The 144,179-nt window shown below is 45.1% G+C and overlaps 4 protein-coding genes and 1 pseudogene across 6 annotated transcripts; 3 read left to right on the forward strand and 2 right to left on the reverse strand.

The window, feature by feature from the left end:
• Positions 1-9,600: 9,600 nt before the first annotated feature.
• On the forward strand, positions 9,601-35,279 carry LOC307107481 (vomeromodulin-like; the record flags this gene model as incomplete). Its single annotated transcript, XM_079784718.1, has 6 exons — positions 9,601-10,100; positions 10,414-10,515; positions 11,844-12,003; positions 15,305-15,442; positions 16,983-17,105; positions 35,232-35,279. The coding sequence occupies 6 exons, from the start codon at positions 9,601-9,603 to the stop codon at positions 35,277-35,279; spliced, it is 1,071 nt and encodes a 356-aa protein (XP_079640844.1).
• Positions 35,280-35,883: 604 nt separating this feature from the next.
• CDK5RAP1 (CDK5RAP1 mitochondrial tRNA methylthiotransferase) lies at positions 35,884-84,248 on the reverse strand. 2 transcript variants are annotated; one of them, XM_079783760.1, is made up of 15 exons: positions 84,181-84,248; positions 80,731-81,061; positions 78,057-78,160; positions 76,867-76,901; positions 75,078-75,178; positions 72,347-72,557; positions 69,438-69,558; positions 66,221-66,451; positions 65,882-65,979; positions 65,011-65,066; positions 63,601-63,731; positions 60,272-60,418; positions 54,089-54,229; positions 48,166-48,484; positions 35,884-36,155 (listed from the first exon to the last, which is right to left on the reverse strand). In XM_079783760.1, the coding sequence occupies exons 2-14, from the start codon at positions 81,038-81,040 to the stop codon at positions 48,395-48,397; spliced, it is 1,776 nt and encodes a 591-aa protein (XP_079639886.1). In that variant the 5' UTR covers positions 81,041-81,061; positions 84,181-84,248; the 3' UTR covers positions 35,884-36,155; positions 48,166-48,394. The 2 variants fall into 2 exon arrangements, with proteins under 2 accessions (XP_079639886.1, XP_079639887.1); XM_079783761.1 differs by having other exon boundaries at positions 60,272-60,421; positions 84,181-84,246.
• Positions 39,230-42,216, forward strand: LOC307107483 (vomeromodulin-like; the record flags this gene model as incomplete). Its single annotated transcript, XM_079784722.1, has 4 exons — positions 39,230-39,283; positions 39,329-39,855; positions 40,168-40,269; positions 41,784-42,216. The coding sequence occupies 4 exons, from the start codon at positions 39,230-39,232 to the stop codon at positions 42,001-42,003; spliced, it is 903 nt and encodes a 300-aa protein (XP_079640848.1). The 3' UTR covers positions 42,004-42,216.
• A 6,069-nt stretch (positions 84,249-90,317) lies between the features above and the next one.
• SNTA1 (syntrophin alpha 1) lies at positions 90,318-120,486 on the reverse strand. The gene is made up of 8 exons (XM_079783762.1): positions 120,082-120,486; positions 116,204-116,389; positions 98,449-98,653; positions 95,061-95,268; positions 94,794-94,924; positions 92,697-92,893; positions 91,104-91,291; positions 90,318-91,019 (listed from the first exon to the last, which is right to left on the reverse strand). The coding sequence occupies exons 1-8, from the start codon at positions 120,389-120,391 to the stop codon at positions 90,927-90,929; spliced, it is 1,518 nt and encodes a 505-aa protein (XP_079639888.1). The 5' UTR covers positions 120,392-120,486; the 3' UTR covers positions 90,318-90,926.
• A 5,491-nt stretch (positions 120,487-125,977) lies between these two features.
• Positions 125,978-127,287, forward strand: LOC307107484 (MICOS complex subunit MIC26-like; annotated as a pseudogene). The gene is made up of 2 exons: positions 125,978-126,015; positions 126,639-127,287. The product of its transcript is annotated as an MICOS complex subunit MIC26-like (transcript).
• The last annotated feature ends 16,892 nt before the right edge of the window (positions 127,288-144,179 follow it).

Raw genomic sequence — 144,179 nt, forward strand, 5'->3', positions numbered from 1 at the left:
CTGTAGTAGGAGGTTGGCGTCCAGAGTAAACGATGATATAGGTTCATTACTTGACTCAGGACCTGTTTTTAAATATGAACCACAAGCCCAGCATTAAAACATATCCCCCACCAGCAGCCCCCACGGGGTCTCTGAGCTAGAGGGTAGGACAGCCCTGCACGTTGGCCTTGCAAAGTCTCCCAGCCCTTGGTGTGTATATGAGTCACACCTAAGGTAAACTAAGGCTGGGAGACACTTTCCCAGGGGAGAGCTGAATGCCACCCCAAGCCCAGAATTTTCCCACCTGCGTGTGAGCACCGTGCCTGGCCCATGGTAGACACTGAGTACGAAATGGTCGAATGTCGTTTCCAGGACCGTGAGGAAAGCTGGACAGGCCCTGGCTCACTCCTCACACCTGTCCAGGCAGGAGAGAGCCATGGGGGCCCTCACTCCCTGCATGCAGTCTGACTTTGAGTCTCCGGGTAGCATTGGATGGTGCCTGACAGGGAGTGCAGTGACCCCATTGCCAGGCCGGTAGCCAACTAGCAGCAATGTGTAGCCAGTGAATGGCAAACCAGCAGGAGGTGCTCAGAGAGAAAGCAGCAAAAAGAAAGTGCCCATCGGCCACTTCCACCTCTGGGAATGAATGAAAAGCACCTCTTGGCCCACACATACTCCACTTTGATTTCCAAAGCAGAATCCACAGACCTAAAACTGAATGTGGACATCAATGGAGCAACTGGGTAAAAAAGGAACAAATCCTTAACACAGACATCTGCAAACATGTCTTAAAGTAAATTCTTGGCCTTTCCAAACCTCTTAAACATTTATGACAAGGTAGATACACATACATAGGTGTAGTAGAATGTATCAAACTCTATCCCCCACTGAAAATATAAACTTCAGAGTGAGGTTAAAATGTCTCTATATCTGCCTTCATTCTGGTAAAAGCATTGGAAAGTATATGTTTTGAGGGGAAAGAAGCATAAACAAAACATTATATTTTTTTTGTTGTAAACAAGGTGTAATACTTGGCAAAATCTGGGTACACCATATTGATAAGAAAATGGTATAAAATCTGAGAGAAAGGTGCAAAACAATTGAAAATACCTGACCCAATGGTAAGTAATATTAATAATGACAGTAAATTATAGAATACCCACATATGCCAAACATATGCTAATTGCTTTAATCATCATGAGAACCCTATGATAGGGACAATATTATCTACTAGAGTCCCAGTGCACGAAATTCATGCACGGGAGCGGGGGGTCCCCTCAACCCAGCCTGCACCCTCTCCAATCTGGGACCCCTCGGGGGATGTCCGACTGTGGGTTTAGGCCCAATCCACCGGCAGTCAGACATCCCTCTCACAATCTGGGACCACTGGCTCCTAACTGCTCACCTGCCTGCCTGATCACCCCTAACTGCCCTCCCTGCAGGCCTGGTCGCCACCAACTGCCCCCCCTGCCAACCTGGTTGCCCCTAACTCCCCCCCCCTGCCGCCAGCCTGGTCGCCCCTTACTGGCCCCCTGCTGACCTGGTCACCCCCAACTGCCCCCCCCCCCCGGCCAGCCTGGTTGCCCCTCACTGCCCCCCCTGCCAGCCCATGCAGCCTGCTGCTCAGTCATTTGGTTGGCCCTCACTAACCCTCCTGCCAGCCTGGTCGCCCCACGCAGCCTGTTCAGTCGTCCGTTTGGCTGTTTCAGTTGCGACGGTCGCTTAGGCCAGTGATGGCGAACCTATGACACACGTGTCAGCACTGACACGCATAGCCATTTCTGATGACACGCGGCCGCTGAGGCAGCCACATGCCAAGGATGAAACATTTGCTGCTCCTGAGGGTGAAACATTTGCGAAATAATTTTTTTTCCTCAAAGTGACACACTACCCGAGTTATGCTCAGTTTTTTGGCGAAGTTTGACACACTAAGCTCAAAAGGTTGCCCATCACTGGCTTAGGCTTTTACATATATAGATACTTAATGGATGAGGAAACTAAAAAAGAGAAAATTGCCCTGACTGGTTTAGCTCAGTGGATAGAGCGTCGGCCTGCGGACTGCAGAGTCCCAGGTTCGATTCCGGTCAAGGGCATGTACCTTGGTTGCAGGCACATCCCCAGTAGGGGGTGTGCAGGAGGCAGCTCATCAATGTTTCTCTCTCATCGATGTTTCTAACTCTCTCTATCCCTCTCCCTTCCTCTCTGTAAAAAAATTAATAAAATATTTTTTTTTAAAAAGAGAGAGAAAATTATTAGATAATGTCCCAAGGCACCACACACTGAACCAAGATTTATACACACATCTGTCTGGCCCCAAATCCTGCACACAAAAACTCTGCCTTCCCCAAACACTGGCTCATCACCTTTAATAAAACACAAGGCTCATTAAAAATCTCATGAGAGAAAGATAAATATCACATGATCTCACTCATTTGTGGAATATAATGAACAACATAAACTGATGAACAAAAATAGAACCAGAGTCATAGAAGCATCGAACAGATTGTCCAACCTATGAGGGAAGGCAGGGGGTGAGGGGATAAAAGATCAACCAAAGAACTTGTATATATGCATAGGAGCAAAACCAATGGACACAGATGGAGGGAGGGGGGGAATGTGCTGGGGAATGAGGGCGGCCGGGGAGAGGTCAATGGGGGAAAAAGGAGACTTATGTAATACTTTCAACAATAAAGAATTTAAAATTTAAAAAAATCTCATCAGAGATATGTACCCTTAGAAACAAAAATTAACCCAACTTTTACACACAACTTCAGAGTATTCAGGAACACAGATTTATTTGCTGCTAGAGGCCCTGTGAACTCCCAATACCAACAAAGATCTGAGATTGATTACACCAGAGAAGGAAACCAAGGCAGGAGTGCTGGAAAGACTGCTGAGGGACTGAGAGAGTCACTGACAAGCATATACACAGATAAAGTACAAATGAGTACACACATGTGTGCATTTCACTAAAAAACACAAGGAAAGGTCAAAACTCTGATGCCTCTGTCACCAGGACACCCCCCGGCTCAGCTGGGCCTATGGTGACACCTTCACCCAGAGGCAATTAAGAACTGGTATCTGCGTTATCACTGGCAACTGTGATCCAGCCAAGCCTGGGCCAGCCTTGAAAGGACCCTCCCTTTCAAGAGTCAGCAGGTCAAATCACTTAGCACTTAGGGCTTGACAACAAGGGAGCCCTAGTGCTCAGCCTGCTAAGCCACCTTCAGAGAAACCGCTCATGTGGGTCCTGGATTAGCAGAAGTCAAGGGCTGCCCCACCTCCTAGGGCTGAGGAAGAGAGAAAGACAAGGAAGCAGGAAGCCCCAAGGGGCCTTCAAAGGCTACATCCCGGATGTGTCCCTCCCCACGTCTGGAGTAGGGTTCATTCCTTGGGTCCAGAGAAACCATTAGCAACCATTAGCAAAACCAAAGGCCACACCCACTAGTGGGTGTCACAAATTTCAACTAAAGGATCACTCACTTTCTCTCAAATGTCTAAGAAAAATAAGATGGGTCTTGTCCTCTTATCATCACGTGTAAAACCCAGGACAGTTGGGTTTTGTCCTCCTTATCATCACGTGTAAAACCCAGGGTTCTAGTCTCTGGGAAAAGGTCAATTATTGTTTGTTCTATGCATCTGACATTTCAGCAAATCCCAAAATGGGACCTTTGGCAACCAGAACTACACTTGAGGTCCACAGTTTGAGGACCGCAGTGGGGTTGGCAAGGGCCAGGCAGCAAACATGCTGAGCCTGCTTGAAGGCAGGAACCCAAACCAATGCCCCCACTTCAAGTGAGCAGAAGCAGACATTAGCCACGCTCTCTGTCAAAATCACCTCCCTCTCCCACACTCTTGCTGTGTAAAGCTGTGATACACCACACAGCAAGAGGTGACAGGATGCACAAAATCACAAAGATCCTAGGGGTAGGAACTGAACAGATGACTGAGAACAACCTCTGAAATAGGGGAAAGCCTGGGCCCAGAGAGTGGGCTGTAGAATTTTGGGAGCCATTAAATAAGGAACAGGTGAGAGGAAGCCTCACATGGAGACTGAGATTTCTAAAATAGAAATGAAAGGACAGCAGACATCTGAAAACATTTCACTCTCATTCCAGAGGCACTCTGGGAAAGGAACGGGGGCTGAGCAATTTATGGAACAGCCATGCTTACAATCCCCAGGCCTGCATTCAGGCGCTCGCCCACTTCAGACACTGTGTACTTTCCAATCCGCCTGCATCCATCACTTTATTCCTAAATCTTAGTATGTTTGGATACTTCCTATCGCACACACCTGATATAAAATGTCACTTAACAGAGAGATACCCTGTCCAAAGGGATCCCATGCCCTCTCCCTCAGGTCCCCATTCTTCAGTTAGTCACTCAATGCTGAGTGCCAACCTTAGACAGGGTACAGCACTGGCACCTTTACTAAAGAGCTCTCAATGAGTTGCCACCTGTTCTCTGCCATTCAACCACCACCCACATGACTCAGGGATAACAGGCCTTTGAAGATTTAAAATATGGAGGAGTAAGTACCTGGTCGGACTAACCCCTCTGAAAAAGTTCCAGACACCATGAACATCTCTCAGAAAGGCACTGGCAAATGTCACAACCATTAGCAGGTGCTGATCTTGGAAATCAGCCTGTATCACGCCTCCCTTATCAGCACACTTGAATGGCATCCCTTCATGTCTGATCACTTTCCCTAGAGACGTTGGTCTATAAATGTGGGATGCACCTTTCCGTCTGACAGTCCCAGCAATAGCAGGAGGACAGGCAGCTTCCGAAAAAGGTCTTCCATCAACACGAATTCATCGACACTGGGCAAGGTAAGAACTCACTAAATCAAGTTCACAAAAGAACGGGTCGAAATTCGGAGGTGGAAACAAGCTAGGACAGTTCATCAGAGGACGATAAACTAGGGGTTTGCATTTAGAATCTCTTCAGCCCCCTCCCTACTAAGCCACACAGCACGCTGCCTAGCACAGTAGGTGTCACAATTGCCGGTTATGCAACTGCTTTTAGAAAAGGGGGATTTGTTACTGGGACTCTCCAAGGGCCCCACTAAAGACGATGTCTAACAATATTGCCATCAACTCAGTCACAGGCACAGAATTGTATTACTTTTTCCTCACAGGACACTTACATGTCACCTGAGATAGTAAAGGCTAATTTCACACAGGTGAGGGTAAAATCAGAAAAATAATGAAAATGTGGTGATTTTTTTCATAACACCTAATTTGTTCAATGTGAAGGATTGGCATTGGCTTCTGATTATGTTCTTTCCAATATTTCTGCAATAGCGATTCTGCTGATGATGCTGGTAAATGGCAGGCAGCTTGAGCTGGGCAATGCCTACCTACCCATGGCAAAAACAAAGGTCCCTAAGCCTGATTTTTTAAACTTGTCTGGAGAAAAAAATCCAAACAGAGAGAAACTCCAAAGTCTATTTGCTTCACTGAAGGAAAACACCCTAAGATACAAGCCTCCATTTTACCCATGATTCTCAATGACAGCCAGACTCTGAGAATCATGGTAAGGGAGGAATCTGACAGCCAGAAAAGGAAGTGATCCCACTGAGTGAACAGCTGAGCTCAGAGTCAAGTTGGGCTTTCCTGTCTGGGAGTGAACCCAGCTCTCTGCCTTCAGCTGGAAACAGTAGTAATAATACTACCTGGTGCCTGGACTTGCTGGGAGGATTGTATAAGATGTTGCAGATGTTAGCACAGTAACAAGTACAAACACTGACCAGTACTCAATAAGGATATATGTACAGACACATCCCAACCAACAGAGGTAGAGTTGAAACTTACGCATTTATACCATCACATCAGTTATGGCTGCTCAACCCCAGCCAAGAGGAAGAGGCCATGTGACCTGTGGTCAACAGGATCACCCAATGCCCTGCACACAGAAGAGCGCACAGAAGGTGGATTCCCTGGTTAACTCGATCATTCACTCACACAGGGAGCCTGATTTGTGCTGAGTACTAATACAACCGTGTGAACTGGTTCATGCCACCATCAAACCAGACCAGTGCTCTCCTGAAACAGAAGAACGGGCCTCAAAAGACAGAGTAACCCTGAGATGGTCTCACTCACAAGGGGATAGTTCTGGCCTCTGCATCCCGAGTTAAAATGCCAGGACAGCCCAAATACCAAAAGGGTGAAGAACGCCAAGCCTGGGAATGGTTGATGGGGTGGTTTAGTCCTGACCATGATCATTACCAGGGGGCACAGGCGAGCATAATTGCCGGCTCTATACAACTTTCACCATTTGAATAAAGAGGACTCAAGCCTTCCCTCTCAGGGTTGTGCAGAGAATTTAAAGCAGCTGAAATCCATTTACACTTCACAAAGGGATGGCACTTGGTAAGCTCACACCAACAAGGACACTGCTATACATTACCTGACCAGAAGCAGGGACTTGACCACTAGTGGAGAGATAACATTTGTAGCTGGAGAATTCAAAACTCTCCAATACCCAAATGGTAACTCAGACCACTCCAAGGATGTTTGTGTCAAGAGGACTGGCAGGAGGATGTGGGACGCTACACAGAAAGCCTACAGTAAGGGTGTGGCCTGTACTCAGAGGGTGCCCCCAGCCCACAGACATCTTTATGGCACATGTGTACAGAAATGAAAAAGAGGCCCTTCCTCCGAACATTGACTGCCGTGTGCTAGAACATTGTCCCATGAATTCAGTATGCATACAATATCTGCAATGTGAATGGCACCCTCGTAATGAGGTAGGATCTTGTGTGTACATCCAATACAGACATACTGGCAGCCCTATGGTCCATTGAAAATGTGGTGTCTGACGAAGTCTTCATTTGCAGATATCAGCCGCCAAGATGCTAAGCCTCTGGGCCTTGGCCATCACACTGGCTGTCCAGGCAGACGCGCTTGACCTGCTGACCCCACCTACACTGCTGGGAAAACTTCCTGTCGAAAGACCCTTTCTACTACCTGGACAGTTTCGCAGATCTCCACCAACTCCAAAAGGTTCTTCATCCGTAAAAAATCTATCGGGGACTTCAAATCCTAGCTGTATCCCTGTGGCCAAGTACTTCATGTCTAGCAGCAAACTCAATGACTGTAAGTAAGAACCTATACACCTTTAACTTTCACACCCCTCACACATGCTTCTCATTTCCAAGGCTACTTATAGCTTTTGAACAAGTGGTTTTCAAAGAGGAGGTGGTATCAGAATCACCTCAGGAATTTATTAGCAAAATAGCTGCCTGGGCCCACTCCCGGACATTCTGATGTAGCAGTACCACAGGGGTGCTGGTTTTCTAATATGATCAAGATGATGCTGAGGCTGGTGGTCCACCCATTGGGTAGAACATGTCAAAGCAAGCTTGGAGAAGGGAGCTCTTGGATCCAGCAACCTCTCCATTTGCCTGCCTTTTATTATGACTCTCATCACCTGAACATTGCCAGGATATCTCACAGCTTCTCAACGCTGGGCCCTAGAGCTCAGTACAGACACCCATAGGTGTTTAAAGCATCAACCTGCTTGACCAGGAGCCAGGACATAAGAAATGTGGGTCCAAACTCCTTGACCAGATTTATGCTCACCAAGCTCCTGTATCACCCCCTCCCTGAGTCTCAGCTTCCTCTAGAAGATGTGAAATTCTGTCCCCCAGTAGTCTTCCAGGATCTAAAGGCAGAGGAGTCAGGAATTGGAAGAGACACCCTTTGAGAGCAAGAAGGAAATAGGACTCATCATCAAACAAATGCAAGAAGGAAAGTCCTCATGGCTACTCTTACCAGTCTTCTGAAACCTAGGCTGGCCTTCCAGCATGACAGGACAGGGTGACAAAGAGACACAGGGCAACTGCCTCCTGACCACAGTGCCCACCCTCACAGCCCACCCCCACTAGGAACATATGCCTCACTCTTCTGACCATCCTACCTTGTTATAAAATATTTCAAATGTTCAGAAAAGTTCAGACAGTGGTACAAAGGACAGCTGTGTACTCATCAAGCAGTATATGGTGGTGATGGTGATGGTTAATTTCATTGTCAAATATACAAAAAAACAAGAAGATATACACATCAAACACCTTTGTAACCAAAGTCTGCATTTAGAATAAAAGCAGGCTTAGGGTTGAAGGCCCCACAACTCTAACTGGGCTGCACATCCTTCCCTCCTCCTTTCTTCCCTCCAGAAGAGGCCTTGGGCCTAATTACTTTTCCCAAGCCATTTTTTATATTTTACAACACATGGCTACTCTTTCTCAATCAAATTAAAAATTTGCACTATATGTTACAAAGTTTCCACAGAGGTGGCCAGCTTGCATTGTCTTGTACTTACGTTTCTAAGGTGATTCATCCATGTTACAATGAGAAATATTAGCCCATTCGTTTTCACTGCAATATTCTACCTAATGAATCCTCCATGATTTACATCAACTTTGTTCTTGCCCAATTGTGTGCTACTCTGAGCAATGCTGACCAATACACTCTTGTGTGGGTCTGAAGGTTCACATGCACAACAGATTCTCTAGGACACATATCTGGGCTGGTGGTACGTCCACATCACCCCACACAGGCAAAGGCCCTCCAGACTGCAGAGCCCTGGGCATGGGAAGCAGCAGCAAGGCCCCAAAAGCCATGGCCTCGAAGCTTCACAGGGGCAGGTCCTAACAGACTTCTTCCTCCTGCTACTCTACGGGAACAAGTATCTTGTCCCTCAGTCCAATTCACTTTCGTGCTAGGCAGCCAAGGTTGACTGTCATCCAGGTGAGACAGCTCTTCTGAGTTCCTTTCTCCAGCCATCAAGGGCAGCATGATAGGAAAGGACCCTGTGACGTCACAGCTCTGCCACTTGGCTCTTGACCCTTCTTCCCTTCCACATCGTCTCCTAGGATTCGAGTTCTCCCTGACTTGCTTCTCTCCAGTGTGGAGGCAAACCCATGGTTAGCGCCTCCTTCACCCTGATGATAATGATGCAGGAGGATGCTGCAGAGCAGATGCAAGAGGTCTAGTAGAGGCAGCCTGTCCATGGTAGCAGGACCTCCCATGACCCACAAGGGGAAAGGAGGCCTACAGAAGGGAAGGGACTTGCACAAGCTTGCCCAGATGGAGGACAGAAAATTCCAGATCTCTCAGCTTCACCACCACTTCCCTCAGCTGCCTCCTGCCCTACTCAGCATTTCAAATGGCAATTACTCATTTCATCCTGCACCCAATGACCCATGCTGTAGGTTCTATCATGTACCCATAGACAGCTGCAGAGACTGGGGCTCAGAACACTCAGCCTTCAGGGGCAGAGCCTGGCCTATATTAAATTCCAAGCTACTGGGCTCAAACGCTAAACAAGGTCCTTTCATTCCATGCCCAAGTCACTTCAGAGTAACATACTCAAACAAGGCTACCCTCAGGGAGGTGCTATTAAATATTAACTTTTAACAAGGAACTGGTATATTTCTCTGTCACCATGCTATTCTCGGAGTGAGCAGAAGCAGGGATTGGTATGTCTAGGAGACATGATATAAAGTACCTATGGGCCCCATCATTCCTCAGTGCTGGCTCTCCAGTGGGAGGGTCCCTCTGACTGAACCAGTTGTGCAGCTAACAGTAGGAAAATATCTCTTCACCATTTTCAGATATGAACACCACCCTGCCACCACAGATTGAGAAGATGCTGATGTGTGCGGATGTGGATCTGGCTGGTGTGCTTGGGACAGTGTTAGACACAGTGTCCAACCTGGACGTGCTGTCTCTGTTAGACCTCTCCTCCTCCCTCAATATCCTTGGCGATGGTGGCCTTAGTGGTGTCCTGGGCAAGGGGAGCAACAGCAAGTCCTCAAAGTCACCATTGTCTTCGCTCTCAAAAGCCACTGATGCTGTCAGCAACCTGATACCCTTGGCCCAAGGGGCCCTGGGCGGCCTACTACCCAACACTGCGGAGAAGGATCCTGCAAAAAAAGCTGACCAGGACTCTTCTCTTCTCTCAAATCTCCCCCTGCCCCTGGGTGGTGTGCTCAACAAAGTCGGCGAGCTCAAAGAATCCACCGAGGGCATACTGAAGAGTGCGGTGCCAAGTGGCATCAACGATGCACTCTCGGGCGTGCTGGGAAATATTAACGTGAAAGATCTCTTGATAGGGTAAGTGCTTCCTTGACCCTAAGGTATGGCACAAGAGAAAAGTGATGTTTGGGGATACTGAAGCTCAACATCCAACAAACCCATGGAGAGGGACAGCCATGTTTTCACAGAGCAATATTCTAGCTTTGTGTCTTTTGGGGGGAAATCTGAACAAGATTTCTTGAGCTTAAGGAACTGGGTGGCTAACAGGACTGGGCCATCCAGGGGATGGGTGGGTTGGTAGGTTGTTAGTTAGCTGCTTCAAAGGCATTTCTCCTGCTGCTCAGGCTGATTCCTTGAGTCGGGACTGACCCTGGATGCTGTCATTTTGCAGATTAGAGGTTCAAAAAGCAACTGTGGAGGACATGATGTTGACCATGACAGATGATGAGATCCTCGTTCAAGCTGTGACTACTGCCTTCATAGGTGGAAAAGGGTGAGCCTGTCTCCAAATCAGTCACCTGGGTTGCCCTGGGACCAGGTCCTTAATATCCAGTGTCCAAGAGCTGGGCAGAGACAACACAGAGTAAATCAGGATGTCTGAGGATGGGGCAAATTAGGCAGCAAATTAGCCCCTCTCTTCCAGCCCAGAGGACCAAGGTGGGATAATGACCCCATGGAACCCCATCTTCAAAGAGTGTAAACAAAGCCAGAAACCCAAATTCCTTGTGAAACATGCACATTTATACATATGGCCAATGTAGAGAGAAACCACAGAGGGCACCTCCTACTGACCGCACTGGGTTCATGGCAAGTGTAGCTTCCAAACCATCTGCACTCTCCAAAGAGAAGCAGCCCACTCTCACAAACACTGTCCTAGGCAGTTGGGGGAGACAGAAATGTTTGATTGCTCTCCAGAAGCTAACAATGTAAACATGAATGCATGCCATGTTCATTCATCCACCTAACATGCACTACTCTGTACCAGACCTCATGCTTGGCACAGAGGGAGGAACTAAAAGAGGGCCCTGTCCTCGGTGAGAGTCCACATGTGGGAGAGGAACACGTTCACAGGACAGGCCCAGGGCACACAGAAAGGCATGAGAAGGGCAGGAACCCCCCTGGGAGAAGAGGACTCTTGGACTAACCCACAGCACTGATACTTCTCCCTGACCGAGCTCCATCCAGGCACTTAACTGAGGCACTCTCCACTTCCAAAGCCTCTTGACAACCTCATCAAGAAAGCAGTCCTGTCTCAAGATTGGGAAACCAGTTGAGACCCACAAACTGGTTATAAACCTTGCTCAATGTCACACAGCTGAAATGTGGCAGTGACAACACTTGAATCCAGGCATTCTGCCTCCACAGCCCATGTCTGTGACCAACACAATTAGCAGTGGTAGGAAGAGCCATTCATCTTCTTCAGAGCACGTGACGTTAATAAGACCAGGTGTGGCAAATGGTGGGTTTTTCTTACACTGTCACTCACACAATAGACAGCTGGTGTGCTGGGCACAAAAGTGAACCTATAATGAGCAACCAGTTACAAGGTAGCCTGCTGCCTCCAGAAAAAAAAAGCTTCCTGAAGTTTGGTCAGGAGAGGGATTTTCCAATGTTTATGGAAAGCCTACCATGAACCAGACTCTGAGTCCTGTGTACAGAGGATCATCAATTTTGGGGCATGTTCATTGGAAATCACCAGAATTTTCCCTCTCTCCAATAATCTGGACAAATTTATGAGGCTGACTCCCAAAATGCCTATCATTTTGGCTGAGCAACATCTTGCAGCCAGGTCTGGTTTCACCTCTATCTTGTTCTCCACAGCCTGTTAGGACCTGTAATCAGCATACTGGGATTTCAAATAAATGGGGATGTGACTCTGAAAATTGGTGTTTCCACAAACGACACCCAATGTGTCAGCTTCCAAGTCCAGGACAAGGTCATCAAGGCTACGAAAGTGTACCTTCAGTTGGTGAAGACGTACGTGAGACCATTTTTCTCATTTTCTGGATCAACAGGCCTGTGTGCCAGAATGTTTTCTTATGTTAAATCTACCTAGAATTCCATTATGGAGATGCACTATAATTTATTTAACCAGTCCCTTATCAAATAATGGGTGTTTTTTTTCCAATTATTAACTTTTATACCCAATACTAATTAGTAAAGTCCCAGAAAAACCTACTCATCAAAGTGCACAGTATCTGATGGATAATTTCTCCTTTTATTCAATACTTTTTATTATTATTATTTCAGAGAGATAGGGAGAGGGAGATAGAAACATCAATGATGAGAGAGAATCATTGACCGGCTGCCTCCTGCACGCCCCATACTGGGGATGAAGCCCGCAACCAGGGCATGTACCCTGACCAGGAATCGAACTATGACCTCCTGGTTCATACCTGGACACTCAATTATTGAGCCATGCCGGCAGGCTGAAGGATAATTTCATCCATGTGAAATACTGGGTCAAATGTCCAGCTTTGATGATTTTCCCAGGTATCCTCACTTCTTCCTTCATGACTATAACTGAAGGTGAAAGGGCTCAGGTGGCTGCAAATTGTAAGCAGCAGGACATCACTGCAGCTGTATCATCAATAGATGAGTTATCTCCAATGTTGGACAAAATCCAGAAATGCAAAATCACACAGCTCTCCACATGTATCTTCCCAGGCTCACAGATACTTTGCCTCTCCCCATCCCTCTGCCCTTGGATGATGTCATTCCTCAACTGCTGACAGTTGCCATGAAAGAGAACGTAAGTCATAGGAAAGGGGCGGGCACCACCTCAAAGGTCTTTGTCATTTGTGGGAAGACAGGAAGAAGCCCTCTCCTCAGGTATGGCCTGATGCTGGGAGAACGTGGGAAGGACCCATCGGCCTTCAGGAGTCCAGAGGCTAGGGGATGCAACATTCCCTCTGACCCCAGCAGTGGGATAGGACAATGCCTCAAGCTGGCGGGGATAGGGGGAGAGGATGGGTTCTGCCGAAAAGAAGGCCAGGAAATAGAAGAGGGAGAAGGGAAGTAGGAGAGGGAAGAAGGAGAAGAGGAGCTGGGGTGTGGAGGTGGGTGGGACTGCTGCATGTCCTCTGCAAAGCTAACTGGTGGTTAATTCACAGATGAAAGAATCAACATCGTGTGACATTGACCTCGGTGATTTCAGCGAATGCAAGAACTGTGAGTACAAACACCTGACTTCCCTGGGGCTGCCCAGGTCAATGCATGCAGATGGCCAAGCCCCATAGGAATCCCGTTGGGTGGCAGACAGGAGATGGGGCTGTGAGCTGCAACACCGGGTACCTCCAAGCACCCAACCAACTCCTCAGCACGCTCAGGGCACACAATGTGGCAGCTTACCTGCTTCTCCAAATTACTGAGACTCGTTATCAGGCCATAAAGGACAAAAAGCCCCTTAGAGGCTCGGTGGTAGCTCCCCAGGCCCAGATGGTGTGCAAAGTGCACATGTGCATGGAGCCTGAGCAAGGAGCAGTCCCAGGCCCTCACACCAGGGAGGCTGAGAGGCAGAAATTCCTTCTAATATCCCTTTACATATCTAAGGTATGGGATGACGGGACATTGTCAGGCGGCTGCCATCAAGACAGCCAAAGCAGGAAATTGGTGATATTTGTCATGTCGCGAGGTAGACAAAGCATGGGACCTGGGCAGCAAGCCTTTTCCTCCCCCTGGAGGTTTCAGCACATCGGGTGCAGGGCTGAGTCCTCATGTCACCTTCCTCCCTGCAGCTTCCTCCTAGACTCATGAGAAGAAGCCAGTGTGGCACCAGCTTTTTGTGTAGGACTGAGGGAAAGGATGGTGTCACCCTGGTCCCCCTTCTGGAGGGCAGAGCCAGGCAGAGAACCCAGGGCCCCACACCCGTTAGGGGTCTGTTGGGTCCCTCTAGGTTCTCTCTTCTCTCCTGCAGCTACTGGCTTGTTCGAGTACCAAGTTAAAAGTTTCCAGCTATCTGAAGAAGGTCTTTCAACCCTCTACTGTGTAAGTGTTCTTTGCTCTTAAGATAAATTCTGCAGGAAAGCTGGAAATATCCTTGATCTCACAAACATACTCCAATGACATGACAAGCCAGCCTTCACCCCCTCTCGGATACCAGACCTTTACCATGGGGTGAATCTCCGGGCTTCCACCACAACACTTGAGCATCTGCCATGGGGGTCAGTCATGTTGCCCTTCCATTTAAGTCCAATGTACAATGCCTGACACGCATTCCACCTATGCAACCATTTGTTGACCAGTAGGATGTGGCAAGCACAGGTCTAGGCATTCAATAGAAAATACACAAGAAAACAAAAAGGGCCAACTCACCCCACCCACCCATCTCAACCGTCTGGGAATGCAAAACTGAGGCCACACAGAGTACTGAAGAAAGGCAAGGTTTTTTGAACCACTTAGCTCCACTTCTGGGAATCCACCCTAAGTGCATATATATATTTAAGGACAAATAAATATAAATATTAACAATGAAAAAAAGGATTAAAAATACTAGAAAGGAACAAAAAGAAAGGAATTGAGCCAAATATGAGATCATTAGAAATTTTTCAAATTTTTTAATGATTCACAGAAATACCATGAACTGTTAATTTTTTAAGTAAAATGAAAATGATATTAAGTATGCCAACAACAACAACAACAAAAAACAGAATCTCTTTTCCCTTCTTCATACTTCTCTGAACTTTTCAAATTTCCTGCCATGTGGAATTTGAATTTTATAAGCAGAGGGGGAAATGCATATGAAATGCAACTATTCAATGGAGGCCAGAATATCTATAAAAAGGTTTTATAAACAAAATGGGCCTTGAGCTTAACAAGGAGGTCCTTCTAGGTTGGGGGAATATGTAAAAAAAAGGTAGGAACTATGAGTTATGTACAAATGTACACACACACACACACACACACACACACACATACACACCCCTTACTTGAGGCAACACTTAGATGGGGGAATTTACCTGAAAAAAAGAGGATTTGTGGCTTCTGTTGGAAAATCAGAGGTCTGGGGGCCTGAGCCACACGGTATCAGGGCTAATCAGCTGAGGAAAAGCAATGGTTCCTCCTTTAAAAGGAGGTCCTGTCTCCAGTCTTCACAAACCCCACGACTCCCCAAATCCCTCAGCACAGAGGCTGGGAGGTCTACTGCTCTTTGTCCTCATGCTCATCCAGTGCTCACATGGGGCCACCTCACTCCTCAACATCTCAGCTGGGCCTCCAAAGGCAGAGAAATTGATGTTAGCCTCCCATGATGGCATGCTGACTTTCTGTTTTTCTCTCTCTAGGCCTCCTTTAACAGTAAAGTCCTTCTGCCTGGAAGCCCCCTTTCTCCAAATCCTAAAAATGCCAACATTTCCATAACTATGTCTAACACAATGCTCAGGGAAATCGTCACCCTCAGTGCCAAGCAGAGCTCCATCCAGGTAAGCGTCATCCACACGGCCCCTGGCACCACTCTCCTCTTTGCTTAAGCCCAGTCTATCAACCTCTAAGTCTGAGAAGATAGAAATGGCTTCTGGGACATTCTTCGAGAGACAAATATGAGGAAATGGGAAACACATTTTCCCTTTGGATTGTTTAAGTGGATCCAGGTTTACATCAGGGAAAGCAGAGAGCAAGGGCACTGGAGGGCAAATGCTTTTTGAGTACATTCTATGTGCCAGGTACAATGCCAGTTGTCTTTACATAATTAATGACATTTCATCCTCACAACACATCTGGGAAGTAGGGATTCTTATTCTCATTTCACAGATGACCAGCGTGAGTGAAGTAACTTACCAACAGTTACAGCATGAGCAAGGGAGTGGGTTTATCCACCTGTGAGGTATTCAATTGCTCCAAGTGGTAAAAGGAATAGTAGTAGTCAGTAATTATAACGAAACTAGAGGCCCGGTGCATGGATTCATGCACCAGTGGGGTCCCTCGGCGTGGCCTGCGGGGATCCGGTCCAAACCTGCAGTCCAACGCAACCGGCCGCTCCTGCCTGCCGCTCCCACTCATCCCAACCCTGCAGCAGTCAGTCCCCATCAGGAGAGGCTTGCACCACCACAGCAGCGCTCACCAGCCGTGAGCCCTGTGTCTGGTGTCCATCAGTCAGCTGAGAGGAGCTTCCGCTGTGGGAGCGCACTGACCACCAGGGGGCAGCTACTGCGTTGAGGGTCTGCCCCCTGGTGGTCAGTGCGCATCATAGCAACCAGTTGACTGGTCGTTCTGTCGTTCAGTTGTTAGGTCGCTTAGGCTTTTAGATAGATAGATAGATAGATAGATAGATAGATAGATAGATAGATAGATAGATAGATAGATAGATAATAATCACTGAGTACTGTCTATGTGCCAGGCTCTGTCTCAAGCAATGTACAATGTATCCTTAACAAAGCCTCCCAGAATAATCAAGTACAGAGTTATCTGCCACTAGAACATAGAAATAAACAGGCTTTAGCCCTAGCCGGTTTGCTCAGTGGATAGAGCGTCAGCCTGTGGACTGAAGGGTCCCAGGTTCGATTCCTGGTCAGGGCATATGCCTGGGTTGTGGGCTCAATCCCCTGGGGTGAGGGGGGCATGCAGAAGGCAGCCGATCAATGATTCTCTCTCATCATTGATGTTTCTATCTCTCTTTTCCTCTCCCTTCCTCTCTGGAATCAATAAAAATATTTTTTTTTAAAAAAGAAAAGAAACAGGCTTTAAATTGAATGAGAAGTAATAGAAAAGTAAAATTTTATCTGTTATATGCACCACTGTGCTTCTGAGAAAGAAAAAGAGATAAACGGCAAGGTCTGGAATTAGACTCTGTCCTGTGGTTAGATCAGCCATGCCAGCACCTGGCTAGGTGACTAACTCATGCTACAGGATCAATAAATATTTGAATAAATGAATTGAATGAAGCATGGGTGTTTCATAATGCAACATTCTGTGGTCCTTCTTCTTCTCCTCTCCACACTCTAAATGATGACTTCTTTACAACAGATGAATAACCTGAATACATACATCACCAAAGTAATCTATGCCAGCCTGCCAGACAACCAAGTCCAAGCCATCTACTGGGTCAACGTGGATAAGGATGGTGAGAGCTTTGCCCAAGGGCAAACGGTGAGTGCTGAGTAGTAACAAATCAGAGGATTCCATCACAAAGAGTGTTTGATGGGGGAAGTTACTAACATAACCCTGAGGGCCAAGTGCCTGGGTGACCCTAAGACAAGGGGCATCAACCAGGCTGGTGGGCTCAGCCACCAGGGGAGAATAAACAGGTTGTCTCCTAAGATCAGAGAGTCTCCACTCTAGTTCTGACCTGTGGCCTTGTTGGTCATATCACAATGTGACATGTTTGCTGAGTAGCCTGGTCAAGGCATTATGTTTAACTCATTTGTTTTATATTAATGCAGAAGATACTCATCTCCTATATGTGCAAGATTTTAAATGGCAAATTGGTATCAGACATCAAGATTGTAAGGTACTGTCCATTACTACAAACTCCTCTTGACATTTGTCAGTATAGGAAGCATTATCAGAACTCTATTCAGATCACATGAGAAGAATAATGGACAAGGCCCTTGGGAAATACTTGGATAATTACAGAGAACTCAGAACAAAGTCTTACCTACATGCTGTATTCACCTTAAATTTGCTCTTTCTGTATTTGAAAATTTGTAAGTGACTTTAATAAGGGACTGAGCTAATACTTAAACTCTGTTTTAGTATTAGTTAATATTTTTTATTTGAAAATAATTTTCCCCTGTACTTTGTTTCCGGACAGACTTGAGCACAGCATGAAACCCCCTGAAGCTGTAAGTTGATTACATTTTCAAAATATTTATCTAAGATGCGTGAGAAATTATTATAAACCCAGACACTTAGTGACACAGGGACTCTGGAAAGGGAACGGTCACACAGGCCAGGTCACAGACGCAATGTGGAGTAGGGCTGCGAGCTCCAACCCAGGCCCTCTCTGGGGAACTCGTAAAGTCAGTCCTAAATCCATTGCCGCAGCGCCACGTCAGTCAGTCACCTGAATGAAAGCCCAAAACCTGTGCTTTTTTAGTGGGATGGGTCATTCTGACACACCAGGCAGTCTTGGGGTTGGTCCACTGGAAGAATGAAAAGATTATCTAGATTCTAATCTTTCTTCGGCTCATGGGAGTTTCTTAAAAACATGTCCAGCCTCCCATGGCCTCACCTTTCCCATCAGAGGTTTTTAACCCATGTCCTACCGAGCAAGCGCATGGATCACCAGAGGAGAGCTTGGGGGATAGGGAAGTGGGAAGAGTGAGGGTAGCACCCAGTGACGAGGCTCCAGGCACAGGGGTGGAAACTCACAGACGATTCACCAACCAACCCCATACTTAACACATTTGGCCTTGCACATGTTCATACATAGCATCGTCCAACAAACATTTAGTGAGCGCCACTATGAGCCCAGCTCTAAAAATGCAACTCCCTAACCCCAGGAGTGACCCTCTAGTTGAAGTGGAAAGACAGAGACAGATTAAGAGAATAAATAAGCCAAATCACTAAGGGACTGGTAACTACACATTGGGTGGAAGCACACAATGGGCACCGAGGTGAACAACCTTGTCATTATGTGTGAACTGTCTGTGACCTATATGTCAGTCCTGAGATAATGGCGGGGGGGGGGGGGGGGGGTCTGTCAAGAGGCAAACTCTGGGAGTCACTGCAAAGCCCAGAGTTCTTTCATCTCATTGTTAGTGGGGAGGCATGTGCTATGCCAGGCTCTGTGCAATGAAAGGAACATAGAAGGCCTGGTTTTTGGCCTCATGTAACCAACTACCTGAGAGGGACACAGACATTTATGCAAATAGCTGAGTATGAAGAAGACAGTGGAGGAGAACCAAGTGGGAGGCAGACAGTGGGTTCACTGAAAAAAATGATGCCTGAACTCAGCTTTGAAGGAGGAGCAGGAGTTTAACACAGACCAAAAGTGTGTACCAGGTAGAGGAAACAGAATGTAGAAAGGGTAGGCAGCAGGGACTCATAGGCATGAGGAGGAAGGGAATGCAAAGGAAGGAAGGTACATGGAGCATCAGCAGGGAGGACCAGATCAGGGAGGCACTTGGATAGGACACAAAAGAGGAAGCATTCAGCAGCAACCAATCCTCCCCAGTCCTGACCTCAGTGTTTGTCCTGAGGGCACATAGTTGCACAGCTATGCCTACCACAGTGCCTGGAACATAACGAGAACCCAATAAACATTTATTGGGAATTACCTAAGGCCGTGGTCGGCGGCTCTTTGGCCCCTTGAGTGTGGCTCTTCCACAAAATACCACGGCCTGGGCGAGTCTGTTTTGAAGAAGTGGCGTTATAAGAAGTTTAAGTTTAAAATATTTGGCTCTCAAAAGAAATTTCAATCGTTGTACTGTTGATATTTGGCTCTGTTGACTAATGAGTTTGCCAACCACTGACCTAAGGCATTAAAACCTACTGAAGGGTCTCTGAAAATCCCCAAAGAATTAGAGGCCTGAGAGATAGACTGAAACCCATCTCCCTACATAACCTCATCCAGTAACAGACTTCTTTTTTTTTTTTTAATATATTTTATTGATTTTTTACAGAGAGGAAGGGAGAGAGATAGAGAGTTAGAAACATCGATCAGCCGCCTCCTGCACACCCCCCACTGGGGATGTGCCCGCAACCAAGGTACATGCCCTTGACCGGAATCGAACCCAGGAGCTCTCAGTCCACAGGCTGACGCTCTATCCACTGAGCCAAACCGGTTTCGGCCAGATTTCTTCCACTAGAAAAAAAAAACACATACACCGAGGCACCCGAGACTGCTTTCCCTGATGTGAGGACTAGCTGGGGGACTGGTAGACTGACTGATAAAAATGTTCCTCCCATCTCTTCCAGATGGACGAGCTAAAGGATGTGATGTCTGCAGTTATGAAGAAATTTATATCTACCATTACTGGTATGTGGCATTAATAACATGAACACCTAGAAGAGTCAGTGTCACAAGCAATGTACAGGGTGTGAAACCACATCACAGAATGTGTTGTGGCAGTGAGCACAGTATCATCTTATCACCATCTGGATCAAAGAGGACTTCTTTATTTTTATTTTTATTTATGTTTTATTTCTTTTATCCTCATCCAAGGATATTTATTCTATTTTTTTAATATTTTTTTATTGATTTCAGAGAGGAAGGGAGGGGGAGAGAGAGATAAAAACATCAATGAAGAGAGAGAATCATTGATCGGCTGCCTCCTGCACACCCCACACTGGGGATCAAGCCTGCAACCCGGGCATGTGCCCTGACCTGGGAGTCGAACCATGACCTCCTGGTTCATAGGTCGATGCTCAACCACTGAGTCATGCCAACTGGGCTGGACTTCCTTGTTTTTAGATAGGGACTTCAGCATCTTCAGATGGCAAAACACAAAAACCAAATCAAAATATCTCTTCTACAAGTCCAAATGAAACCCAGCCCACTGGGTATCTTCTGAAAAACAGCTTCATGCCCTTTAGAGGAAAGATGGACCCAGGTCACTAGTCACACAGATACTAGGGCTTGGGAAATTCAAGAGTCTGAAGTCATAACCCTATGACCATGCCACCTATACATATTTATGATGAACTCTAAGGGGGTTCAACATAGTATAAATGGCACCAAGACAGCAGGGCCTAATTCTTCTGGTTTCTTAAGATAGTGAGGGCAGACACACCAGCATATCTCTTGGTATCAATTCTTTGTGCATAGAATGCTCACCAGGTTCCCAGTTATTTCTAGGGTGTCTTCTGGTCCTTGTGAACTCACCAACACACACACCAAAGACTGAGAGACACAATGTCTTACTCGAATCGCGCTGTTGAATGGGCAGGGGCTGATTTCTCCTAGAGCCATACACTGCCCAGAGATCCCTCCAGTTGACTGTGGATGGGACACAAAAGAGGAAGCAACTGTCCTTGTTTTTCTCAACTCATATCATAAAATGCTCCTTCTTCATTTCAGACATTTCCAGTCAATGGAATATTCCACCAGAAATAGCCTCAAATCTGCTAAACAATGCCAAGGCTGAACTACTTAAATCGGTAAGAGAGAACGAAATACAAATGTTTCCCTTTTGCACTAAAGCCCACTCTACGCTTCAGTTCTCAGAGGGCTAAATGGGGCCAGTGGGCCCTGGCATCACAGGCAGCTCCAAGCTGCCTTAACAGCTCCATCCCATTGCCCATCTCTTTCCCAGGCAGATCCACTACCTACTGCCCCTTTCCTCGCCATACAAGCCCTAACACTGATACACTCTTGTTCCTATAATCAAAGAATCTGTCCACTGTCCTCATAAGGACTCATACTTCATTGAATATGCCCCAATCACCTCTTTGGAAACATGCCCACTACATATGCCTGACTCATCTACACAGTCACCCTTGTCTGCTGGAGCCTCTCATTCTCTGCCACCCTGACACAAATACCCCCCTTCTTCCCACCTATCTTTCCCACGCCAAAGGAAATTTGAAGGAAAACTTGCTTCCTAAAAAAAACTGTTAAAAGAATAGGATTTTTATTTAAATTTAACATCAGAAAAATGATGAGGATGGAACAAGGGAAGATATATGAGAGAGTAAAGAAATTTAAAATCTCTATCACCTTTAGATGTTCCATTCTTAATAAACGTGCTTCATGAGTGTAATATCTGACCAAAATAAATAACAACTTCTTTTATGTTGGCTCAAACCTCAGAAGTTGTGCATTCCCACATTTATTTAACCCCCAAGTCCCATATCTGTGGCCAAATCAATTACTAGCGTGGAGAGGGTGGTGAAATCAGCATTTGCCTCAGTGCTGGTGTCCTACCTCCTGCTCCTACACCCCATTCCTCTGGGCGGCCTGGGACACATCACTTAGCCTCCCTAAGTCAGCCTTGAGTCAAGGGATAGGATCAGATGAATGCCAGCTGTATTTCAGCTACAAGTGGCAGAAAGCACAACACAAACTGGTGTAACAACAATAAAATCGTCCGTCCTGAACATTCAGAGATGGTACTAGCGTCAGCAGTGGCACGATTCCGGGCCCAAACGATGACACCAGAATCCGTGTCGTGGCTCCACCACCTCTGGGTGGTCCCCCACCTACCAGGAGCTTCACCATCCAATTCTTTCTGGAATCGCTCAAATGACAATCACCGAGAAATAACCTCTGGGGCTCCCACTGGCCTGACTTGCTCCCTATCCCCATCCTTAGGGCAAGTGCTGTGGTCAGGGAGATGGAGGGCACAGCTGGCACCGCCTGTGCCTGCAGCCAGCTTATATATTAAGAGTTATAATCAGTTATTTTATCTCCCCACAGAGAGACCTTCAGGCAGCAAACTAAACCCAGCACGTGGGATACCAAAGCATTTCTGAGAATGAAAGCACTTTGAAACTTCTCTTATGGAGTCAAGGACATCCTTGTGATTAAGGAGCCAAGTTGAATAGTGTTCTGAACATGTCAACTATTCTTTGGAACCACTGTCACCTTGAATTAACATATGCAAGAACATCAAGAACAGGGTTTGGGGTATTTTGTAATCATCTCTTTAATAATTATCCTGTTTTCTGCAGAAAATGTCTCACTTGTCTTCAATTCCTACAAATAGGAGTTTTGTAGTGTGTTCATGATAAGTAAAAGCACTATACATACTAAGGACATAAAATCAATAATGTGAATGATGAGGCCGCAATGGCCAGGATTAATTTATCTAGGGCACTAGGAGATAATCATGACCATGATGAAGACTTTTCTTCCCATACCTCTTCCCTCCCCTCTCCAACTCCAAGTGCTTTCTTTTGCCCATTGGCCCAACATGAAAATCACACAGGGGCTAGGATCCAATGTCCCCATCATCACATGTTACACAGAGAAAAGCACAGACCAGATGCTAAATGCTGGATAGAACAGAGCAGGTAACCCTCTGGTGATACCATAAAAACTGTGCTCAGTGACTTGAAATTAAACTCAGTGAACAAAGCCAGACACAAAAGACCACATATTGTACAGTTTATTTTATAGAGGCCTGGTGCATGAAAATTCGTGCACTCAGGGGGATCCCTCAGCCCAGCGTGTGCCTTCTCACAGTCCAGGACTCCTTGGGGGATGTCCACCTGCTGGCTTAGGCCCGCTCTCGAGGGGATTGGGCCTAAGCTGGCAGTCAGACATCCCTCTGGCAGCCCAGACCTTTTGTCAAATATGCCGTTAGTCAGACAACCTTAGTGCTGCTGCAGAAGCGGGAGAGGCTTCTGCCACCACCACTGCACTGGTTAGCCATGAGCCAGCTTCTGGCTGAGCGGCGCCCCCCCCCCCCCCTTTGGAAGCGCACTGACCACCAGGGAGCAGCTCCTGTGTTGAGCGTCTGCCCCCTGGTGGTCAGTGCACGTCATAGCGACCGATTGTTACGGTTGTTCCACTGTTAGGGTCAATTTGATTATTACCCGTTTATTATATAGGACATTCAGACCAACTAAATGCGTAGAAACAGAATACAAAGTTGTGAATGCCAGAAGAACAGAGATTAGGTAAGGCAGAATAAGGGTTTTATTTAGGAGTAATAGAAATGTTTTGGAACTAGATAGAGGTGGTGGTTGCCCAACATTCTCAATATACTAAATGCCACTAAATTGTTCCCTTGACAATGGTTACTTTTATGTTGCGTGAATTTCACTTCCATTTTAAAACAAAACACCTTCCAATCCAAATTAGCAAAAAGTATACCTAGCACCCATATTGGTTTGTAATTTCATTCTTCATAAAAGTAATCAGGGCTCCTTGGGGAAAGTGCTAATTCTAGGACGGGAGAGGAAATAGGAAAGATGGCCCTAAAGCTTCTACTCACGGAAAGTAGCTGGTTCTGCTTTGCTAAGGGTTTTCTCCCTGAAAGTTCCTGTTTCCTCTGGCCCCTCAGAGAATATTCTGAATTCAGGGTTCAGTGTCTCAGAGAAGGGAGGGTTCCTCAGAAAATGGATCAAGAGCCTGAGTTTCCCCAAGTCCAGGCCCTGAGAGAATGGGGTATAGAAAGACACACAGAAAATCTACATGTACAGGAGAGGTTCCCTAGTTGAGAGAGGGAGGAAGCAGGGAAGAGAAGTTTTGGAGTTCCTAAGAAAATAAAGGACTGCAAAGCCCAGAGATATTTGAGGCCTTGAGTACAGAGGAAAAGGGCAAAGGAAAGCAGCCAGACCACTAAGGGAAACGCTGGGTCCAGGTGGGTGACTGTGAGACGCTGCACCTCACAGCTGCACCTCAGAGCTTCCCTGGTCCTGCAAATTGTGGCAGGCAGCAGCGGAATTCTCATGTGCCCAACAGCAGTGCCATCAAGGGAGAGAGCCTGAAGCTCCCCCTCCCACCAACATCCCAGTCCCATGTAGCCTGGGCAGGCAAAGCAGTGAGCAGAGAAGAGCAGGGAACCAGAGGGCTTTGCATCCTGATGAAAACAGCTCCATAATTGCCAAGCGTGAAGAAATGGCAATGCACAAAAATGACCCTCTACCTCAGGGCACAGGTCAAAGCCGACAGCAAAAGGCCTGGCCCCAGAAAAAGACCACTGAGGAGAAACTTAGGGTTGTGATAAATTCCCCACCACAGGAAGAATGGGCTTAGATGGACTCTGTCTTGGGAATGAACTAGTGTCTGGCTCCCTCAGTAACCCCAGCTGGCCTCTGGAAATAGGAGTTGTGAGAGAGGCCCTATTGGAGGCCGGTTCTCTACCGTGCAGCACAAACCATGGAGGGGCCCCAGGGCCTGTGGCAGAGTCCCTGTCCTGTAGTAGGGGTTGGAGTCCAGAGCAAATCATGCTGTGAGTTTATTACTTGATTCCAGACCTTTTGTCAAATATGAACGACAAGCCCAGCCTTGAAGAAAAAAAACTCCCCAATCAGCAGCCCCCAAGGGGTCTCTGAGCTAGAGGGCAGGACAACCCTGCACTTTGACCTTGCAAAGTCTCCTGGCCCTTGGTGTGTATATAAGATAAACTAAGGCTGAATGCCACCCCAAGCCCAGAACTTTCCTACCTGTGTATGAGCACAGTGCCTGGCCCTTGGTAGACACTGAGTACGAAATGGTCGAATGCCGTCATCCTCAGGACCGTGAGGAAAGCTGGGCAGGCCCCGGCTTACTCTTCACACCTCTGCTCCGGCCATGGGGACCCTCACTCACCCCGAGACTGTAACAGATGCATCTCACTCTGCAGTCTGACCCTGTGTCTCCATTAGGGACTCTGGGTAACATTGAGTGGTGTCTGACAGGGTGGTGCAATGAATGACCCCATTGCCAGTCAGAGTAGCCCACCCGCTTCTCATGCTGAAAGTCAGGATGCAAGCTCCAAAGACCACCCTCCTCCTCCCTCCACCCCATATGGCCTCTCTGGCCCTCAACCCCACCTTCCAGGTTTCTAAGCTCAGCTGGGGAGTAAACAGCCCGAAACACCTTTCCCACTCGCCTGCTCCTGTGGCCTAAAGTCTTCCCCACTGGCATCACTCCTGGAGGTCTTCCTAAGGAAATAACACCTTTTCCTTTAAGAAGTGGTTTTCAAATTTTTCAAAAGGCTAGTGATCCACTTCTTCGAATAAAAGCTTACAAACAAACCTGATACATGAAACAGATGACAAGACAGCTGCTCTGGTTAGAAAGAGGCTGGGGCCTGTGGTTCTGCCCCATCTAGAATCACCTTCTGACCCCCAAAGTGAGCACCCCTAAGGAGCCTCTGTGCTCCGTGGAGTTCAGGCACTGAGTTACCCAGGAGGAGGCCCCAGTGTGTGAGCCATCAAGAACCAAGGAGCACGGTGCTGAGGGAAGTGAACACAGGACAGATGCCCTTGACAGAGGGATAATAAACCATATATGGGGGGAATTCTTTGGGAGAAACGAGGGGCCTAGAAGAGAGAAATAGAAGGCTCTCACTCTTCCACACCCACGACAAGGTACCACCCTCCCCGAGCTAGTGGGTCAGGCTAAAACACAGAAAGTCTCTGATTCCCCCACGCCTAGTCCAGCGCCAAGACCAAGCCTGCTGTCCTACTGTCTAAATCACCATCAAATCCACCAGCAAGGCTCTCTGCTTCCACTCTGTCCCTCCCTCAGACTCCACAGAGCAGCCAGAATGGGCTTTTCAAAACATAAACCGAATCATCACTTCCTGGTTAAACCCTCCAACAGCTTCCCATTTCACTCACAAGAAAATCCACCATCTTCACCACAGCCCACAAGGCGGGCCCTGGGCCTGGGCCTCCAGCCTCCTCTCCTTCCCCACCCCACCAGCGCTCTCTCCCACCCCTCCCTACTCAGTCACACTGGCATTGCTGAGCTGCTCAAACCCACCACAGTTCTTGCCCACTGCAGGCAGCAGGCATGCCCAAGCCTTTCCCTCTCCCTCTTCCCCTGACCCTGCATGAGTAGTTTCCTCTTATCCTTTAAGTCAGGGGTGGGGAACCTTTTTTCCGCCAAGGACCATTTAGATATTTATAAGATCATTCAAGGGCCATACAAAACTATCAGTTTAAAAATTGTTTCTATGAAAAAAACAAAAGCTTCTAGATTTATTGAATTTTTTGAGTCATGCCTGTGGTTGCCCTGGCAGGGGCAGACCAAATGATGCGGCCCGCGGGCAAGACGTTCCCCACCCCTGCTTTAAGTAAACGTAGAAATCACCTCATCTAAGGAGTCCTCCACTATTCCCATCCCAACTCTTCATTTCTTTCAAAATGTTTATTATTTTATTAAAGAGACAGTTTACTCTTCTGTGTCTGTCTGTCTAACTACAAGTCATGAAAAGAGAAACCATGCCTCACTGATGCATTCCTGGTGGCTGGCATATAGTAGGTGTTTAATAAATATCTGAGGAATATGTGGATGGATGAATGGGTAAATGGATGGATGGATAGATGGATGGATGAATGATGGATATATAAACTTACTAGAGGCCCAATGCACGAATTTCGTGCAAGAGTAGGCCTTCCTTCCCCCAACTGCTGGCATCGGCTTCCCTCTGGCACCTGAGACCCAGGCTTCCTCCACAGCCCTAGGTTTGTCCGGAAGGTCATCTGGAAGGACGTCCAGAAGGATGTCCAGTCTAATTAGCATATTACGCTTTTATTATTATAGATTACCACTAATCCAGGCCCCACTGACACCTGAGGATATAACATTGCTGAAAACAAGAGGAGAGGCCAGGGCCAGGGACATCAGACTTTCCCTTTACATAAAGATATATTTTGCCCTGGATGGGTAACTCAGTTGTTAGAGCATCATCCGAATACATCATGGTTGCAGGTTGGATCCCCTGGTCAGAGCACATACTAGAATCAACTAATGAATGCATAAATAAGTGCAACAGCAAATCAATATTTCTCTTTCTTTCTATCTATCTATCTATATCTATATCTATATCTATATCTGTATCTATATCTTTCTCTCCTCTCTCCCTTCCTATCTCTTACTAAAAAAAAAAAAAAATCAATAAAAAAAATTTAAATAAAATAAAAAACAAGGATATGTTCCAAGGACAAATAATCCTTATCTGTTTATTGGAGCAGAGAGCTCTTCTAGGTAGTGCCGTAAAACAAATAAAACCTACTTTGAGATGTCCAACAGAGTCAAACTGCTCTCCTTTCCAGAATAACGTATAATTCAGAAACCTCACTAATTGGCACTCACTTTCCCCTACAATAAACCCAAATGCTTGAGATTGGCAACAGAAAGCCACAACTCACACAAATCAGGAATATTAACAATATTCATATTCTTAGAAATGTGTATGATAAATTAACACTTCTGGGGAGTTCCTAAAAAATAATCAGAGATGCAGAGAAAGATATAAGGGCAAGAATGGATACTACAGCACTGTTTATATGGTGAAAATTTGGGAACAACCTAAATGACCAACAATACAGGATTTTTCTTTTTTTACAACAAATTCTTAGTGAAAAATATCCCACAGCTATTAAACTCATGCTTTGATAGAGTATTTAGTGTTAAAAGCAATGCTCACTAAAAAATCAGGATCCCAGATGATTTAGAATATGATTCCAGATGTGACTATTACATAAAATAAATTAATTCAAAATGCTGGCTGTGATTGCCGAATCACAGATGTACTAGTAAGATTGCAAATGACTTTTATTTTCTTCAGATCTTTTCCAAACTATTTAGGGTGAACATGGATGACTTTTACCAATAGGAGGAAAATGTTCTCATTTATTCAATAAATATGAACTAGCAGCTACTCTGTGCCACTTGAGCAAAAACAAGGCAAAAATGCTTCCTGCCCTCATGAAGCTTGTGAGGGAGATGACATTAAGCAAATCAACCAGCAAAAGGCCACATGACTACAAATTCCACGAAAAAGCAAAAAGGAAAACTACAGGCGGATGCTGAAAAAAAAGATTAATGATGCAGTGCAACCTGACTCAGAGGAGGTGCCAGGGGAGACCCCTCAGGGAGATACTGGTATGTGAGTTGAGAATTGCAGGATGAGTGAGTTAGGCAAAATGTGAAGAAAGGGTTCCAAGCAATGAGAACAGAATGTGGAAAGGTTCTAAGGTAGGAACAAGGTAGGTATAACGAAAACACTAAAAGAGAGCCAGTGCAGCTACTAGTAAAGAAATTAGCAAGAAGGGTTGGGGAATAAGGACACAGAGGAAGGCAAGAGTCAAACCACGCAGAGCCTCCATAGCCAGGGCTAAAGATAAATGTGTTATTATGGTGGATCACTGACAAGTGTAAGCAAGAGAGTGATATGATCTCAATTCTGTCATACATTTTAGGAGAGAAGAGATTGAGCAGAGCTACAAAGCAACAAACCCTCCTCGGGGAGGGTGGGCAGGCGGAAAACAATGTCTGTTTCATCATGAGAATTCAGGGGATTCATTCCTGAGGTGTCCAAACTGACCACCCAAAGGAGCCCATATCCCCGCCCAATGCATTCTGAAAAGGGGTAGAGACAGGAGAAAGGAGGCCAGAAATGGAGGGAACTCCCTGACTCAGGTATGACTGCCACTTTGCATACTTCTTTGCATACTGCTGTCTTATCTGATTCTCATAAATCCCATGTAGGAGAAGCAGGCAAGTGACAGAGAAACTGAGGCTCAGAGAAGTAGGCTCATTCATTAGTTCATTCATTCACTTGTTCGACATTTACTGCACTCTGGGTGGACACAGGATGTACACGCCCCAGCCCTTGAGAATCTCTTGGATAAGAAAAAAAAGAAGACAACTGGCATGTTCTAGGTCAAGGTTCTGGTTTCAGGCACATCTGGACTAGAACCCCAGCTCTGCCACTTTTGCAGAAGAGCAACTTCAGTGCTCTGAGCCACAGTCTCTTCATCTCTAAAAGGAAATGTGGGTGATTACATGAGGCTGTTTATGCTGCTGACCCTGATGGTGGGTTGTTGTCAGAGTGAAAAGCGTTTTCTGAACGCTCATTAATAGGGGTTTGGTAGTTGTAACCACAATATTAAGACTCAGGTTTCAGTGTGGCTTCCATGGCATGACCTTTCTCTGCATCTCAGGCAAAGCAGTTTCTCCTCCAGGTGAAACCCAAGGTGCCTGAATCAATAGGCAAATGCCACTATGGTGCCACCTGCGGCCATATATGGAGCCAACTTGTTGCATTTGCAGAAAACGATGCCAACTAGCAGCAATATAGCCAGTGAATGGCAAACCAGCAGGAGGTGCTCAGAGAGAAAGCAGCAAAAGAAAGTGCCCATAGGCCACTTCCACCTCTGGGAATGAATGAAAAGCGCCTCTTGGCCAACACATACTCCACTTTGACTTCCAAAGCAGAATCCACAGACCTAACACTGAATGTGGACATCAGTGGGGAAATTGGGTAAAAAAGGAACAAATCCTTAACACAGACATCTGCAAACATGTCTTAAAGTAAATTCTTGGCCTTTCCAAACCTCTTAAACATTTATGACAAGGTATATACACATGCATAGGTGTAGTAGAATGTATCAAACTCTATCCCCCACTGAAAATATAAACTTCAGAGTGAGGTTAAAATGGCTCTATACTTCCCTAGCTGGTTTTGCTCAGTGGATAGAGCATCGACCTGCAGACTGAAGGGTCCTGGGTTCATTTCCGGTCAAGGGAACATGCCTGGGTTGTGGGCTCGATCCCCAGTGAGGGGAGTGCAGGAGGCAGCCAATCAATGATTCTCTTTCATCATTGATGTTTCTCTCTCTCCCTCTCCCTTCCTCTCTGAAATCAATTTTTAAAAAATATCTCTATACCTGCCTTCATTCTGATAAAAGCTTTGGAAAGGATCCATTTGGGGAGTAAAGAAACATAACCAAAATATCAGTGTTTTCTTATTGTAAACAAGGTATAATAGTTGCCAAAACTTGGGTACACCATATTGATAGAGAAATGGTATAAATTCTGAGAGAAAGGTGGAAAACAATTGAAAATACCTGACCCAATGGTAAGTAATAATAATGATGATAACAGTAAATTATGGAACACTCACATATGCCAAACATATGCTAATTGCCTAACATAATCGTCATGACAGCTCTATGATAGGTACAATATTATCTATACTTTATGGATGAGGAAACTAAGCCAGAGAAAATTATTAGATAATGTCCCAAGGCCAAACACTGAACCAGGATTCACACACATGTCTGTACGGCCCCAAACCCTGTGCACAGAAACTCTGCCTTCCCCAAAACACTGTTTCATCACCTTTAATAAAACACAAGGCTCATTAAAAATCTCATCAGAGCCCTAGCTGGTTTGGCTCAGTAGCTGGCAGACTGAAGGGTCCCGGGTACGATTCCGGTCAAGGACACATGCCTGGGTTGTGGGCTCGGTCCCCAGTGGGGGGGACGTGCAAGAGGCAGCCAATCAATGATTCTCTCTCATCATTTATGTTTCCAGCTCTCTCTCCCTCTCCCTTCCTCTCTGAAATCAATAAAAATGTATATTTTTTTAAAATTTCATGAGAGATATGTACCCTTAGAAATAAAAATTAACCCAAAGTTTACATAAAACTCCAGAGAATTTGGGAACACAGATTTATTTGCTGCTAAAGGTCCTGTGAACTCCCAATACCAACAAAGATCTGAGATTGATTACACCAGAGAAGGAAACCAAGGCAGGAGTGCTGGAAAGACTGCTGACGGACCGAGAGAGTCACAGACAAGCATATACACAAAGTACAAATGTGTACACACATGTGCACATTTCACTAAAAAACACAAGGAAAGGTCAAAACTCTGATGCCTCTGTCACCAGGACACTCCCCAGCTCAGCTGGGCCTATGGCGACACCTTCACCCAGAGGCAATTAAGAACTGGTATCTGCGTTATCACTGGCAACTGCGATCCAGCCAAGCCTGGGCCAGCCTTGAAAGGACCCTCCCTTTCAAGAGTCAGCAGGTCACATCACTTAGCACTTAGGGCTTGACAACAAGGGAGCCCTAGTGCTCAGCCTGCTAAGCCACCTTCAGAGAAACCGCTCATGTGGGTCCTGGATTAGCAGAAGTCAAGGGCTGCCCCACCTCCTAGGGCTGAGGGAGAGAGAAAGACAAGGAACCAGGAAGCCCCAAGGGGCCTTCAAAGGCTACATCCCGGATGTGTCCCTCCCCACGTCTGGAGTAGGGTTCATTCCTTGGGTCCAGAGAAACCATTAGCAACCATTAACAAAACCAAAGGCCACACCCACTAATGGGTGTCACAAATTTCAACTAAAGGATCACTCACTTTCTCTCAAATGTCCAAGAAAAATAAGATCCAGGACAGTTGGGGTTTGTCGTCCTTATCATCACGTGTAAAACCCATGGTCCTAGTCTCTGGGAAAAGGTCAACTATTGTTTGTTCTATGCATCTGACATTTCAGCAAATCCCAAAATGGGGCCTTTGGCAACCAGAACTACACTTGAGGTCCACAGTTTGAGAACCGCAGTGGGGTTGGCAAGGGCCAGGCAGCAAACATGCTGAGCCTGCTTGAAGGCAGGAACCCAAACCAATGCCCCCACTTCAAGTGAGCAGAAGCAGACATTAGCCACGCTCTCTGTCAAAATCACCTCCCTCTCCCACACTCTTGCTGTGTAAAGCTGTGATACACCACACAGCAAGATGGTGACAGGATGCACAGAATCACAAAGATCCTAGGGGTAGGAACTGAACAGATGACTGAGAACAACCTCTGAAATAGGGGAAAGCCTGGGCCCAGAGAGTGGGCTGTAGAATTTTGGGAGCCATTAAATAAGGAACAGGTGAGAGGAAGCCTCACATGGAGATTGAGATTTCTAAAATAGAAATGAAAGGACAGCAGACATCTGAAAACATTTCACTCTCATTCCAGAGGCACTCTGGGAAAGGAACGGGGGCTGAGCAATTTATGGAACAGCCATGCTTACAATCCCCAGGCCTGCATTCAGGCGCTCGCCCACTTCAGACACTGTGTACTTTCCAATCCGCCTGCATCCATCACTTTATTCCCAAATCTGTGCATGTTTGAATACTTCCTATCACACACACCTGATGCAAAATAATACTTAACAGGGAGACACCACGTCCAAAATGACCCCATGGCCTTTCTCACAAGTCCTCACCCTAGAATTGGTCTCTCAATGCTGAGTGCCTACCATGGACAGGGCACAGCACTGCACCTTTCTAAAGGGCTCTCAATGAGTTGGCACCCGTATGTAGCCTTACAGACTGCTCTACTCTGCCATTCAACCAGCACCCACATCAGAGATAACAGGCCTTTGAAGATTTAAAATACAAACAGGACAGTACTTGGACAGACAAGCCCTCTGAATAAGGTCTAAGCACCATGAACATCTTTCAGAAAGGCACTGACAAATGTCACAACCATTAGCAGGTGCTGATCTTGGAAATCAGCCTGTATCACGCCTCCCTTATCAGCACACTTGAATGGCATCCCTTCATGTCTGATCACTGTCCCTAGAGACGTTGGTCTATAAATGTGGGATGCACCTTTCCGTCTGACAGTCCCAGCAATAGCAGGAGGACAGGCAGCTTCCGAAAAAGGTCTCCCATCAACACGGACTCATCGACCCTGGGCAAGGTAAGAACTCACTAAATCAAGTTCACAAAAGAACGGGTCGAAATTCGGAGGTGGAAACAAGCTAGGACAGTTCATCAGAGGATGATAAACTAGGGGTTTGCATTTAGAATCTCTTCAGCCCCCTCCCTACTAAGCCACACAGCACACTGCCTAGCACAGTAGGTGTCACAATTGCCGGTTATGCAACTGCTTTTAAAAGAGGGGGATTTATTACTGGGACTCTCCAAGGGCCCCACTAAAGACGATGTCTAACAATATTGCCATCAACTCAGTCACAGGCACAGAATTGTATTACTTTTTCCTCACAGGACACTTACATGTCACCTGAGACAGTAAAGGCTAATTTCACACAGGTGAGGGTAAAATCAGAAAAATAATTAAAATGTCGTGATTTTTTTCATAACACCTAATTTGTTCAATGTGAAGGATTGGCATTGGCTTCTGATTATGTTCTTTCCAATATTTCTGCAATAGCGATTCTGCTGATGATGCTGGTAAATGGCAGGCAGCTTGAGCTGGGCAATGCCTACCTGCCCATGGCAAGAACAAAGGTCCCTAAGCCTGATTTTTTAAACTTGTCTGGAGAAAAAAATCCAAACAGAGAGAAACTCCAAAGTCTACTTGCTTCACTGAGGGAAAACACCCTAAGACACAAGCCTCCATTTTACCCATGATTCTCAATGACAGCCAGACTCTGAGAATCATGGTAAGGGAGGAATCTGACAGCCAGAAAAGGAAGTGATTCTACTGAGTGAACAGCTGAGCTCAGAGCCAAGTGGGGCTTTCCTGTCTGGGAGTGAACCCAGCTCTCTGCCTTCAGCTGAAACAGTAGTAATAATACTACCTGGTGCCTGGACTTGCTGGGAGGATTGTATAAGATGTTGCAGATGTTAGCACAGTAACAAGTACAAACACTGACCAGTACTCAATAAGGATATATGTACAGACACATCCCAACTAACAGAGGTAGAGTTGAGACCTACGCATTTATACAATCACATCAGTTATGGCTGCTCAACCCCAGCCAAGAGGAAGAGGCCATGTGACCTGTGGTCAATAGGATCACCCAATGCCCTGCACACAGAAGAGCGCACAGAAGGTGGCTGACCTGGTTAACTCGATCATTCACTCACACAGGGAGCCCAATTTGTGCTGAGTACTAATACAATGGTATGAACTGGCTCGTGCCACCACTGAAACATACCAGTGCTCTCCCAAAAACAGAAGAACAGGCCTTGAAAGACAGAGTAGCCCTTAGATGGTCTCACTCACAAGGGGATGGCTCTGGCCTCTGCAAACTGAATTAAATTGCCAAGACAGCCCAAATACCAAAAGGGTGAAGAATGCCAAGCCTGGGAATGGTTGATGGGGTGGTTGAATGATCCTGACCATGATCATTACCAGGGGGCTGGACAATGGGCCAATTTGGCACCTGTATGTAGTGGTGCCTGCTTTATACAAGTTTCACCATCTGAATGATGAGGACACAGGCCTTCCTTCTCGGGGTTGTGCAGAGAGTTTAAAGCAGCTCATATCGTATCGTTTATACTCCAAAAAGAGATGGGCACTTGGTAAGCTCACACCAACAAAGACACTGCTATACATTACCTGACCAGAAGCAGGGAGAGAGCTTGACCACCACTGGAGAGATAATATTGGTAGCTGAAGCATTCAAAACTCTCCAGTTACCCAGAAGTTGACTCAGACCACTCCAAGGATGTTTGAGTCAAGAGGACTGACAGGAGGATGTGGGACTCTACAGGTAAGGCCTATAGTAAAAGGGCATGGCCTGTACTCTAAGGATGCCACCAGCCCATAGATACTTTTATGCAAAGGTGATAGAAGTGAGAAAATGCCCTTATCAAGATATTGACTGTCATGTGATGAAACATTGTTCCTTGAATACACTATGCAGGCTAGAGTACCTGCAATGTGAATGACACCCCCCTACATGAGGTAGGATCTTGTGTGTACATCCAATACAAACCTACTGGCAGCCCTATGGTCCACTGGGAATGTGGTGTCTGACGAAGCCCTCCTTTGCAGATTTCAGCCACCAAGATGCTAACCCTCCTGGCCCTGGCCATCACACTGGCTGTCCAGGCACAAGCGCTTGACCTGCTGACCCCACCTTCAGTGCTGGGAGAACTTCCTGTCAAAAGACTCCTTCCACTTCCTGGACCATTCCGCAGATCTCCACCAACTCCAAATGGTTCTCCCCCTACAAGACGTCTAGCTGACACTCCCCCTGTGGCCAAGAACGTCATGTCTAGCAGCAAACTCTATGACTGTAAGTAAAAACTATTTCATCTATACACTTTGATTTTCACATCCCTCACGAGTTTTCATTTCCAAGCCCAAAGACTATTCATTCCTTCTCAAAGAGGAAGTGGTAGAATCAACTCAGGAGCTTGTTAACAAAACAGCTGCCTGGGCCCTGATTGGTGGCTCATATGGTTGAAGTGTTAACCCATACACCAAAAGGTTGCGGGTTCGATTCCTGGTCAGGGCACATACCTAGGTTGCAGGTTCAATCGCCAGTTGGGGCAAGTACAGGAGGCAACCTATCAATCTTTCTCTCTTACTTCAATGTTTCCCTCTCTCTTCCTCTCTCCCTTCTTCACTCTGTAAAAAATTACGGTGTTTTTTTTGTTTGTTTTGTTTTTGTTTGTTTGTGTGTGTGTGTGTTGTTTGTGTGTGTGTGTGTGTGTGTGTGTGTGTGTGTGTGTGTGTGTGTGTGTTTAAAAAAAAAAGCATATCCTCAAGTGAGATCCCCCGTTGGGCTCAGGCTGCCTGTCGCTTTATCCAATAACAAAGGCAGAGTTTAATCATATTAGGCGTTTATTGAGAAGACTAGCCAACCAAAAAGACAGGGTGCTTACAAGCATCAAATCCTGCCTCCAGCAAGGTGCAGGGGACAGGATTATAAAGGGGAAGGAACTAGGATGAGGAATGCAGCTACGTGCAGGCCTGGGGGTCCGCAGACATCAGCTATTGTAATCAGTCATCAGGCAATGAGATGATGTTTTGACTCCTGGTGGGTCGGTCTGACCATGCTATTTGTTCTGCTTGCTGGATTCACAGCTGAGTCACCTCCTTAATCGTTTCACACAGGCCTTGAAAAGGAAATTTTAAGAATAACTTAACCCCTATTCACATATAAGAAAATTAACCCCCTATTCACATAACTATATGTGTTCTAAGATTTAAAATAATATAATTAGCCCTACCTGGTTTGGCTCAGTGAATAGAGCTTCAGCCTATGGACTGAAGGGTCCCAGGTTCAATTCCAGTCAAGGGCACATGCCTGGGTTGCAGGCTTGATCCCCAGTAGGGGGCGTGCAGGAGGCAGCCGATCAATGATTCTCTCTCATCATTGATGTTTCTCTCTCTCTCCCTCTCCCTTCCTCTCTGAAATCAATAAAAATATTTAAAAATAATAAATAAAAATAAAATAATTATTTTTCAGATTAATTCAGGTGCTCTAGCTATCTATATATATAAAAGCCTAAGTGACCATCGCAACCGAACAGACAACCGAACAGGCTGCATAGGGCGACTAGGCCAGCAGGGGGTTAGTGAGGGGTGACCAAACAACCGAGCAGCAGACTGCGTGGGGCGACCAGGCCAGCAGGCAGGTTAGTAAGGGGCGACCAAATGACCGAGCACCAGGCTGTGTGGGGCGACCAGGCCGGCAGAGGGGGGCAGTGAGGGGTGACCAGGCCAGTGGGGGAGGGCATTTGGGGGCGACCAAGCCAGCATGGGGGGCAGTAAGAGGCGACCAGGCTGGTGGGAGGGGCAGTTGGGGGTGACCAGGCCAGCAGGGGGAGCAGTTGGGGCAATCAGGCAGGAAGGCAGATGAGCAGTTAGGAGCCAGTGGTCCCAGATTGTGAGAGGGATGTCCGACTGCCGATCCTGGGGATCGGGCCTAAACTGGCAGTCGGACATCCCCCGAGAGGTTCCGGATTGGAGAGGGTACAGGTTGGGCTGAGGGGACCCCGCACCCTGTGCATGAATTTTGTGCACTGGGCCTCTAGTTCGATTATAAGTGCCCCCTACCAAGACTGAAAAAACAAACAAACAAGCCACTTGCACCCCACTCCCAGACATTCTGCTATAGCAATAGCACAGCAGTATGGGTTTTCTTTTTTTTTAATTTTTTAAAAATATTTTTTTATTGATTTCAGAGAGGAAGGTAGAGGGAGAGAGAAAAACATCAATGATGAGAGATAATCATTGATCTGCTGCCTCCTACAAACCCCACACTGGCGATTGAGCCCGCAACCCAGGCATGTGCCCTCACTGGGAATCAAGCCATGATCTCCTGGTCCATAGGTCCATGCTGAACTACTGAGCAACACCAGCCTGGCTTTTTAAATTTTTTATTTATTGATTTGAGAGAGAGAGAGAGAGAGATTTGTTGTTCCACTTATTTATATATTCATTGGTTGATTCTTGTATGTGCCCTGACCCTGAATTGACCCGCAACCTGAGGGATCAGGGCAATGTTCTAACCAACTGACCTTCCCAGTCAGGGCAGTACTTGTTTTCTAATAAAATCAAGATGATGCTGAGGCTCTTGTCTGTAGTCCACACATTGGTTAGGATATGTCAAAGCAAGCTTGGAGAAGGGACCTCCTGGATCCAGCAACTTCTCCATTTGCCTGCCTTTTATATTACTCTTAACGCCTGAACACTGCCAGGAAATCTCACAGCTTCTCAATGCTGGGCCCAGAGCTCAGCCCAGACACCCATGGGTGCTTAAAGCATCAACCTGCTTGACAGGAGCCAGAAAAAAAGAAATCCAGGCCCACGTCCAAATCCCTTGACCAGATTCGTGCTCTGCAAGTTCCCTTCTCAGATGTGGACTTCTGTCCCCCAGCAATTTCCCAGGGCCTGAGGACAAAGGAAGTCAGGAATTGCAAAACTTGGCAAAGAACTTAGTCCATTTGGGGAATAAGAAGGGAATAGGACTCATCATCAAACGAAGGCCGCAGGAAAGTCCTCATGGCTACCCTTAACGGCCCTACAGTCATGGCCTAGGTCAACCTTCCAGCATGACAAGACAGGGTGACAGAGAGAAACTCGGCAACTAAGCCGAAACCGGTTTGGCTCAGTGGAGAAACTCGGCAACTGCCTACTTACCACAGCTCACCCATCACTGCTTTCCTCTAAGAACATGTGCCCCACTATTCTGACCATCCTGCCTTATTATGCAATACTTCACATATACAGAAAAGTTCAGACAGTGGTAAAAAGGACAGCTATGTACCCATCAAGCAGTATTTGGTGGTGGTGGTGGTGGTGGTGGTGGTGGTGGTGAATTTCATTGTCAAGCATACAAAAACTGAAAAGATATACGCAGCAAATACCTTTGTAATCAAAATCTAGATTCAGAATAAAACCAGGCATTGGGCTGAAGGCCCCATGACACTTACTGGGCTGCATATTCTTCCGGCCTCCCCTCTTTCCCAACCAGAGGAAGCTTCTAGCCTGAACGTTTTTCCCTTGTCATTTCTTTATTGTTATGTCAAGTGGCTTCTCATTCTGAATCTAAAGTTTGCACTACATGTCATAAAGTTTCTCAAAAGGTGGCCTGCTTGCACTGTCTCTCATATGTATGTTTGTGACATGATTTATCTATGAGGAATTTTTGTCCATTTTCCCTGAGACTTTCTTCCTGATAAATACTCCAGGATGTATACATCAACTATGTTTTTGTCCAATTGTGTTCAACTCTAAACAATGCTGACCAAAACACTCTTGTGCGGGTCTTGAGGTTCATACACGCAAAAGATGGGAGGTGCGTCCACATCACCCACACAGGCAAAGGCCCTCCAGACTGCAGAGCCCTGGGCATGGGAAGCAGCAGCAAGGCCCCAAAAGCCATGGCCTCGAAGCTTCACAGGGGCAGGTCCTAACAGACTTCTTCCTCCTGCTACTCTAGGGGAACAAGTATCTTGTCCCTCAGTCCAATTCACTTTCGTGCTAGGCAGCCAAGGTTGACTGTCATCCAGGTGAGACAGCTCTTCTGAGTTCCTTTCTCCAGCCATCAAGGGCAGCATGATAGGAAAGGACCCTGTGACGTCACAGCTCTGCCACTTGGCTCTTGACCCGCCTTCCCTTCCACACCGTCTCCTAGGATTCGAGTTCTCCCTGACTTGCTTCTCTCCAGTGTGGAGGCAAACCCATGGTTAGCACCTCCTCCACCCTGATGACAATGCTGCAGGTGCTGGCTCTCCAGGTAGGAAGGGTCCTCTGACTGAACCAGTTGTGCAGCTAACAGTAGGAAAATATCTCTTCGCCGTTTTCAGATCTGAACACCACCCTGCCACCACAGATTGAGAAGATGCTCATGTGTGCGGATGTGGATCTGGCCGGTGTGCTTGGGACAGTGTTAGACACAGTGTCCAACCTGGACGTGCTGTCTCTGTTAGACCTCTCCTCCTCCCTCAATATCCTTGGTGACGGTGGCCTTAGTGGTGTCCTGGGCAAGGGGAGCAACAGCAAGTCCTCAAAGTCACCACTGTCTTCGCTCTCAAAAGCCACTGATGCTGTCAGCAACCTGATACCCTTGGCCCAAGGGGCCCTGGGCGGCCTACTACCCAACACTGTGGAGAAGGATCCTGCAAAAAAAGCTGACCAGGACTCTTCTCTTCTGTCAAATCTCCCCCTGCCCCTGGGTGGTGTGCTCAACAAAGTCGGCGAGCTCAAAGAATCCACCGAGGGCGTACTGAAGAGTGCAGTGCCAAATGGCATCAACGATGCACTCTCAGGCGTGCTGGGAAATATTAACGTGAAAGATCTCTTGATAGGGTAAGTGCTTCCTTGACCCTAAGGTATGGCACAAGAGAAAAGTGACGTTTGGGAATACTGAAGTTCAACCTCCTACAAACCCATGGAGAAGGACAGCCATGTTTTCACAAAGCAATATTCTAGCTTTGTGTCTTTCGGGGGGAAATATGAACAAGATTTCTTGAGCTTAAGGAACTGGGCGGCTAACAGGACTGGGCCATCCAGGGGATGGGTGGGTTGGTAGGTTGGTAGTTAGCTGCTTCAAAGGCATTTCTCCTGCTGCTCAGGCTGATTCCTGAGTCAGGACTGACCCTGGATGCTGTCATTTTGCAGATTAGAGGTTCAAAAAGCAACTGTGGAGAACATGATGTTGACCATGACAGATGATGAGATCCTCGTTCAAGCTGTGACTACTGCCTTCATAGGTGGAAAAGGGTGAGCCTGTCTCCAAATCAGTCACCTGGGTTGCCCTGGGACCAGGTCCTTAATATCCAGTGTCCAAGAGCTGGGCAGAGACAACACAGAGTAAATCAGGATGTCTGAGGATGGAGCAAATTAGGCAGCAAATTAGCCCCTCTCTTCCAGCCCAGAGGACCAAGGTGGGATAATGACCCCATGGAACCCCAGCTTCAAAGAGTGTAAACAAAGCCAGAAACCCAAATTCCTTGTGAAACATGCACATTTATACAGATGGCCAATGTAGAGAGAAACCACAGAGGGCACCTCCTACTGACCACACTGGGTTCATGGCAAGTATAGCTTCCAAACCATCTTCACTCTCCAAAGAGAAGCAGCCCACTCTCACAAACACTGTCCTAGGCAGTTGGGGGAGACAGAGATGTTTGATTGCTCTCCAGAAGCTAACAATGTAAACATGAATGCATGCCATGTTCATTCATCCACCTAACATGCACTACTCTGTACCAGACCTCATGCTTGGCACAGAGGAAGGAACTAAAAGAGGGCCCTGTCCTCGGTGAGAGTCCACATGTGGGAGAGGAACACGTTCACAGGACAGGCCCAGGGCACACAGAAAGGCATGAGAAGGGCAGGAACGCCCCTGGGAAAAGAGGACTCTTGGACTAACCCACAGCACTGGTACTTCTCCCTGACTGAGCTCCATCCAGGCACTTAACTGAGGCACTCTCCACTTCCAAAGCCTCTTGACAACCTCATCAAGAAAGCAGTCCTGTCTCAAGATTGGGAAACCAGTTGAGACCCACAAACTGGTTATAAACCTTGCTCAATGTCACACAGCTGAAATGTGGCAGTGACAACACTTGAATCCAGGCATTCTGCCTCCACAGCCCATGTCTGTGACCAACACAATTAGCAGTGGTAGGAAGAGCCATTCATCTTCTTCAGAGCACGTGACGTTAATAAGACCAGGTGTGGCAAATGGTGGGTTTTTCTTATGCTGTCACTCACACAATAGACAGCTGGTGTGCTGGGCACAAAAGTGAACCTGTAATGAGCATCCAGTTACAAGTAGCCTGGTGTCTCCAGAAAAAAAAGACTTCCTGAAGTTTGGTCAAGAGAGGGATTCTCCAATGATTATGGAATGCCAGCCTCTGAGTCCTTTGTACAGGGGATGTTCAACCATGGGTCATGCTCATTAGAAAGCACCAAACTTTCCCTGTCTCCAAAAACCTGGACAAATTCATGAGGCTGACTCCCAAAATGCCTATCACTTTAGCTGAGCAACCTCTTGCAGCCAGGTCTGGTTTCACCTCTATCTTTTTTTTTTCTTTATTGTTGAAAGTATTACATGGTCCTCCTTTTCCCCCATTAACCTCTTCCAGCCTGTTCCCGTCCTCCTACACACCCCAGCCTCAGGCCCTCACTGCCCCCCTTCCCATTGTCTCTGTCCATGGGTTATGCATATGTGCATGTAAGTTCATTGGTTGATCTCTTCACACCCACCCTCACCTGCATCTTGTTCTCCACAGCCTGTTAGGACCTGTAATCAGCATACTGGGATTTCAAATGAATGGGGATGTGACTCTGAAAATTGGTGTTTCCACAAATGACACCCAATGTGTCAGCCTCCAAGTCCAGGACAAAGACATCAAGGCTACAAAAGTGTACCTTCAGTTGGTGAAGACGTACGTGAGACCATTTTTCTCATTTTCTGGATCAACAAGCCTATATGTCAGAATGTCCCCCTAGTACAAAGGAGGTTACCCTCATAGATTAGCTCAGCCAACCCAATGCTTTCAATGATCAATAAAAGAGGCCCAGAGAAAGGTCTCTGCTTAAGAACAGACCACTATGTTGAGAACAGCCATCCCTCACTTGCCCTACATTCTACCTACTAAGCACACATTTTATTTTGTTCCAGTTTTGTTGCATAGCAATGCATTTACCTGGATCAAAATTCAAAAGATACAAAAAGCTATACAGTGAAGTCTCTGCCCACCCATATACACCAACTGGCTAAGGGTACTCCCTGGAAACAACCAATGAATCCAGTCCTTTTGTTGGCTTTCGGAGATATTTGGATTGGCAACAAATATGCATGAACATACACACACACTGAAATGGGCAGGTATTATAGACACCTGTCTGCACTCCAATTATTTCACATAAAAATTTTTTTTCATGGAATTAGTTGCATCAGTAAATAGCTTCTTCTTATGTCAAATCTACCATTTATAAAGATGCACTATAATTTAACAGTCCCTTATGAAATAGTGGATTTTCTCCAATTATTAACTTTCTGCCCAACTCTAATTACTAAGGTACCACACATATCTGCTCATTAAAGTGCACAATATCTGAAGGATAAATTCCTCCATGTGAAACACTGGGTCAGATGTCCGACTTTGATGATTTTCCCAGGTATCCTCACTTCTTCCTTCATGACTATAACTGAAGGTGAAAGGGCTCAGGTGGTTGCAAATTGTAAGCAGCAGGACATCACTGCAGCTGTATCATCAATAGATGAGTTATCTCCAATGTTGGACAAAATCCAGAAATGCAAAATCACACAGCTCTCCACATGTATCTTCCCAGGCTCACAGATACTTTGCCTCTCCCCATCCCTCTGCCCTTGGATGATGTCATTTCTCAACTGCTGACAGTTGCCATGAAAGAGAAAGTAAGTCATAGGAAAGGGGCGGGCACCACCACAAAGGTCTATGTCATTTGTGGGAAGACAGGAAGAAGCCCTCTCCTCAGGTATGGCCTGATGCTGGGAGAACGTGGGAAGGACACATCGGCCTTCAGGAGTCCAGAGGCTAGGGGATGCAACATTCCCTCTGACCCCAGCAGTGGGATAGGACAATGCCTCAAGCTGGCGGGGATAGGGAGAGAGGATGGGTTCTGCCGAAAAGAAGGCCAGGAAATAGAAGAGGGAGAAGGGACGTAGGAGAGGGAAGAAGGAGAAGAGGAGCTGGGTGTGGAGGTGGGTGGGACTCTGCATGTCCTCTGCAAAGCTAACTGGTGGTTAATTCACAGATGAAAGAATCAACATCATGTGACATTGACCTCGGTGATTTCAGCGAATGCAAGAACTGTGAGTACAAACACCTGACTTCCCTGGGGCTGCCCAGGTCAATGCAGGGAGATGGCCAAGCCCCATAGGAATCCCGTTGGGTGACAGACAGGAGATGGGGCTGTGAGCTGCAACACCGGGTACCTCCAAGCACCCAACCAACTCCTCAGCACGCTCAGGGCACACAATGTGGCAGCTTACCTGCTTCTCCAAATTACTGAGACTCGTTATCAGGCCATAAAGGACAAAAAGCCCCTTAGAGGCTCGGTGGTAGCTCCCCAGGTCCAGATGGTGTGCAAAGTGCACATGTGCGTGGAGCCTGAGCAAGGAGCAGTCCCAGGCCCTCACACCAGGGAGGCTGAGAGGCAGAAATTCCTTGCAATGTGCCAACCATACCCAGAAAACTGGAATAGTAGGAATTGGTGGGACAGCAGCCAACAAGACAGTCAAATCAGGAAAATGGTGACATTTTACAATTCCCAGAGTAGAAGAAACACAGAGTCTGTGCAAGAAACCTTCTCTTCCCTGTGTAGGTTTTCATTCATTAAAAACCACTAATAGAATGAATGAAATGTTTATTTAAATTTGTCACCAGGAAAACAATAAATGATGAGGGTAGAACTGGGGAAGATATATGAACGAGCAATAAAGTTTAAAAGCTCTATCACCCTTAGATGTTCCATTCTTAATAAACATGCTTCATGAGTGTAATATCTGACCAAAATAAATAACAACTTCTTTCATGTTGGCTCAAACCTCAGAAGTTGTACATTCCCACATTTATTTCACCCCCAAAGTCCCATATCTGTGGCCAAATCAATTACTAGCGTGGAGAGGGTGGTGAAATCAGCATTTGCCTCAGTGCTGGTGTCCTACCTCCTGCTCCTACACCCCATTCCTCTGGGCGGCCTGGGACACATCACTTAGCCTCCCAAAGTCAGCCTTGAGTCAAGGGATAGGATCAGATGAATGCCAGCTGTATTTCAGCTACAAGTGGCAGAAAGCACAACACAAACTGGTGTAACAACAATAAAATCGTCAGTCCTGAACATTCAGAGATGGTACTAGCGTCAGCAGTGGCTCGATTCCGGGCCCAAATGATGACACCAGAATCCGTGTCGTGGCTCCACCACCTCTGGGTGGTCCCCCACCTACCAGGAGCTTCACCATCCAATTCTTTCTGGAACAGCTCCAATGACAATCACCGAGAAATAACCTCTGAGGCTCCCACTGGCCTGACTTGCTCCCTATCCCCATCCTTAGGACAAGTGCTGTCCAAGAAACCTTCTCTTCCCTGTGTAGGTTTTCATTCATTAAAAACCACTAATAGAATGAAATGTTTATTTAAATTTGTCACCAGGAAAACAATAAATGATGAGGGTAGAACTGGGGAAGATATATGGGAGATGGAGGGCACAGCTGGCACCGCCTGTGCCTGCAGCCAGCTTATATATTAAGAGTTATAATCAGTTATTTTATCTCCCCACAGAGAGACCTTCAGGCAGCAAACTAAACCCAGCACGTGGGATACCAAAGCATTTCCGAGAATGAAAGCACTTTGAAACTTCTCTTATGGAGTCAAGGACATCCTTGTGATTAAGGAGCCAAGTTGAATAGTGTTCTGAACATGTCAACTATTCTTTGGAACCACTGTCACCTTGAATTAACATGTGCAAGAAAATCAAGAATAGGGTTTGGGGTATTTTGTAATCATCTCTTTAATAATTATCCTGTTTTCATGCAGAAAATGACTCACTTGTCTTCAATTCCACAAATAGGAGTTTTGTAGTGTGTTCATGATAAGTAAAAGCACTATACATACTAAGGACATAAAATAAATAATGTGAATGATGAGGCCGCAATGGCCAGGATTAATTTATCTAGGGCACTAGGAGATAATCATGACCATGATGAAGACTTTTCTTCCCATACCTCTTCCCTCCCCTCTCCAACTCCAAGTGCTTTCTTTTGCCCATTGACCCAACATGAAAATCACACAGGGGCTAGGATCCAATGTCCCCATCATCACATGTTACACAGGGAAAGGCACAGACCAGATGCTAAAAGATATATGGAACAGAGCAAGTAAGAAGAGCCTGGTGCTACCATGAGCAAGGCAGCAAAGGATCTAGGTCCCAGCTCAGCAACTATAGGCCATGCCAAGTGGCTGTTAGAGGAAGCCAAGCCAAATAGGAAACCTGTAAAGACAACTCCAGAAAAGTTTACAAGAATGGGCTGAGAAACACAACTGTGATCTCTATACCAGGCAGAGACCCTCCGTCCTATGTCCAGTGTCTGCATAACATATCTGCTCTGGAAACAAAAGAGCTCAGACTGTGGACACCAAGACTAGAGGTGCCAAGCAGGACCAGCAACTGGGCTTTCCTCACCGTAAGGGGCAGCACCCCGCAAAATAAAGTCCAAATCACACTATTATATTCAGCTCTGTCCAAACCTTAGGATTGGATTTCTCCCCAGGCCAGTACCTCACACAGTCAATCCCATCTTGGTAAATGGTAGTACAATCCACCCAGCTTTCCTAGCCGGCCACTTGAGAATTATTCTCCATTCCTCCCTCTCCCAGGAACAGATCCTGTCCTGTTGATTCTGCCTCAAGAACACCTTTCCCCATTTTCCTGTTTCTTTCCATCACCATCCTAGTCCAAGTCACCAACATCATTTAGTAGGGCTACTGACTTCCCTGCCCTTGTCACCTATAATCCATCCTCCACCTGGCAGCCAGAGTGCTCTTTATTTTAATACACATTCCCTACTTGAAAACCTTCCAACCAGTACTCATGAGTCTATGAAAAAATCAGAACCCTCATGCATTGCTGGTGGGAATGTAAAAATGGTTCAACCTCTGTGGAAAACAGAATAGGCAGAACATAGAGGAATTTTAGGGCAATGAAACTATTCTGTATAATACTTTAATGGAGGATACAAGTCATTATACATTTGTCAAAACCCAGAGTGTATACCAAGAGAGAACCCTAGCATAAACTATGGACTTTGGGTGATAAAGGTGAGTCAAGGTAGATTCATCAAATGTACACTCTGATGGGGGACATGTGTGGGGGCATGAGGTATATAGGGATTCTCTGTGCTTTCCAGTCACTTTTGCTGTAAACTTAAAACTTCTCTAAAATAATAAAGTCCTTTTTTAAAAAGACAAAGAAAAAGAAGATCTCGAATAAATAAATTACCTTCCACCTTAAGGACTAGAGAAAGAAGAACCAACTAAACCCAAAGCAAGCAGAAGAAATGAAATATAAAGATTAGAGCAGAGACTAACGAAATAGAGAATAGAAAATCAAAAGAATTGATGAAAACAAAAGTTGGTTCCTTGAAACAATCAACAAAATTCACAAAATTTTAGCAATTCTGACAAGAAGAGAGAAAACTCAATTTACTAAATCAGAAATGAAATAGGGGATATTACTACCAATCTTAGAGAAACAAAGGGGTTATAAAAGAATACTATGACCAATTGTATGCCAACAAATTAGATAACCTGATTGAAATGAACAAAGTCCTTGAAGCACACAAACTACCAAATCTGACTCAAGAAGAAATGGGAAATATAAGTAGATCTAGAACTATTAAGGAGATTGAACTAATAATCAATACATTCTATTAACATGGAGCATTACATTGATTGACATTATGCGCCATTAAAAAAGAAAAATTAGCCCAGCCGGCATGGCTCAATGGTTAAGCATCAACCTATGAACCAGGAGGTCATGGTTTGATTCCCAGTCAGGGCACATGCCCGGGTTGTGGGCTAGATCCCCAATGTGGGGTGTGCAGGAAGCAGCTGATCAATGATTCTCCCTCATCATGGACGTTTCTGTCTCTCTCCCTCTCCCTCCCTCTCTGAAATTGATAAAAATATATATTTTTTTAAAAAGGAATGAAGTACTGACATTATGCAACATGGATGAACCTTGAAAACATTATGCTTAGTGAAAGAAGCTAAACACAGGCCACATATTATATTATTAAGTTTATACAAAATGTCCAGAATAGGCAAATCCAAAGACAGAAGATATAGTAATGTTTGCCAATGATAGAGGGACGGAAAAATTAAGAGTGACCACTAATATGTATGGGGTTTCTTTTGGAGAAATGAAAATGTTAAAGAATTAGATAGTGGCGACAGTTGCACAACCTTGTGAATATACTAAAAACCAGTGAATTGTACGCTTTAAAATGGTGAAATCAATGCTATGTGAATTGTAATCTCAATAAAAAGGGAGGGAAGGAGTCAGCCAAAGTGGTTATAGTAATATTAGACAATGTAGATTTCAAAGCAAAAGATATTACTAGGGTTAAAGAGGTCATTTTATAATGACAAAGGAATCAATTAATCAAGAGAACATAAAAATTCTAAATGTTTATTCACCTATTATCAGAGCTTCAGAATACATGATACTCAGAGAATGGCATAACCTTAGTAATGAATGGGCCAAGAATGAGTGTCCAAAGCCTACTAATAGGTAATGATGTCTCCCAAAACTCCAAGTGCTGTCAGACCTGAAGGCAAGGAATGAACTGACAGGCTAAAAACGAGGTCCAGAGGGAAATCCTCAGGTAAAATATGAGAATAAAATGAGGAGGTAAGCAGGTGAGTCAATGTCATCAAACCAAAATGTTAGAAAGATCTAGAGCAGTTTTCCCAAGCAAATGATTCTCTCCACCTTGGCCTCTCCTTCAGTCTCTAATTCCTAGGATTCAGGGGAGAAAACCAGAGGGGTTAACAGTGTCCACAGCAGAAATTGGCATGGGAATCACTTAACACGGGACATTCTAGAGAAAATCCCAGAAACACTTACCAATGAAGAAATGAGAATCATGTAGAGAGACAGAGGGACCACTTTAGTTTAGGTAAATTTAATGATTATAACGGCTGTTCATATAGCAGCAAAGAGATGCATTTCTCCATTTGACATAAAATTGCTTCACCACTTGCAGCTTGTCTTCAATGCTTCATTACTTCTTTCATTAGTGACCAGTCATCTCCCTTCCTGGTGGCAAGGACCGCCCACATCAACTCTGAAGTCATCACTCAGGTGAGCAATAGGCTGAGGAGTCCTTCAGAGTGGTCCTGCAGAGCACATGTCCTCTAAGTGTCTGAGAGCTGGCGGAGGTAATCTGAAAGAAAATCAGTCAGGAGAAGGCAAGGTAACCAAGACTGCACCACAGGTAGATAATGTGGAGCCTCCAGAGGAGAGGCCACCACAAGGGACCTGATGGAGACGCCAGGCCAGCAGAGACTGTGTGGTTCCCGTATGCCCCCAATCCAGGGAGGAAGAGGTGTTGGATGCAATGGTAATGCATATGATTTTAAAAGTCCAAAATTAGTCAGTCCCAAACAGCCATTCCTTTTTCTTTTGGGAGATGGCTCCTCCCCAACATCAACCAAGGTTCAGCTGTGAGCTGCCCATCACAGACTCTGCCCTCGTAACTCCCGGGGTAAACTGTAATCCAGGCTGGACCAGTCAAATCCTTCCTTAGGATATTTAAGGCCAAAATTTGGTGAGAAAGGCTCTTTCATCTCTAATTAAGAGGTAAAAGCATGTGACCCCAAAGGTACCAGTGGTCTCATTTCTCACCATGAGAACAAGTCAGTCCATTAGTAAATATTTTATTGAGTATTTAATATTCTAGGAATAGTCCTAGGTGCTAGAAATAGTAAGACGAACAAAAGAGATGTTTTCCCTGACCTCAAAGGAGCTTTCAGGGGGGAAAAAAACACAGACAATAATATGTAAAGAAACAAACGAGGATGATTTCAGGCACTGAGAAATGCTAGGAAGATAAAATGGACTAATGTAGTCAACAGTGACAAGAGCAAGGCGGAAGGAAAGCTGCTCTAGCACAACAGTGGCCAGAGAAGGCCTCTCAAGGAGGTGATGTTTGAGAGAGAATCGGCAAGTTTTAGAAAATGAAGCCAGGCAAAGATCTAGGGCCTCCCAAGCAACACAGCATGTACCAAGTCCCTGACAGTAAACTAGGTTGAGAGACAAAAAGGAGGCTACCAAGGCTGGAGGAGAGGGACTAAGAAAGAGTGGAGGGAATGAGAGGCTGCAAAGGAAGCTAGGACAGATCTATACATAAGGCCTTGGACACCTTGCATTTCATGCTGGCTCCAATGAGAAGCCATTGGAGGGCTTCAGCAGAGGAGTAAGTAATCTGATCTAGAAAGATTACACTGCCTACTGTGCGGCAGACAGACCAGAGGAAGACAAGAATGGAAGCAGAAAATAGGAAGCCTGTAGAATTTTCATGCACGGTTGGTGGGAGTGTAAAATGGTACAGTCACGCCCTAGCCGGTTTGGCTCAGTGGACAGAGCATTGGCCTGTGGACTGAAGGGTCCCAGACTGGATTCCATTCAAGGGCACGAACCTCAGTTGCAGGCTCCTCCCAGGCCCGGGCCCTCGTTGGGGCTCGTGTAGGAGGCAACCAATTGATGTGTTTCTCTCACATCAATATTTCTCTCTGTCTTTCCCTCTCTTCCACTCTCTCTAAAAATCAATGGGAAACTATCCTCAAGTGAATATTTTTTTTTAAAAATGATAGTCACTTTGGCTATTTCTTTTTTTGTTGTTTTTTTGTTTACAGAATTACAGATGTCCTCCATTTGCTCCCCATCCCCTCCTTCCACCCAGCTCCCACCCCACCCCAGGCCTTCACCACACTATTGTCTTTGTCCAAGGGCTAAGCATATATGCATATAAATTCTTTGGATAATCTCTTCCCATCTCTCCCTCCCCTCTCACCTCAGCTATTTCTATTATACAAACCCTATAACCCAGCAATTCCAAGCCATATACCCAACAGAAATGAAAATGTATGTGCAATAAAACACATGTACAGGAACATCATAGCAATCTACACTAATAAAAGAGAAATATGCAAATTGACCATACCTCTGCGACGCCAATCAGGAGTATGCAAATTAACCCAACAAAGTTGGTAGGTTAATTTGCATTCACAGGTGTAGAGCAGCCAGGCGGGGCGGGACGCTTGCTATGAGGGGGAGGCCGTGGGGCAGAGGGAGCTACAGGAGTGGGCAAGTCTTCGCTCCCAGCCACCTGGGAGTGAAGACTGCAGGCTCCCGGGCAGCCGGGAGCAAAGACTTGCAGGCTCCCAGGCAGCCGGGAGCGAAGCCAGGGGAAAGGAGGTCTATTCTTGCACGAATCTTCATGCAACGGGCCTCTAGTTCTACTCATAATAGCTCCAAACTGGAAACAACCAAAATGGCCAACAACAGTATAATGCATAAATAAGTTGTGGTATATTCATATAATATGGATAAATACAGGGGTAGGCAAAATTAGGCTTACAGTTGTGAGTACCTAAAACACAGAGTTAATAAAGCTATTGTAATAATCCTAACTTGCATGTCTTTCTCCATACAAACAACTGCAAACCTACTTTTGCCCACTCCTGTATAATCATGATGAACTGCACAACATAAGTTTTAAGGAATGAAGACAGGCACCAAAAATATATACTGGCCTGGCCGGTGTTGCTCAGTGGTTGGCCACTGACCCATGCACCAGGAGGTCACCAGTTCAATTCCCAATCAGGGCACATGCCCGGGTTTTAGGCTCAATCCCCAGTAGAGGGCACGCAGAAGGCAACTGATTGATGTTTCTCTCTCATCCATAATCAATAAAAACTTATTTTTTAAAACTTTTAAAATTTATATGTACTGTATGATTCAATAATATAGCAATAAAAAATAGGCAAAACTAAAATATGACATTAGGAATCAGGATGCAGAACAACTGCATAAGGGGGGCTTCTGGGGCCCTGAAAATATTCTATTTCTTGACTTGGGTGTTAGTTACATGGGTAGGTTCACTTTATAATTCATCAAGTAGAACACTTATAATGTGGCAATTTTCTACATTTATGATATACTTTAATAAAACAATTCAATTTTAAAATACAGAAGCAGAAGACCAGTGAAGTGGATACTGCAATCTCCCAGCCACGAAACGATGGTGGCTTGGAAATGAAAAGAAATGGTCAGGTTCAAGATATACTCCATAAGAGCTGAAACAGATGGGCTGTGGATGGGTGTACAAGAAAGTAAGTCTCTAGGATGATTGCTAGATTTTTGCCTTGAGCATGTGAGTGGTGCTATTTATTGAGATAGAGAAGTCTTAAAAAGACAAAAATTGCAGGAAAGTGGGAAGAATTCATTCTATTTTAGCCACATTAAGATGCAAGAGAGAAAAGAAAGTGAAATTATTTGAGAAGATGGGAAGGATGGAAGAGAAGGCACAAGGAATAGCACTGACAGAAGATGCAGATGCTTCCTGTGGAGTGCAAGGCGAGCAGACGGCATGTATGTAGAGATGTGAGCAAGCTGGTGGAAATAATGATGACACAATGAGGTTTCATCTGACTGTATCTATTTTCTCTATAAAATATACGGCAGACATCAGCTGAGACTAGGGTTTGGATAGGTAGATGAAGATTTAAGAAGAGAGTGGGTGCCCTACCTGGTTTGGCTCAGTGGATAGAGCGTTAGCCTGTGGACTGAAAGGTCCCCCATTCGATTCCAGTCAAAAGCACATGCCCAGGTTACAAAAGGCCACATTTCTCAGATTATCTGAAGCCTGGTGAGGTATGTATTATGGCAGAAATAGTGTGTGGAACTTACGCAGTGTCCTGAAAGAAAGAGGGCATGCCCTTCCCCTTTCCTCTTCCTCCTTCCTGCTGCCTAGCGTATGGGAATGGTAGCTGGAGCAGCCACACTGGATCATGAGGCAACCTTCAGAACGGAGGCGACACACACAGAGATCACAAACAGAAGGGCCCTGGACCCATGATGATCATGGAGCCATCACAACTGCCAGTCCTGGACCATCTAAATCTAGATTTTTATAAGAAAATGCTTACCTTATTTAAGCCCCTATATTTTGAGTTTTCAATCACCATCATCTGACCTATTCTATATAATACAGATTAACTTTGTGCTTTTCCCCAGAAATGTTCAGTTGATAGGGTGGCAGATGCAGATAATGACTTTTACCAGGGTTAAGGTCTAATCAAATAAGTACCATAGAAGAGAAATAAGAAAGTGAAATTTATGAGGGAGTAGTACAATGGTTAAAGCACAGCCCAGAAACTTTAAGTGAAGACAAATGAGAACAGCAGAGAGGAGCAACAGAGAGAAAAAGCCAACAGATCCCTGGTTCCACAGCTCCTTCTTCATTTTAATGCTCCCACTAAATCTTACTTGTGGGGCTTATGTCACTTAGGCATAAAAGAGTACACCTAGCAATACAGCATAACTTTCTACCTTCCTTAACAAATGGAGTTTTTCCATTTTACAAAAGAATATCATAATAACACTAAAACCCAGCCCACCCTCATTCCTTTTTTCAAATAACCCTTAGCTACAGTGTAAAGACAGGAAGAGGTTTGGGAAGGCAACTGAAAATCAAAGAAACAAACATTCAGAAGAGAGAAAAATAAGAAAATAAGACAGTGTGGAAAAAAAAAAAAGAACAAGTGTAGAAGCCTATGAGGGATTGTTTCTAGATCAGTCGCATTGCTGCCTAGTAGGAATTGCTCTACTTAGAAAATGCCTAGGCAATGTTTAAGTAAAACAATCCCCAGTCAGGACAAGGACAGAAGGGAGTGGGATCATAAAGTCACCAACTAGCTAACTGATTGTGTTGTAAGTTTTTGTCAGATGGACAGACAGAAAAAGAACTGTGTTGGTAGAAATTTCCTGGTCAATCCAAAAACGTTATATGCCAGGGAGTGAGCCTCCCTCAGTGCAAGCCATGGACCATGGCTCCCATGATTTAAGACGAAGGTGACAGTAAGAGCAAGTACAGAAAGCAGAGTAGAAAGTAAGGCACTAAGAAATAAGTCAGAGAACAAAACACTGATCAACATAAGCAGAAAAAGAAACACCTCTCCGCTCTCTTTTGCAGATGCTCCAGAGCTCAGTGTTGGAGAAGCAGCTTTGCTCCTGCCTGCCTCATCAGTGTGTGTCCTGCCAGCCTCTGGTTCTGAAGCAAAGTGGACATGAGGACCAGAAGGAAAGGAAGAAGGCAACAGCAGACCTGTGAAAGTGTAAGAAGAAAAGGAGAGAAGAAGAAAGTAGAGGAAGGAGAGAAGAAAGGAGGACTATCCCAGTGAAGGGGAGGGGAGGGAGGAAGAAGAAAGGCAAAATTCCACAGCCATTCAGCTAGATCTGTCAGTCCAGGGAAGAGACCCAGGAAACTGGAGCGCATGTAAGTTTGGGATGCCTGGAGCTTCAGAGATCTTGAAGGGCACACTTACCTCTGGCAGAGAGAACTATGAGAAAGACTGAATAGTACAATGGTTAAAAATGTGGACTCAGGATCTGAGCTGCCTCAGTTTAAATCTCTACATTACCACATGCTGGTGTGTGACCCTAAGCAAGCTACTTAAATTCCTGGTGCTTCAGAGAACTATCAACCCACTAAAAATCACTTATACTTCCTGGCCTCTCTGCACCCAGAAACTATATGCTACCATGTACTCCAACCTCACCAAATTCCCAAAAAGAGAAGAAAAACAAGAAGGCATTAGTTAGAAACAGTCTAAAATTTAATTCAAGGTGCTCTTCCATTGTTTAGATTGAAAAGAGATTTTTATTTTACTAAAGAATTTCTCCAAGAAAAAATTTCATTCCCCTGTATTACCCAATCCAACACCCCATTCACAGGGCAAGCCAAAAGCCCAAAAGGACACCTTACCTTCACCAGCACATAGTCCCCAGGCTGAGCTCTGACCTTGAGCCCTGAGTCAGTGGCATCCTCCATCTCTACATCAGGGAATATCACCTTGAGGTTTCCATCATTCCGGCCGCATAGCTCGGTGGCAGAGCGTTTACTGAGCTGCAAAAAGAACAGAGGAGAATGTATGAACCTGTCATAGTCATCAGTTCTTGGAAGGCAGAAAGTACACCTTTTATATCTCAGACCCCCCAAGGGTCTTACTCAGAGAACATTCCTAAACCAAGGAATCTCTGAAGAAGACTGTTTACCACTGACCCACCAACAAGGGCAATACATGACACATAACAGAAATTCAATAAAGTTTTGCTGATGCTATATTAGTGAATGACTCAATCAATGAGTCTGATTACAGAACTCGTTTCAGCAGGAATGGACCTCAAATAGGCCTGAAACCAAGGACTTATGGGTGATGCTCTTCGCAAACCAACTTTCACTTTACCTAGCAGTTTCATAGTAATCACTCAGGAATGTTCTGGGGTTGTTTGGCCCGGGTTACATGCCCCTGATGAATAGGTAGACTTGAAACCAGTGTCTCCATCACACATGTAGAAAACAAGGCCAGGAGAATAATAAAACCAGAATGATGGAATTAACTTCTAGACTATACACAAATCTTTTTCTTACAGCCATGATGAAGTAACAAAAACCAAATTTATCCTCAAGACTTGAGTAACCAGGAAACTGGACAAAAGGTATGAAATAACTTTTTTCAGATTTTGAACAGAGATCACATAAGACTGTGATCCCCAAGAGAAGGAAAACAAATGAGATGAGCCCTCCAATCACCCCTGCGTTTTGCCAGAAGGCACGTGCGAGACGGAGTATGCAAAGCAAGGAGGGATATCTCAAGACAGAGCATGGTGATTTTCTCTGGACTGAAGGATTGGAGTACAGGAAGCCTGCATAACTAGAAACTGTGGGACAAGTTCTAGACAGGAGGGAGATTAGCAGAAAAAAGCTATGGAAGTGTGCAAAGGGATCCCTTGAGTCTTTGCTGAATACTAACCACTACATGCTCCTCTACAGAGGGAAACTCCATGAAGTCAGGCAAAAGAAAGTTATTGAGAACTCCCAGAGCTCACATGGGGCTGGGAATCATTTGATCTACCTCTAAAGAGTCCTCATTGATTCCTTGGGACATGCAGTACTGACTCCAGAAGAGCCAAAAATTAGTAATGAGGCTAAACCATCCCTATAACAAAAAGCTTTTCTAACCAAGCTTAAAAACAAGCCTTGAAAGGATCAATGGGACTGTAAGTAACACCACTGCCTATCAGAACAAAGCCAAACGCAAAATCCAGACACTCATAAGTGAACACTGCAATGCCCAACATCCAATCAAAACTCACTAAATATGCACAGAAGCAGAAAAGTGTGACCTACAATCAGCAGAAAAAGCAGTCAATAGAAACAGACCAATGAAGTTCTGGTCAAGATGACAGAGTATATAAACACTGTGCTCGTCTCCTCCCACAACCACATCAAAATTACAGGAAATTATAAAACCACCACCCTTGAGATGAGCTGAACAGAACTCCTATAACTAAAGATACAAAGAAGCCACATCAAAACTGGTAAGAGGGGTGGAGATGCAAAACAGACTAGTCCCACACTCATGTGGCAGTTAAAATTCAGGAGAAAACTCTGCTGTACACTAAAAAGTAATATAATATTGAATGTAAAGTATAATTTTTTTTTGAAGATTCAGGAGGTATATCTGAGCTGTGGAGGTTCCCCTGAGGAGCAAGGGGGCCCAGTCCAACACTGGGCTCCCCAGCCCAGAGCACCAGTGCCAGGACAGGGTCCCTACAACATCAGGCTATAAAAAATCGGCAGGGACTCGACTGGGTGAGACAGAGAACTGCTGTAGACCCAGACATCCTCTTAAAGAGCCCACACAGAGCCGTACTCACTCATACCCTAAGCTCCAGTGAAGAGACAGCAGCTTAAAAAGCACCAGGGACATACAGGGAGGAACTGAATTGTCTAGCTTCAGAACCAGGACTGAAGGGAAAGCACTCTCCCAGACAGAAGTGCTGGCAGGTACCATGATTCCTTTGTTGAGCCCTCCCACAGGCACAGGCAGAGGAGGGTGCCAAGTCTGAGCCTCCATCAAACTGCCTACCCTGGAGATTGACCCCCTGAGACCCCACCCCAACCAACTCGTGCTGGAGCAGAATCTCTTAGTGGCAGTCCTACACAAGTGGCCGGCTTCAGCCAGTGCTGAGGGCTTTCCTAAAATCTCTCAAAGGTCCACAAACCCCAAACAATGGCTGATCTTGGCGTACACTGTACCTCTTGTTAAGCGGACCCAAGCCTGGCACTAGTGGCAGCTGACCTCAGCTCACAGCTAGCCTCACCCAGGCATTCTTAAACCCAGGGCAGGCAGCTACCAACTGCGTATCACTTTGTAGCTCCCCTGAGGTGGACCCAGGCCAGGCACAGGCAGCGAATGACCTGGGAGGCCTAGACTGAGAGCCCCTCCCAAGAAACCCAAAAACAAAACACCTGGTGGCTGGCTTCAGCCCAGAGCAGCACACAATTAGCTCCACAAACAACACACACAAAGGGTGAACTCAGGAGGCACCAGAGCCCTGCTACAGCAAATTCCACTCCGGGGGGTCCACCCCCTCACTACAGCTCATCTGCTGTAGTCACAGCCAGTTCTCACAGCCAGTCAGGCTGAAAGTCAATCACACCCACTGATGTGCTGACAGCAATCAAGGCTCAACTAAAACAGGAGGGCATACACAACCCACACAAAAGACACCTCTGGGGCCCCAACCTCCCAGCCAAGGAAATCTGCACCACTGGGCCTCACTGGACACCCGCTACATAAGGCCACACTGCCACAATGGAGAGACGTAGCAGCTGTAACTAACATATAGAAAATCACAGGGAGGCAGCCAACATGAGGACACAAAGGAACAGGTCCTAAATGAAAAAATAGGACAAAACTCCAGAAAAAGAACTAAACAAAATGGAAGCAAGCAATTACTAGATACAGAGTTCAAAACACTGGTTATAAAGATGTTTGATGAACTTAGGGGAAGAATATATGAAATCAGTAAGAACTTGCATAAATAGATAGAAACCATAAAAAAGAACCAGTCAGAAAAGAAGAATACAATAACTGAGATGAGACCCTGGCCAGATAGCTCAGTTGGTTAGAGCATCATCCCGATATGCAAGGTTGTGGATTCAATCCCTGGTCAGGGCACATACAAGAATCAACCAATGAATGCATAAATAAATGAAACAACAAATCGATATTCCTCTCTCTTCTTCTCTCCCCACTTCCTCTCTTTCTCTAAAATCAATAAAAAAATTTTTTTAAATAATCTACCAATGAATGCATAAATAAGTGGAACAAGAAATCAATGTTTCTCTCTCTCTTCCTCCCTCTCTCTCTAAAATCAATGAATTAAAATAAATAAATAGATAACCAATGAAAATATATTTTAAAAGGTAGATGAAAAAACATTTTTTTCAAACCAATAAAGTCTGAGAGGATTCATTACTAAAAGATCTTCAGTACAAGAAATTTTAAAGGAAGTTTTTCAAGCACAAAGGAAAGGATAGCAAATACAAACGTGAATGTACACAAGGGATTAAAAAAAGGGGGGGGGTACATATAAAAGATTTTTTTCTCATTTAAAACATTTCTTTAGCCCTGACCGGTTTGGCTTAGTGGGTAGAGCATCGGCCTGCGGACTGAAGGGTCCCAGGTTCGATTCCAGTCAAGGGCATGTACCTTGGTTGCGAACACATCCCCAGTGGGGCGGGGGGGGGGGGGGGTGCACGAGGCAGCTGATCGATGTTTCTCTCTCATCGATGTTTCTAACTCTCTCTCTCCCTTCCTCTGTAAAAAATCAATAAAATACATTTTAAAAAATTACTTTAGAAAATAATTGTTCAAACAAAAATATAAATATATTTTGGAATATAAAGTAAAAATCTATGACAGCAAGAGCACAAAAGATAAGGGGAAAGGACAGAAGTACATTACTGTAAGTACAATACTTGACAGTATTCCTGCCCTTGGGCTTCATAAAGTTTTGTACCCCAAAAAAAGGGTCTTACATTTTACAGGTTGAGTGATGCCTTGACTGGGGTTAAAACAACCTGTCAAAAATCCAGCCCAGTTGGTGTGGCTAAGTGATTGAGCATCAACCCATGTACCAAGAGGGTGCTGGTTCAATTCCCAGTCAGGGCACATGCCTGGGTTTCAGGCTCAATCCCTGGTGAGGGGTATGCAAGAGGCAGCCAATAGATGTCCTCTCTCATCAATATTTCTATCTCACGGTTCCATTCCCAGTCAGGGCACATGCCAGGGATGCAGGCTCGATCTCCAGTGTGGGGCGTGCAGGAGGCAGCTGATCAATAGTTATTCTATTTCTTCGAGTATAAAAGGAGGCTAATAACAGCACTACCTCCAACCACTGTGGTGAGACTCCATGTGTTGATAACCATTAAGTGTATATTTCCTGGCAGACATAAGTGCTCAGGCAAACACCTTTCGAAGTATTAACCAGCTCAGCAGCACCATCCATCAGCCACAGCTGGACCGAATCACAGGAAAATCCCTAACCTAAGCCAAATCGATCAGGTTCCCACTCCTAGAAATTTGAATTGGGGCTGAGAGACAAAACTTTAGTCTGTGAATAGCTGGAGTAATAACATGAAAATGCAAGAATTACAGGACTGCTCTATTCTGCCACACAAATAAAGAAGCAGGAAAAGCAGGTCTAAGGAGACAAGAAAGTCTGAGCCTCAAGGGCTTCCCAGGCTGGATAGAGACCCTTCCAGACACCTGACAGTATTCCTGCCCTTGGGCTCCATAAAGTTTTGTACAAAAAAAAGCCAAAAACACACACACAAAAACAAACCTCTTTTTAGCTTAGCCTGAATGACTTGAACAAATTTCTCACTGTTACTCACTACCAGAGAGTCCTAACAAACACAAACACCAGGCTACTGGTGGCTTTGATGCTGCCATATCCTGAGGCATGGAGCAGGAGTCTCCTTTCCCAAACCAGAACTCAGAAAAGGTCACAGAAAAGGCCCTGTCTCTTTTCCCTCCTCTCCACTGGCTGCAGCATGCAGCTCCACAAATGGTCAAGTTCCCAAACTCTCCCCTTATCCCATCTGTTTAGTGCTCTCCCTAAATGATGGCAAGGTCCCCAGGCTTGACCACAGAAGCCTACAGAAACCACAAACTTCCTGAAATTCAGTACATTTCTAAGAAAGGATTAAAGACAGACAGTAATTTTGATTCTAAAAATATACATATGATGCAGCTTCCAGAAAGAAGGAGCACACATACTTTTTCCCTAATGCTTTCACTTAGTACAAAAACATCCTTCAGAAATGAATGGAGAAATCAAGACATTCTAAGATAAATGAAAACAAAGGGAATCTGCTGCCCGAGTGTCTAAAGGAAGTTCTCTAAACCAAAGGTCACCAACCTTTCGGACCTCACAGACCACCAGTGGTCCGCGGACCATCGGTTGCCGACTGCTGCACACAGAAAGGAAACAATAAAAGAGGGAATCCTAGAACATCAGGAAGGAAAAAAGAACATCTACACAGAAAACTACCAAAACACACCTAGGCCTATTAAATGAATTCAGCAAGGTCACAGGATACAGATAAACATACAAAACTCAATTATGTCTATATTATAGCAATGAACATACAGACACCTGAAATTAAAAACAACAGCCAAGCCGAAACCGGTTTGGCTCAGTGGATAGAGCGTCGGCCTGCGGACTCAAGGGTCCCAGGTTCGATTCCGGTCAAGGGCATGTACCTTGGTTGCGGGCACATCCCCAGTGGGGGGTGTGCAAGAGGCAGCTGATCAATGTTTCTCTCTCATCGATGTTTCTAACTCTCTATCCCTCTCTCTTCCTCTCTGTAAAAAATCAATAAAATATATTTTTTAAAAAAAAACAACAGCCAATTACAATACCTTAAAAAAACAAAACAGGAAATACGTAGGTGTACATCTAACAAAACATATACAGGATCTGTATACTTGACAACTATAAAAACTGATCAAAGGAATCAAAGAAAATCTAAATAAAGGGAGTCATACTGTGTTACAAAAAATGAAATGTACGTAGATACATATGGTCTCACCCCCTCCACCAGCACCAGCTGGGTACAACCCACAGAGGTCTTGTTGGCTTTCGTTGCTTCTTCTCGGAAGACAGTGATGAGTTCCTCCAAACGCCTTAATTTTACCTCTTCCAGGACATCATCCTCCAGCCTGTGATATGCCCGTGTCTTCTATGAAAAAAATTTTTAAAGAGGGAGGTCACCAAGGACCTATAGAATCCACAGCGGGAGACCATGTTCATTCCACCTGCAAGTTACAGACACGTATACAGGAAACCCAGGCCATACCCCGAGGGTTCTCTAGTTCTGAGAGCCTTCTAAGAGAAAAAGATAGCTATGCAGTGGAATCACCGTTTTTGCAAGGCCTAAATTTTAAATTTAGCACATAAAAATTACAGACTCAAAATTGTTTTCAACATTTTTATAGAATGTCCTAAGAATAAAAATTACATTTGTACATATGCCAAGTTACTTAGCCACATGGTTATAAAGTCACAAGATGCAAAGCAGCCTAAATATTTATCAATAGGTAACTAGTAAAACAAATTATTATTTACACAATGGGTTATTACATAGCTGTTAAAAAATAGTTTTATATATACTGATATGATTGCTTTAGATAGTTTTATATATACTGATATGATTGCTCTCCAAAATATACTTTTTTTAAAGGTTCTTTAAATTGGTTTTTAGAGAGAGAGGAAAGGGAAAGGAAGGGAGAGAGAGAGAGAGACAACGATGTGAGAGAGCAACATTAATGGGTTGCCTCCTGTATGCGCCCCAAGTAGGGATCAAGCCCACAACCCAGGCCTATGCCCTGACCAGGAATCAAACCAGCAACCTTTTGGTGCACAGGATGACGCCCAACCAACTGAGTCACACCAGTCAGGGCCCCAAAATATACTCTTAACAGAAATAAACAAGGTACAAATGAACGTGTATAATAACTTTGGGGTACAAAAAATACATATAAATATGTTTTAAATACATGAACTATCTCTAGAAGTTTGCAGAAGAAATTGCTAAGAGCAGTTGCCTTCAGGGAAGGAACTAAAAAACTAGGCAACCTGGGAAGAAGGAAGAATTTCTCACTACATATGATTTTGACCTTTTGAATTTTATACCATGAGCATATATTACCTAGTTCAAAAAAAAGAAAAGAAAATTTATCCTTGGCCAGCCAGTGTGGCTCAATTGGTTGGGCGTCATCCCAGGCACCGAAGGTTGCCAGTTCAATTCTAGCCAGGGAACATACAGTGGTTTCGGACTTGATGACCAGTAGGGGGTGTGCAGGAGGCAGCAGATGGATGTTTCTCTCTCACCTTCTCCTTTCCTCTCTCTAAAAATCAGTAAACTATTCTTTAAAAAAAAAGAAAATGTATCCTTGAAAAGCCTTTACATCATCCAACACCATGGTATGCGTGCATGTTTATACACACACACACACACACACACACAAGATCATAACAGTCCTAATTGGTTTGGCTCAGTGGATAGAGCGTCAGCCTGCGGACTGAAGGGTCCCAGGTATGATTCAGGTCAAGGGCACATGCCTGGGTTGCAGGCTTGATCCCCAGTAGGGGACGTGCAAGAGGTGGCCAATCAATGATTCTCTCTCATCAATGATGTTTCTATCTCTCTTTCCCTCTCCCTTCCTCTCTGAAATCAATAAAGATATATTTTTTTAAAATCATAACACAGTTGGAGAACCAATGAGCTAGACAAAAGTATGGAATAAGAGAAAAATCAATACACCAAAGTCTGGGTATTCAAATCAATCTGCCTTTGAGAGAACTACAAAATCCAGAAAAATATGGAGAATAGGTAGAGAATCCTAAAATGTAATTCTCTTACAAGGTTTACTCTATTCTGTCTTATTAACAACTTACCTCTATTATACACTGTCTTAAGTGCTTTATACATATTATCTTATTTAATCCTCAAAACAACTTGAGTTGGTACTAATGTTATCCCCATTTCACAAATGAAGAAACCAAGGACCTTTCCCAAAGTCACATAGTTATTAAATGAGAGAAGAGTAATTTAAGTGCTTGCTCTCTTTTACAGGCTATTGATTAAGTCTCTATAACCTAAACCCTAACCCAGGAATTAGATCCCAAAGTGTACACTCATATTCAATGCCCAATGCCCATAGAATATGCTTCCATAACATACTGAAAACCCATTTCCCAAATCTAACATTATAAAGAATTCCTATGGCATGTTTGTGATTTTCATGGAAAATAAGCAACAGCTCCTTTGAAGCTTCATCCCTGAAATAATTCTGTAAGAGACATGAATATACACACCAGCCCACTTACACTGCCTACAGAACACGAGACAGCGGGCTTTAAAATAAATGAGTTAGCTTGACTGATGGCAGCTGAGTTGATAGTGGCTAAGGTCACAGGTTCATTCATTCATCAGTCAGCTTTCCTGAGCCCATGGCGACAGAGGATCCTCAAACTCCAGCCCAAACACAAGGCAAGTTACCCCCAATGTGACTGTGGGGATAAGAAATGACCTAGGCAATTCATCTCTACCACCAAGAAAAAGGCAGCATACCAAGACTATCCCCTTTCTGCAAGAAAAACATTATTCTCTGTTTCCTTTCTCATCTCCTTTTGTATTGTTTACCTGGGAATCTGTGTTATAGGAGAAACTCCAAAGTGGGTATCAGTGAGTTCACTTGACCTATAAAAATGGAAACTAAAAATAGTTGAGGATGGCTGGGAGGGTGACAAGGACCCTCTGTAAAACAAATCATGTCTGTAGGCCAAAAGGAAGTTCTGTATGTTGAGAAATGAGTTCAGATTTCTTGTAAAGAGAATAATGTCCATCCCTCCCCATTCCAATTCTAAACAATCTATATCATAAAAACCCAGTGGCCCTAATGCCGTAACGACCAAAGACCGGTCACCAGGAGGCTGTGCGGGTGGGCGGGGCTGCGTGCTCAGCAAGGCCCATGTGGGTGGGCGAGGACTTGACTCTGGGTCTCACAGGATGGCGGGACTTGGGGAAGTCCCGAGGTGCAGCAGGGTCTGGGGTCCTGAGTCTCATGCGATTTCACGCACTGGGTCACTAGTCTAAACATAATTTCAAATATTCTAATAAAGAGAAATGTTGGCACAGATAATTATTTTTCGTCTCCAACTGCTGAATTACAGTATGTAAAATAGCAGACAGTTGGATTAGATAAAATAAAGAAATGAATGGTAAGATCCTTGTGGTTTCTCAAGGACTGCCTTGCTGCTATTTATATTTCCAGTTATCTTCAGTGAACCCCAAACTGGTCAGAAATGATGTCAGTCTCAGCACAGAAGTAGTTACTCCCCCATCCCAGAGCTCACCTGCCTCATGCTGTAGGCAAAGAGGAAGCCCATGTTGTACTGAACTTCCCGAAGCAAAGACACTGTCTGGAGGTGATCTTCCTCTGTCTCGCCACAAAAGCCAGCAATGAAATCACTGCTGAGGCTCACGCCTGCAACACACAACAAAGGACAAAGGACAGCTGCTTACTTTCAAGAGAGGCTTTTGGAACTTGTAGGCTACAGAGGGAGGGATAGCAATTGTAAGGGCTTTCCTGGAGCTATTTAGCCCATGTGCAAGTGTAATCAGGTCACTGCGGAGCGAGGAGGGAATAGTCCTGGCTATCTACAATGTTCCCATGCCAGAGCCTTGCTTCTCAGTCTATATTCCCCTCAGTACTAGAAAAGGTATTTTCACTTCAAATGTAGGATTTAGGAGCACAGTAGGAGTCCACATTTTCAAATTGGTCCTGCTTTATAAAAACATTGCAGTGCCCCATACAAATATACTTTTGAAGTTAGTTTAACACAATGTTCATTTAAAATAGTAACGATGACTACTATTTACTGAATACTTACTAAGTGCTACATATTACTATCTACTAGTATTTAACTTAACCTATTTAATTATCCCAAAAATCCAATGAGGTGAGTAGTATTAATTGCATTTTATAGATGAGAAAACTGCAGCCCAGAGAACTTCCACACTATCCTGTCCCATCAAAATGAAAGTATTTATGCATAATACAAGTTACAATCATTTAAATTTGGACAAAATGTCGACATTATCAACCAAATCTAAAGTAAAAGACTACAGACTAATTTTATTAGGAGGAAAGAAAAAGGGTTAAGATAAATAGGAAAGGAATAATCTCTAAGTACACATTTTTAAAGATATCAATTGCCCCCAAATCATTACTAATTCAGACCATATATAACTTTGCCAACTAACAAGAAAAAACAAAGTTTCTCCCATATGCTCAGAAACACAAAAACTATAGAAAATGAAACTCTTTAGCCTTGAGGCCATAAACTGATCCACATCTCTGAGTATTTCTAGCAAGACCAAAACATTAAAAAATCAGAAAGAAGTGAAAGAGAGAAAGAGCCCTGGATGGTGTGACTCCGTTGGTTGGAGCATTGTCCCATACACCAAAAGGTCATGGGTTTGATTTCTGGTCAGGGCACATACCTAGCTGGGTTGCAGGTTCGGTCCCCGGTTGGGGTGCATACTAGAGACAACCAATTGATGTTTCTCTCTCATATCAATGTTTCTCTTTCTCTCTCCCCCTTCTTCTGAGAGAGAGAGAGAAAAAGAGAGAGAGAGAGAGAAATTAAGAGAAGCAAAATAAGTGTAAAAGGTGTCACAGGTACTGCCATAGGTGTTGCCTGTATCTGACTAAGACTGTGGTCACTGTAATGTGCTCAGTAGGATACATTTCTTAAATGTACCTGGAATAGACTCTCTGATATGATGAATTAACTCCACATAAGCTTCTCTTGAATAGCTGCAATAAAGAACAAAAAGAATCTTCTTTAAATGAATGCTATTAAAAGATAGCACTATGAAATACCACATGTAATCACTTCTCACCCACACAGGACAGTACAATCAGTTCAACTACCCAAAAGATCTTATGATCCAAAACTTATACTGTAATCTAATTTAGGGCCTATGAATGTTTAGTTCAAGAACATAAATTATTTTAAATAGCCTTCTGCATTTAACTAATAATGAAGATAGATTAAACATTTCAAAGGATCTAGATGATTTTATATGCTCTCTGGTTCCAAGATTATGGCCAGAGGGATATCAAGGTCACCAAGAATAATTTGGAGGTTGTCAAGGACTTGTTTAACAGTGTTTTCAAGTCTGCCTGAGAACTCTGACCTTTGCGGGGGAAGTGGAGGGGCCAAATAAATAAATCTCTAAAAGATTTATTTGCCAATGTCAAAAACACTAGTTCCATACAGCTTGCCATCTGTCACATTCTCCTTTCAGTCTTTTCTCTGCAACATTTATTATTCCCAAAGTAAGTGAACACATAGAGCTGTACTAAATTCCAAGACCTAAAAAACTTTAATGTTAAAATCTCAGTGTGCCACATGGCAGGTGCTTAATAAAAAATAAAAAAACATGCTAAGCAAATGAAATGAGTGATCCAGTCCTTAGTCTATACATTCTTAGTGAACAACAGCAAATTACAATGTCCCTGGGTTTATTCATAGAACAAATATTTATTGAGCAGTTACTATGTGCTGCACACTATGCTAGAATTTTAGACACTGTTTGCTCCTCAAGGAGGCACTGAAAAGTCTGTACCCCCTCCGCATGGCTTCCAATACACGGCTACTTCCACTCTGGGCTGGTAGGTGGATCTGTTTACAGATGTTGTCTCTCTCATGAATCAGCTGCAGAACCTGGTCAAACAGAACACATTAAAGGTCATCAAAGTCTCACCAAAGAATCTTACAGAAAGGAATACCACCCCCTCTGTTCTTTGCCAAAGTTAATTTTCAAGTAATTAAGAGGCTAATTAAACCAAACACATGAATTATCCAAATGCTTTGCTTTTGCTCAAACCATGTTCTGTCTGTCCCAGACAGAAATGCTTAGGATACTACTGATAGCAGTTTGGCACAGTTAACTATCAACACTTACCTCATCAGGAAAATCCTTGGGGTGGGGAGAAGTAAAACGAATCCTCATTTCAGGATCTATTCTGGAGACCTGATCCAGAAGGTGAGCAAAACGAAGGCCCCCTTGCTTGGTTTTATAGTTGGTGGAGAAGCCACGGCTGAGGTTGGTGGACACTGCATTGTTGAACTGGACCTCTGAATTGTCCCGATAACTATTAACATTCTGACCAAGTAGTGTCACTTCTTTCAGCCCCTGAAAAGCAGGAAATAAATATTTTGGGAGCAATTTAAAATAGTTTGGTAGCTTCGTGCCATTAAAATTAAAATTAGCTGTGTCATAATGTTAACTTTAAAAAACAGGATACACTAAAAGCAATGTGGATCCTGGATTGGATCCTGAAAAAGAAAAATGACATTAAGTGGGGAAAGTGGCAAAATCAGGAAAAAAAAGTTTAAAGTTAGTTAATAGTAATGTACCATATTTGGTACATTTTAGTTTTGACAAATGTACCAAAGTTAAATAAGATGTTAACATTTAGAGATAACTCTATCTTTGCAACTTTTGTGTAAATTTAAAGTTATTCCAAAACTTTATTTTAAAAAGTTTAATAAAAGTTTATTAAAACAAATAAAGCAGGATATAAAACTAAGTAAAATGCACACATATATAAAAAGACATAACAATCAAATACAAAGAGTTACGGGACAATTAAGAAAATCTGAGTATGAGTGGGCTAGGATTAAGCTGATATTTAGCAATTTTTGGTTAATTTCATTAGAAGAATTAATGGTAATGAAAATTTCCTTATTTTTTAGAGATGTATTAACTTAAGGGTGAAATGTTATGCTACACTTTGAAATACTTTATCAACAACAACAAAAATAGATAAGGCAATTATGGCAAAAATGTAACAATTATTACATTTAACTGAGCCCTGGCCAGGTGACACAGTTTGTTGGAGCCTCATCCCATGCATCAAAAGGTTGTGGGTTTGGTCAGGGCTCACTTAAATACCTAGGTTTCAGGTTCAATCCCTGGTTGGGGGGCATACAGAAGGCAAATGATTTATGTTTCTCTCTCACATGGATGTTTTTCTCTCTTTCTCCCCTTCCTCTATCCCTAAAATCAATGAAAACATATCCTCAGGTGAGGATTTTTTTTTTTAATAAAATTAAATTTAAAAATTTAAGTGACTGTAAACTAGGGAAAAGGGGTTGCAATACTATTCTCTCTTTCCTGTGTATTTAAATTTTTTTCTTTCAAAAAGATAATAAAGTGGCTTAAAAAAAGGCTGCTTACTTAAATGACTTCCAATCAATAACCATTGTTTGAATGAATAAACAACATTCTGTTAAAGGAAAATATTCTATTCTTTTTGTAACTGTAGTCTAAAAAATCTAAATGAAAGACATCTTTTAGAAAGTTACTCTAGGCCTGGCCAGTTTGGTTCAGTGGTTAGAGCATCAGCCCAAGGACCAAAGGGTCTCAGGTTCGATTCTCGGTCAAGGGCACATGTCTCAGTTACAGGTTTGATCCCCTGCCAGGGTATGTGGGGGAGGCAACCAATCAATGTCTCTCTCTCTGTCTCTCTCCCTCTCCCCCTCATCCCTCCCTACCACAATCTCTAAAAAAAAAAAAATCAATGGGAAAAATATCCTCAGGTGTGAATTAAAAAACAACAACACTCTATAAGTAAAATAAATAAGTGATTAACAGATCCTTTAAAACATAACGCAGAATCATAGTTTTTCACAAGTTAGTGGGCTTTGAGTTCACTAAGATTCACTTTAATGTTAAGTTCCTTTTGTTATATGCAAATACCTTAGAAAGGTTAGGGAGTTTTTGTCATCACATCAGTTTACTTAAACAGAATTTCGCTATCTTGAGAGAGTGAGTTTTGGTACTGTGGAGGAGATGGGAGAGGAGAGGAAGGAGACAACTTTAGACCAGGAAGCACTTGTAGAGGTAGTGTACGGGGAATACCTTACAGTACCTATGTGAGCAGTCAAGGAACAAACTACAAAAACTGAGAATTTGGGGATGGGTGTGAAAAAAAGAGAGCACTGCCAGAGAGTAAGAAAGAAGGCAAACTGCTGACTTAGAACTGGAGGAGGGGCTAGCCTCCCTTGTCCTGAACCAACCAAGTCAGGAAACAGAGACTCTAGCAGAAGAAAAACTCATTCCCACCCACTGTCCTATTCTGCACAGCTGGAAGGTTTGTGCCTAGGGTTGAGGAGAGACCTCCTCAAGGGCTGAGGGACCAGCTCCCAATAGGAGGAAGGCAGTAGGTATCTTCCATCTAGCCTCTGATCTGATTTACTAGCTCAGTGGTTGGCAAACTGCGGCTCGCGAGCCACATGCGGTTCTTTGGCCCCTTGAGTGTGGCTCTTCCACAAAATACCACATGCGGGCACGCAGGTACAGTGAGATTGAAACTTCGTGACCCATGCACAGAAGTCGGTTTTCGGCTCTCAAAAGAAATTTCAATCGTTGTACTGTTGATATTTGGCTCTGCTGACTAATGAGTTTGCCGACCACTGTACTAGCTCATCTATTCTCTGCAAGCTGGCCCAGTGGTAAAATGAACAAAAGTTATGGGAGGTAAATCATACACCTATGGATGAGGACGTGGGGGGGAAGGGGGGGGAAGGGCAGAGGGGGGGTGGAAAGGAGCTATGGGGAGAAAAAGAGGAACAATTGTAATAATCTGAACAATAAAGATGTATTAAATTAAAAAATAAGATATAGGAGGTTTCTGTAGAATAGACAAATCAATAAATCATTCTGTAAAAAATTACTATGTGCCAGGTAGTTTAAAAACATTTAAACTACCATATCCTTCCAATAGCAATCCTTCCAATAAGCTGGCAAGAAAGGTATTATTTTATCCTCTTTCATAGATGGGGAAACTATGTTTTGAAGAAGATACTTAAATGACCAGTGCCCAGGCACCAAGCCAGAGAACAGTGGAGTCAGAATTCATACTTAATCATCTGATTCTAAACTTATGCTCTCATACTCTCTCCAATCTTTTGTGTTGACTCCTTAAGCAAACTTCACAGTGGATCTGCCTATAATTTGTGGCATCAAACCAAAGATGTACACCCATGTATTCTTTCTGGTCAGGTACGGTTTTAAACTTGTACAGCTTAAAAATAGCACAGGCTGCAAAACTAGAAAGTTGTCCTCATTCTTCCATTAACACACTCTCAGTAAGGAAGTCTGGAGAACTTTTCACCTGCTCGGAAAGCTTTCTCACTTCCTCTAGAATGGAGGCAACAGGCCGACTCCTCTCCCGGCCACGCGTGAAAGGAACAATGCAGTAGCTGCACATATTGTCACAGCCTCTCATGATAGACCTGGGGGGAAAAGGACAGAAGTTAGTAACAGCAGCAGAATGTCTTGGTCCAACCCAAGGAGCAGGTCACAATTTCCTTGGTATTATCCTTTGGCTCTAAATTCTCTTGACAATGTACTCACACTGGACCGATATGAGATCTAAGAAAAACTAAGGCAGACATTTTTTGATCTTTAAAAACTATTCTTTAGCCAAAACTGGTTTGGCTCAGTGGACAGAGCATCAGCCTGCGGACTGAAGGGTCCCAGGTTCGATTCCGGTCAAGGGCATGTACCTTGGTTGCAGGCACATCCCCAGAAGGTGGTGTGCAAGAGGCAGCTGATCGATGTTCCTCTCTCATCAATGTTTCTAACTATCTCTCTCCCTTCCTTTCTGTAAAAAAATCAATAAAATATATTTAAAAAAATAAAAACTATTCTTTAACCCCAGCATATAAACCAAACCATAACTGGTGGATATAGTGATTACCCTGAGGGACCAGTGGTGAAGGAATGGGTGAAGACATACCACACTTGGGCTTGCTACTGTTTATATTTTCATATTGTTTGAACTTTCCACTTCTAGACCAGAAAAATAAATAAATACTATAAAGTGCATATAGGAAGCAGAGACATTGGATTTAAAACACAGGGGTCTGCAGCCCTGGCCAGGTAGCTCAGTTGGTTGGAGCATCATCCCGTACAACAAAAGGTTGCAGGTTCAATCCCCAGTCAGGGCGAGTGTGGGAGGCAACCAATCAATGTTTCTCTCTCATGTCCATGTTTCTCTCCTCTCACTCTCAAAAAAAAAAAAAAATCAATAAAAACATATCCTTGGGTAAGGATTAAAAATAAAATAAAACACAGGGGTCTGCATTTCTCACATTCCTGGTCCAAATGCTAGGTATCTAAGTTAAGTCATTTTCTTTCATTTGCATCCTGTATAATGAAAGCCTCAATTTATTGTAAGGAAATAATTACTAGTATGTATCAAAGATGTTCATTGAAGAATTGTTAAATAAATGTTAGCGATTATTTTTATTAAGCATTCTAACAACAGAGTATTGTCTAGCCATTAAAATGAAAATGGTTGGTAAAATTTTTCTGCAAAAAATGATATAGTAAATATTTTAGGCTTTGCAGACCATACAATCTCTGCCACATACTCAATTCTGCTGTTGCAGTGGTGAAAGCAGCCGCACACCAAATGGGCACAGCTGTTATTTCAATAAAACTTTATTTACTAAACAGGCTGTAAGCCAATTTGCTAATCTCTGTTAGAGAAAATATAATGACATAAGAAATGTTCACCACTTTAAATAACAAAAGGTTATAAAACCGCCCGGCAGGCATGGCTCAGTGTTTGAGCATAGACCTATGAACCAGGTGGTCATGATTCGATTCCCAGTCAGGGCATATGCCTGGGTTTTGTGCTTGATCTCCAGTGTGGGGCATGCAGGAAGCAGCCAATCAATGATTCTTTCTCATCATTGATGTTTCTATCTCTTTCTCCCTCTTCTTTCCTCTCTGAAATCAATAAAAATATTTTTTAAGTTATAAAACCAATTACACAAAGAACCATTTTTTTATAAACAAACACATAAACAAAGCATATACACATAAGCACAAAGGACAGGACAGCAATGATACACACCAAAATGATAATAGTGTTTATCATGAGGTGGTAGAGGTAGAGTTAATTCTTACTTTCTTCTTTATGTTTTTCTATCTTTTCCACATTTTCTTCAACAAATATAAACCATTTTGTCAATTACCTTTTTTAACTTTAAAGATCAGGGAAGAGAAAAAAAGAATCAGGAAAGCCTACGTGATAAAATAGAAGTATAGAAGGGAGGGTAGGAAAGACCTCATTTTATGTATATGAATACATATGCGAAAAACACTTCTCGCTCTAGCTGGTTTGACTCAGTTGATAGTCAGCCTGCAGAATGAAGGATCCTGGGTAAGATTCTGGTCAAGAGCACATACCAGTTGCGGCTTGATCCCCAGCCCTGGTTGGGGCACATGCAGGAGGCAACCAATCGATGTGTCTCTCTCCCTCCTTTCCACTCTCTAAAAATCAATGCAAAAATATCCTCAGGTGAAGATTTAAAAGACACACACACACTTCTCAAAGGATTATACAAGAAACAACTACCATGCCACCTCTGCGATGTGGCCTAGGAGACTGGGGATGACAGGTGTGAGGAAATCTTATACATCATTTTTTGTCTTTTGTACTGTGTGCATGCATTACATTTTTTTAATGATTCCATTAATTTTTTAGAGACAGAGAAAGGGAGAGAGAGAGAGAGAAACAATGATTGGCTGCCTCCTGCCCACCTCCTACCTGGAATCAACCTTGCAACCTGGGCATGTGCCCTGACCGGGAATTGAACCAGCGACCTCTTAGTGCATGGGATGACACTCAACCAATTGAGCCACACCAGCCAGAGCTTAATTTTTTTAATGTAATAACATTAACATGTCATTTTTATTTATTTTTTTATCCTCACCCGAGGATATTTTTCCATTGATTTTTTTTTAGAAAGAGTGGAAGAGAGAGGGAACAATAGAGAGAAACATCGATGTGAGAGAAACACATTGATTGGTTGCTTCCTGCACAAGCCTCAACCAGGGCCCATGCCGGAGAGGAGCCTGCAACCAAGGCACATGACCTTGACTGGAATCGAACCCGGGACCCTTTGGTCCACAGGCCAATGCTCTATCCACTGAGCCAAACTGGCTAGGACAACATGTTATTTTTAAAGTGAGAAAGAAGTTTACTCTGTCTCTTGGTCAGTGACTCACACAAAAGCAGAAGTGGCACTGGGGCTCGTCTGGACTGGCATGACATCAGCATAGGTCTCATCCAGAGAAAGCAGCACATTGGCAGCTTGCTGGCCTGACTCAGCAACAGTCAGTAGCCGAGGAAGGTCCCGATAGGCATCTGGACCAGCCAAAATATCCACCATTTTCTCCCTATTGAGGATCTCCTCCTTCAGTCTCTCAGCCATGCAACCTGGGAGGGAAAAGAAATAAGCACCTGTTCCCAAATTCATTGGGTCTCCTGGCTTCTCACTACACATTATCTCCAGCTGGGTTAGAGGCCAGGGCACCGACACTTCTCCGAGACTTTAGCATCATCCCTCCTATTTGCCCAAACACTTTCATAGCACTAGAACCTGCATCTTCCACAGGGAAAGGGCTCAAGAGCAATTCAATTAAATGCCCAGAAAAAAACTAAACCACCATTCAAACACCTTTCTAAACACGAACCACCTCTTTTTTTCCATTGAAAATTACTTGTTGGTACAAATAAAAATATTTTGCACCAGAAATTTATTTTTAAAAATAAAGCTTAGCCCAGTTGGCATGGCTCAGTGATTGAGCATTGAACTATGAACCAGCAGGTCACAGTTCGATTCCCAGTCAAGGCATATGCCTGGGTTGCAGGCTCGATCCCCAGTGGGGGGCATGCAGGAGGCAGCTGATCAATGATTCTCTCTTATCATTGATGTTTCTATCTCTCTCTCTCCCTCTCCCTTCCTCTCTGAAATCAATAAAAAAAATATTTTTAAAAAATGTTTTAAAAAATAAAGCTTAATATACATTTCTACCCTTTTTATCCCTCTTCTTGCCCATAATACTTGCTACCGGTAAAACCTGTAAGAAATTAGTTAACCATCTATGCTGATATCTTCCATATGCTAAAAAACCATTGTTATTAATAAGACTATCAAATTAATAAAAAGTCAATTTTATTACAAACACCCTTTGAAAATACTTGTTTAAGAACTATTCTTCCCTGGCCGGTGTGGTTAAGTCGGTTGGACATCATCCCATGCACTGAAAACGTTGCCAGTTCCATTCCCGGTCAGGGCACATGCCCAGGTTGCAGTCTCAATCCCCATTAGGGGGCATGCAGGAGGCACCCGATGGATATTTCACTGTCACATCGATGTTTCTCTCTCTCTTTCTCCCTCTCCCTTCCTCTCTCTCTAAAAATATTTTTTAATCTTTTAAAGAACTATTCTTGGTTGTACACCCATCTTCATAGCAGCATCATTCACAACACAAAAGGTAAAAGCAACCCAAGTGTCCATCAATGGATGTGGTATAAACATACAACAGAATATTATTCAACCTTACAAAGAAGGAAATTCTGACACATAATTAAAGACATTATTCTAAGTGAAATAAGTCAGTCTCAAAAAGAAAAATATTGTATTACTCTAATTACGTGAGGTACCTAGTCAAATTCATAGAGGCAGAAAGTAGAATGGTGGCTGCCAGGGACTGAGTTGAGGAGGGAATGGCAAGTTATTGTTTAATGGATATAGAGGCTCAGTTTGGGAAGATGAAAAAGTTCTGAAACTGATGGTGGTGATAGTTGCACAACAATGTGAATGTACTTAATGCCACTGAACTGTACATTTAAAAAGGGTTAAAATGGTAAAATTTATGTTACATATTTTTACCATTTAAAAAAACCTCTTTGGGGGATTTCTAAAATTCTAATATTTACCCAGGGATTTCTATAATGAAGGAACTGAAATGGAACAAAACATTTCCACTGACCCTTCCATCTTCCTATATCACTTAACACATTAATCTATGTAACAGAATATGCTCCAATTGTGTTTTGAACACAGTCTGTTTTAAGGCCGCATACATTAACTAAATTCTAGAAACAAGAGGGTACAGAACCTTTATTTTATTTTTTTAAATATATTTTATTGATTTTTTACAGAGAGGAAGGGAGAGGGATAGAAAGTTAGAAACATTGATGAGAGAGAAACATCGATCAGCTGCCTCCTGCACACCCCCCACTGGGGATGTGCCCATAACCAAGGTACATGCCCTGGACTGGAATCGAACCTGGGACCCTTCAGTCTGCAGGCCGACACTCCATCCACTGAGCCAAACAGGTCAGGGCCAGAACCTTTATTTTTGAAATATGCTTCCAAGCTATCTAGATGAGAGATGTCCAATAGAATTTCTAAGATGATAGAAATGTTCTTTACCTGTGCTGTTCAAACTGGTAGCCAGTGGCTACTGAGCAGTCACTATGTGGCTAGTGAGAATAAAGAAGTAAAATTTTAGTATCATTTAAGTTTAATTAAATTTAAATAACCACATGTGGCTACTGGCTATTGTATTGGTCAACACAGATCTAGATCTTCACTTGAGCATGCTTCAGGAGTCAAGATGAAATGTGCCTACACTGTAAATTTATGCTTGCAGCTCCTCAGACTCCAAACGCTCTCCTATCTGTAACTCTGTCACAATGAGCCACATTAGACTCCAGGAAGGATAGACCACTTTCTGAGTACCTATTACTTCAAGGCATTATAAAAAGACATTTTATGAGCTTTATCTCATTTAATCCTACAGCCTCTGACATTAAGTACAAGAGATGCATGAGGTATATAAGATTTCTTCACACACTGGGTATCTGGCCTCTAAGAGAAACCCTAGTACATAAAGCTACATGGAGCCCAAGTCTCAAAACCCACAAAATCTGCAAATTACCAGATACCTAGAATCCCAATCTTCAGAGGTACTCGGGAACGGAGCCGTTTTGTCTTCAGGGCTTTAAGCTGATGTAAACGATTCCAGATGGTCTGTTCAGCCTTCTCCCTACAGAGATCAAGAGGTAGACCTAAACCTGCAAATAAACTACATAGCAATCTAAAAGAGTAGAACAATGGGAATAAAATAAAAACCTTCAACACTTTAAAGGAATACCTAACCTAAAGGTTTAGGGAGGGTAGGCAGGGAGCCAATTGAAGAAGCACCATTTGCTATAACATTCCTAGAATGACGCCCTTCCTGCCCATCTCCAAATCCTGACAAGCCTTTAAGCCAAACTCAAAAACAATCTACTTCACAAAGCCTTCCCCAACGCTACTGTTGGAGAGTTTATCCTCCTTCCTTTTAACTACTCTATCACTTTAACTATATTTTCCTAGTACTTAGCGTTTATCCTTTCTATTTTTTTATTTTTTTACCTAGTGCTTTTCACCAGATGTTAGAGCTACTTATATATTTATCTTAGTTCCCATATGAGACTAAGCTCCTAGGCTCCATATGAAGGAAGAGTTCATTTCTGAATCTCCCAAAATACCTAATTCTGCGTCTTGTAGCAGAGACAACCCTCTGAACAAAAATGTTGGATTAATTAATTGATAGTACACCCAGTTGAGAAAACATTAAGAATAACATGTCTCGCCCTGGCCGGCTTGGCTCAGTGGACGGAGCGTCAGCCTGCGGACTGAAGGGTCCCAGGTTCGATTCTGGTCAAGGGCACATGCCTGGGTTGTGGGCTCGATCCCCAGTAGGGGGTGTGCAGGAGGCAGCCGATCAATGATTCTCTGTCATCATTGATGTTTCTCTCTCTCTCTCCTTCTCCCTTCCTCTCTGAAATCAATAAAGAAATATATTTTTTTAAAAAAAGAATAACATGTCTTGTACATAAAAACAAAGTATGAAAGATGAAATGTTCACCGCTAATGGATGCCACTCTCCTGTGTTCAGAAGAACTCTGTCCTCCAGCCACTAACTGCATCCTAACCCTTACGATGTGAACAACATCATAAACATGTGCCATTAGCTACAAGAAAAACCTTAGGAAAAGTTGGGTGACTCAGCACACTCTCAGTTTCCTCATCTAGACAATGAGTTTGATAACATCACCTAGCCCATAGAGTTGTTGTGAGAATCAAATTACTTAGTGCATGTATGGTATAGTGCTCAGCACAGGACCTGACAAACAGCACATGCTCAGCAAATGTCAACTAGCTCTATCATTACTGTCTCCAGTGCATAAAATTGCAAAGCCATTGGCTCATCTCCACAGGTAGGACAGCCTGGCACTGTTAGCTCTGGCATCCTATATAATAAAAGGCTAATATGCAAACCAACCAAACTGTGGAACTACTGGTCGCTATGATGCACAGTGACCACAGGAGGCACACGTTCAATGCAGGAGCTGCCCCCTGGTGGTCAGTGCGCTCCCACAGGGGGAGTGTCACTCAGCCAGAAGCCCTGAGCCAGGCTCACAGCTGGCAAGCTCACAGCTGTGGCAGGAACCTCTCCCACCTCTGCGGTAGCACTAAGGGCTAAGGATATCTGACTGCCAACTTAGGCCCGCTCCCCACAGGGCGCAGGTCTAAACCGTCAGTCAGACATCTCCCAAGGGCTCCCGGACTACGAGAGGGCACAATCCAGGCTGAGGGACTCCCCCCAGAGTGCATGAATTTCGTGCACCGGGCCTCTAGTTATTATATAAGATATATTCACTCTCTAGGTAAAGAACAAATTCCCACCTGATAGAGCAAGTGACAAGGAGGATCACATCAGCCTGAGTAAAGAGCAAGGGGAAAAAAGAAAATTATGAAATTAGCCTTGTAGAATCACTGCCCATGACCCTTTTTTTCCCTGCTTATAAACTTTTATGGAAAATACACTTTTAAGGAAATGTAAAAATCTGAGTACTTCATCATCAGTGAAAATGAACTACCATTAACAGATATACAGTTTCTGCTTTTGGTGATAAAAAAGGTTTGAAATTAGATAGTGGTCATGGTTGTACAACATTGTGAATATTATTAATGCCTCTGCATTGTACATTTAAAAATAGTTAATGTATGCAAATGTCAATTCACTACATTATACACCTGAAACTATTATAATACTGCATGCCAACTATACTTTAAATTTTTTAAATGTTATCTGTTTAAAAAAAGAAAGAAAATGAACTACATAGTAATACCATGATAACAGAGCTTATTAAGAAGCCAAAATCTGCCCTTGCTAGTTTGGCTCCATGGATGGAGCGTCGGCCTGCGGACGCAAGGGTCCCAGGTTTGATTCTGGTCAAGGGCACATGCCCGGGTTGCAGGCTCGGTCCCCAGTGGGGGTCGTGCAGAAGGCAGCCAATCAGTGATTCCCTCTCATCATTGATGTTTCTATCTCTCTCTTCCTCTCCCTTCCTCTCTGAAATCAATAAAAATATATTTTTTAAAAAAGCTAAAATCTAGCAACTTCCAAAATGATAGGTTAAAGATTTGTCTGAAGTCCATGTGTTTTGACATGGGATTAGATCTTATTTTCCACATACTAGACAAATATCTTTTATTGTGGAAAAACATACATAACATTTACCATTTTAACCAGTTTTAAGTGTACAGTTCAGTAGCATTAAATACATCCACCTTGTTATGCAATTATCACCATCAACCTTCCAGAACTAAAACGCTGTACTCATTAAACACTAATTCCCAACCCTGCCCCTGCAATCTATTTTTAACTTAGTTCCTTGCCTGAAAGTGAGCATCACCATAAAATTTTCAAAAATAATGAAACAAATGTTCACCTTAGTCCCATTCTACATACTTTGCTCAAAAGAACTCACTCTCACCAGGCCATACCCTGTTCCTGAAACTGCATCTAAAAATTGGCACAAATGTACAGTTTAGCGTAGATCCAGAAACAGGGAAACAGACAATACGTGTACCTCTTGGAGATTACTGGTCCGCAGGTAGCCACTCTTCTGTAAGATGGACCAGGCTATCTCTGCGTCATTCACATTCATCTGACAGCCATAGGTCTCAAGGTAGACTGCAATGAGAGGGAGAGTCCATGGTAGGCAGACAAAAAGGGACCATATGTCTCAAAGGTCTCCTTCTCAAATGTCCCAGAAATATTTGACACAACTGGTTATCCACTAAGTCCCCTGTTGTCTCAATTCTAAGACACCATTAATTACCAGATGTATCACTAAATTAATGACAGCTTTTCAGAACAAAAGAAATACTACATTATATACACACACCAAATATAAGCCATGTCACTTAAAATATGGGGAAAACATGCACCTAAGCATCAGGAAATTTTATTTATATATATATGTGTGTATATATATATATATACACACACACACACACACACACACACACTAGAGGCCTGGTGCACGAAATTCGTGCATGGAGGGGGGGCGTGTCCCTCAGTCCAGCCTGTACCCTCTCCAATCTGGGACATCCCTCTCACAATCCAGGACTGCTGGCTCCCAACTGATCACCTGCCTGCCTTCCTGATTGCCCCTAACCTCTTCTGCCTGCCAGCCTGATCACCCCCTAACCACTCCACTGCCAGCCTGATTGATGCCTAACTGCTCCCCAGCCAGCCTGTTTGCCTCCAACTTCCTTCCTCTGCCGGCCTGGTCACCCCTAGCTGCCCTCCCCTGCAGGGTTGATCGCCTCCAACTGCCCTCCCTTGCAGGCCTGGTGCCTCCCAACTGCCCTCCCCTGCTGGCCATCTTGTGGTGGCCATCTTGTGTCCACATGGGGGCAGGATCTTTGACCACATGGGGGCAGCTATATTGTGTGTTGCAGTGATGGTCAATCTGCATATTACTCTTTTATTAGATAGGATAGAGGCCTGGTGCATGGGTGGGGGCTGACTGGTTTGCCCTGAAGGGTGGGGGTTCCCTTGGGTCGTGGGGCGGCCTGAGAGAGGGGCCTGTGGTGGTTTGCAGGCCGGCCACGCCCCCTGGCAACCCAAGAGGAGGCCCTGGTATCTGGAATTTATTTACCTTCTACAATTGAAACTTTGTAGCCTGGAGCAAAGCCAAGCCTGCTGCTCGCTCCGCAGCCAGCAGCAATTTCTGTTGGAGTTAATTCACCTTCTATAATTGAAACTTTGTAGCCTTGAGTGGAGGCTTAGGCCGGCAACAGGATGGCTTCTTTTGTTACTGCGGAAACCCAAGCCTCCCTCCCGCTCTCAGTGGCTGTAGCCATCTTGGTTGGGTTTATTTGCATATTTGCTCCTGATTGGCTGGTGGGCGTGGCTTGGCTGGTGGGCGTGGCTTAGGCTTAGCAAAGGTGCGGTCAATTTGCATATTACTCTATTATTAGGTAGGATTATTAGGTAGGCTATGCCTAAGTGACCGTTCAACCAGTAGCTGTGACGCGCACTGACCACCAGGGGGCAGACGCTCAACACACAGGCATGGAAACATGGAACAGACTGATGAATCTCAGAGGGAAGCGGGGAGGGCAGAAAGAGATTAACCAAAGATCTAATATGAGACCCAGTACACGGATTCGTGCACCAGTGGGGTCCCTCAGCCTGGCCTGCTGGGATCAGGCTGAAACCGGCAGTCTGACATCCCCCAAGGGGTCCCAGATTGCGAGAGGGCACAGGCCAGGCCAAGGGACCCCACCGGTGCATGGGGGCCTCTAGTATGGTTATAAAAACAATCAGAAAAGCAGGGATTAGCTGACAACATTGATTATCAACCAAGAAGAAAAACAAATTTAAATCCACACATAGCCCTGGCCAGGTAGCTCACTTGATTAGAGCATCATCCCAATATATCATGGTCAAGAATCAAGCAATGAATGCATAAATAAGTGGAACAACAACAAATAGATGTCTGAGAGACAGAGATGATAGATAGATAGATAGATAGATAGATAGATAGATAGATAGATAGATGTAGATATAGATGAGACACATAGTATTATTTATAATATAAAAATTTGGAAGCAACCTAATGTCCAACTATAGGGGACAGGTTGAGAAACATCATGGTATAGAACAAATGTGATTATTTTGTACCAATTTTTAAAAATTTAATTATAAATAATGTAGTTTTGGGGGAAATGTTTAATGAAAACAAATTACAAATAATTTTCACCTTATGATTGCAACCAAATCTTTAAGAATTATAAAAGGAAATAGTTTTTTGAAACAGGGCAAGGGGGGAAAGGTCTGATTGTCCCTTAATTTCTCTTCAAACTTTTTTAAGGCATTTATCTGATTGCATAATGTTTCTAAGGAAACCTCTGCCTAAATATAAAGAGTGAATTTCTACAGCACCAATTGTGAAAGCTGCCTTATAACTTAAGACAATCTAAAAATTAGAACTGAAAGTACAGGATTTCCAAAGGTAACCAAAGAGAGGACTACCCAGGACTCTATGCCCCAGCTGGGTGCACCAACACTGTAAGTTCCTTCATATTAATGTTACTTGGTGGAGTTTAATGACTCCCTAACTTAGCAAGCCTTCCCACACTGTTAAACTTCCAAAGCCAGGTATGTAATAAAAGAACAGATAAGAATCAGGCCATGGATGCTGGAAAAGAGCAAAGCAGAAAGCCCAAAGAGAGACAAAAAGTAAAACCAACCTTTTCTCTGCCTTCCTAAAAGTTCATCCACTGTGAGATATGGGGGTGGGTCCACCACATCTGTAGAAGCCAGCTTCTCTTGAGGAACTGAAGCACTTCTTAAGAAATGCTGAAACGTTGGTCCAGTAGCCAGCCTGGAGCTGAAATCCTTCCGAGCTCCATCCTCCTGCTGCCCCTCTGGACTGGGACATGTGGTGCCGGAGAAACTGCTGTGTGCCCTGCAGGTCCGGAGCAGCAACCAGGACACAGAGGCCAAGGGGCCCCACCCCAGACACCTCTGTGCTTGGAGGATACACTGTAAATGATGCATGGCACTAAAACAGCTCAAAGTCTGCAAAAAAATAACAGACATCATCACCATTTATTGAACACAATGTACAGAGCACTACTCTAAGTACCTCAAGTAGATGATACCTTTAACAATAGTATCCCTATTTTTACAGGTGAAAACACCGAGGCAGCTTGCTCAAAATCACACAAAGGAGTGCCAGAGATGAGATGCAAATCCAGGCAGTGTATTTTCAAAACAAAGGGGTGGTAGAGATGAGATGAGAAGCCCTGACAAAATAAAGTAGCACCTTGCACAGGAACAATTCCAAAGGCTTTAAGCATATTTACTCATTAAATCTTCACCGCAATCCTAAGCAACATAGGCAACCGACACTATTATGCCATTCAGAGATGATAAAAGACACAAGAAAGGCTGAGGAACTTGCCTAAGCTCCCACAGCCAGTAAGCAGCAGAGCTAGCCACCTTGCTACACTGTCTCCCAATACAGTGAAAACCACTTACTGAGGGTATCTTCCTTCGAGTTCCTTCCAAAGGAATATACCTAACATGGGCACCATATGCCTGATCAATGACTCCTTCTACCCTCCATGAGTCTCAAATTATTGCCTTCAAACTTCCGACCCATGGCTGGTGGGATGGAAAATGGCACAACCTTTACAATGTGCCATTTTCCATCAAATTAGACACACACAAACCTTTTGACCAAGCAGTTCCATTCCTAGATATTTATCCTACAGATATACTCTTACATAGACAAAATGACCTACTTATAAGGATACTTGTTGCAGTAGTGTTTCTAGCATTAAAAGAATGAAAGATATCTAAATATCATCAATAGGGGACTAGTTAAGTAAGTCTTGGTATATCCATACAATGGAATAAGATGGAACAGTCAGAAAATGAGGCTGAATCTATACATGGCAAAAGCAAGGAAGCAGCCCTGGCCTGTGTGGTTCAGTTGGTGGGAGTGTTGCCCCGAAAGGTTGTGGGTTCAATTCCTGGTCAGGGCACATACCGAGGTTTTGGGTTTGGTCCCTGGTCAGGGTATATGTGGGAGGCAACCAATCAATGTTTCACTCTCACATCGATGTTTCTCTCTCTTTCTCTTCCTCTCTCTCTAAAAAAAATCAATTTAAAAAAATGAAAAAAAAGCACCCAGCCAGCATGGCTCAGTGGTTGAGCATTGACCTATGAACCCAGGAGGTCAGGGTTTGATTCTGGTCAGGGCTCATGCCTGGGTTGTGGGCTGGATCCCCAGTGGGGGGCATGCAGGAGGCAGCCGATCAATGATTCTATCATTGACTAGAGGCCCGATGCACGAAATTCATGCAAGAGTAGCCTTCCTTCCCCTAGCTGCTAGCAACAGGCTTCCCTCCTGCCGCCCACAGGCACCTAGGACCCAGGCTTCCCTCGCAGCCCCCCGCCCCGCCCCGCCCCTCCACCCCCTTCGTCCAGAAGGACATCAGTCTAATTAGTATATTACACTTTTATTATTATAGATGTTTCTATCTCTCTCTTCTTCTCTGAAATCAATAAAAATTTATTTTTTTTAAAAACAAACGAAAAAAGCAAGGAAGCAAAGTGCTAGAAACTACCTACAGTATGCTATACTTGAATCTGGGGGAAGGAAAATGGGAACATTAAGGTGCATGTTTGTAAGTATACACAGTATCTCTAGAATGCGTAAGATACAGTAACTGCCTCCCAGGAATAAACCCAGATGATTCAAAATACAAGATCTGGAGACATACTTTCCACCACATATTCTTAATGGACTGCCTCACTCCATCCATACCAGCTATCTTTATACGGATCTTCACTAGTTTTCTAGGCTTTTACACATGCTGTTCTCTCTGGCTGGTATGTCTTCTCTCTACTGCCTTGGCCAACTCCTATGATACTTTTAAGGTCTCTGCTCCCTCCTGAAAGCCTGTCCTGGGCACCCCGCCTCCCAAAATCTAGGTTGGGGTCCTCCTCTAGGTCCCCAAGGCTTCCTCATAACTCTCTTTCACAGGAGTCATTACACTTTGCTATTACTTACTACTTACACTTTGCCATCTCTTATAAGCTGGAAGGTACCTGAAAGCAGGAAACCAATCTCATTCATATTTACATCAGGCGCTGTACATGTAAAATGAGCAGATGTGGCCCGTCACCTCTCCAAGCTGATCACCTGCTGTATATGCTACCGGTACCTTAGGCAGGAACAGTGCTAACCTACTTTCAAGTGTCAGAGAACAGCAGACTTTTAGTGTGAGCCTTAAAGTCACCAATTTCTGCCCCTTACTTGTGTGACCTTGGGCAAGTCAAATTCCTGCGTCTGAGCTGTAAAAGAAGAATAATAGTACCTACCTCCCAGAGATGATGTGAGCATTAAAGGAGATTTTAAAAACCCAGCTTGGCACACGGTAAGTGTTCAGTAACTTCACATCTGCAGCCCACATCCCCTCTCATGGTGGGTATAGAGCCGTGTTCGGCAAACTGCGGCTCGAGAGCCACATGTGGCTCTTTGGCCCCTTGAGCGTGGCTCTTCCACAAAATACCACGGCCTGGGCGAGTCTATTTTGAAGAAGTGGCGTTAGAAGAAGTTTAAGTTTAAAAAATTTGGCTCTCAAAAGAAATTTCAATCGTTGTACTGTTGATATTTGGCTCTGTTAACTAATGAGTTTGCCGACCACTGCTCTGGGAGCTTCCATTTCTTCATGTGTGAAACAGGGGTAACAGAACTACCTCTATGTCTATTGTAAGGATCAAATGTGATACTACAAATAAAATGATTGCATAGCACAATATGGGGCTCAGAAATTAATTGGTAGTCGGCAAAAATCATGAGACAACAGCCTCGACTCAGTATATATAAACATAAACAATAAAGCATCCCAAACATTTTATTGGGTGGTTACAATAGGCATGGTCCTAATATCATCCCCACTTCACAGGTGACAAAGCTAAGGATCTGGGTGAAGAAGGGTGACCTGCCTAAGGTCACAAAGAGTAGGCAGCGGTACTGGGGTGTGAACCCCGACAGTCTGACACCAGGGTCTGCACCGTGACCAGCAAGCCATCCTCCCCACGAACACCGCAAATTTCGGAGCCTCCGCAGCCCCTCCTGCCACCGCGCGGGTGCGCAGCACACCTTCACCCCGCGCGCCGCTCACCTCCCGCAACTGGAGCGTCCAGCGTCCCGGCGGAACTTCTCCGCCGGACTCAAACAGCTGCCGGCGCACGCGCGACTTCCGTTCCGACGCGACTTCCGTCCGGATGGTTCCAACGGAAGTGCCTCCTCCGAAAGGTCCGGGTGGGTGCAGGCTCCTTGCTTTGAAAAACCTCCACCACTCACTCTGTGAACCTTACGACACCCAGTAGCCGGCCGGCGGCAACTGAGCGCTTGAAATGCGGTGAATGCGAGTTAAATGGGCTCTAAATGTCGAACAAAGAATGCAAAATGTCTCCTCTCTTTATAGATATGTATGTTTTTATTGATTTCAGAGAGACGAAGGGAGAGAGAGAAACATCACTGATGGGAGAGAATCGTTGATGGGCTGCTTCCAGCAAGCCCCCCAAGTGGGGATCGAGAGCAATACCTGCCAGGCTCTTTTTACCTTTTAATGTGGCTACTGGGAATTTTTAAATTACATAGATGGCTCACATTCTATTTCTGTTGCACATCGCTGCGCTATAGGTTAAAATTCCGGATTCAAGTCTCCAGTACAGATCCATACATAGTTCAGCTAAGTGGTACCTGTCTAATGGCCATCTCTAATGCAGAACTCTTCATTTTCACACACACATCCTTACCCAAAACCTGTTCCTGCCCAATCTGACCATCTCAGTGATTGACCCAAGCATCCTCCCAATTGCACTAGGAGAAACTGAAGAGTCATTTTTGTTTCCTTTCCCTCAATCCGTCATCAAGTCCTCCTGTCAGCTCTAACTCCAAAATGTCTCAAATCTGTCTACTTCCCATTTTTCTATTCTGCCCTTGCCCTTGTTTCCTACAGACTATTTCCCACACAGAGCCTAAGATGGTTTATTTGTTTGTTTTGTTAACTCAGATCACATCACTCCTAGGCTGAAAACTCAAGGTGGCTTGCAATAAAGTCAGGTTTCCTGTTGTGTCCTAGGAACTGCATGGTCTGGCCTCTGCTTACTTTTACTTCTCCAACCACTTCTTACTACTTCTAGCATGTTCTGTCTAGTTGACTAAACTGCAGCTACATAACTTTATTTTATTTCTTCAATATCCCAAGTACATGTTTATCTCAGAGCTTTTGTACTTACTATTCTCTTTCTGGAATGTTCTCCTGAATTGTTTAATGGCTGTCTCTTTCTCATCCTTCATGTATCAACTTGAATATAATTTCTTCAGAGAGGCCTTCTCTAACCACCCCATATACACTACTCCTGTCACTATCACATCATTTTCTTCACAATACTTGTCAATATGCAAAATAATAGGTTTTTTTTTTTTTGGGGGGGGGGTTGTTTGTTTTTTAGTTGTCTTTGCCTATTCCCAGACGTTTAGCTCCTTGAGAGCAGGGACACATTCTGTCTTGTTCACTGTAGTATCCTCAGGCTCTAGTCCAGAGTCTGGTTCATAGAAGGGCTTAATAAATACTTATTGAATGAATAAATGATTGTTTTATGTCTTCACTTGGGTTCCCCACAAGCAGACCCTGAGACACAGATTTGAATGCATATAGGTGATCTCAGGAAACACTGATGGAGTAGTCAGGGAATGAGACAGGGTAGGGGAGACAGCCAAAGCCAAACTGACCCCAAAGCACTATTCTTACTAATTCAAAAGTCAGACTGGTTGGGTTCCTATTGAGGCTCTGATGCTTACCATTATAGCCATGGCCAAGTTAGTTATCCCTACTGACTCCCAGTTTCATTGCCTATAAAGGCTGCTGTGTGGAGAATACACTGCATTGGGAGTGGGAGTGGGAGTGGGAGTGGGAACAAATCAGGAGAGCATTTAGGGAGCTGTGCAGTTGTCCAGAGTGTGGAGTCCTGGACCAGTGTGGTGACTGGGTGTAGTGAGGATGATGGAAACAAACCTGGATTTCAGGAGTCTGAGCATACTGCAAAAATTTTACATGAGGTGGGGCAGACGTTGGGTGGAGGGCCCAAAAAGGGAGAAAATTGGAGACATCTGTAATACTGTCAACAATAAAATAAAAATATTTTTAAAGTTTACACTGTGTCCTTAGATGATTGCTGGGTGCCAAATCGATCAAATATACAAAGGCAAACACAGGCCAAAAAAATTGTATTATGGTTCTTGTTTTTTACTGTGGTTCTCCAGATAATTTAAGATGTGATCGAGTCATTTGGGGGAATTATCAGCACCATGAAAGTTCAAAATTTCAGAATTCCTCCTGAAAAACTCTTAAACTCTAGAGACAAGTTCCTGGACACCCTGGGATCTAAAGATTCCCAGTGGAGAAATATTCAGGTTTACTGTCAAATTTTGTACTGCACTTGGTCAGGGGGAAGCCCCATCATGGTGGCAGCACCTACATCCTAATAGAAGTTATGTTGAGGGGATTAGCCTCCCACCCACCACAGAGAGGGAAGAAAACATTCCTTCTTCTTCCCTGGTGAGCCCCAAGCATAGAGCCTGTCCTTCCAGGCATAGCAATTCCCATATTATTTCACTATGGCCCTCCCCCTTTATTCTCAGTCTTGTCTTCTTAGAATCACAGAAGAGAGGAATTCTAGAACAGAAGAAAGCCACTTTTAGAGCTTCCAATGCAGAAGTCAGGGAGGATTTGAACCCAGGTCTCCTGGCCTCTTAGAACTGTGCTCTTTCAAGTCTGGACCTTCTGCTAGCAGTCCCATGGGAAGGTGTCACCTTGTGGCCAGAGCAGGAGGCAGCTGGTCAGAGGATGTTAGAGCTACTCTTTACCAGCTCTAATTACCCCTGGGGCAAAGCTGGCAGTATGAGGGGTGTTCTCTGGTGCCTATTATGCTGTCCCCCCCACCACCACCACTACACACACACACACACACACACACACACACACACACACACACCATTCCCAACATCTCTATTATCCTTCCCCCCACACATACTAACCCATATGGGGGCGAGGGACCATTGCCCACCATCACTCCCATCACTCCCCACATTCCAACCACAAGGGTCCACTTTCAGTAGCCATGTTGTGGAGTCTTGTACAGTGTTGTGCCTTGAGCAGTGAAGGTGATGAAAACAAATCCTTCACCAGGTGTTTGGGAGTGCCATGTTCCATCCCACCTTGGGATCTGTCACCTTGGATACTATTACCCCCTCCACCTGACTAACTCCTACAAGTTGATGATCGTTCTAATTGCTACTGGGCAATTACTCCTCCCCCCTGATGTTAGGCTCAGCCACATGACGTGTTTTGGCCAGTGAAGTAAGAGTAGATATAATGCAGACAGAGGCAGAGGATGTAAATGTGCTTGTGCAATGTACTTGTCTTTGAACTCCAGTGACTTGCCATGAGAAGAGCCTGCCCTGAGAGCTTATGCCCTTCATCCTGGGCTCCAAAAGGAATGAACATAGAATAGACCTGAGTCCAACCCACAGCCTGGACCAAAACCACCCAGCCAAACCCAGCTCCTAATAGTCAAACTGCAGTCAACGTGCAGCCTCAAAAGCATGAAAACAAATGCCTGTTGCCATGGCCACTGAGATTGGGTCGTTTTCTTCCACAGCATTATTGCAGTAGTAGCTGATCTTTAGCATGCTCCTTCAGATGGACATCAGCTTCAGGTCTCCTGAAACCTACTCTATCCCCCAAGCAGGTCAGGTCCCCACTGGCCTCTCTGCTAGCTCCATGTGTCTACCCAATCTGAGTTACACATTTGATTATGAGAGCTTCTGCTGACTTACTTTCCCCTGCACATGGGGACCTGTCCGTCTGGCTACCAGAAAAGCAGCTCCTGGCCCCAAGGACAAGAACAAAGTGGGTGAGCACTAGATATTTCTTGAATGAAGAGTGGATTAACAGTGTGACCGTTGTGGGTCAGTGCTTTAGTGAGAGGTCACCGGTTCAATTTCTGGTCAGGGCACATGCCCGGGTTTCAGGCTTGATCCCCAGTATGGGGCATGCAGGAGACAGACAATTGATGTTTCTATCTCTCTATCCCTTTCCCTTCCTCTCTCTCTCTCTAAAATCAATAAAAACATTTTTTTAAAAAGATCAATAGGCAGATGGGAGGATGATGGGCAAGGCTGGAGTATCTCTGCATTTGCCTGCATTTCCCCAAATTTCTAGAACCAGCTCTGTTTCTGGCTTGTTATATGACTTAATGTGGACCTCAGTTTCCTCTTGTAAAGGTTTGACTAGAACTGCTCAGCCTAATACAATAGCCTCTAGACATATGTGACTATTGAGCACTTGATATGCAGCTAGTGTGAATGAGGAACTGAATTTAAGTAAATTTTAATATAAAAACTGATAGGAACAAGTTAGATATGTGAATCTACTTTTTTAAACTGTAAATTTTATGAAATCTAAATACAAATTAAGTATTTCCTATGAGAATTTGGCATCTAAATAGAGATGTGTGTGCCCTGGCCGGTTTGGCTCAGTGGATAGAGCATTGGCCGAAGGATCCCAGGTTTGATTCCAGCTAAGGGCATGTACCTTGGTTGCAGGGTCCTCCCGGCCTGGGCCCTGGTTGGGTCTCATGTAGGAGGCAACCAATCGATGTGCTTCTCTCATATCGATATTTCTCTCTGTCTATCCCTCTCTCTTTTACTCTTTCTAAAAATCAATGGGAAAATATCCTTGGGTAAGGATTAAATAAATAAATAATGTATAGGTGTAAAATATACACCAGATTTCAAAGACTTAATATGAGGGAAAATCGTAAAACACTTCATTAATAAATTTTTACATTATGTGTTGAAGTGATAATATTTTAGACCTATTGGGTTAAATTAAATATATTATTACATTTATTTTCATCTATATTTTTTTTTTACTTTTTTTTAGTACTAGAAAATTTGCAATTACAGGTATGGCTTACATTATGTTTTTAATGGATTGTGCAGGGCCAGAAAGTCTCTAAGGTGAACAAGGGCTTGAAGTCAAAAAGACCCACATTGAAAATTCAAGCTCAGACATTTCATAGCTGTATGACTTTGGGCAAGTCACTCCCGCCATCTGAGTCCCAGTTTCCTTACTTGTAAAATAGAGATCGCTGTGTCTACCACAAAGATGTGTGATGAGGATCTGGGGAGGAAATATATGTACATTGTCTGGCAGACAGCAGCCACTTTTTAAATGTAAGGTTTCATTACTGTTGTCACTGTGATTTTTTGGACAATGCAAGCAAGTAGGTTGTTAAAATCATGGCAAACTCATATCCAGCCAGCACAGTACAGCTTCCAAAGAATGTTCCACTAAGCAGTTCCAAGTGTCCTCCCTTCTGCAGGAAAGGGGCCTGCGACTCTCTATGATGATGTTGAAATAGGTCCACAAAGTCACTGACATTCTTTTCTTCAACAGGAGGAAACTATCCTGGCCGTAGCTCATCGTCCAGGATAGAGCATCGTCCCAATACACCAAGGTTCAATCCCAGGTCAGGGCACATACAAGAATCAATTAATGTATGCATGAATAAGTGGAACAACAAATCAATGTTTCTCTCTCTCTCTCTCTCTCTCCCTCCCTCCCTCCCTCCCTCCCACCCTTCTTCCCTCCCTCCCTCCAGCTCGCCCGCCCTCCTCGCTCTCCTCTCTCTCTCTCAAACCAATCAATTAAAAGGTGGAAATTAATTCCCCTCCCCTTGAGTGTGGGCTGGGCTTACTGACTCACTGCTAATGAATAGAATAAAGCAAAAGTGACATTCAAGACTGGATCATAAGAGGCACTGTGGATTCCTCTTGGCTCTCCCTTCTGTGTCACTCACTCTGGTGGAAGCCAGCTGTCATGAGCATATTTAAGCAGCCCTATGATTAGGTCCATGTGGTGAGGAACTGGAGTTTCCTGCCAACAGCAATGAGTGAGCAATATCGAAAACAGACCCTCTAGCCCCAGTCAAGCCTGTAGATAAATGTAGCCCAGCCAACATCATGACTATAACTTCATGGTAGAACCTGAGACAAGAACAACCCATCTTAGCCCTCTCAAATTCCTAATCCAAAGAACCTGAAAGATAATATATGTTTATTGTTTTAAGTGCTAAATTGGGGGGGGGGGGGTAATTTGTTATGCAACAATAGAAAACAAATATACTTTCTTTGACCCTGTGGTTAAAGGCCTGCTTTTCTCCCAGGAAAGGGGCCCGTCTTGGGTCTGGTCCTTCTTGGGAGTTTGGGGACCACCACAGGACCCAAAGATCAAGGCACACACCACAGACACTAGGTCAGGCTGCCTATGTGCTCACAGGTTGTTTATTTGTCCAAGAATAAGGAGGAAAGAGAAGATGAAGGGGGAAACCACATGCTCCAAGGTGGTGGAGCTGAGGGTAGAAATGAACAGGAAGGCTCCTCTTTCTCTTGCCTCAGACTCCAGGGAACTCCAGCTTCAGATGGGGCCTCTGGGGGTGGCTCTGGGGCCTCTAGGAGGCTTGGCAGTTGCTGGCTGGGGTCAGGATCCCCACAGGGGCAGTCCCAGGCTTGAAATGGCTTCTGTGTACACAAAATATCTCTCTGCAAAGGCACTGGTGGGGAGATGGGGCAGGGGCAACAGGGAAACTACCCCATCACTGCAGGATCCACTATCCTGAATCTGAGTCCCAATCCCCAAGACTATCCCAGCCTCCTCAGGGGCTGGGTCTCTCTACACCCTTGTTCCTTTCCTCTCCTTTCCCTCAGCCCAGTGTTGAGCAGGCAGTCAGTGGAGGGCCAGGTCAGGCCATGGGGTGGACACCCCCTCCTTGGGGCTAGTGCATCTGGCGACCTCTAAGCCAAGAGCCCCAGGCGGGTGACTTTGGCCGAGAGGAAGGAGTGGATGATGAAGACCATGGTTTTGGGGCACGAATGCAGGTCCAGCTGCTGCAGGATGGATGGAGAGAAGGGTCAGGAACTCCATCTAGCCTGGCCTCCAGGAGACCATAGCCCCCCACCCCCTCCACTCACAATCTCTCCTTCAGCACCCCCGAAGTCCAGGAACAGAAGACTGGCACCATCATCCGAGGACATCTGCAGCTTCTCAAAGGGCTGTTGGAGCAGCACAGCTTGGGCCGCACCTGGCTCAGCTGCCCACAGTGTGAAGCCCTTGTCAATGTGCACAGAGAGGTTGCAGGGACGGCCGTTCCACGTGCAGGCTGCAGGGAGGGCACATGGGCATGGGGAGGGTGTATGGAATGGGCAGAGCTGGCCATCAGAGACCACAAGCCTACCTCCAACCCCGACTGGCAGCTCCAAAAGTGGGGCTTGAATACCACCAGTGATGGGAGGCTCACTACTTGTCATGCCATCTGTATACCCACACCACACAGAGACATCCCTACCCTAAAATAAGAAAGGTGGGTCCTAGCCAGTTTGGCTCAGTGGACAGAGCATTGGCCTGCGGACTGAAAGGTCCTGGGTTCGATTCCAGTCAAGGGCACATGCCCAGGTTGCAGGCTGGATCCCCGTTGGGGGGCATGCAGGAGGCAGCCGATTAATGATTCTTTCATCATTGATGTTTCTCTCTCTCTCCCTCTCCCTTCCTCTCTGATAAAAGAATGAAAGAAAGAAAGAAAGAAAGAAAGAAAGAAAGAAAGAAAGAAAGAAAGAAAGAAAGAAAGAAAGAAAGAAAGAAAGAGAGAAAGAAAGAAAGGAGGGAGAAAGGGAGGGAGGGAGGGAGGGAAGGAAGGAAGGAAGGAAGGAAGGAAGGAAGGAAGGAAGGAAGGAAGGAAGGAAGGAAGGAAGGAAGGAAGACTCACAGAAAAATTATACCCCACTTCTAGTCCCACTTCCAGTAGCACCAAAAGTGGAAAGGGGGAGTTTAAACTCTGCATGGACAGGAGGCTCACTTCCTAAAAAGGCATCAGCAGACCCACCAACATGGCCCTTGGAGACCTCAGAAACCTGTAGAATTGCCCAGTTAAATGTGAATTTCAGGTAAACAATGGATAATTTGGACATTCTTATACTTTAAAAAATATTTGTTTATCTATAATTCAAATTTAAGTGTGTATCCTGTATTTTATTCTGGCAACCCTATTCCAAATACCATCTCTAACGTTCTCATCAGCAGAATCACAAAGCCTTGGGCAAGAAAAACCTCGGGGAAAAGTCTCAACTACCGACCAGGGTACCTGCATGCCCAAAACAGAGAACCCTCAAAGACCCCGAACCCTATGTTCTACCCCTCACAAACACCCTAAAGAGAGAAGCTTGAGCCCTGGCCAGTGTGCTCAGTGGTTAGAGCATTGGTCCCAAACATCAAAGGTTCCACACCCAGCCCCCATCAGGGCATGTGCGGGAGGCAACCAATCAACGTGTTTCTCTCACACCGATATCTCTCTCTCTCTGTCTCTCTCTCTCTCTCTCTCTCTCTCTCCCCTTTCCTCCCACCCGCACCCCCCACCTTCCACGGTCCACTCTCTAAAAAAAATCAATGGAAGAAATATCCTTGGGTGAGGATTAACAAACAAACAAACAAAAAAAAAGAAGCGAACTTGAGTATCTCTGGGGATAAGAGACTCATTTACCAAAGTGGCCCTCTCAGACCAACCTACCCACCTGTAGACACCTCCTGCACACCCTCAGCGGCCCGGTGACAGCCATCCACTAGCTGGCGGGTCCAGGCAGCCAGCTCCTGTGGCGACTCCACGCTGAACAGGTGAGTGTCCACACCATGGCGTGTGCCCGTGCGCAGGGCAAAGGAGAGCTCTGCATCGTAGGGCACCGATCCCTTGGAAGGGCCTGAGTGCACCAGCCTGGGGCACAGGGTGGGGAGGGCGGAGGGCTAAGCATGAGGCCTCAGGCAGCAGGGAAATAGTTCTTGGCCAAGGGGCAAGTGCTGGGAAAGGACCCTGTGACTACTTCACCACCTAATGGGGGACAGGACTTCCAGACCAGCACTGATGGACTTATAGGAGATCATCTTCTGCCACCCTCCTCCGTGCTCTCTCAGCTCCAGCTACACCAGTGTCTTCAAACACACCAAGCACACTCCTGCCTCAGCACCTTTGCACATGCTGTTCCCACTGCCGAGTACATTCTTCCCTGATTATCTACATTGTTCATCCCTCACTTCCTTCAGACCTTTACTCAAATGTCATCTCCTCTGAGAAGCCCTCCCTGACCTCCCTACAGAACACAGTACCCTGCTACTCACGAGCCTTACTACTTATTTCTTATTTGTTTCCGTTGGTTTTTTATTGTCCTTTTCACTAGAATATCACCTAGGGTACAAATTTTTAACTAATTTGTTCACCACTATATTCCCAGCCACTAAAACAATGCCTGTCATATAATAAACATCTGTGGCCTGAATTAATGAGTCACTGGTTAGGTCAGCAATCCATGACCTGTTTATCCCTAGTAGGCAGCAGGCTTCTGACACATGGGCCACAGCCAAGCCCAGGGTGACAAGGGCCCAAAACCTACCTGACTCCCACTTGCTGTGTAATCTTGAGCAGCTCACTGCCCTTCTCTGGGCAACAGACTTCAGAGTTCTGGGCTGTAGCCCTCTTCGCTCCTCACTCTATACCCTCTCTCTTGTAGCTTCAGATTCCCCTTGGAGCTTCTAGTGATACCTAGTCCCCTACTTTCCAGCCCTGAGCTACAGACCCACAAGTCCCCAAGCTTCCTACCCAAGGTTCCTACCCATTACCCACACACTCTGGACGCAACTTAGCCTCTTGCTCCAATCCCTCCCTTTATATTCCTACCCCTAGTCCCACTGTCTGCTCAGACACAAGCTCCCAGCCTCCCCTTCATCTGAACACCTCCCTCACCCTCCCCATCTGGCAAGTACTAAGCAGGGTTAATTTTACCACCCATGTGTTTTTCAATGCAAATGCGGCCTTTCTTCTCCATCTGCTGCCTCTACCCACTACCTCTCCTGAAGGACTGCAGCAGCCTTCCAGCTCCCATCCTGCCTCTCAGGTGCATTTTCCACCTGACAGCTACAGGGGTTCTTTTAAAACACAACCCGCATCACCTCACTCCCAGGCTAAAACTCTTCAACTCTGCCACAACTCCTGTGACAAAGCTATCATTTCTTACTGGCAACAGAGGCTCTGCAAAATCAGGCCCTGCCAACTCTCTGTCTCATTTCTCTCCATTCCCTGCATAGATTCTCCACACTGGTTATATATAGCACACTCATAACTCCACGAACACACTAGAGCCCTTATGCTTCTGTACATTTGACTATGTTGTTCTCTAGGAGATGCTCTTCCCCTTTCTTCAACAGCAAATGTCTTCTCGTCTGTCAAAGTCCAGCTCAAATGTCACCTCCTGCCTGAAGCCTTCCCCCACCAGGCCAGGTAATTCTGTAATTCTGCATTGTAAAGGCTGTTCCCCACCAGACCTGGTGCTCCCTGAGGGCATAGACTATTGGGGTTCACTCCCTGTCCCCCCCAAACCATGCGGCACAAGGTTGGGCAGAGTAGGTGTCAATGAATGAGTGACTTGTGGGACTTCACAGCCTTTAAGCCCCCATTCTACAGATGAGAAAACCAAGGCCCAGACAGGGTAGAGGCTAACTTCAGACCACCGGGGGAATACCTCAGGGCAAAACAGGGCTAAAGTCCCCAACTTCTGAGGCCCCTCTAAAGCATCATCCCCCCAAGCTCTGGGCGAGATACTCTCCTGCCTGCCTGTGGGTACCTGGTGGTGATGAGTGGGGCAGTCCGGGCTGGCCGGCTCAGGGCCTCGCGGGTCTGGGGGAGACAGCTGTAGAGGAGCAGCTCCTTTTCAGTCAGCAGGGCCAAGGTGGGTGCTGTGCCCCCATTGGGCAGCTGCAGAAGACAAGGCAGAGTGAAGAAGGGCATGGAAGGGAGAGGTCAGAGGGCCAAGGTGGGGAGACAATGGGAACGGGGTCAGCTCCAGGGGAGGGGAATAGAGGAAAGAATAGGTCCCTGGCCCAACAGGCACCTGCTCAGTCAGCCAGCCGATCTGCTTGATGTCCTGGCTCCCAGCTGTGCTGGTAGCTGCCAGCAGTGCCTGCAGCTCGTCCTTGACCCAGGGCATTAGAGCATTGATTTGGGCTTGGATGGCAGCTGCCCACGACCGTGCACTGGCCTCCTCAGTGGCCCTCAGGAAGAGGGTGTCTTGACCATCTGCTGAACAGATCTCCAGATACCTGCAGGCACAAATGAGGTGGAGGGGGGAGTCTGTCCACTCCTGCAGCTGATTAACCCTGAGATCTAGCCCAAGAAACCCCACCTAGCACAAAACCAGAAGAAACCACAGGGGTGTCCATGAGAGAATTAGAGCAACACTTGCTGCTGGGGATCCAGCCTTGTAACCTTGGGCATCTCACTGCCCCTCTCTGGGCAACAGACTTCAGAGTTCTGGGCTGCAGCCTTGCTGCTGGGGATCCAGCCTTGTAACCTTGTAACTTTGTAACAGACTGTGTTCCTGTTATTGAGGCCTCATGGGGTCTAGTGATGAGAGACCATTAGATACACACACATAGGCATACACACACAAATACACATACTCAAAACACATATGATAGGGGCCAAAATTCCTGGTTGTGTGAAGATTCATTATCTTTCCCTTTTTCCCTGGTTTCTAAGGAGGACTGTCTTGCTGAGTCAGCTCCCAGGTTCTCCTTTATGGTACAGAACCAAAATGATGCACTAATTAAGCCAAGTTGGTCTACATAAAAAGAGCTAGAGTAATGGATTAGGGAAAAGGGAAGGAGATGAAAAGCCATGCAGGCAAGTGTTGGGGAAGGTTTTCAGGGAGGTACCCAAAGGAATAGTAACAGGGAGAGGATTTTTAAATGTTTTGTGGGACATTAAAGATTCACTCCCCTTTGGCCTCTCTGTAACAGATGAGGTGGAACATTAACAAAATTATGGCTCTCACAACACCTACTCCAACCCCCTTTACCTTTGCCTTCCTCTACTGCAGAGCTAGAAAGCAAAATACTTTAATTCCCAGACTCCCTTGCAGCTAGGGCTGGCCATGTGATCCAGTTATGACCAATAAGATATAGATAGAAGTCCCTTCCTGAATGAAAGGTAACACTTTCCTGGATGTGGTAGTTAGTCTCCAAAGATGGCCTCCAACTAATCTATCCCTCCCTGTACACACAGTCCAAACTTCCCTCATCAAGAGGTGAAGTTTACTTCTCCTCTCCTTGACCATATAACTGGTTTAACAAATAAAATGTGGCAAGAGTGACATTTTGGCATAATCCCAAGCCACCATGAAATCCAACTACCCTGAGAGGGAGAACAAGCTAACCACCTGGAAAGGCCATACAGAAAGAGGAATGCTCAGCCAGCCCCTCGCTGTTCCAACCATCCAGCCGAGGCAGCAGACATGTGAGTAAAACAGCCATCTTAGGTTTCCAGCCCCAGCAGATACTACATAAAGCAGAAGAACTTGCCAGTTGAGCCAGCCAGAGTTGTGAGAAATCATAAACCATTATCTTCTAAGACACTAAAACCTAAGATGCTTTGTTTATGCAGCAATAGAACAAAATACCAGGAGAAAAATTCCTTTCCCTTTTGCCTTCATCCTGTCAAGAATATGGACAATCTGCTTGGAGCTTCAGCCACCATCTTGCCTCGAAGAAGAAGAAAACCCACCATAAAGATGACAGGAGAGCCCAACTATTGTGGCTCAGTGGTTGAGCATTGACCCAGAAAGCAAGAGGTCACAGTTTGATTCCCGGACAGGGCACATGCCTGGGTTGCGGGCTCAGTCCCTGGTTAGGGACATGCAGGAGGCAGCCAATAGACAATGTTTCTCTCTCATCAATGTTTCTATCTCTCTATCCCTCTTCCTTCCTCTCTCTCTAAAAATCAATAAAAACATATATATTTTTAAAAGATGACAGGAAAAAAACTGAAAGCCTGATCCCTGAGGGCATTCTTGAGCAGTGATAGAACCTAAATAAATAGCTGACCCTAGACTTTTTAAATATGTGAAAAAATAAGCCTCTCATTTATTTAAGCCATTGCTTGTTAGGGTTTCTGATACTGGCAGCCCAATGTAACCCTAAGTAAAAATAAAATATTATTCATTATATTTTAGTTAACAGATTGTGTTCCTTTGACTGGGATATAGTGCTGATATGAAACCCCAGTTATATTCAAGTTACACATGTAGTTACATATGCACGCACATGGTCAAGCACATGTGCATACATGCATAAACACATATGATTATTAACATAAACACATGCACAAATCTACACCGATATCCTTGCAAATGCTCACATATACACACAAACACTTGTATTTACATGCCATCTACACATGCACACACATAGAAATACATGCACATGTATGGAAATACATGTACACACATGCTTCAGGTGATGTCCGAGATGGGCTGGAAACCACGATTACCCTAAGGTCCTATGAGTCTCAGAAAGGACTAATAGCCCTCACCTTCACCTAACACAAAAGTCCCTTTGGTGGAACACCTGTAAGTGACCTGTGAATTACCACTTCTTGCCTCATGGGGGCAGGGTAGGGCTGGGTCATCAAATAGGGCCAGGAGATTTGGATGCCAATATTGGGCATTTGACTGACATTGAACCTTGGCTGTAACTAGGACCCACAGCACCTTTTTTGTCACTCCCAATATATACACCACCCTCAATACCGCATACCCTACTTGATCAAAATACACTCCATTCAACCACCACCATCACTCAGGCACCCATAGCTTCTAAAGCAGAGAGCTACCTGGAAAGAGGCAAGTTCCATCTCTTCCTGGTTGTGTGATTAACCTTGGGCAGTTTACTTCCTCTCTCTGTCCTCATCTATAAAATGGGGTGAAATAATAGGACTTTGTTCATAGGATTGCTGTGAGAGCTAAATAAATTTGTGTGTGGTAAACACAATAATGTTGGCTGGTATCAATCTTATCAATGAACTGTTAAGGGCTGCTCAGATGTGAAGGATGATAACCTTCCATGGCCCTGAAACAAGTATCATCAGACATCTCAGAATCTCAACAGAGTAGGTAGAGACTTGAGGGGATCACTGAGTCTGACAACCTTATTTCACAATGGGAAATCTAAAGGTCAGTGAGGAAAAGGGACTAGTTCAAGGAGAACCAGGACTGGAATCCCACTCAGGGCTCTCCATATTCAAAGTTCCTCCTCAGATGTGAACTGCCCAGAGGAAGAAGAGAAAAGCAAGCACACCCTCATTCCCATAACTTCACTCTTGCATCCATTAAACAAACATTTCTTAAGCACCTACCATGTTCAGGCATCGTATCTTTCCTTTGGCCCCACCACCTAACAACACCAGGGCATGACTGTCTGAGGTGCCCCCCACTCCAGGCTTACCTGGGCTCTGGGTCACTTGGGGTACACCTTCTCGAGACATATGCCATCTTCAAGGACATGTGTTTGGCACCGTTGAAGTCTCGGGGTGAGGGGCCAGGGGAGGAAGGCTGCCGCTGAAGGGGTGAGGCAGGAGGCGAGTCCCAGCCAACCGAGGTCCCGCTGGTAGAGTTCTTGAAATATGGTGAGACCTCCTTCATGTACTTGACTGGTCAGGGGACAGGTCAGCAGTTACCACTGTGACATGGGCTCCCATGCAGCACACATCACAATTTTCACTAATTCATTAAGAGTTCAATTTATGACTAATGTCACTATCCTCCCCTAGGCTAAAGTCTCTGACTTTATGGTAGAAAATACTAGATGCATTCCAACATCTATTCTCCCATTTTTCCCCCGTTTATAGATACATGGCCACCTGGAAGAAAGGCTACATTTCCCAGCCTCTTTTGCAGCTACGTGTCACCATGTGACTAAGTTCTAACCACGTAAGTAGAAGTGTTTGGATCTTTGGGATGACTGCTTAAAGGGAACAGACAATAGCTACAGCAAGGCAGTAAAAGAGCACCAAGAGGGGAGTTAGGAGATGTTACTGCTCTGCCACTATCCCATTGTCTGCCTCTCTCTCTTCAGTCTTTTCATCTGCAGAAGAGAGGGGTTGAATGAGACAGTCGTGTGGTAGAGGCTGCTAACTGTCCTCCAGTATAGTGATAGCCTCCCAGCTTAAGACTTCATTTTCCAGTCTCCCTTGCAGCTATATAGGTGCTCATGGGATCAAGTCTGGCTGATAGGGTCAGAGCAGAAGGGGTGTGTGTAACAATCAAGTTCTGTCTATTAAAGAAAGGGGCAGATCCTTTCACCCTCTTTTTCCCCAACAGGGTTAAGTTGGCTAGAACAAAGACTGGTAGAGCATTATCTTAACTATGAGTACATGAGCCACACTCTAAGGAAGGCTGACACTTTAAAGATGTCATGTCCTACTTGGATGTTACTAAGAAAGCAAGGAGCATCTATCATGTTTAAGCCATAGTATGTTATGGGTCTCTTATTGTAGCAGCATAACTCGCACCATAACCAATATAGGTGCCTAAGGGCCCTCTTAGCTCTGAACAATCATCACTGAGTATAGTGGACATCTTAGAGAATAGCATTGTCCAACAGAGCTCTCTGTGATTATGTGAATGTTCTCTCTATATATATACATTGTCCAGTACAGTAGCACTAAGCCACATGTGATTATTGAACATTTGAAATGTGGCTAGTACAGATGAGGAATTGCATTTTTTATTTTATGAGTCAGATAAGGTATCCACCTCCACAGTGCTCTCAGCCTAGTGGGAGCTCCACACAGACACAGGGAAGTGGGCTTTTTATTTAATTTTAATTAATTTAAAATTAAATTCAAAAGTCATATGCAGCAAATGATGACCATATTAGACAGTACATCTTTGTATTGCTAGAAGAGCAGCCCAGACCTACTTCTATGCCCAACTGACCCATAAAGTCATGATCTGACATGTGACCCTGCTTTCCTGGCTATGCTAGCTGGACCATGAGTGAACACCTAGCCCACTCTAGGCTACCCAATTGAGACTGGTGTCTTGAACAAATTTGCTATGGGAGTCAAACACCTTCTGCTGTGGGGACAAAGAAGAGGGGAAAGCTGGTTTGCAGAGAGGTAAAATTAGTGGAGATGCACGTCAAGAAACAGGGAAACACCTGCTAATGTTCCAGTTTCTAATACTCGTCCCTTATAAAGTCAGGCTGCCATGTCAACAGAGGTTATGGCATTTGCAACCAAAAGAGTCGTGATCAGCCCTGACCAAGTTGGCTCAGTGGATAGAGTGTCGACCTGCGGACTCAAGGGTCCCAGGTTCGATTCTGGTAAAGGGCATGTACCTTGGTTGCGGGCACATCCCCAGTGCTGGGTGTGCGGGAGGTGGCTGATTAATAGTTCTCTCTCATCGATATTTCTAACTCCCTCTCCCTTCCTCTCTGAAAAAAAAATCAATCCTATATAATAAAAGGCTAATATGCAAATCAACTGAATGGCAGAATGACCCGTCGCTATGTGTACACTTACCACCAGGGGGCAGACGCTCAATGCAGGAGCTGCCCTCTGGTGGTCAGTGCACTCCCACAGGGGGAGCACTGCTCAGCCAGAAGCCAGGCTCATGGCTGGCGAGCACAGCGGCAGTGGCAGGAGGCTGTCCCGCCACCACAGAAGTGCTAAGGATGTCCGACTGACATCTCAGGCCCACTCCCCGCAGGATCCGGGACTGTGAGAGGGCACAGGCCAGGCTGAGGGACACCCCTCCCCCCGAGTGCACGAATTTCGTGCACTGGGCCTCTAGTAAAATATAATTTTTAAAAAGAATCATGATCAGGACCTGGATCTCATGCCTTTCTAGAAAAAGAAGATCTCACTAACACTGGCAGCTAAAAGTAAACGGCAACATGATGACAGGGTTGATCTGAGATTCAGAAACAAGTCAGTTTTCTTGAGCACCTGCTATGTATCAGGTATTGGACTGCCCCTAGGTAAGACTGGAATGGTAAACATATGACATGCTACCACTTCTTTATCCCTTGCTCATGGAATATATCATTAATCAATAAGTATTCTATGGCAGCCATTACCAATCAATTAAGGTTGATTGGTAATAAAACATTTGGGTCATTCTTACTGTATCATTTGTTGAAGTCTGGCTGCAAATAATAGAACATGATAACAATGCCTTAAGCAATAAAGATATTTATGATTTCACATAACAAGAAGTCTAGAGGAAGCCGAAGCCGGTTTGGCTCAGTGGATAGAGCGTCGGTCTGTGGACTGAAAGGTCCCAGGTTCGATTCCGGTCAAGGGCGTGTACATTGGTTGCGGGCACATCCCCGGTAGGGGGTGTGCAGGAGGCAGCTGGTCGATGTTTCTCTCTCATCGATGTTTCTAACTCTCTATCCCTCTCCCTTCCTCTCTGTAAAAAATCAATAAAATATATTTTTTTTAAAAAAGCAGCTCCTAACAGTTTCCTTTTAAAAAAATAAAAGAAAAAATAAAAGAAGTCTAGAGGAAGGCAATTTCAGGATTGGTTCAGTGACTCAATGATACTGGATTCAGGGTAAACCTTTCTGCCATTCTCTTGGCCCTGCCATTCTCATGACCACAGCATGGCCACAGCTCAAGACAGTCAACAACATCCAAAGCAGAAAGGGAAGAGACAGGCAGAAAAGACTGTCTCCTAACACCTTCTTCTTATCAGAGAGGTAAATACTAGTATTTCCATGAAGCCTTATATCTCATTGACCCAAGCGGGGTGCAGGCCCACTTCTAGCACAATCATTACCAAGAGGAAATAGTTATGCCTGGCCAATGTGGCTCAGTGGCTGAGCATCAACCTAGAACCAGGAGGTCACAAGTTCGATTCCAGGTCAGGGTACATGCCCAGGTTTCAGGCTTGATCCCCAGTGCGGAGCATGCAGAAGGCAGCTGATGGATGATTCTCTCTCATCATTGATACTTCTCTCTCTCTCTCTCTCTCCTGGAAGAACCAGATAGGAAGCTAGTTCTGTCACAGGAGACTTCCCTTGGAGGCTCAGCTAGGATCCAAGGCAAACAGGGGTGAAAGTGAGAGGGAGTTAGAAACTCTACTGAGGTTGAAAGAGAAGTTTTGTTGAAAATAAGAATAGGTTTTTTGTGACAGAACTAAACCTAGGCCCAAAGTTTTGGGAAATAGGATTAAAAAGAACTCAACATCATCATTATAGCAATGACTTACCCCAGAACTGAATGTTAGATTATGTCTCAAGGGACAATGAAGGTGGGACACATCATAGCCTATATGGCATTCAAGCCATCCCCTTGCTCTTTTCTCCTTGCCAACAGAACCCTGGGCTTCTCCCAAACCTAAGGGGAAATCTTGATTGGCCAAAGCTAATCATGATTGTTCCATCCCTCTTGTTTGTGATTCGTTTAGAAAGGGGCAGATGATACAATTCTGGCCAATGAGGTGTGAAGAAAAGTATACTCCCTTCCTTCCTCTTCTCTTGCTGGAAGGGGAATTGGTCCTAGAACAATGATAGTCACTTTTGACCACAAGGGTTGAGGTCCACACACGGAGAATGGGGAGGCCTTAAATTAATCACCCTGAAGCCAAGCTACCTTTAGGTATGGAGTGAATAAAACACATTTTATTCAATGTTTAAAATCCTTTGGATCAGGTTCCTTGATTTGCAGACAAAAGCATCTTAACTAATATAGCTTCCCCCCTCCCCGCTTCCTGTCCAGGGTACATGTGATCTCTGCTTATAACTAGCCATGTCCCTACCCTATCTGTGTTTTCCGATGGTCTTAGGCGACCCTGCTAGCAGTTCCCACAGGTTGAGAACCGCTGCTATAGAGCCTAAGACCATCTGAAAACACAGATATTTACATTACGATTCATAACAGTAGCAAAATTACAGTTATGAAGTAGCAACGAAAATAATTTTATGGTTGGGGGTCACCACAACATGAGGAACTGTATTAAAGGGTCGCGGCATTAGGAAGGTTGAGAACCACTGCTCTAGTTCAATCATGTTGACCTCCTTGGAGTTCTCAGAAGCTGTACTAGCTTCCAAACTCCCACATCTTTGAAAATGCAGTTACCTCTGTACAGAATGCTCTTAATACACTGTTTGGAGATAGATACTCTTGGACTTGAATTCCATCTCCAGTACTGTCTAACTGTGTGACCATGGACACCTCTCTGGGCCTCACTCTGCAAGTCAGTAAAAGATGAATGAGCTCTGGCCGGTGTGGCTCAGTTGGTTAGAGCATCATCCCATACACCAAAAGTAGTGGGTTTGATTCCCAGTCAGGGCACATACCCAGTAGGGGGCTCAATCCCTGGTCAGTGCACGTATGGGAGGCAACTGATCTTGTTTCTCTCTCTCTAAAAATTAATTAAAAACACAGCCAGTGTTGCTCAGTGGTTGAGCATCAAACCATGAACCAAGAGATCATGGTTCAATTTCTGGTCAGGACACATGCCCAGGTTGTGAGCTTGATCCCCAGTGTGGAACATACAAGAGGCGGCCGATTGATGATTCTCTCTCATCATTGATGTTTCTCTCTCTCTCTCTCCCTCTCCCTTCCTCTCTGATATCAATAAAAATCTATTTTAAAAATAAATAAATAAAATAAAAATTAAATTTTTTAAATGTCCTCAGGTGAGGATCAATAATAATAATAATAAAATATAAGAGGGATGGCATTGTCTGCCTTAGAGAGATGTTAGAATTAAGTGAGATTATGTAAAACGTGTGGCACAAGTTAAGGACTCAAGAAATATGTTTCTTAGCTATTAGCCACCTCTGCCCACACTTCGTAGAACACTATTGTTATTTTGTGCATTGGGGTTGTCTCTCCCACCAAAATGGAACTCCCAGAGAACAGAAACTGGGCTTGATTCAAACCCAGAGTCAGTTTCCATGAATGCCAGGGCAGGGCACATTTGTTCACCAGGAGGGAGAAGGTGCCACACTCCAAGAGGTCCTAGCTCAGCTCAAACTCACCCCTCTAGGTAGCCTTCCCAGATACCCACACTGGTTCCACCTCAGCCATCACTTCTGCAGTCCCCTAGAATCCACTCTCCTGTGTCTGTGTGGAGATCTGTCCCCCACCAGGATGGGAGCATTGTGAGGATAGGGACCTCATCTGACTCATCTCTGTGTCCCCAGAATGCAGCAGGGATCTCCTATCCTATGTGCTCCACAAATGAACATTTGTCAACTCTGAAGCCAGAAAAACTGCTAGAGCCCCTGCTCACCCACCCAGGCCGTTCCAGAACTGGGTCCTCCTTCTCCTTTCCCACAAGAACATGCTATAAATGGACAGCACACCAGCTGGCACTCAATACAGGGCTTGGATTTCACAAACCAATGGGGGTAGGGTCATGGGGGCCCCGGAGTGTGACCATAAATAGCCCAGCTCTGAGTCTTCCTCTCTGCTCTGATTTCTACCTGAGTCACTCAGCAAGCAGGGCCAGGTTGCCTAAAGGCAATGGCCTGGAAAGCTGAGGACACGACCATGGCCCTGTGGCCAGCATTCTTGAGACTCCAAGGATAGACACAGCTGGTATCCACACCCACCCCAGCCAAGATCCTGGCCCAGAAGCCTGATAAAGCAGTGACACATGGGCCTTTCCTCCTCAGGGAAGCTGAGATAGATATAAACACTGCCCATTCCCGAGGCCCCAAGTCCCAGCTCTCCCAAGGGGAGAAGTCAGGGCCCCAAGGACCCAGGCTTCTCTAAAAACACAAGGAACAGACAAGGCAGGACCATTTGTCTGGCCCAGGAGCAAAGAAAAGGAGATACATCTGCATTTGATCTTAGCCAAAAGGCTGAGAAGAGATAGGGGATGCATCTGTTTTGGCTCAATACAGTATCCCCAGTATTTATCCCAGTGCTCAATAAGTGTTCGGGACTGAATATCTTGGCACTGAGTCTTGGCTGAAGCCTGTTCTCTAAGCTCAAGCTGTTCCTTATCTGTTCAGTACGTGATTTACTAGCCCCCACCTGAAATTACATGATCTGTCCATTCGTTTACTAGTTAATGGCCTTTCTCCTCCAACTAAAATGTCAGTCCTGTGAGGGCAGAGACCTGTTTTCTTGTTCATTAGGGTATCCCCAACATCTAGAATAGTACCAACATATACCAGGTAATCAGTAAATAAGAAATTTGTTAAATGAATTAATATTGACAGCCTGAAGAGACATCAAATTGGGCTCTGAAGTGATACAGGCTTGGGTTTTACTTCCTTGCTCTGTGACCTTGGACAGCTGACTTGACTTTTGTAAGCCTCTATTTTCTCATCTTTATCATGGGAGCAAAACATATCTACTTCCAGAATATTGATATTCAACACCTGAAAGGCACTTCGCCCCGCCTGGCATGGAATAGATCTTCAATAAGTAATATAGTTATTATTTCTGCTGCTGTTCTTAGTATAACAGTATAAGGGGATGAGCACACAATGTGGTTACAGACAGACAAAGACTTTAATCCAGGCCCTGTCACTTGCTCTCTGGTCTTGGCAAGTCCCAAGGTCTCTCTGAGCCTGAGTTTCTCTGCCTAAATAACGGGCACTTGATATACCAGCTCTCTGAGTAAAGCACTATAAAGACTCAAGTCAGGGCTGCCCACATTGCCACCCAGGATGGTATGGAGTGGACATGAGATTCCAACAGGCTCTGGAAGGGATGACCTTTAAAGTCCTGCTGGTCTAGCAGGGCTGGACTATAAATAGTCCCCAGCCCCTGGCAGGCCCTGAAGCAGGATTGAACAACAGAGCCTAGGTTGCCACACTCTGAGCAAAAGAATCTCACCTCACCACACCCTTATGCAGCATAAAGGGCACCATCTATCAAGATCCTAAAGGCATGTGAATGCTTTGATCTAATAATATCCTCTGCAGGAGCCCTGCTTCAGATAAATGCTCATAAGTGCACAGAGGGGTCACAGCACTATTGTGTTTGGTTCAAGAGACTAGTGACAACTTGAATGTCCATGGGTAGAGGCTGCTAAATACAAGATATGAGCTTTCTGACTCGATCTTCTTTTTTAACTTTATATTTTTTAATTTAGTTTTAGAGAGAGAGAAAGGGAGAGGGAGAGAGAGAGAGAGAGAAACATCAATGTGAGAGCAAAACATCGATAGGCTGCCTCTTGCACCAAGCCCACAACCCAGTCATGTGCCCTGACCAGGAATCGAATCAACAACCTATCGGTGCACAGAATGATGCCCAACCAACTGAGCTCCAGCCAGGGCTCCTAATTCAGTTTTATTCTTGGCTATATCACCAGTGCCTACATCTAGTCATGGAACACAGACAGGACTCAGTAAATATTGGTTAAATCAATGTACAAATATCAATAACTAGAGGCCCAGTGCACAAAATTCGTGCACAGAGGGGGGGTGTCCCTCAGCCCAGCCTGCACCCTCTCCAATCTGGGACCCCTCGAGGGATGTCCGACTGCTGGCTCCCAACTGCTCGCCTGCCTGCCTTCCTGATTGCCCCTAACCGCTTCTGCCTGCCAGCCTGATCACCCCCTAACCACTCCACTGCCAGCCTGATTGATGCCTAACTGCTGCCCTGCCAGCCTGTTTGCCCCCAACTTCCCTCCTCTGCCGGCCTGGTCACCCCTAACTGCCCTCCCCTGTAGGGTTGATAGCCTCCAACTGCCCTCCCTTGCAGGCCTGGTCCCTCTCAACTGCCCTACCTTACAGGCCTGGTGCCTTCTAACTGCCCTCCCCTGCTGGCCATCTTGTGGTGGCCATCTGTGTCCACATGGGGGCAGGATCTTTGACCACATGGGGGCAGCCATATTGTGTGTTGGAGTGATGGTCTATCTGCATATTACTCTTTTATTAGATAGGATAGAGGCCTGGTGCAGGGATGGAGGCCAGCTGGTTTGCCCTGAAGGGTGTCCCGGATCAGGATGGGGGTTCCCTTGGGGTGTGGGGCGACCTTAGCAAGGGGCCTGTGGTGGTTTGCAGGCCAGCCATGCCCCCTGGCAACCCAAGAGAAGGCCCTGGTATCTGGAATTTATTTACCTTCTACAAGTGAAACTTTGTATCCTGGAGCGGAGCCAAGCCTCCTGCTCGCTCCATGGCCAGCAGCCATTTCTGTTGGGGTTAATTCACCTTCTATAATTGAAACTTTGTAGCCTTGAGTGGAAGCCTAGGCCGGCTAGGGCAGGTGGAAAGCTTGGCTTCCTCCATTGCCGGGGGCAACCCTGGCCTGCTCTCTCCAGCTCCGTGGCTGCCGCCATTTCTGTTTGGATTTGTTTACCTTCTATAATTGAAACTTTGTAGCTTGAGTGGAGGCTTAGGCCGGCAAGGGCAGGCGGAAAGCTTGGCTTCCTCCGTTTCCTGGGAAACCTTGCTCTCTGTGGTTGTAGCCATCTTGGTTGGGTTTATTTGCATACTCGCTCTGATTGGCTGGTGGGGTGTGGCTGGTGGGTGTGTCTTGTGGGTGTAGCGATGGTGCAGTCAATTTGCGTATTACTCTTTTATTAGGTAGGATACTAGAGGCCCAGTGCATGAAATTTGTGCAGGGGTGGGGAGGTGGGGGCGGGGGCAGTCCCTCAGCCCAGCCTGTGCCCTCAGGGGATGTCTGACTGCTGGTTTGCAGGAGGGGACAGGTAGGGTGCTTACCGGCTGGCTCCACCCCTGATCACCGCTGCTGGTTGCCTCCCTCTCAGGGGGCAGTGCGTGTCATAGCAACCTGTCGTTCCGCTGGTCATTCAGCCATTTGGTCGATTTGCATATTAGGTTTTTATTATATAGGATGATATTGTGCAATCATTATAAAGAATGAAACAAAGCCCTAGCTGGTTTGGCTCAGTGGATAGAGCATCAACCTGCTGACTGAAGGTTCCCGGGTTCCATTCTAGTCAAGGGCACATGCCCAGGTTGTGGGCTCAGTCCCCAGTAGAAGGCATGCAAGAAGCAGCCAATCGATGATTGTCTCTCATCATTGATGTTCCCATCTCTCTCTCCCTCTCCTTTCCTCTCTGAGATCAATAAAAACATATTATAAAAAATACAAGTAAGAAATACTAAAATTCTAGTTTTCTAGAACTTCTTAAAAACAAACAAACAAAAAAAAGAATGAAACAGAGCTACATGTACTGAATTGGAAATATGTCCTCAACTTGTTAAGTGATAAAAACAAATGTGGAAATTTTCTGGAAGAATGTGAAAATATCAACTGTGGTTATCTCTATGAAAAGACAATTGCTTTACACTCACTCTCCTGGGGTTTTTTAATAGGCATATATTACTTTCTAAATTTTTTTGAAAGTCTACTTTTTAAAATATATGTATAGCCCTAGCTGGTTTGGCTCAGTGGATAGAGCGTTGGCCAGTGGACTGAAGGATCCCGGGTTCAATTCTGGTAAAGGGCACATAGCTCGGTTGTGGGCTCAATCCCAGGCCCTAGTCAGGTGCGCATGAGAGGCAACCAATCAATGTGTCTCTCTCACATTGATGTTTCTCTCTCTTCCACTCTCTCTAAAAATCAATGGAAAAATATACTCAAATGGGGATTAACAAAAAAACAAAACAAAAAATATATGTATATACCACCATATTCAAAATAATCTAAGCCAGGATTCTGCAATGAGACCCTCATCAACCCTTCCAGAAGCAAAGAGTTCTAGGATCTTAAAAAGAAGTACTTATTGAGCACCTACTATGCACCAAGCATCAACCTCAACTCTCACAAACACATCTTCATCTAATTGCATCATTTCAAGAAATGGATCTATGTCCTTATTTAACAGTTGAATAAATTGAATAAATTGAATAAACTGAGTCTCAGGGGTTAAATGACTTGCAGTGGTGTATAAATATTTAAGAACATGGGTTCTTGCATCTGACAGATCTGAGCTCAAATTCTATCTCAGTTACTGTGTGAGCTTGGGCAAGCAGCTTCACTTCTCTGAGTTTCATTGTTCTCACCTGCACAATGGAATAAATAATGTACCTAATTCACAGGGGTGGTTTTGAGGAATCAATGAGATAACATATAGAAGACACTTAGCACAGTGTCTAGTACCCTATAGGTAGTCCATGAACAGCAGACACTACATCATTATCATTATTATTTCCTCTACCACCATCAGCAGCCAGACTCACACAGCTAATCGAAGCCAGAACCCCCCTCCAGAGCCCCACACGAATTTTAATCAAGATCCAGGGAACAGGCCAGGGCTGCATTAAGCCAAATTTTGTCTGTGGGGAGTCACATGGCCTAAAACTGTGTGGGTGTGGTGTGGTGTGTGGTGTGTGTGGTGTGTGTGTAGCCAAATAATGTTCCCTTGTGAAAACAATTATTAGAACAACAGGTCTTTGTGGCCATGGGAGGTCTGAATAGGAGCTACATTCACGACTCTGTTCCCAGGACAAGAGTCCCACAGGCACTTCAGGAGCATGGCATCACTTAGCTAAGCCAACTCGGGTGACCTCAAATTAGCTGCAATGGTTAATAACATCCCACTTTTAAAATATATATTTTTATTGATTTCAGAGAGGAAGGGACAGGAAGAGAGGGATAGAAACATCAATGATGAGAGAATCATTGATCGGCTGCCTTCTGCACGCCTCCCACTGGGGATGGAGCCCACAACCGGGCATGTGCCCTTGACTGGAATCGAACCCGGGACCCTTCAGTCCGCAGGCCGATGCTCTACCAATTGAGCCAAACCAGTTAGGACAACATCCCACTTTTGATGGTGGTCATGCACTGAGCCAAATTCAGTCATGACACCTGGCAGTGTCCATCTCCCAGGGAAGAAGATGGCAGGGGCCTAGACCTGGAGTTAGAAGAACTCATCACAAAAATTCTCAATTAACCAGTGTCACCCCAATAAATTCAATGAAAAGGAAAGAAAAGAAATTCTCAGGAGTCAGTCAAGCCCAGCTTGAGCCTTGAAGCCCAGCTTGAGTCTTGAGCCCCACCTTACACATTTAGGAAAGTAAACTGCAATTGACAAGGTTAAAGTAGAAAAGGTCTGAGATGTACCCTAGTGATCATTCCCCAAACACTCACCAAGATCTAATGTGTGCTGGGCCCAGTGCCAGGCCTGGGGCTCTGAGACAAACTACACATGATTCCTGCCCTCAAAGGCCTCGGAGTTTACTGGAGAAAACAATAATCTGCTGATGCTGATGTGATGATAATAAAGGCTGACTTTTATTAAATGCTTACCATGTGGAAGACATTGTGCTATGCACTTCAAGCACATTGTCTCATCCTTATAAACAGCAAATAAAATGAATAAGTTTATACTGTGGGCACTGGACTCAGCATGTTACACACACTTTACATGTATTATTTTTTAATCTTGCAAATAACAATACAAGGTAGGTACTATTCAAGGCTGAGGCAATGGTGGCCTCTGCAACCAAACTGACCTTGGTTTCAATTCTGAGTCTGCCAATGTATTAGTTGGATGACTTGAAGCAAGTTATTTATTCTCAACAAACCTTGGTGACTTTGCCTGTAACAAGGATTATAGAAATTCCTATTACGGTATGTGCCTTTTATATACATGTTACTCTATTCCTGTGTCTTTAATTTATTTTTAAAGGATTCTTTTTTTTAATATATTTTTATTGATTTCAGAGAGGAAGGGAGAGGGAGAGAGAGATAGAAAAATCAATGATGAGAATGAATCATTGATTGGTTGCCTCCTGCACGCCTCCTACTGGGGATCGAGCCCAAAACTCGGAATTGAACCCGGGACCTTTCAGTCCACAGGCCAATGCTCTATCCACTGAGCCAAATCAGCTAAGGCTATTCCTGTATCTTTTAAAAGCCTGATCTTTATGTGGAATGTACTTCCCCTTTGTACAAAGTACCAAAATTAAGTTCATTAATTTGTATTGTCCTTTAGTATTATATTTTAATGCATCACAGGCTCACTGTTGACTCTGTCTTGCCAGCCACACTGGAGGTGGAGGGAGGGGAAGCATTTGGCTGTTCCTCTTTTACCACAAGCTTAGTCCCCAAGGGCCCAGGCTGGCCCTGGCTCCAGGTCTGTACACACAATGGGCCTCTCTAAGTAGCAGGCAGAGGTGTGTTAGCTGCCAGATTGGGCCCAGACTGGTCACAAACACATCCCTGCGTCTGAGAGCAGGTTAAAGACATTTGTGCAAGCCCCTGACCTCCCAGAGGAAAAGGTACAGAAGGCAGACTAGGGTTGCTGATGCTCAGCTGAGCCCCTGACTTAGGCCAAAGAAGTAGGGATCTGGCTGGCACCCAGAGTTTGTCAGTGACATCTGTCCTTCTAGGACATTCTCAGGAAGCTCTGTACCTACCAAGACCCAGGCCTCAGGAAAGATGCCCAGCTGCCCTGCCAACTTCTCATCCAAAGAATAGGCCACCTACCTGGCTGGTGTGGCTCAGTGGTTGAGCATCAACTTATGAACCAGAAAGTCAAGGTTCAATTCCGGGTCAGGGCGCATGACCAGGTTACGGGCTTGATCCCCATTGTGGGCATGCAGGAGGCAGCAGATCAATGATTCTCATCATTGATGTTTCTATCTCTCTCTCCCTCTCCCTTTCTCTCTGAAATCAGTAATATATACTAATATATATATATATATATATATATATATATATATATATATATATATATATTTTTTTTTTTTTTTTTTTTTTAAGACACAAAGGTCAGGCCACCCTTCCATGGCCCCTTGGAGGTAGCTTGTGAGTGAGATAGGGGCAGGGAAGTTCTGAATAATGTGACCAGTGACTGGGTTCTAGCGGAGAACCTAGGCCCAGAGAGGCTCTCAAGAGCACTGGCTCCAGACTCAGGCCACTGCCCAATTCTTACCTTCCCCACACAGATTCCTCCAAATCTCAAGGACCAGCCACAACCCAGCATCTTAGCTCCCTCACATCCTCCAAGCTTCTCAGATCACCCGTGCAACTCAAAGATTTTTGACCTCAGTGCCCACTCTCACCCCTTTACTGCTTTGGTTGAAATGACCTCCTTCCATAAGCTGGCTGGGCCAGGAAAGCAACTCAAAAGAGACTTCTACTAAGAAAAAGCTGGGGGAAATTAACAAAGAAAGCCACAACCTCCAAACTCTTCTTATGTAGGCCTGCTTAAATCAAACCACCACCTTCTCCCTCCTGTTCATGGCCTCGCCTCCTCGTTGCCATTCTGCATCTATTTGTGCCTCCCTCCAAACCAGAGTGATGCTGCTAAAGCTCAGAGCTGACCATGTGAGCCCTGCCAAACACCTTGTAATGGCTCTTCCTTTCTCTCCAGAAAAAGTCCAGGTCCTTTAGTCTGGCTCTGCAGGATCTGTCAATCTAGTTAGCCTTCTCTTTTTTTCACTTCCTTCCTCATACCATAGGTTCAGATAAAGCTAAATTATTAAAGTCAAGTCACTTTACCCCTCTATGATTTTGCTCACACAGTTCCCCTGCCTGGAACGCCTTCCTCCACCCCGTACTCACCTCTGCTTATTGTTCATAAAGTGGCAGCATCCCCTTCTCCAGGAAGTCTTTCCTGACAACCCAGAGAGAAGAAACCACTTCCTCCTCCAATCCCTGGGCAGACCCTATCTCAGCATGTGTGACATGTTGGTGACCTGGTAGGTTTCCTCAGCTGTCTCCCCAATAAGTGCCTTCAAAGCCACAGAGTAGAGCAGTATAAAGGGAGGGGAGAAAAATAGAAAGCAAAAGAGGGCTCTCATCCAAAAGGCAGGAATAATAAATGACTTTATGTCAATAAATCTGACACCTTGGATGAAAAGGACAAATTCCTTGAAAGACAAAAACTACCAATGCTCATTCAAGAAAAAAAATAGATCCTCTAAATTACCCTATTAACAACATTAAAATCCGAGTTAAAAATCTTTCTATAAAGGTGGCTTCCCTTGCCGAAACCGGTTTGGCTCAGTGGATAGAGCGTCAGTCTGTGGACTGAAAGATCCCAGGTTCGATTCCGGTCAAGGGCATGTACATTGGTTGTGGGCAAATCCCGGGTAGGGGGTGTGCAGGAGGCAGCTGGTCGATGTTTCTCTCTCATCGATGTTTCTAGCTCTCTATCCCTCTCCCTTCTTCTCTGTAAAAAATCAATAAACTATATATTTTAAAAAAAATTTTTTTTTTAAAAAGGTGGCTTCCCTGGAGAATGCTACTAAACATTTAAGGAGAAAATAATATCAATTCTATAAAAATGCAGTGAAACAGGAGGGGAGTTACTAACATTTATAAAGTACCTACTATGTGCCAAATCCTATCTTGGGCAACAGAGAGGCCAAGCTTGCCGGGCCAGTATGGCTCAATGGTTGAGTGTCGACCTATGAATCAGGAGGTCACAGTTTGATTCCCGGGTTGGGGCACATGCCTGGATTGCAGGCTCGATCCCTGGTAGGGTGTGTGCAGGAGGCAGCTGATCATTGATTCTCTCTCATCATTAATGTTTCTGTATCTCTCCCTCTCCCTTCCTCTCTGATATCAATAAAAAAAATTTTTTTTAAAAAAAGAGAGAGGCCAAGTTCCACCTGGAGACCTGAAGCAGGATTTGCCAAGGAAAGATCTTGCCCTATGAAAAGTCTCAGAGAACATAGCACTAGAGACCCTCAATCCTGGGATGCCACACAGGTTACTTCTCTTCCTTGCCATATCCATGGTAGACCTTATTAATCAATTCCAGCTCCTTTCTGCTGAGTCCAGACAAGACCTCCCAGTCCTAAATACAGAACTCCTGGTGACCATCAGAGAAGGTGGCATTAATAGTGAAAGCTATTGGTTATCTCTGATCTAATCTAACCCTAGCCAATATGGAAACTAAGGCCCAGAGAAGCAAAGGTCTTACCAAGGCCAGAGATTCACCACAAAGCAGACAGGAGTTTAGAAACTGATTTTTAAATAGTTTGTGTAGAAGAGACAGTGCTTATGTTTTATCTCTCCTACCAGATGGTGAGCTCCTTCAGGAGAAGCCTGGGTCTAGTTCAGCTTCTAACTCAATGCTCTGTATACCAGGTACACAGTAGGTCTCTGCAAATGTTCCTTGTCTTAGTGAAGAAGGAATAGAGTAAATGAGTTAGATGGAAGGTTTGGATATTACTAGTAGCTCCTAAACCAGGAGATGCTTCAAGCATCTAACACTCAGAGATGCTACCTTTTCAGAATGATCCACACTGAGAACCCAAATAGAGACATTCTCAACCTAAAGATGAGGGGCTGAGGGGGACCTCCGTGTGGATTAGAAATGTGTCTATAGTAGAAATTTTGCCACCTATAGGCTAGACTTTCAAACAGCAAAAACTAAAAGAGCTTTTCAAGTCAACAAAAATATGACAGTTTGATAAATTTCAACTGTTTCAAATTGCATTAATGGCTATAAATATCAAAGTAATAAGACATCTGGGAGAAAAAGTATCTTATAGCCATATCATTAATGTAACTTTGCTGTGAAAATATGATTGATGTACTTAAGCTTTTAGGGACCAACACTGCAGCGTCAGCTTTTTAAAAATACACACTGTGGGCTCGCTCTCTCCCTCCCGGGAGCTCTCCGGCGCCTTTCCCTTCCTCCTCTCCTTTCCCCACAGGCATGCACCGCCTAAACTCTAAGGGTCCCCACAGACCTGCAACCAGGGGAGCAATGGGCTAACCCCCAGAACCTGTCCCCAAGGCCCCCTTTTCTCTGACTCTCCAGTGAGCTGACAGAAGGGCCTTTGCTCACTGCTTTCCCTTAACGTTTCTAGAGAACCAAAGCAGCCCCACCTAGTCTCTCTCCTGTTGCTTCTTCTATCCGAGGCTCTTCCTTGTTTCACTGTCCCCAGCTTTACTAACCTTACTCTCTAAATAAATAAATAAATAAATACACTGTATATGTTAAAAGTGTACCAAAAAATAAAAATAAAAACTGCACCAGTAGCATTTAAATAGATACACCTAAAATGTAAAAGTAAAACAAAACTGAAAGAGCCCTGGCCCATGTGGCTTGGTTGGTTGGCGCGTCGTCCAATGCACCAAAAGGTGGCAGGTTCGATTCCAGTAATGGCACATACCCAGGTTGCGTGTTCAATCCCAGGTCGGGGCAAGTGCAAGAGGCAGCTGAATGATGTTTCTCTCTCACAGCAATGTTTCTCTCTCGCTCTCTTTTCTCTCTCTCTCTCTCTCTCTCTCTCTCTCTCTCTCTCTCTCTCTCTCTCTCTCTCTCTCTCCCCCTTCCTCTTTCTTTTTCTTTTCCTCTCTCTCTAAAAAAAAAAAAAAATCAATTTAAAAATATTAAAAGCAAAAACTGAGAGAGAACAAGAATGCCAAAGATCACCCAAAGCCTGTTTATTTCTGTGGCCTCTTAGAGACCCATTTGGGGAAACAAAGGCAACCTGTCAGGATCTGGGCCTGGGGCTCAGCTCAGCATGGCATTCTCCATCAGCCCCCGCCACCTCCCCGTGCCTGTTCTGGGCCATGAGCCAGACACATTCCTCAGGCCCCCACAACTTCCGGAAATTGCAGACTGAAGTTTGAGGAAAGGGCTGAGCAAAGCAGAAATCTCTTGAGAGAGATGGCAAAAGGCTGATATGCAACAACCACAGCAAGAGGCCTATAACAACCAATGGGGAAACTGAGGCCTAGAGAAGGCAAAGGTCTCATCCAAGACCACACAGTGAGGGGATAGTGGAGAGGAACCACCCACAAAACAAACAAAACAAAAAAAAAAAAACACCTCCTTTCTGATCCTTGTTCATTTGATATTCTGCTACATACAGGCCAAGTCTTCTCCCAAATGAGAATGGGCCCCGGGGTTTTAGGGCCCTGAGTGCTAGAAGGACTGGAACTTAAGAGCTCTCCTGGTTCCTCAGGAAAGAGTCTTAGCAGTCCCATCTCCAGTCTCACCTTCTCTCTTCCCCTGAGTCACTCATTGAGTGACAAATCCTGCCATGGACCTTTTGTCCTGTTCACACAACCCAGCAAGGCAGAAATTACAGACCTGACTTACAGATGAGGAAACGACAGCGCAGGGACTTACCCAAGGCCACAGAGATAGGGAGTGGGAAAGAGGAAATGAAAACCAGGTCTGTCTGGCTCTGCGCTGGCTCTCCCACCACCCCATGCAGTCTCAAGGCAGGTCCCCAAGTTCTGTTTCTGTTTTCAATCCTGCCCACCTCCCAGACGCCACTGCTCGAGGCCTGGAGGCAGTAGGGACGAGCTAAACACCCTCGGCTCCCCAGTGCTTACCCTCCAGTACCACCTCTTTGCCTGTCTTCTTCAGAACCTGCACCGCCTCATCGTGAGTGGCAGAGGAAAGGTCTTCCCCATTCACGGACAGGATGGCATCCCCAACAAAGAGGGCCTCCGTCTGGTCAGCTGCCAAGCCTTTGAAGATCTTGGAAATGAGAATAGGCATCTTGTTCTCCCGGCCCCCTGCACAGACACAGAAAGAGGATGAAACTGAGGCAGACACTCCAACCCTTGGGAATCACATGGAGGCAAAATTATTTTTGAAGGCCTCCCGCAGTGTCCAGCCCAGTGCTGGGAAAGGGGAGATGGGGGGGGGGGGTAAAGAGAATTTCAGCAAAGAATCTTAGAAGTTTGGGACATTAATAATACTAATAAGTCAACCAAAGCACTTGTATGCATGCATATTAGCATAACCAATGGACGCTGGGGTGGTGAGGGCTTGCCCAGGTGGGAATGATTGGGGGGGCGGGGGGCTCAATTGGGGAAAAAGGAGACATATGTAAAACTTAAGATAATAAAAGAAAACATATAAATAAGTAAATAATACTAATAAGTCATTTTTGAAGGTTAAAAAAACGTTTTGTTTATAAAGACTGAAATGATTATATGCAAATTTGAACAGCTAGATTGTACAAGAAATTCTTTGAAAATTCCTTTTTTGCTGTCTTCCAAGAGTTGGATTCCATTATACATGCTTTGTTTTTTCTTTAGACCTGGAAAAAATATGCAATCTTTCAACAAGTGATTTATTCTTCCCTTTTCCAAGATTAGAAATCCTATGATCCCTTAGACCAGTGGTCGGCAAACTGCGGCTCGCGAACCACAGTTTGCCTCTCTGTTGACTAATGAGTTTGCTGACCACTGGGATAGGGGCTTAATCACAAGGAACAACAACAGCCTGTAATTATTGGAATCGAGAGTCTAGGTCAGTGGTCGGCAAACTCATTAGTCAACAGAGCTGCAGTTTGCCGACCACTGCCTTAGACAGTTCCTTCTGGAACAAACTTTCCTCTTCTCCCCAGTGGGTTCACCTCTACAGGCTCTGGGACTAGGACAGGAGTGAAGACATGTGAATGTTTCCTCACTGAGAAAGTCATTTTCTAAATTCATAATGTTATAGTTTGGTCACTGGATCTTTTGGTCTGATGCTTTGGGGGTTCACCAGTGTTTGAGTAATTTACAAGGGGCTTCAGTAATTTTTCCTTCAATACATATTTTGGGTTTTACGCAATTTTCCCACAGTGAGGGAAACCCACTGATACCCCCTAATCTGGCATTATGATGGGATTAGCTATTGCCATGGCTCCAAATTTTACAATCCAGGATCTAGACCTACGCCTTAAAAATCTAGAGATTTCAAAAGCCTAGATAAATAAGTAAATAAATAGCTAATACATTTTACTGAATTGCTTTGTTGCTAAATTCTTGAATGTTGTTTTAAAATAAAAAATAGTAATAATAGTTACTGTTAGTTCCAAGTACCAAACGTTGTCAGTGGTGTTTCATTGCATCTTCACAACACCCCAATCACACAGACATGCTCAGTTTCCTAGGAGGAAGACTGAAGTGTGAAGAGAAGCCCCTTGCCCATGGTTATCCAGTTAGTAAGTGGCAAAGCCAGTATGTATTTGAATGTAGGTCTCTCAGCTTCAGAACCAATACTGTTAACTCTACGGCAGACTGCAAGTAGGACCCTCAGATATCACACCACTGGTCCATCCCTGAAATATTGAAGATGAACTAGTGGCATAGAGAGGGGGTGGTCATTATTCCAAGGTCACAAAATAAATGTGTGGCAACTGGAGAATTGGAAGTTTCTCCTGACCCCCATTGCAGACCTAACAGTTTGCTTATTGTTCTGCACAGAGCTTGAGGCCAAGGAAAGGAAAAGGTTTCTATTTATATCTGCCCTGCTTGGCCTGAAACTGGGAACTTCAGTTCAATGTGCAACTGTGGTCATTCCTGGCTGCTTGGGCTGGACTGGACCCTCGAGGGGAGGTCATCATGGTAACAGGAGTGCAATCCACATACATGAAGAATTAAATGGAGCTGGTACTTCCCCTGAAGCCTCCTGAAAGTACCTTCACTACCACCTAGAAGTATGGTGCTAGGGTGTAACTTTATGTGACCTTGGAAAGTCCCTGCTTCTCTCCTAGTCTGTTTGTCTATCTACAAAGTGTAACTTTATATGAACTCTAAGTTCCTTCCTGCTTTGACACATTAAGTGTACAATTTCTGGGTTGATCTGTTTTAACCCCATGCTAGAGTTTGGGGCTAAGATGGATGCCCACTCCCTGGATTATCCTTTTTCTCTTTTAGGGGTCACTACATGGGGATTTGCCCTTCCATGGGAAAGAACCAACTCCCCTGGCACTATCTAGTGGCCTGATAATTAAGGTTCAAATCCCAGCTCTGCCACTCACTGACGGTGGAATCCTGGGGAAATTGTCTCTTTCCTGAATCTCAGTTTCTTATCTGCAAAATATTGATTATGCTCCCTACCTTTTACCACTTTTTGCCAGGATGAAGTGGATCATGAGCCTAGAGTACTGTAGCACTTAGCACACTGTGGTAGCTGAGCCACCACCATCCCTACCCTCTCACTCAGGCCAAAGGGTCTGGAGGCACGGGAACAGAGCACATCCAGAATGATAGTAGTGTTGGCCTGAGACCCTGACAAGTAATTGTGGTAGGAACTGTGAACCCAATAGCCGGGGGTGTGCAGGGATTTTAAGCACTACTTTTCGTTGCTTTGGGAATCTCTCCTGGCCTCCATTTTCCCTCTCACCTAACAGCAATAATTAACCAAGCACCTACTATGTGCTGGCAGGGTGAATGCTTTAGACTCCTGTGCTCATAGAAACATCACAACTATATTATCAGCTTCACTATATAGTTGAGGAAACTGAGGTTCAAAGATGGGAAGTGATTTGAATTCACACAGTTGATCCTGGACTCAAAAACAGCCTGGTTGCACCCTAAAAAAAGCTATCAGGTACAGCCGGTGTGGCTCAGTGGTTGAGCATCGACCTATGAATCAGTTCACGGTTCGATTCCCAGTCAGGGCACGAGCCCTGGTTGTGGGCTCAATACCCAGTGTGGGGCATGCAGGAGGCAGCTGATCAATGATTCTCTGATCATTGATGATTCTCTCTCTCTCTCTCTCTCTCTCTCTCTCTCTCTCTCTCTCTCTCCTCCTTCCTCTCTGAAATCAATAAAAATATTTTTTACAAAAAGTTGTCAATATTGGGAGCTGAGAGCTCCCAGAGAGGAAGGAGTAACAAGTCTATGTCCACCCCTCTCAGTCCTGTGCAAGGAGGAGATAGTAAGATCAGGAACCTCAAACCCACCTCTTTGCCTAGGTACACAGCCTTACTGGGTCCTCATATTTGTGTGTCTTTTCCTGCCCCCTGTCTGTGAGCCCAGCAGGTGCCTAGTCTCCAATTGACCCCTATGCTTTGAACTCCAGGTCTTACCCGTAGCCCCCACCTTGTTTGTGTCTCAGGGACTTCCTCCTCCCTGCCCTAGTAACCTCCCAGTCCCAGGCCCCAATCCCTTTTCTCCATCCTCTGCTTTCCTGGGGCCCATCTTGTCCTTGATGTCCATGCAACCCCTGAATGGTAACTGCTCTCAGATCTCTATGCCTCCACACAGAACTACCCACCCACGTGTCCTTGGGCGTCCCCAACCCCCTCCACACCTGTGCCTTTCGACTGAGACATCGGACTCTTGAAACCCTCTCCGACGACCTTGGTGCTCCGGTTCCCTCTGTCCCCTCGAACCCTCTTACCCCCAGACAGGAGTCCTCCAACTCCACGTCCTCGGTGCGCCGCCAGCCCCCAAGACCCCTACGCCCTCGGTGCCTCCTCGCCCACCTTTGATGCTGATGCCCAGCCCGCCGGCATCGGCCTTGCGCACAGTCACACGGCGCCGCTGGAGCAGCAGCGCCTCGGGAAGCTGCGGGGTCGCCGCGCCGGGCTCCGCTGCGCCGTTGAGCTGCGCGGGCTCCGGCTCCCGCGGGGCGCCGGGCTCCGTGCCGGGCTCGCCGTCGGCGGGGCTCACGGTCAGCGAGTCCTCCGCCAGACTAAGCAGCACCTTCTGCCACCGCTCGCCGCCTGCCCCCGAGCCCGCCCCGGTGCGCAGGTCCAGCAGCCCGGTGCGCGGGGCGCGCCTGCCGGACGCCATCTTCGAGCCCCCGGGCCGCCGCGTTCGCCCGGCCCCGCAGTGCCCGGCCCGCTCCAGCCGAGCGCCCAGGGCAGAGGGCAGCGGGGGCCCGGCTGGGCCAGCCGCCACCCAGCCCAGGACCGCGGGGGGTGGAGCCTCTGGGGGCGGGGCTGTGTGGGCGGGGCTAGCGGTGGGTGGGGCGGGGCGGGCGGGGGCGGGGCCCAGGATCCGAAGATTGTAAAGTGTGGGACCACTTGGAGAGTGGGATTAAAAGGGCGTCTGGGCGTGGAGCCGGTGAGGTGTGAGAGCTTGGCGGGGCCATAAGGGGGTGGGCCTTCGTGTTGGGAGCGGAGCTCTAGGATCCTGTGGAGGAGACACGGTTATCGGGGTCCGGGACCATAGCTCACGCACGCAGAAACAAGAAAAAGACACAGGAATCCTGGTGCGAGGCTTTGGAATGCTGCAGCAGGGCTACGTTTGTCGAGCACTGGACTCCAGGGTCCGGGCTTGGGTTTACGAGCAAGGAACCGAGCCGCGAGTTTGGTTGCTAGGGGAGGAAATTTGGAAGGAACTGGTTTCCCACTCTGGGTCTGGAGCTTCTGTCTGTGGGCGTGGTTTTGGTGTGGGCGTGGCTTGTGGCGGCCACGCCTGCTGGGATGAGAGCACTGCTGGTTCTGTTTAAGGTTCAGGGGGATACAGTCCCCCACTTCCAAGGGAGTTCAGAAGATTAATTCCCTGTTCTGTTCACAGTCGAAGACAGAAAAGCCTGAAATCCCACACAGAGAGACCTGTCTGGATAAGAATCCAAAACTGCTCCCGGTGTGAGGGAAGACGACTGGAAGGTGGGCCTCTGAGTCTGGACGTCTGGAGACCTGGTTTAGGATCCCTGCTCAGACATTGTTAGTTCCATGTCAACCTTGGTCTCATCACTCCAATTCTCTAAGCCTCAGTTTTCTCATCTGTGAAATGGGAGTCATAATAATGTCTATTTTCACAGGGATGTGTCAGGATTAAATCTATGTGAAGACGTGTTGAATCTCAGAGGGAAGGCAGGGGTGTGGGTGGGTGGGTGTGGAGAGATTAACCAGGGAACGTATTTGCATATATGCATAGCCCATGGACACAGACAGTAGTGTGGTGAAGGCCTAGGAAAGGTGGGGGGTGGATGGAGGGTCAATGGGGAAAAAGGGCACATCTGTAATACTTTTAACAATAAAGATAAATTTTTTAAAAAGAAAACTATAAATCCTATAGAATCAATATCACGTTCATTTATTGAATGCTCTACTGGCCAAGCCCAAGTCAATATTTTTCATGTGTAATCTCATCTTTACAGTAGCCTCACAGAGTAGCTCTGAATACCCCCAACATACAAAAGGGAAAATCTGGACTGAGAAGCTCTAATTGGCCCAGGTCACACATTTGTGAGTGGGAGCAAAGCTGGGATTCAAACTCATGCCTATTTGACACCAGTACCTGGAGACTGACCCACTCTGCTTGACAGCTGCCAAATATGAAGTGAAGGGTATCAGAAAAATCTCACCACATCTGCACACCTGCCCGGGTTGTGGGCTTGATCCCTGGTGGGGGGTATGAGGGAGGTGGCTGATTGATGATTCTCTGTCATCACTGATGTTTCTATCTCCCTCTCCCTCTCCCTTCCTCTCTGAAATCAATAAAAACATATTTGAAAAAATAGGAAGTGTAATTATTGTGGAACACAAGCATCAATCAAATAGTTTTATAGTTATAAGTGTCAAAATAGGGGAGACACAAGTAAAAAATAAAATGAACCCAGGACCCAGCTGGTGTTACTCAGTGATTGAGCATCGACCTATGAACCAGGAGGTCACTGTTAGATTCCTGGTCAGGGCACATGCAGGCTCAATCCCCAGTGTGGATTGTGCAGGAGGCAGCTGATCAATGATTCTCTCTCTCATCGTTGATGTTTATCTCTCTCTCTCCCTCTCCCTTCCTCTCTGAAATCAATAAAAATATATTTTAAAAATAAAATAAATAAAATGAACACAGGGTCTGGCATACACATGATATCCAACAAGTATATGGAAGAGAGAGGGAAGGATGGAAGCATGTAGGAAGGAAATATAGCATTACTTATGCATTGATATTTTAAAAGTATGATGGTGCTTAAAGATTGTAGAGCAGCCTAAGAAATATGGGGGTAAGCACTTGCGATAAATGAGAATTACAATCTACTTGGTTTTTGGAAATTCGGAAGGGAGGAGGGATCAGGCAGGAGACAAGGGACCAGGGGGAGGTTAGCTTTCTTTCCCAGGACCAAAGCCTGGAGCCAGATCTTTAAAAGTCCCCCCACGTACTGCCCTGCTTAAAAAAGACTTAATGAGCCAAACTTGGTGAGAAAGAGCCCTAATACAGAGTTTCTCCCCTAGGGGACTATTTTCTGTGGTTATAATGTGAAGAAAGGAATGAGAGGTGTGATGTGAGCAGAATAAAAGGAGGCTAGCAGAGAAGAAGGATGTAGAGTCAAAGAAAACCGTGATATGCGTGTGTGCATGTGTAAATGTGTATGTGTGTATGTGCAAGATCACATGATATGGGCAGTGCCAATCAGCTGTGTCCCTCTCAGCCCACCCACAGGAACACTGTAGCTGGAGAAATGCTCTTCTTCTCCCTCCACTCTGGTCAGCTGATGCCACTCCTCTGTGGCTCAGAAATTGTCCTCCCAGACACATACACACACAGCCCTGGCTTCCCACCAACCTCAGGGCAGAGCTTCCAGAGGAAACCAGTTCACTACCAAGGGACAAGAGAGGGGGAAGGAAAAGGAAGGAGGGAGGGGGACTTTCCAGCTCACCAGTTTTGAATTCCCCACCAAAGGGCCTGCAGGCTCAAGCCTTTGGGCCAGGAGTCCAGGAGAGGACTCTGGTCAGACAGAGAGGCCTCTATGCACAAGCTCCAAGGCAGGGAGCAGAGATTCTTTACACTCCTGGCCTTCTAGACCCTAAGATGGCAGCAATAATGAAAGTTAACAGGACTAACTGCTTGGATCATCTCAATTAACCTTCAAGACAGTCCTAGGGCCCAGCTGATGTGGCTGAGTGATTGAGTGTCCACTTACGAACCAGGAGATCAGGGCATATGCCCAGGTTGCGGGCTTGATCCTCAATAGGGGGCGTGCAGGAGGCAGCTGATCAATGATTCTCTCCCATCATTGATGTTTCTATTTCTCTCTCCCTCTCCCTTCCTCTCTGAAATCAATAAAAAATATCTTTTTTTAAAAAGTCCTCAGAAGTAGGTCCTGTTATTGTCTCCACTAAGCAGATGAGGAAACTGGGACTCAGATACATGATGTAATAAGCCCAAGCAATCTGGCACCAGAGATCACTGGGACACCATACTGCACCCCAGGTGAGGTTTGGATCTTAGTGGAGGCTGGGAGGCTTCCAAAGTCTAAGACTCCATGGTGTCCTGTGGGATGGAAGCTAAACCAGGTGCTTCCCTAATATGTCACCCTTAAACCTTCATTGCAGCCTTGTAAGGCAGGCACTAAAATCTCCATTTTGCAGATGAGAAAACCAAGGTCAGAGAGAAAAAGTGACTTATCCAAGGTCAGACAGGCAATTAATGACAGAATCCGAATATGAAACAGATTATTTCTGATTTCGTAGCTTTAGCCCCTTCTACTGGGCTACTCAAGATCCTAGTTAAAATCAGACTCAGAATGTCAGAGAATTCACATCGTACGCTTGTGAAATTCAGAGTAAAGCAATGCTAGTATCATAAGATATTGGTGCTTAAGAGGGGACCCACCAAATGTCACTAAGTCTAATTGCCTCACCCCAAGCCAGAAGGCCCTTGATAGCATCTCCAAGAGCTTTCCCTCTAGCCTGAGCTTGGATGCCTCCAGTTACAAGGAGCTCACCTCTCCACAAGGCAGCCCATTTCCATTAAGAAACTACTCCCCACCACCCAAGCCAAGGCAGGGACAGGGAACTCATACTTCTTGATTTTGCTGTCTCAGTGCTGCCTCCTTAAAATGCCTGTTCAAATCGAGGTTGAGAGAAATTTTAATAATTCTCCCATAACCATCCTCTTTATTTCCTTCACAGGACTCGTAACACTTTGTACTGCATGCTTCATATGTTTGTTTACTTATCACCCATCTCCCCACTATATCTCAATAAAACTATGTATTTATATAGTTCTAGTTTTACTACAATTAAAGAAAGATTTAACGTTTTCAGAACCAAAGATTCCACTGTCTTACTTGACTCATGTCCCCAAATATGATAGAAACCTAAAATGGATGATATAGTCCAGTCATGACTGAGATTTACATGTGCAAGCCTTAACAAATTTATAATCTCCTTTATTTACATATTGTAAGTTGTATGATTTAGATGTTGCAGAAATACTTGTGAATCAAAATAAGTTTTGCACCCAAGCTGGGTGAGTCAGTTGGTTGTAGTGTTGTCCTGTGCACCAAAAGGTTGCGTGTTTGATTCCCTGTCAGGACACATACCTAGGATGCAGGTTCAATCCCCGGTCAGGGTACATGTAGGAGGAAACTGATCAATGATCAATGTTTCTCTCACATTGATGTCTCTCTCCCTTCTTCCCTTCCTTCTTCCCTCCCTCCTCCCTCCCTCTCTCCCTCCCTCTAAAATCAATAAACATATCCTCAGGTGAGGATTTAAAAAATACATTTTGGCATATCACTTTCATGCTTAGCAGCTCAGTAATGTATGTTTTTAGATTTTACCCACCACTTTTAGATTTTTTTAGGGTTTTGTGGGGGTTTTTTTGCAAGAGAGTTGTTCAGATTAGCTAATCCTCTAAACTGTTAACTGAGCACTCATCCCAACCTCCAACCTGGGCCTGTGCCCTAACGGGGAATCAAACCAGCGACCCCTTGATGCACAGGATGACATTCAACCAACCAAGCCACACTGGCTAGTGCTGATTTATATTTTTAAAAGATCCCTTTGGCCACTAAACAAAATGTGTACAAGGTGAGGGGGAATGGATTGATTGGAAGCGAAGAGATCATTTAGGGAAGTATTCAGATTATATATTACTGTATAAAATACAACCCCACTTAGAGGCTTAAAACAATGACAGTCAATTATACACTGAGTGGCCAGATTATTATGATCTCTGAATGCATAATAATATGGCCACTCAGTGTATATCCTATATAATAAAAGGCTAATATGCAAATTGTCCCCTCGACTAGGAGTTCGACCAGCAGGCAGGCCAGCCAACCGCCCATGTCCCCTCCCCCTGGCCAGACCCCACCCATGCACGAATTCATGCACCAGGCCTCTAAAATACACACACACACACACACACACACACACACACACACACACACTGAGTGGCCAGATTATTATGTGTTCAGAGATCGTAATGAACTGGCCACTCAGTGTATTTCTTGCTGTTTGCCTAAGGCTCAGTGGGGACAGATCATCTCTGTTCCACATAATGTCAGATGGAGTGGCTTGACTAGAAAATGAAAGTTCTACTTTTCAAGATGGCTCACTCACATAGCTAGGAGCTCAGGTGTGGCTGGGGACTGGGGGCTTCTAGTCCTCTCCATGAGCTGCTGGGCTTGCCCACAGCATGATGGTTGGGTTGCAAGTTCAAGTGTTCAAGAAAGCAAGGTGAAAGGACATAGTGTTTTTATGATCTAGGCTGAGAAGCCATATTAACATCATTTCTGTTGTATTCTATTGGTTAAGACAATCACAAAGGTCTTCCCAGATTCAAGAAGAGGGGAATTTGACTCCACCTCTTGATGGAAGAATGACAAGATTCCAGAAGAGCACATGGCATGGGAACTATTGTTGCTGCCTTCTTTGGAAAGTCCAATCTGTACAGAGACTGTTGAAGTTGAGTATGGCAGATGGTGGTGACCTGGACTAGGGAGGTGGCTGAAGAGAAGATGGAGAGGAGTAAATATAATTAAGAGGTAATGAGGAGGTTAAGACTTTCGGGTGGCTTGTGTGAAGAAGATTAGGGAGAGTCAACAACAGAAGACTTTAAAGTGTGTGACAGTCTAAGATAACTTAGGAAGAGAATGTGGAAAAAGAAAATAAACCAAGGGTTTGAGTCCTGAGTTAGAAATCAAGAAGAAGAGGAGAGTAAGTGTAGATGATCATCTCAGGAAGCAGGACATTTGCTGTTGGGTGTTCGTTTTTTTGTTGGTGGGAGGTTTTAATTAAGAGAGGGGTTTCCGGACTCCGCCAGAGCCGCTGTTGCCAGCGACATGTTCAAGGTAATCCAGAGGTCCAGCCAGTCTGAATCTGCTCACCTTCAAAGTCTACGCATCACAGAAAAAGGACTCAACTCACAAAGCTTCTGTGAATGTGAATGAGCTTTCACTCTACTCTGTTCCCGAAGTTCAGTCTAAATATGTGGAGGAGCCAAGGACTCAACTTGAAGAAAGCATCTCACATCTCTGACAGTATTGCAAGCCATATACAAGTTGGTGTCAGGAAATGTATTCCGAAACTAAGCCCAAGATGAAAAGTTTGGTTCAGTGGGGGTTAGACAGCTATGAATTTCTCCAAAATGCTCCTCCTGGATTTTTTCCAAGACTTGGTGTTATTGGTTTTGCTGGCATTGTTGGACTCCTTTTAGCTAGAGGTTCAAAAATAAAGAAGCTAGTATATCCACCTAGTTTCATGGGATTAGCTACCTCGCTTTGTTATCCACAATAAGCCATCGTATTTGTCCAGGTCAGTGGGGAGAAATTATACGACTGGGGTTTATGAGGATACATAGTTGTAGAATATTTGTGGAAGGAGAACTTTCAAAAGCCAGGAAATGTGAAGAATTCATCTGGATATAAGTAGAATACACCAGGTTCAGCCCATTTTAATCAGTTATAGGTAAATATTGGAAACTCCATACAATAAACCAGTGTTTCTACAGAAAAAAAATGGAAGAGGTGTCATTATTGAATGTAGTAAACAGGCTTTTTTCTTCAGGAAAAACTACACTAGGCCTCATTGTTACCTTGGTTGATGTCATACTACAAAGGGACTAATCTGAAATCTTTTCACCTCCAGATAATGTACATGCCTTTGAACTTCTTGTTCTCATGTTGCTATTTATGTACATAATTAAAATTCAAGTTAAAAAAAAAGAGAGAGAGGGGTTTCCTCTTAAACCAGACAATAATCCTAAGCTCTCTAATTCTGGACCCAGGACAAGAAAATAAAGCTTGGGGGTGGGGGTGGGGGGAGATAATGGTAATGGTTTGAGCTGGGCTTTGAGGATGTTCATGTGAGGATCAAGAGGCTTTCAGAAAATCGAAGTATAAGGAACAGGGACCAGGGCAATGGGTTTGTTTTTTTCCCTAAAGATAATGAGGAGCCAGGAAGGTGTTAACCTTAGCAGAAGGAGATTCATAATCATGGCCTAAGAATTTTTATCCCAATCCAGCATTTGATGAAGGAGGAACCAGAGGCCCTAGAGGGTTTCGCTACCCCTGTACCCCTAGCCCACTATTAGTCACTTGAAAAAGACATTTGTCAATGAGCTGGAAACAGCCTGATGCTGGAGCCATATAGATTCAGCATCCTGGCGCCACATCTGATAGATGGCAGCAGAGGGCAGCAGAGAGTCAGGGCTGCGGGGCCCTAGGTAACTGGCCATCCAGCATCCATAGAAGAAAGATGGGAGTCTAGAATGGTGTGGGAACTGGGGATCCTTAAACTTGCCACTTCTGAAGCACTTTCTTCCCTTCCTTATATGAGGATTACACATCCATTTCAGAGGTGGGATTATTATTATGGTTACCATTATTATACCAGCTACCATTTACTGAGCCCATCCCATCTCAGCACCTGCACCCCCCAGTCACAGACCCAGCCAATGGAAAGAGTACCGTAAGTTTTGGGGTCAGGCAGATTTGGCCTCAAACCCTGGCTCTTCCACTGACTCAAGTAACTCACTTCCCCTCTAAGTCTCACTTTCCACATATATGAAAGGGGGATAATAAGACAAAAGCCTGGAGGGCTCTGAAAGAATTTTTAAAATTATATTTATTGGGGTAATCCGGCCAGTGTGGCTAAGTGGTTGAGTGTTGACCTATGAACCAGGGAGTCAGATTCCATTCCCAGTCAGGGCACATGTCCAGGTTGCGGGCTCGATCCCCAGTAGGGGGTGTGCAGGAGGCAGCCTATCAATGATTCTCTCATCATTGATGTTTCTATCTCTCTCTCCCTCTCCCTTCCTCTCTGAAATCAATAAGAATACATTTTAAATTTTTTATTGTGGTAACATTGGTTAATAACATTATATAAATTTCAGGTGCATAACTTTATACTATGACCTGAGAAAATTAAAGGGCCCCAACCCCCAACATACACACACACAGACCCAAAGTTGGGAGTTCTACACACTGCCCCAACCCCCCAACCTTAACTGATTCCAGGAGGAGTCACCACGGTGGAGGGAGCACCCCTGGGCCCAGAGCTCACCCACCCTCATGTTGCATTCAGAACAATCCTTTATTCCTTTCTTCCCACAGATGTTTCACTCACACTCTTCTCTGCTCTGAAGTCCCCTCAAAAGCATTCGCCAGTAATTTTTCCAAATCACGGTAATTATCTCATTACTTTGATATTAATAGATTTCACCTGCCATCAAGGAGCCAACTGAAAAGTTCCCAGTCCCTATGTGTGGGGAGGGACTCCTGGAGTCGGCTTTGCATGAAAGCTGGCCTGGCAGCAACCCTGCAGTTCATTCACCCCAGCTCACTTCCCTACCATCCACCTTCCCTTACTCATGCTCTTGCCCATGTCAGAGACAAGCCTGACTCCTGAGAAAGGTAGAAACCAAACTGCCCAGTCTCCAGAGGCCTAGAGTCATACAGTAAAATACACTGTAGAGGCAGCACCTAGAAGGGGATCTAGGGTTGCTGGTCACCCAGGGACTTCCCCTCAGCTACACTTCAAGACAGATCTGACTTGGAGACACTACAAAGCTTAGCTAGAGGAGGAACGTCACAGATGACAGGTGTTAGGGGTATCCAGGGCCCACCTCCAAAAACTCCTTGGCAGACCTTCCCCAAGCTCCTCCCCTTACCTCCCAATAATAACTAATATTTATTGAGTATGGTCCATAACCATTTGGGGGGGGGGGGTGGTAACTTAATTAATCCTCATAGCATCATTGTTATTGGACCTATTTTACAGGTAATTTTTTTAAATTTCGTGATTGATTTCAGAGAAAGAAAAAGGAGGAGTGAAAGAGAGAAACTTCAATTTATGCATTCATTGGTTGCTTCTTGTATGTTCCTTGACCGGGGATTAAACACACAACCTTGGCATATAAGGATGATCCTCTAACTAACTGAACTACCTGGCCAGGGAAGGACTCTTTTCTATGATAAAGATTTAATTAGCCCCATGTTAAATGAGGAATGAGAGTTTATGTAATCTGCCCAAAGACTTACTCTCTCAGTATCAGATCTGGAATGAATTCATGTGGACCTGACTCCCAAGCCTATTCTCCTAACCATGAGACTCTTCTGCAAGCACCCTCCTCTTTAGGCCTCAGTTTCCCTATCTGTAATAATCACAGAGACCATTCATTGATGAGAGCTCACTGTTTGCCAGATACCAGTTTGCCACAATCCCTCCTGGCCCATTGCACTTGATCTTATTAATGAACTAGAGGCCCGGTGCATGAAATTCATGCATGGGAGGGGGGATCCCTCAGTCCAGCCTGCACCCTTTCGCAATCTGGGATTGCTGGCTCCTAACTGCTCGCCTGCCTGCCTGATCACCCCTAACTGCTCACCTGCCTGCTTGATCACCCCTAACCGCTCAACTGTTGCCTGATCGCCCCTAACTACTCTCCTGCTGCCTGATGGCCCCTAACCACTATGCCTGCCTGCCTGATGTGCCTAACTGCCTCTGCCTGCCTGCCTTATTGCCCCAACTGCTCTGCCTACCTGCCTCATCACCCCTAGCCACTTGCTTGCCTGCGTGGTTACCCCTAACCACTCACCTGCCTGCCTGATCACCCCTAACCACTCGCCTGCCTGCCTGATTGCCCCTAACCGCCTCTGCCTCAGTCCCACTGCCATGGTTTTGTCTGGAAGGATGTCCGGAATGATGTCTCGAAGGTCGTTCGGCTGTCTGGTCTAATTAGCATATTATACTTTTATTATTACAGATTTGAATCTATAACCATTATAACCACGAAGTAACACTGCTTTAGTCATACCCACTCTCAAGTGGATAAGTGGGTTTCCAAGTCCAAGGCTCCCAGGAATATTGCCTAGGATGGGGGAAGGGACAGTCTCGGCAGACAGGCTGCCCAGGGCAAGGCAGGCCAAGGCTGACTGATTGGGCAATCAGAGACTAGACTAGCCAAGCTGGTCAGGGTGGGGAAGCAGAATAGAGGATCCTTTGTCAGGCCAGAAACTGCAAGGCTGCCCCATCCCCACCATCTGGCTCCAGCTACAGCCCAGTGATGCATGATGGGGAAATGGCAGGAGGGGGGTGCTGGAGGCTGCCCACCTGCTCTGCCTCCTGGGATAAGCCAACCTAAGACCTCCCAGGCCCATCTGGCCAACACATCCCTGAGCCCTGACCACCCCTAGGGACTCCTTTCGACAGGCTAAAATTGGCTGGGAGTATGGCCAGCCTGTTGGGGTCACAGGTCACTGTTAATCTGCTAGAACAAGGGAGGACAGGCGGGTGGGCAGGCAGCCGGTGTGGGCAAAGCCCTGGCAGTTCCTGCTGTCTGGTCTGGTGGCCCTGGAGGGAAATCTTCCTCTTCTGGGAGTCAGGGAAGTGGGCTAGAAATACAGGCCTCGAGGAAAATTGCAGATGCTCACATCTTGCTACCTAGCAATTTCACTTCTATATGGGGACTTCAGAGAAAAGTTGAGGCACACGTTCAAGGTGTCATTGCAGCCCTGTGTGTGATAGTGAAACACTGGCAATAACATGATGCCAGTAGAGACCAGAATAAATATAAGAACCTAGACCATCTTTCTTTTTTTGTTAATAAATATATTTTTATTGATGTCAAAGAGGAAGGAAGAGGGAGAGAGAGAAAGAAACATCAATGATGACAGAGAATCATTGATAGGCTGCCTCCTGCATGCTCCCCACTGGGAATTGAGCCCGCAACCCAGGCATGTGCTCTGACCGGGAATCAAATCGTGACCTCCTGGTTCATAGGTGCACACTGAACCACTGAGCCAAAATGGCTAGGGCTAGACCATCTTTCTTTCTTTAAAAAAAAAAAAAATTTTTTTTTATTGCTTTCAGAGAGAAAGGGAGAGGGGTGCCCTTGACCAGAATCAAACCCAGGACCCTTCAGTCCGCAGGCTGACACTCTATCCACTGAGCCAAACCAGCCAGGGCTAGACCATCTTTCTTAATGATACTCAACTATTGGGTCTAAGAACTGAAGCCTCCATGTCAACATGACTTGATTGTTTCTTCCAGGAAATTCTTACCCTAGAAGGTAAAACTGTAAATCAATAAATAACTTCACTAATTGCCTCAGGAAATTCTTGCAAACCAATTTGTTTAGGCAAATACTTTGCTCACCTTGGCAAACACCTTTCTTGCAGTCATTGCTATTATTAATAACTAGAGGCCCGATGCACGAAATTCGTGCAAGAGTAGGCTTTCCTTCCCCTGGCTGCCAGCACCGGCTTCCCTCCGGCACCAGGACCCAGGCTTCCCTCCAGCCGCCAGCAGGCACCCAGAACCCAGGCATCCCTCACAGCCCCAGCTTCATCTAGAAGGATGTCCGGTCTAATTAGCATATTGTGCTTTTATTAATAATAATAATATTGGGAAGAGCAAAGAATAATAAATGTGGGGGTGGGGAGAAGAATGAGTCTAGGACAGTACCATATTATAGTTAAGACTCAGAAGGGGAAGAGGTAGAACTGAGGCCCAGACACAGTCACTCCAGAGTCCTCTGATTCCATGCAGCAGAGAGAGGACTATGCAGGTCCCAGACCTGATTGGAAGAAAATCTGGAAATAGGACTGACTCAGCCCAGGTGTGCCTTTGAGCATTATATTTTCACCAGACTGTCTGCTGTTGAAACTCTGGTGTTAGCACTCAAAAGTAGAGAAATGGACCCTCAAAGGTTGTGTAACCAATTGAATAGCTGGGTGAAGGACAGGTTCCAACTCCCAACCTCTCCATCCTTCTTCAACAGTATCCATGTACATGCTACTTGTTCCCTCCTCCTGGGCATTCTTCCTCCCTTACCTGGTTAACTCCCACTGAACACTGAGAATTTAGCTCCCCAGCTGCTTTCACAGGGAAGGTTCCTGATTAATTAGAATTTCATGGCTTCAGAGTTCTATTAGTTGGAATTCACAACCAGAGAATTCTATTGATTAGAATTTTATGGCACCAGGGAACTATTGATTAACATTACATGGCCCCAGAATTCTATTACTTAGAATTTTATAAGTTGAGAATGCTATTGATTCTAATTTCATGGCATCTTAGTGTTCCAGCGATGCATGCCTCCCCCAGATAGCCACAAAGGACACGCAGCTCTCAGCTCAAACTGTGACCAAGAAAGAAAGGAAGGGAGGGAGGGGGAGAGAGAGGGAGAGAGAGAGAGAGAGAAAGACTGTCACCTTCTCACCCTCACCTATTTCAAATTGTCTGTCTGCCACCCGCTCCTGCTTTATTTTACTCCATGGCGGTTGTCGCCACTTCATATCAAATACATTACTTACTGCTTCCTACACTACAATGTAAGAGCTCCACCAGGGCAGGGATTTTTATCAGCCTTGTTCGCTGCTGTATCCCCAGGGCTGGAACAGTGCTTGTCACACAGCAGGTACTCAATAAATATTTGTTGAATATTTATAAATGAATGAACTGCAGAATAAACTGTTGCAATTATTACATAAAGGTACCATATAATCATTTTTATACTTGTTCTAATCATTTTTATTTATTTGTTTATAATGTATTTTACTAATGCTTTAATTTTTAAAAATTTAGCCTGGCCGGTGTGGCTCAGTGGTTGAGCATTGAGCTATGAACCAGGAGGTCACAGTTCAATTCCTGGTCAAGCACAGGTTGTAGGGTCAACTGATCCCTGTTTGGGGGTGTGAGGGAAGCAGCTGATCAATGATTCTCTATCTTCACTGATGGTTTCTATCTCTCTCTCCCTCTCCCTTCCTCTCTGAAGTCAAATAAAAAAATATTTTTAAAAATTTCATTTTAGAGAAAGAGGAAGGGAGAGAGAGAGAAAGAGAGAGAGAGAGAGAGAGAGAGAGAGAGACATTGGTTGGTTGCCTCTCGCATGCACCCCGACTAGGGATCAAACCCACAACCTGGATATGTGCCCTGACTGGGAATCAAACCCACCACCTTTGGTATATGGAACGATGCTCCAACCAACTGAGACACATCAGCCAGGGCTCTAATCATTTTTTTAAAATAGTGACTGTCACCCTGGCTGGGTTACTAGATTGGTTGGCGCCTTGTCCTGTACAACAAAAATATTTTAGATTCGATTCCTGGTCAGGACACACACCTAGATTATGGGTTCAGTCCTCTGTCAGGGCTCTACTGGAGGCAACCAATAGATGTTTCTTTCTTTCTCTCTCTCTCTCTCTCTCTCTCTCTCTCTCTCTCTCTCTCTCTCTTTCTCTCTCATCAATAAACATATCCTCAGGTGAAGATTTTTAAAATTAAAAAATAAAATAGTGACTGTCAACTTATGCATCTACCTTCTCTAGCATGCTCTGTCTCACTCAATGCTTCAACTCATGTTGTAAAAGGGATTGTCTCTCCCCTTTCTCAATGCGCCTCTCTCCCTGAAACAGAGAGATCTCAACTGAGTTAAGATCTAGGCTCCTAGGAGAAGGAAAGGAATTATAATGAAGGGGGTTGGGGAAAGGTGAGTCTCAAAGATCTGGAACCTACTAAATTTTCAGACTTCCAAATGTTGCCATCACCTATAGCAGTGATGGGCAACCTTTTGAGCTTGGTGTGTCAAACTTTGCCAAAAAACTGAGCATAACTCGGGTAGTGTGTCACTTGGAGGAAAAAACATTATTTCGCAAATGTTTCATCCTCAGGAGCAGCAAATGTTTCATCCTCGGCATGCGGCCGCCTCAGCGGCCGCGTGTCATCAGAAATGGCTACGCGTGTCAGTGCTAACACGCGTGTCATAGGTTCGCCATCACTGACCTATAGGAAGCTCTCTCTGATGGCCAGATTAATTTGGCTCTCCTGTCAAGTGCTCTTTAACCTTTTGCACTCAGATGTCGAGTGTGACGGTTATTGAATGTATCAATAATTTGAAATATAAAAAAATCCAAATAAATAAGTTTGTATGAAAAGAAACTCCAGTTTTTTATTCTACTGCCGCGCTTTGTAAAATCTGGGGTATTTAAAAAATGAAATCCCGAGTAGAATAAAGGAATCGAGAAAAAAGCAAGCGAGTGCAAAGGGTTAACTTCCAAGATCCCTATTCACAGCTTTCTCTTATCTTTTGTATTTAGAGATGTGCTGGATGATTGTTTGATATCTGCAGATAAGGACCCTATCTGCTTTATCCCTCATGCCTCTACCAGTGTCTGGCACACAGTAGGTGCTCCAGACCAATTTGTGGAATGAATGCATGAATACCATATCATACTCCTGCTGACAGGATGGATCAGGACCTGCTAAGGGAAAGAGCTGCCAAGGGTCAGGGAATGCTAGAGAGAGGAGGACCCTTGGGGGACTGTAAGTGTGGGTTCCCAGCCTGCCCTCGGGAGCCATCTCCAGGGTTAAGAGGTAGGGTAGGGATGGGCAACTTTTTCTATAAATGGACAGTAAAACATAGTCTGCCTGCTGTTGGAGCAATCAACTTTAGACAATATTTAAATAAGCATGGCTGTGTCTCAAAAAAAAACAAAAAAAACACACACACACACAAAAAAACCAACCCTTACTTAAGGATGTTAAAGCTTAAATTTAATGTTTCACACGTCACAAACAACATTCTTACTTTGATTTTTCCAACAGTTAAAAAGTGTAAACACCTCATAAATTTCCAAAATCCCAAAATAAGGCTTTATTAAGTAGAAAGTAAGGATGGGAAACTGAGGTGAAGAAGTTTGCTCTCTAGTCTGTGACAATGGGCAAGTCACTTGACCACTCTGAGCCTTGGGCTCCCCCAGTGGAAAAGGGAGATAATAAAAAACTTTAGTTCCTAAGGTAGCCTAGAGCATTAACTAAGATAAAGCCTTTAGCTCCAGCCAAGCCAGGTCAGCATGAGCCACTTGATTACTATTGTTGATAATGATCATTATTATTATTACCAGGGGAACTTTGGGAGGAGCAAATGGAAGGATGCAGGCAAAACCCCCAGCTCCAAATCTTGCACACCAAGAAGACCTCCAGAAAAGCTCCTAACCTCCCCTGTCTCCTGCCCTAAGTCACTCCAGATAGACCTCCCCAGCATTCTCCACCAGCCCACAGGCCTCAGCTGAGACCAGAGACGATGCCCATGGCAGCTGGCCAAGGTGGGAGGAGAGGGCCTGGTGTGGAGGAAGAGGGTTCTGACCAGGCCCCCTCCTCATTGTCTAAGCCTGCCAGACCATCAGCCCGCTAGCCAGCTGATGTCCTCAGTTGTCGACACCAGCTGGCCGGCCCCACCCCCACCCAACACCCTTTCCTCCCAGGTCCCTCCCTGTCACTCAGCCTCCGCCCCCACCCACCCACAGCCTAGAAAGACGCAAGGTCGACCAGAGGGTCTGAGCTTTTGTCCCCCAAATATAGGCTGATTTGCATTCCTTTAGCAATTTGCACACCTCATTCATTTGTAGAGAGCTAGATGCTGCAAAGCCTGCAGGGACCTTTGGGTTTATTTTATTTGAGTGGCATTTTAGGATGTGATCTTGGGCGTTCCCTTTCACCTTCAGCACTTCCTTATTCTGGGACTTTGGCTAAGTGACTTTGCCACTCTGATCCTCAGTTTCCTCATTTGTAATAATAATACCTTTCCTCTAGAGTGGTTGTGAGAGGTAAATAAGAGAACACAGGCAATGTACCTGGCACAAAGAATGAGCTCAACAGATGATAGCTGCTATTAAACATATTATCAGCATCCTAATGTCCTCCACATCCAAGTGTTAAAACCTATGCTGTCCAACAAGATAGCCACTAGGTGCATGTGGCTACTTAAATTAAAATTAAATTGAATTAAATGAAATTAAATGAAATAGAACTTTAGTCCTTCAGCAACACCAGCCACATTTTAAGTGCTCAACAGCCACATGTTCTGTTGGCTGTCCTACTGAGCAGCACAAATATAGAACAACTTCAATTATCCAATAAAGTTGTATCAGACTATGCTGATTCACACTCTGGATTCCCTTGAGCTTTTCTTCCTTTCTCTCCCATCTGCAGTCTTTTTCCCTTCCCCCATCAAGGTAATGACCTTGGTGAGTGGGTGTTCTTTTGTTCTCTGCACCTGGGCAGGAGGGTGGAGAACAGGTGTGGAGCTGTGCCCTGGAGCACGTAGGGGGTGGGCGCAATTGTCTGTGTTGTAAAGCAAACAGCTGCACCCAACTCCCCTGCCACCAGCTGGAGCCTCCTTGGGCCCGGATGTGGATGAGGGCCCTGTCCTCACCACCTCCCAGAGGCAGTTTAAGGTCACGCAACACGTCTGGGCCTGGATGAGCAGTTTCCAGCACAGCTGACACCTGGGGAAGGTGTACCAGATGGGAGGCCCAGTGTGGAGCAGAGGGGAGGATTAGCAACCTCTCAGTGCCAAGGCTTAGCTGCAGCAGAGGCTGAAAGGAGTAAATGGGTCACATTCAGACTATTTCAAATTATATACACCAACCTTACTGCTGGAGTTTTAACCACCACAGCAAGAATTGTAAAACATTCCCATGTGATGGTCTATTACAGCGACATTCAACCAGTACCACAAGAATTTTTAAAACATGCAATACCTGACTATTTAGTCAGGGGCACTGACCTCTTTTCCCTTAGACTGTCAAATTAAAAAATGACAACAGCCAACACAACAACAGCAGCCCTGTGTGAACAATCAAAAGTTTTTTGTCAGGTCGGCAAAAAATATATTTTTTGGTGTGCTGAAGAATTTAGTACATAATTAGTTTATGTATGCCATGAGATGAAAAAGGTTGAAAATCGCTGGCCTAGCCCTGACCGGTTTGGCTCAGTGGATAGAGCATCGGCCTGGGGACTCAAGGGTCCCAGGTTCAATTCCAGTCAAGGGCATGTACCTTGCTTGTGGGCACATCCCCAGTGGGGAGTGTGCAGGAGGCGGCTGATCAATGTTTCTCTCTCACTGATGTTTCTAACTCTCTATCCCTCTCCCTTCCTCTCTGTAAAAAATCAATAAAATATATTTTTTTTTTAAAAAGAAAAGAAAAAGAAAATCGCTGGCCTATTGGCATCTCTAAACCTGAAGTCTTGATATTGCTCCCAGGATGTGTCTGTTAATCCTGCAGTTATTCCCATCTAAAGGATTGCTGCCCCATCCTTCCAGCTGTCCAGCCCCAAACCTTAGAATCATCCTTCACCTTTCTCTTTCCCATACTCTAAGGAGCCATCAGCAAATTCTATTGAGTCCACCTTCAAAATTGTGGATGAAAAGGGGCCACATGCTAACCTGACTAGCTCAGTAAAGGCCTATGTGGAGACCCTGCAAACTCAGAGACCTAAAGTAACCACAAAGGATAATCTGAAATGAAAACTTTTTATTTTATTTTTCAGGGCCCTTTTTGCTTTCATTTATTCTCAGTATTCTTGTGTTTTTAATAGGTTTTATCTCACTGTCCTTGCACAACACGGTAACAAATCATCTATACTAATAAAAGGGTAATATGCTAATTATACCGAACATCTTCCGGACATCCTTCCAGACAAAGTCATGTAAGCGGGGGCCAAGGCAGAGGCAGTTAGGGGCAATCAGGCCAGCAGGGAAGGGCAGTTAGGGGGCAATCAGGCTGGCAGGGGAGCAGTTAGGGACATCAGGCTAGCAGGCAGAGGTGGTTAGGGGTAATGAGGCAGGCAGGCAGGTGAGTGGTTAGGGGCCAGTGGTACCGGATTGCGAGAGGGATCGGGCCTAAACCGGCAGTCTGACATCCCCCAAGGGGTTCCGAATTGGAGAGGGTGCAGGCCGGGCTGAGGGACCCTCCCCCTGTGCACACATTTCATGCACCAGGCCTCTAGTCCTATCTAATAAAAGAGTAATATGCAAATTGACCATACCTCCACTACATCCTCAAGCCACGTCCACCAGCCAATCAGGAGCGAGTATGTAAATTAACCCAGCCAAGATGGCTGTGGCCACGGACCAAACAGGAGGCTTGGGTTTCCCTGGCAATGGAGGAAGCCAAGCTTCCTGCACACACTGGCCAGCCCAGGCCTCCGCTCAAGGCTACAAAGTTTCAATTATAGAAGATAAATAAATCCCAGATACCAGGGCCTCCGCTTGGGTCGCTGGGGGGCATGGCCGGCCTGCAAACCACCACAGGCCCCTTGCCCAGGCTGCCCCACACCCCAAGGGAATCCCCACCCTGATCCAGGACACCTTTCAGGGCAAACCAGCTGGCCCCCACCCATGCAGCCAGCCTCTATCCTATCTAATAAAAGAGTAATATGCAAATTGACTGTCACTCCAACACAAGATGGCTGCCCCCATGTGGACACAAGATGGCCACCACAAGATGGCCAGCCGGGGAGGGCAGTTGGGAGGGACCAGGCCTGCAGGGGAGGGCAGTTAGGGGTGACCAGGCCAGCAGAGGAAGGAAGTTGGGGGCTACCGAGCCTGCAGGGAAGGGCAGTTAGGGGAATCAGGCCTGTAGGCGAGAGCAGTTAAGGGTGACCAGTCCTGCAGGGGAGGGCAGTTAGGGGGACCAGGCCTGCAGGGGAGGGCAGTTAGGGGCAATCAGGCTGGCAAGGGAGAAGTTAGGCATCAATCAGGCTGGAAGGGGAGTGGTTAGGGGGTGATCAGGCTGGCAGGCAGAAGCGGTTAGGGGCAATCAGGAAGGCAGGCAGGTGAGCAGTTGGGAGCCAGCAGTCCTGGATTGTGATCCCAGGATCAGGCCTATATGGGCAGTCAGACATCCCTCAAGGGGTCCCAGATTGGAGAGGGTGCAGGCTGGGCTGAGGGACACCCCCCACCCCGTGCATGAAATTCGGGCCTCTAGTATATTATAAGATCTGAGCTGAAACATGCTTAATCTTTAGGAAGAAATATACAGCTGCTTTATTCTAATGAACGAGCAGCACTGTAAAAATACATACAATAAGATATGGTGGCCCTAACTGGTTTGGCTCAGTAAATAGAGGGTTGGCTTCGGACTGAAGGGTCTCGGGTTCAATTCCGGTCAAGGGCATATGCCCGGTTACGGGCTCGATCCCCAGTAGGGGTCCTGCAGGAGGCAGCCCATTAATGATTCTCTCTCATAATTGATATTTCTATCTTTCTCTCCCTCTCCCTTCCTCTCTGAAATCAATAAAAATATTTTTTTAAAAAAGATTTGGTGAACACTTGCTTCTATGTGCAAGGAGTTATTGGCTCCATGCAATTCATAACCCAGCCCATCAATGGGAGACTTCTTTCAAAGAGCCAGTCTGGCTAAGACACTTCCCTGGCTTTTAAAAAAAGAACAACAAAACCTTTACTAGCTACCTGTTACTTGCAAGGTATAGTTCAAACCATTGAAGAGGGCAAAACTCCAAGACAGTACATAAAGCCTTAAGAATGCTTTCCAATCACAATGCCTTTTCTATTTTTTTAAAAAATATATTTTATTGATTTTTTACAGAGAGGAAGAGAGAGGGATAGAGAGTTAGAAACATCGATGAGAGAGAAACATCTATCAGCTGCCTCTTGCACACCCCTTACTGGGGATATGCCCGCAACCAAGGTACATGCCCTTGACTGGAATCGAACCTGGGACCCTTGAGTCCACACGCCGACGCTCTATCCACTGAGCCAAACCGGTTTCGACAATGCCTTTTCTATTAAAATCAATCTCAGATCTTAATGATTTGCAAAACCAGGTACTTCAAGAGAAACCAGACCTGGCCACCTCCTTTTTCTGCTGCTCCTGGTACGGCTTATGTGCTTGTTTGGTGCGGACCTGGTACCTCTTTTGTTTTTATTATTATTAATAATTATTATTATTATATTTCCTGGTACCTCTTTTGTGAAGCAGTAGCTGAGGAGACTCGTCAAGACTGAGAACAACGAAGGTGGTGGGGCAGGATGGTTCCGGGGTGCAGATTAATATTAAGAGGCAGACACCACTTAGCAAACTAATGAAAGCCTATTGTGGACAACAGGGTTTGTCAATGAGGCAGATCAGACTCCGATTTGACTGGCAGTCACTGCACAGTTGGACATGGAGGATGAAGGTACAGATGATGTGTTCCCCAGCAGACAGGAAGCATCTGATAAAAAGGAAACTGCTACCTTACTCCAGAACTTGGTTCCTCCAGACCAAGAAGATACTCTCAATTAGAAAACTGCAATTTGGTTCCACTACATCCTGATTATTACAGTATAGTTTTCTCTTTTTAAAAAATGTTTGTGATTGAAAGTTTTACCAATATCCCCCTTTTTTCCCATTGCCTCCCCTTCACCCGGTTCCTGCCCTGCCACGCTCAGGCCTTCACCACCCTACTGTCTTGTGTCCATAGGTAAGATCTTTGGTTAATCTCTTCCCACGTCCCCTCCCTACTTCCCTCTGAGATTCATCAGTCTGTTCCATGTTTCCATGCCTCTGGTTCTATTTTATTCACCAGCTTATTTTGTTCATTAGATTTCTTGTTCATTTATTTTTATTTTTAGATTAAATTGTTGATAGATATGTATTGATTGCCATTTTATTGTTCATAATTTTTATATTTTCTTTCTTCTTCTTCTAGAATACCCTTCAGCATTTCATATAATATTGGTTTGGTGGTGATGAACTCCTTTAGCTTTTTCTTGTCTGTGAAACTCTTCATATGACCTTCAATTCTAAATGATAGCTTTGCTGGTAGAGTAATCTTTGTTGTATGTCCTTGCTATTCATCACTTTGAATATTTCTTGCCCCTCCCTTCTGGCCTGCAAAGTTTCTGTTGAGAAATCAGCTGACAGTCCTATGGGTGCTCCCTTGTAGGTAAATAACTGCTTTTCTCTTGCTGCTTTTAAGATTCTCTCTTTGTCTTTAACCCTGGGCATTTTAATTATGATGTGTCTTGGTATGGGCCTCTTTGGGTTCCTCTTGTTTGGACCTCTCTGTCCTTCCTGGACTTGTAAGTCTATTTCTTTCACCAGGTAGGGGAAGTTTTCTGTCATTATTTCTTCAAATAGGTTTTTAATATCTTGCTCTCTGTCTTCTCCTTCTGGCTCCCCTAAAATGAGAATGTTGGTACACTTGAAGTTGTCTGATAGGCTCCTTACATTATCTTCATGTTTTTGGATTCTTTTTGTTCTTCTGATTGGGAGATTTTTGCTTCCTCATATTCCAAATCACTGATTTGATTCTCAGAATCCTCTATGTTGAAACTCTGTAAATTATTCTTTATTTCAGTTAGTGTATGCTTAATTTCTGACTGGTCCTTTTTCATGTCCTTGACATCCTCACTAAGATCTTCAAAAGTCTCACTAAGTCCCTTGAAAGTCTCATGAAGATCCTTGAGGAACCTTATAACCATGGTTTAAACTCTGTATCTAGTAGTTCGTTTGTTTCCATTTCTTTCATTTGTGACATGTTTCTTTGTCTCCACATTTTGGTTGCTTCCTTAAGTTTGTTTCTATGTATTAAGTAGAGCTGGTATGTCTCCTGGAATTGGTAGAGTGACCTTATGTAGTAGGTGTCCTGTAGGGCCCAGTGGCTCAGCCTCCCCAGTCACCTGAGCTGGGTACTCTAGGTGCACCCCTGTATGGGCTGTGTGTACAGTCTTATAATTGAGCCTTTATTGCTGTTGGTGTCACTGGCAGGATTTGACCTCCAAGCCATTGCCTGTGAGGACCAACTGTGACTACAGTGGGAAAGCTGCTGTGCATGAAACACTCCTATGGAGCAGGACTTGCTTCAGTGGGCATTGGTGCTCACTGAGTCTGCCCCTTGAGTGTGTCACTTGTGGATGTGTAGAACTGTGATCTGGTATGGTCTGAAGCTGTCCACTGGGTGCGCTGGTTCTAGGGGATCCAGGGTGGTGCAAAGTCAGCTACTGCCTGGGGCCACCTGGCAGATGCTACAGATAGATCTGCAGATGGCTGCTATTTGTATTAGGCTTGGAAATACCCAGGACAGGCCCAGCTCTGAAGCAAGGCAGGCTGGTGCTAGTAGTAGGCCTTGGGCCTTTTATTGATAGGTTTGGGGCATGATGACACCAGCTGCAACTTGTTTGAGAGATTTTAGAAAGTCTGAAGCCTGATCCAGGACAGACCATTCATATGGAAAAGCTGCTTCAAACAGCTTGGGTGGGGCTGCAAATTGGATGGGGCAGGGTCTCAGGAAATCATGAGGGCAGAGCAAACAGTATGAACCAGGCAGATGGAGACTCAGATATGGACCTTGCCAATCAGCTCTTCAACAGGGGAGGTCCCAGCACAGGAACAATGACCCGTGAACACTCCTGTCTGGGTGAAAGCTGCCCCTGAGTTCCTGCCCTGATGCCAGACAATCCAGTTCCTCCCCATATGTGTCTGGGTCTCCCAAAGCTGTCCAGCACTGGAGCTCAGAGGGATGGGGTCCAAGTGCTGGCCCTTTAAAAGGAACATGTGGGTCTCCAGCAGCCTCCGTGTCACTCAGCCACAAACCCCACTGCTTTTTACAGCCTGTAATTATGGGGACTTTTCTTCTTCCCAGTTCTGAAACCCTGGGCTGGGGGGCTGGCATGGGGCTTGGCCCTCACAGAGATGATCGCCCTCCCGAATAAAAAAACAGTACAGTCATAGCTGATTTGGCTCAGTGGATAGAGTGTCAGCCTGCGGACTGAAGGGTACCAGGTTTAATTCCAGTCAAGGGCACATGCCTGGGTTATGGGGGGCATGCAGGAGGCAGCTGATCAATGATTCTCTGTCATCATTGGTGCTTCTATCTCTCTCTCCCTCTCCCTTCCTCTCTGAATCAATAAAAACATATATTAATATATACCGTATATATTTAAGAAAAATAAAAACAGTACAGGTGAGTGTTGAACCAGCCCATTCCGCCCCTCCTACCAGTTTCAATGTGCTTTCTTCTTACTCCTCTAGTTGTAGGACTTCCATTCAGCTAGCTTTCAGGAGGTTCTGAATGATGGTTTTTCAGTATTTTAGTTGTTATTTTGATGTGGTTGTGAGAGGTGGCGCCTACCAACATTTACCTATGCTGCCATCTTGGTTTTCTCTGAAATTTAAACTTTTTAAACTAAAAAGCAGTTTATGGTGGGTAGTCATGTCCCAGGCCAGTATCATCCCTGACAAAGGTCAATCTTTACTTTTTTTAAAAAATATATTTTATTGATTTCAGAGAGAAAGGAAGAGGGCGAGAAAGATAAAACCATCAATGACGAGAGAGAATCACTGATTGCTGCCTCCCCCGCGCTCCCTACTGGGGACTGAGCCTGCAACCTGGACATGTGCCCTCGACTGGAATCAAACCTGGGACCCTTCAGTCTGCAGGCCAACACACTATCCACTGAGCCAACCTGGCCAAGGCATGGTCAATCTTTACTTTAACTGAGCCTGTCTATTGTCTTTTTGCATCTACAATAACATATCGTTGGAATGTCAAAGTAATTTTCCTTTTTCTGACCCCTCAAAGCATAGGCTCTGTGGACACCACAATTCCCC

This window comes from Cnephaeus nilssonii (genome assembly GCF_951640355.1).
Source record: "Cnephaeus nilssonii genome assembly, chromosome: 11".
Classification (NCBI taxonomy): domain Eukaryota; kingdom Metazoa; phylum Chordata; class Mammalia; order Chiroptera; family Vespertilionidae; genus Cnephaeus; species Cnephaeus nilssonii.

What these genes read in the sequence shown, in the direction of transcription:
- CDK5RAP1 (XM_079783761.1), bottom strand. Translation starts at nt 81,040, where the DNA reads ATGCATCATTTACAGTGTATCCTCCAAGCACAGAGGTGTCTGGGGTGG. An exon ending in CTTGTCACTTGCTCTATCAG is followed by an intron (nt 75,179 to 76,866) that starts GTGGGAATTTGT and finishes TGATCTCTGTAG; the next exon opens with GGAGAAGGCTGAACAGACCA. An exon ending in TTGGAAGCCATGCGGAGGGG is followed by an intron (nt 65,067 to 65,881) that starts GTACAGACTTTT and finishes TCTTTATTGCAG; the next exon opens with CTATTCAAGAGAAGCTTATG.
- SNTA1 (XM_079783762.1), bottom strand. Translation starts at nt 120,391, where the DNA reads ATGGCGTCCGGCAGGCGCGCCCCGCGCACCGGGCTGCTGGACCTGCGC. An exon ending in CCAAGTGACCCAGAGCCCAG is followed by an intron (nt 95,269 to 98,448) that starts GTAAGCCTGGAG and finishes TTGTGCCTGCAG; the next exon opens with GTATCTGGAGATCTGTTCAG. An exon ending in GCCCCACTCATCACCACCAG is followed by an intron (nt 92,894 to 94,793) that starts GTACCCACAGGC and finishes CCTGTGCCCCAG; the next exon opens with GCTGGTGCACTCAGGCCCTT.